Source organism: Nelumbo nucifera, chromosome 1 (assembly GCF_055504915.1).
Source record: "Nelumbo nucifera cultivar China Antique chromosome 1, China Antique-T2T, whole genome shotgun sequence".
Taxonomy (NCBI): domain Eukaryota; kingdom Viridiplantae; phylum Streptophyta; class Magnoliopsida; order Proteales; family Nelumbonaceae; genus Nelumbo; species Nelumbo nucifera.
In genome coordinates this window covers 100,006,226-100,128,368 of record NC_142649.1, presented here as the reverse complement: position 1 = coordinate 100,128,368, position 122,143 = coordinate 100,006,226, and the positions used below count along the sequence as shown (strand labels likewise).

The window sequence follows — 122,143 nt, the reverse complement described above, 5'->3', positions numbered from 1 at the left end:
AGGGTAACTTTTTTGGAAAAATATCAAGAAAGGGCATTGTTGTTCGTCTTCCTTTGTTCTGTATTCATGCGAATGGATCATAAGATTCCAACCAAGTTATAACCAGAAATGCTCTTCACGTCCCAGAAAGTTATAACTATAAATCCCTTCTCGGACATGGGGATGCTTCTGTAGTATCATCCGCAGGCAATCTCCGGCACTTCTGCCCACATCCACTAGGCGTTCCACCCCTTTGAACTCATCGTAGCTCTCCAATATTGCCTTCATGATCGGCACGGATGCCCTTGACATGGCCTTCTGCATTAGCTCGTTCATCTTCAGCTTGTCTTCGTAGTACAAGTATGCCAGCTCAACATCCGCCTTCACGAACAATTCTTCTTTCGGGTCCACCACCGCCTCGTGCAGGATGGGCCACGCCTTCACCAATGCATCCTGGTTGTGCTGCGGAATGTACGCGGCATACCTAACCACTCTATCTTTTTACCATCCCAATTTAAAATTCGAGAAAACTTGCCCTGTTTGGAGTGGGACAGGGTAGGGCCTCAGTTTTATAGGGAAAATTGTCATCCCTACAATTCTAATAATTTTCTATAACTAATTAACTAATAGTAAAAAAATTACAATGTTTTATGATAATTTCCAAAAATTATTGAAATTATTGTTGAGTGACCAACTCCCTAACCCGACCAGATCTGTTTGGCTAGCCAAATAATCCAACCGAACTGAATTTCCTAGTGAATACTCATAATTTCAACTAAATTAATAGTCTAATACCTAACAAATAACAATAGTTTAAACTCCAATAATTATTAAAATTACAGCGAAAATACATAATTGCTGAAAATATATTTATAACAAAAATACAATAAATAACTAATAAAAAGCTTTAACACCTATAAGTTTAATCTACTTCCACTATTTCAATAATATTCATTTTTTCATTTATTTATATTTTTTATTCTTATTAAACTTAATACAGAATTTTGTTATTTAATCTATTTTTTGATTTTTAAATAATGTTTAAAATATGATTTAGTATTCATTTTTTATATTGAAAACATTTAAAAATAGTATATAAAACATAAATAATTATTAAAAATTAGTATATAAAACATAAATAATACCCTACCCCACCCCGAACAGGGCAAGTTTTCTCGAATCTTAAATAGGATGGGGAAGAGACAAGGTGGGGATGGGGAAAATATTTTTACTCCAAATTAGGGATGGGGAAGGGACGGGATTTGCATATAATTCCCCAAACCCGATGGTAATTTAGTAAAATATCAATAAAATTAATATTGACTTTTAAAATATCTCTAAGTTTTTCGTTTTTCCTCATATTCTTATAATCCTAGGATCTCACAATTCTGTTTATAAAATACCCCCAAATTGTAAAAATCAAATTCCTAAAATACACCAAATTCCTATAATCCTATTTATAAAATATCCACAAATTAGATTATTTTTAGGTGGTTGCCTCGGGGTAGACCTGTTCATGGGCCTGGTCGGGCCGAACCGGGCTCGGGTCAAGCTTTCACTCTGTATTAACAGATTTTTCAAAGGCCCGAGCCCGAGCCCAGCCCGACCATCGGGCCTATAACTTGGGCCCGAGCCCGACCCTTATAAAAAGTCCAAAGCCTGGGCCTGGGCCCGAGCTAGAAATTTAGCCCATACTGTTACTACTACTGAAGCGGCTAAATAGAGAGAGAGAGAGAGAAAGAGAGAGAGAGAAATTATAAAGAAAAGAATAAAAATGTATATATTAAATTATAAATATTATATTATTTATATATTTTATATAATATATAAAATACAAATTATAGATTTTATAAAATATATAATATTGAGTTGGGTCGGGCCAGGATTTTTTAACGAATTCCGAGCTCGGCCCGAAACACAGTCGGCCCGAAACACAATCGGGCACCCCCGACCGGGGTGCGAGCCAAGCCAGGCCAGGCCATCAGGCTACCCGGCCCATGAACAAGTCTACCTCGGGGTGGGGAAAATTTGGAGATTCCCTATCCTCAACGACTCGCCACCAGGGACGAAGCGGGGACGAGGTAGAGTGTCTTAACTATGGGGGTGAGGGACAGGGAGGAGTGCCACATCTCGTGCATCACATGGGCCCTACTAGTTATAATTACTTTTGTGCTTTTGATATTTTTTAAAGTATAACATAAGTTTGTTATAGAATATATTTTTTGTTTTTGAAATAATATATGAGATATGATTTAGTTATTAATATTATTTAATTATTAAATAATACCATTATTTAACATTTTAAAATATTAAATTTTTATTAAATTTAATAATCCATGAAATTATAATTTATACTATTATTACTTAATTTTGTAAAAAATAAAATTAATATTAATTCAAAAGTTATGAAATCTATTATAATTATTATTCTACTCTTAAGAAAATTTTTTACAATTTATTACATAATTTCGTAATTTTAACTATTTAGAATTTAGTTATGTTAAATATTTCATTATTTAAATATTTCAATAATATCTAAAATATTTAATATTTTGTTATTTAAATTTTATATCTTTAAAGTTATTATGTAATTGTAAATATTTTGTTACATAATTATTTAGATGTTTTTAATATTTTGTTATTTAAATAATTTTTTATTTATATTTTTTAAACATTATTTAGTTATTAAATTGAATAATCCATAAAATTATAATTTGTATTGTTATTACAAATTTTCTTATGAATTTCATAAAAATATAAAACTATTAATAATATGAATACTATTAAACCTATTATAATTGTTTTTTGTGCTTTTAACAAATATTTTAAAGTTATTAACATAATTTCATTATAATATTTAAATAATTGTTAAATGTTTTAATTGAAACTTTCTTTAGATGGATATAAATGAAAAGTGGGAGAGAGGATAAATAGGAATTAGAGATAATTTAGAAGATAAATAGAAATTAGGGAGAGATGGAGATAATTTAAGAGAAAGTAGGGAATAGTTAGTTTCCTAATAAAAATAAGTGGAAAAAAAGGAGATATGCCATGTTAAGTGGCAACTCCTAGTGCTTCTAGAGGAAATCTTGCACCCCCTCTAGAATTGCGCGGTTTGGAGAAAACCCTCCAAAAGTAGGCATATGACGCTGTCAGCAAAAAACACACGGATTCTTTAGCAAAAGGCGAAAAGAATAGTTCACTTTGTGCTTACAGCAAGGTTGCGTGTTGTGAATCAATTTTGATTGGAATTTTATATGTGCTTATTTATTGGAAAGTTTGCTACTGTTTCGATGTGGGACTCTATCCAATAGTTCAATACCCAATAATGAATACCAAAACCATGTCAACAATGTTCACTTCCTATTGTAACTCCGAGAGAAGTCCAACACAACACTTGGTGAAGTTTGGCTTCCTCTCATGATTCCCAAGTGAAAGGGCGGGAATCAATACCAAAACAGATCCACTAACCACCACATATAAGATAATCAGTCTTTTACACAAATACATGACACCAAATCATTTTTTTTTTCTTTTTTAATAAAAGACTAGTAAAAAGCCCATGCAATGCACAGGGTAAAAAGAATAATTAATTCATTTTTAATTATTTTTAAAACCAAGTATTTGACAATTACTCCATTATTTTTCAATTAGTGCAGTATGTAGACTTTAAATGCAAAATAATTTGGTTTGGTTGTTATCGGACTCCACATCATGTGTGTGTGTGTGTGTGTAAGAGAGGGAGAGAGAGAGAGAGAGAGCAAATAAGCACACATACCTGTAATCTATACAAATAATCTCCAAAATACTATTGTTCTACCAAAAAATAAGAAAAAAGAATAAAGAACCATCCCTTATAATGTTCAATGTCATAACTCAAGAAGAAGTGATTTAAACAAAAAAAAAATTGTAATTTTAAAGTTTGAGACAAGCAATGAAATTAAAAAAAGCGGGACTTAAGAATTCCAAATGACCTAGCCTTTTGACAACCAAGACCCTTTGAACATATTTTGCTTCAAGCGACTTCCAAACCCAATATATTTTACCTCAATTAATAATTATTGAAAATTATTTAAAAAATTATTTGAGTTATTAACTTTTAATTTCTTGGAATAAATTATTAATTTAGAATAAATTAATTTTCAGGAAACTAATTTCCCAAGTTCTAAAATTGTAATTTCTTGGGGTAAATTATATAATTACGTAATAATTATTTCAGAAACTATACATAATAGTTCATCTTTATTGTTTAAAAATAATTATTAAATAAAAAATTATTTACATAATATTTTACCTCACTTATTCTGTAATTATTTATTCAACAATTACAGGAAATTATTTAATAATTATTAAATCCATTATTTAAATAATGGATTCAGGAACATATTGAAAATTATTTCAGAATATATTTAAATAACTAAATTTTAATTTATTGGAAATTATTAAATTGGAATAAAATTGCTTTCATAAAATTAATTTCCCCTAATTATAAAATTTTTATAATTATTTGCATAATAGTTCATCTTTATTCTTTATAAATGATTATTAAATAATCATTTCATAAATAATTATAAAATAATTATTTGCATAATATTTTGCCTCACTTATTTAATAATTAGTAATTAAATAAGTATTGAAAGTTATTTTATAAGTATTAAATACATTATTTAAATCATGTATTAGTCAATATATTGAAAACATTTCAAAATATATTTATATTATTAAATTGTAATTTCTTCAAAGAAACTATCACTTTCCCTTGACAAATCCCATCCATTGCATTGGTCCCGCTAGTGTGATATATGCCTTAGAAAACATATAAACCACCTCAAAAATAAGTGGGGATGGTTGTCCATTGGGTTTCTTGCGGATAAGGGCAACTTTTTGCCCTTAAGATTCCAACCAAGTTATAACCAGAAATGCTCTTCACGTCCCAGAAAGTTATAACTATAAATCCCTTTTACACCTTCTCGAACATGGGGATGCTTCTGTAGTATCATCCGCAGGCAATCTCCGGCGCTTCTGCCCACATCTACTAGGCGCTCCACCCCTTTGAACTCATCGTAGCTCTCCAATATTGCCTTCATGAACGGCATGGATGCCCTCGACATGGCCTTCTGCATTAGCTTGTTCATCTCCGGCTTGTCTCCGTAGTACAAGTATGCCAACTCAACATCCGCCTTCATGAACAATTCTTCTTTCAGGTCCACCACCGCCTCGTGCAGGATGAGCCACGCCTTCACCAATGCTTCCAGGTTGTGCTGCGGAATGTACGCGGCATACCTAACCACTCTATCTTTTTACCATCCCAATTTAAAATTCGAGAAAACTTGCCTTGTTTGGAGTAGGGCAAGGTAGGGCCTTAGTTTTATAGGGAAAATTGTCATCCCTACAATACTAATAATTTTCTATAACTAATTAACTAATAGTAAAATAAATTACAATGTTTTATGATAATTTCTAAAAATTATTGAAATTATTGTTGAGTGACCAACTCCCTAACCCGACCAGATCAGTTTGGCTAGCCAAACAATCCAACCGAACTGAATTTCCTAGTCAACACTCATAATTTCAACTAAATTAATAGTCCATTCTCAAACAAATAACAATAGTTTAAACTCAAATAATTATTGAAAAAATATAGCGAAAATACATAATTGCTGAAAATATATTTATAACGAAAATACAATAAATAACTAATAAAAAGCTTTAACACCTATAAGTTTAATCTACTTCCACTATTTCAATAATATTCATTTTTTTCATTTATTTATATTTTATATTCTTATTAAACTTACTACAGAATTTTGTTATTTAATCTATTTTGTTGTTTTTTAAATAATGTTTAAAATATGATTTAGTATTCAATTTTTTGTATTGAAAACATTTAAAAATAGTATATAAAACATAAATAATTATTAAAAATTAGTATATAAAACATAAATAATACCCTGCCCCACCCCGAACAGGGAAAATTTTCTCGAATCTTAAATAGGATGGGGAAGAGACAAGGTGGGGATGGGGAAAAATATTTTTACTCCAAATTAGGGATGGGGAAGGGACGGGATTTGCATATAATTCACCAAACCCAATGGTAAATTAGTAAAATATCAATAGAATTAATATTGACTTTTAGAATATCTCTATGTTTTTCCTCATATTCTTATAATCCTAGGATCTCACAATTCCGTTTATAAAATACCCCCAAATTGTCAAAATCAAATTCCTAAAATACACCAAATTCCTATAATCCTATTTATAAAATATCCACAAATTAGATTATTTTTAGGTGATTGCCTCGGGGTAGACCTGTTCATGAGTCGGGCCAAGTCGGGCTCGGGCCGGGCATTCACTCTGTACTAACAGATTTTTCTAAGGCCCGAGCCCAAGCCTGGCCCGACCATCGGGCCTACAACTTGGGCCCGAGCTCGGCCCTCATAAAAAGTCCGAAGCCCGGGCCTGGGCCCGAGCTAGAAATTTAGCCCATACTGTTACTACTACTGAAGCGATTGAATAGAGAGAGAGAGAGAGAGAGAGAGAGAAAGAGATAGAGAGAAATTATAAAGAAAAGAATAAAAAATGTATATATTAAATTATAAATATATATTTCAATAAATATTATATTATTTATATATTTTATATAATATATAAAACACATATTATATATTTTATAAAATATATAATGATGAGTCAGGTCAGGCCAAGATTTTTTGACAAATCCTGAGCCCGGCCCGAAACACAGTTGGGCTTACTATGTTAGGCCCGAGGTCAGGCCCGCGGGCCTAATTACATGACCCAGCCCAACCGGGGTGCAAGCCAGGCCGGGTCGGGCCATCAGGCTACCCGGCCCATCAACAGGTCTTCCTCGGGGTGGGGAAAATTTGGAGATTCCCTATTTTCAACGACTTGCCACCAGGGACGAAGCGGGGACGGGGTAGAGTGTCTTAACTATGGGGGTGAGGGACAGGGAGGAGTGCCACATCTCGTGCATCACATGGGCCCTACTAGTTATAATTACTTTTGTGCTTTTGATATTTTTTAAAGTATAACATAAGTTTGTTATATAATATATTTTTTGTTTTTGAAATAATATATGAGAAATGATTTAGTTATTAATATTATTTAATTATCGAATAATACCATTATTTAACATTTTAAAATATTAATTATTTATTAAATTTAATAATCCATGAAATTATAATTTATACTATTATTACTTAATTTTGTAAAATATAAAATTATTATTAATTCAAAAGTTATGAAATCTATTATAATTATTATTCTACTCTTAAGAAATTTTTTTACAATTTATTACATAATTTCGTAATTTTAACTATTTAGAATTTAGTTATGTTAAATATTTCATTATTTAAATATTTAAATAATATCTAAAATATTTAATATTTTTGTTATTTAAATTTTATATCTTTAAAGTTATTATGTAATTGTAAATATTTTGTTACATAATTATTTAGATGTTTTTAATATTTTGTTATTTAAATACTTTTTTATTTTTATTTTTTAAACATTATTTAGTTATTAAATTGAATAATCCATAAAATTATAATTTGTATTGTTATTACAAATTTTCTTATGAATTTCATAAAAATATAAAACTATTAATAATATGAATATTATTAAACCTATTATAATGGTTTTTTGTGCTTTTAACAAATATTCTAAAGTTATTAACATAATTTCATTATAATATTTAAATAATTGTTAAATGTTTTAATTGAAACTTTCTTTACATGGATATAAATGAAAAGTGGGAGAGAGGATAAATAGGAATTAGAGATAATTTAGAAGATAAATAGAAATTAGGGAGAGGTGGAGATAAATTAAGAGAAAGTAGGGAATAGTTAGTTTCCTAATAAGAATAAGTGAAAAAAAAGGAGATAAGCCATGTTAAGTGTCAACTCCTAGTGCTTCTAGAGGAAATCTTGCACCCCCTCTAGAATTGCGCGGTTTGGAGAAAACCCTCCAAAAGTAGGCATATGACGCTATCAGCCAAAAACACAGGGATTCTTTAGTAAAAGGCGAAAAGAATAGTTCACTCTGTGCTTACCGCATGGTTGCGTGTTGTGAATCAATTTTGATTGGAATTTTATATGTGCTTATTTATTGGAAAGTTTGCTACTGTTTCGATGTGGGACTCTATCCAATAGTTCAATACCCAATAATGAATACCAAAATCATATCAACAATGTTCACTTCCTATTATAACTCCGAGAGAAATCCAACACAACACTTGGTGAAGTTTGGCTTCCTCTCATGATTCCCAAGTGAAAGGGCGGGAATCAATACCAAAACGGATCCACTAACCACCACATATAAGATAATCAGTCTTTTACAGAAATACATGACACCAAATCAATTTTATTTTTTCTTTTTTAATAAAAGACTAGTAAAAAGCCCATGCAATGCACAGGGTAAAAAGAATAATTATAATTCATTTTTAATTATTTTTAAAACCAAGTATTTGACAATTACTCCATTATTTTTCAATTAGTGCAGTATGTAGACTTTAAATGCATAATAATTTGGTTTGGTTGTTATTGGACTCCACATCGTGTGTGTGTGTGAGAGAGAGAGAGAGAGGGAGAGAGAGAAAGAGAGAGAGAGAGAGAGAGCAAATAAACACACGTACCTGTAATCTATACAAATAATCTCCAAAATACTATCGTTCTACCAAAAAATAAGAAAAAAGAATAAAGAACCATCCCTTATAATGTTCAATGTCAAAACTCAAGAAGAAGTGATTTAAACAAAAAAAAATTGTAATTTTAAAGTTTGAGACAAGCAATGAAATTAAAAAAAGCGGGACTTAAGAATTCCAAATGACCTAGCCTTTTGACACCCAAGACCCTCTGAACATATTTTGCTTCAAGCGACTTCCAAACCCAGTATATATATCACAATAATGGCAAGAAACCTTTGCCCATAAGAAGACCCACTTAGCTACAATTGGTTCATGAGAAACCTTGATCTTTCACCATCGTCGAGTCAATCTTAGCTCCCATGATCCTCATTGCCAAATCTATGAAAATCACTCAAAGAAAATTATAAAATATAAATTGGATAGACAACTTTACAATTAGAAGTCACACATGCTAAGTTTATTTCCCATTAGTGCATCATGGAGTCTCTATAGCACTGACCTCTGGTGGCTTGACCCACATTTGTCCATCATACCATCCACTCTCTTCATAAGGTATTGATGATGCACAATCCAGCCGGTCTTAGCTGTCAACGACCTTGCCTCTGAACTGAGTAGCAGGGAACCTGAAACGGAGGAGAGGAGGAAGCTCCGGGGGGAACCCGGTGTAAAGGCTCCGAAGCTCAAGTTAGAATCCTTCAAAGGCAAGATAAAACCAGATAGCGCAAAGTTTGCATACCTCCTCTTTTGGGGGGGGGGGGAGAGCCTTTTATAACCACCTCGCGCATTCACTCCTAGACTTCTGTCAGGTCGGGAATGATTACTTCCGTGCTTCTGCCAGTTCAGGCGTCATTGCCTCTGCTGGGGCAGAACCGTCATTGCTCTTTTTGTCGGAGCCATTTCTGTAACTGGAGATGGCGGTGGCAGGTGACGGTGGCAGGTGGCCGTTGAAGTGCGGCCGTCAAGCGTCAGATCCCAAGTCAGTCAGGTGTACCGCCCCTGGATACGCTCCTTCGGTGTCAGGTACGGTGTGGTTCGTCCAGTTCAATGCTCTGGAGGCGAAGTGCCTGGAGCGGTGCATGAGGCGAAGTCTTGAGTTCAGATAGGGGGGGTGTCCCGAACTGTCATGAGACGGGCCAGTTCGGGTCTCTGCTTTGTGTGACTTGGGGCCAAAGGGAGAGTTCGGGCTCCTCGTAGGGAGTTCGAGCTCTAAGTAGGGAGTTCGGGCCCCTTGTAGGGAGTTCGGGCTCCTCGTAGGGAGTTCGGGCTCCTCGTAGGGAGTTCGAGCTCTAAGTAGGGAGTTCAGGCTCCTCGTAGGGAGTTCGAGCTCTAAGTAGGGAGTTCGGGCCCCTTGTAGGGAGTTCGGGCTTCTCTTAGGGAGTTCGGTCTCCTCGAGGGGAGTTCGGACTGCTGGTCTCTCCCCTTTGGTGTTTTGTACCCTCGGTATGCTGTTTTAAGTGCCGAGCTGCTTGTTTTTTGCCATGTGGCGTGATTTGTGAAGTCGGGCCAAATCTTCCTTCATCAGGTATCACTGCTGATAAGAGTCTATCTCCAACATAACTCTTCATATGGTATCACTGTCAGTTGTCGCTGATAGTACCTTTGCAACCCATCTCTTTTTGAGCATGTTTATGTAAACAAATGAAAAGTATAAAGTCATAAATCCAACTTTCTAGGACAAAACAATCTATGGATCTTCACTTTATATTAGAAATTAGCTCTTAGAATTCTTCTTTTTGGAGATCCTTTTCTTTGTCGTAATTAGAGATTTAGTAGGTGAGATACTACATTGTTTATTCTTCGATATCATCTCTACAAATTCATGCATGTAATCTCAGAAGGAATTGAACCTAACATGGAGAAGGAGGTACCAGATATATCCGCAAGACAACTAATGACACCAAGAACAGAGTTCCAGTTCCAGCAGCTAGCACAAATCTTAGAGGTTCCTGCAATATCAGAAAGGAGTGATCTTTTAAATATGTACATAGCAGACAACTTTCCTACAAGAAAGGTTTGTAATGTATATATCTACAATGTTCATATAACGAGGGATCATACAAGTATGCAATTGACTTGTATATTTTGTTTGCCTCTATGAGAGCCAGAGCTGCATCAGAATACCCAAAAAGGAAATTAGATATTTTATTTGAGGAACATGATCAACATACTATGTGATCATCTTCACGTGGATGGAGGCTCCCATTCTTTATACCCAAGATACCCAAATACCTATCCATGCCCTAGCATAGAGGTACCAGATGCAATACTGTAGTTTTAATTGAAATTTTTGGGGTTTAATCACAGCTTACCCACCAAAAGAAGAAGGATTGTTTAGTATACAAATATAAAATGTAGTTACATGAATAATAATTAAAATACCAAGCAATGTTTCCTTAAAAAATCAATATTATTAGAAGCTGGACCAGACCTAGAGACTCCTAGGACCTGAACTAGAACATGATTGGGTCAAGTAGGTTGCTGGGTCAACCTAGATTTTAGGTAGATGCCATGAGCCCACAACAGGATGTTGGTAGTCCTTTTCGTTCTACTTTCTTCTCCCTTCCCAAGGAAAGAGATGATTGGGAGGCTTGGATGATGATGTTGATGCTTAATTGCTTATAGAAACATGACAGTTTTGAAATAGATGATTGGTTGATTCCAGAAAACCTAGATTTTTTTTTTTAATTCCAGAAATGTAGAGCTTAGCAGACCATCGTTCTTAATGATTCCTAACACCAACTCTTTCCTGTTCTTGTAATCTTTTTAAACCTGTTGTTGACTCCCATCCTTTATACTAATTCTTTCCTGTTTCTCTTCTCCAACTCACTCATCCTCTTAATTTCTCGTCATCATTGTTCGCAATTTTAATATACAGAAATACAAAAAAATCGGGAATATTCTACTAATTTTACTGGGATGTTTGGAAATGCCAGATTTACAGAGCCAGTTATGCATTGAAAAGATGAAGAAATACATCTGGTGGGAAATGGGGACTGATGAACATATTAAAAAGAAATTGAATGAAACTCAGCAGCCATATGTAAGATGTCCTTCAATATATGCTGAATAGTCCATGAGCATGATACAGATCTTCCTCTCAAACCAATAAAACCTGATATCAGTGTGAACATAAATGGTTTATTCCTTTTTTTTTTAATTAACAAACGCGATCCCAACAAAAAAACATTCCAATGTGTTTCCAGCATGATCTGTGTCTACACATCAGATTTATAAGTCCCACTCTTATGGTTAGATGTGCAGATACAGATGATATTTACAATGGTTTAACAGGTCAGTCTCAATAATGTATCATGCAGATGAACTCCCAAACAGTCGAAGATGTTTTTCCCCCTAAATGGTCCAACAACAATCAAACAAGTAAACATGCATGTTATTCAATAAATCAAACAGTGAAAATTAGAATGGATTGGATTTCTACATTTGTCTTTTTCAAACATACATTTGCCTCATGATAGTGCACCCCTTTCATAAAAAATGGGATGTGCCAAAACATTCCCCTTAGAACCAAGGACCGATCATGGCTGCTACAAAAGGATGGTCTGAGAATAGAGTTCAGAGTGATTGTCAAACTATAATCTCATAAAGGAAGGTAGGTGCTGAATGGGTCCTAGGTTGCAGCTGCATTCAGAAAAACTAGGTGCTGTTAGGAAAAGGATGGAATGAGGTGAACCCAGGCCTGGATTTATTTTGTAATAAAAGTGTTACAGTTCCGAGCCAAATGGGCTTGTACTTCATTGGCCTGCAACACTTTTTGAGTAGTAACTATGGAGACTGTTCAATGAAACTCTCATGGCTATTTAGGCAAAAAAGGAAAACATTTGACCATCTTCTAGTTGCATTGCTTTAAATAGCTGGTTTGATGTTAGACTTCCTGCATGATTCCTTAGGATGTTGGGGCCTAAGCATCCCAAACTTGAACTTTTAGCCTGTATACATAGGGGGGTTGGTTTTGTAACTATGGTCGCAATTTATTCCATTTAAGTGTTAAGGATCAAAGATCATTTGTATTCTTGTTGCTTCTTAAAGTGGAAATACCCTATCTAAATTCATATCCACAATAACTAGGGTCTCAGTATTCAAAAGGTTTTTGTTTTCTATTTCTTTTAAAGGATTATAGACCACTGCTAGTGCACAACCACCAATGAAAGAAAAGTGCTGGTGCTGCTATCAATGGATCGGATAAACCCGGTAGAACTGAACCTAACCAACTCAATTGTAATTTATAATCAAGTCCGCTTCAGAGAAAGTGCTGGGGGCAGGGAAGAAACAATTGGATGGAGAAGCCATGTTCAGAACCTTTAACTTGTTCCTAGAAAAAGGAAGGGATTAAAAAAGTAAAAAGAACAATCCTTTGTGTTTCCCCAAACACAGTTCTGGTTCTGAACTGTAACTGAAACCCAGCAAGCATGAAGCTTTACCATCAAGCCAGCTGCCATTTCCTTCACAGATTAAAGCTTTCTATACAAATATCACATTGCTCCTTGCAAAAGAAAAAAACTCATAAATCAAATCAGATATAAAAATAAAGAGGAATGAAATATGTAGAGCAGCATACAAAACTTCAGAAGTAGGGCTTAGTTTGTTTGCAGTATGGTATAGATGCAACGGAGCATAATTAGTCTAAGTGTAAAATCTGGTTTACTTTTGCTTTGGATTTAATTGTCTTATTTATTTGTTAAAAATAAAATAAGAATAAATGGTTGGGACCAGAAATGATTTAATTGTCATATAGTTGGGAGGCTTAGATGATGATGATGCTTATAGAAACATGACAGTTCTGAAATGGATGATTGGTTGATTCTAGAAAATGTAGATTTTTTTTTTAATTCCTGAAATGTAGAGCTTAGCAGACCATCAATTAACGGTGTTGGACCTTGTTCCGGCTGCAGTTGTTAAGTCCTTAAAGTTTGCTGGACTGGGAGTTATTAAGATACTCCCAGACATAGCTTAAAAAAATAATAATAATGAAGAAAAAGGGCTTTCTTATAAGCCTAGTCAGTCTTATTGATGGGCTGAAACATTATAGTAAAGAAAGGGGCCTACGGTCTAATTTAGTGAGCAACAGGCCCCAAGTTAATTGGTATTGTTTGTAATGCAACAAGCATTTAATGGGGCTGCAGTAGAGCCTATTTGTATTAACTAATTTCTGGTGACGTGTCCCAATTATTTATAAGAATTTAATGAGTGCAATTCTTGTGCCGGGGAATTGCACTCAAATTCCCCGGTAACCCTAGGTGCGCTCTTATCTCCTGGCAACCCCAGGATTGCACTCAAATTCCCCGGAAACCCCAGGAAGGCCCTGGCAACCCCAAGTGCGCTCTTATCTCCTAGCAACCACAGGATTGCACTCAAATTCCCCGGAAACCCCAGGAAGGCCCTGGCAACCCCAAGTGTGCTCTTATCTCCTGGCAACCCCAGGATTGCACTCAAATTCCCCGGTAACCCCGGGAAGGCCATGGCAACCCCAAGCATGCTCATATTCCCTAGCAACCCCAGGCGGGCTCAAATTCCTCGGCAACCCTGGGAAGGCCCTGGCAACCCCAGGTGTGCTCTTATCTCCTGGAAATCCCAGGATTGTACTCAAATTCCCTGGCAACCCCGGGAGGGCCCTGGCAACCCCAGGTGTGCTCTTATCTCCTGGCAACCCCAGGATAGCACACATTCCTCGATAACCCTGGGAAGGCCCTGGCAACTCCAGGTGTGCTCAAATTCCTTGGCAACCCCAGGTGCACTCAGATTCCTCGGCAACCCTAGGAAGGCCCTGGCAACCCCAAGCACGCTTATATCCCCTAACAACCCTAGGAAGGCCCTGGAAACCCCAAGGCACTCCGATTCCCTGGAAACCCTAGGAAGGCCCTGGTAACCCCAGGCGCATTCAAATTCCCCGACAACCCCGAGAAGGCCTTGGCAACCCCAAGCGTGCTCTTATTCCCTAGCTACCCCAGGCACATTCAGATTCCCCGGGAAGGTCATGGCAACCCTAGGCGTGCTCATATTCCCTAGCAACCCCAGGCGCACTCAAATCCCTCGGCAACCCTAGGCACGTTCACATCACCTAGCAACTCCAGGCTTACATCTAGATTCCACAGCAAAACTAAGCGCATTCACACCCCCAGGCAACCCTTGGGGGCTTTGTCAATATCGAGTATGATTCCTATCTAATTCATAAACGATACCTTGTCCAACTCACAAATGCAGTATTCTAGGGGGGGACAAACTCCACCCTTCCCGTACACTAACAATAATATTTTACTAAAAAACGACACTAATCTCGACCATTGATATCTCATTCCCATAGGAAGGCTCAGAAAGCCCTCTTACGCGCTGACCAAAATCTTCCACAAAAGCACAATGGTCTGGAACTCATAATTAACCCTTCGGGCTAGTTGCCTTGCCAAACATGGTTGAGATAAACTCTAACTTATGCCAATTATTTAGTTATACTATGACTGAACCCTTATACATCGCCCATGAAGGGCCTCGCCTTCATAAGGCACGACAACCCCCGATCCTTGTATAGGTAGCAAAACTGCATCTCCCTACAAAAAATAGCTCACCTCACTGCTCATTCATGCTCTATGTCATTTTTTTCGCACTTGATAATGTTTAGCTATCGAGACAATTCCTTTCTACAAATACGCTATCTACATAACGTTATTCGGGATAACTCTTTCACACCTGCTAGTTTCTCAAATATTGGAAAAACATTGTTAGCTTTTTTCTCGTTTCTAAAACAAATTGCAATAAAGTTTACTATGCTTGTGCGAATGCTAGATCGTGATAAATCCCAATAGGTACCCAACATAAATACTTGAAATACCCAATGGCTGACATTCTATCTACGATAAAATTGCACTACTAGTTCACTTACACGATGATCAAACACATTAACTGACATGGTCACGATAGAACCCCAACTTTCATTCATCAATCATACTGGTCGAACTACTAGCGATGATATCAACACTAAGTCTCTTCATTCAACAATTAACCTTGCCTGGGTGTATGATTGCATAGACGAGAAGTGTCTTTTATCGCCAACAAACAAACACAATTTCACTCCTTGACATCATTTAGCAATTGCGATTAGCCTCCAACCTAAGATGGCACACATTTTTTTATAATAACCCGAAAACACTTACTCGCAATAACACCTGCCTGGAATATGTGCGCAAAACACTTCAATATGGACAATAATTCATAGACCTACCTCGTGCTTTCTACGTTATTCCATACATAATTTTGACTGAATAAGATGCGATGGATTTTGTTACAAAACCAAGCACCACTTTTCCAGTCCAACAAGGATTTTCGGAAGTTATGGCGGAAACCCTGTAATTCATAACTCAACGAAAGAACTCCCCTCTATGTTTCACATCCACTGGACGTCATGCGGTAAGGTCAGTAACTTACTAACAATGCGATAAAGACACCAATAAAATTGGGGGCAACAACATGTCTCAAACATTTCTCCCATACGAATAACTATGGGTTCCAATCTAATACAAAGAAAATGAAAATACAAAACAATCATATCTATTCATTATAAACACGTTTACAAAAATTATTGATTATAGATAGGGTAGCCCATTCTTTCCTCACTGACATTATACTCTCTAACGCCAGCCTCCGAGCTTCAAAATTCTTCAACTCCTTTACCTCAACTTCACATTCAGCCACTACTTTTCGCTGGCGACTGCATTCTTCCGTGAGGGCTTCTAACCTCTCAATAGCTTTTGCAAGATTAGTTTTGGCCACCTTAAGACAGAAGCAAACGTCCTTCGATGACCGACCAAAAACCAGCTCTGATCCCCCAAGGCTACAGCCTTCCAAAATATATGGGTCAACACGACAATGCGTTCCTCAACTTGCCCCATGTAGAAACCAATAGCTAAAAAACATTCACAAGTCTTCAGCCATTGAGCAAAGTCAAGCCATGAAAGCTGATCGTAGGGCCGATTCATAATATCAAACATTGTCACAACAGTATTCAGCACTGGCCCTGCGACCACAGGGAGGAGCTCTATAGAGGGTAGCCATTCACCCCGAATCACAACCGCAACAAACTTTGACACTAAAAATTTATCCGCAGCTCGAGACCCCTGAACGTGAGTGGAATCTACAACTTCATACCCCAAAGGGGCTACACCATTCTTGTTACAATAATGGACAAGTTCTTGACGAACCACAACGAGCTCTTCATCATGCAATAACCTGATCTTGTTATGTCATGGTGAAATTTTCTATCAATTCACCCATTATCATTACTACGAAAGCCTTCATGGGAACAACAAAATGTTTTAGTCTTCCAAATACTAGATTTTAGCTTGTAGCCTTGTGATATCCGCACACTAAAACCTTCATTTCTAGCAAACCCGTTATTAAAATGGTAAACATCTTCCAAATTTTCAAATATCAAGCCAACATTTGGGACCATAAATTTTTTCCCTACATTTGTCTCATTGCTTGGTTGTGAGAAATTTGCATTTAACGGGCTAGTACAGATTCCTTTCATATCAAAATCAAGCCTACGTGCAGCACTACATACAGCTTCCAAACCCTTATCAAGTTGATTATTCTCTACAATGTTTTTAAAATCATACTAGACAGGGAACTGTTCTTGGGTTCGATTCTCAAGTCAAATGGTTTGACCATTTGGTCTGAACGGACGACCCGCTTTGACAAAACATATAAAACCAAAAAAAATGGCCAAAACAATTCTCGGGTCAAATGGCTCGACGGTTCGACCACCTGGGACAACGGTTCGCTGAGTAAATCAATAGTTTTTGGCCAAATAGCGGTTTTAGGGTAAACAGAACCGGTCAGGCGACTGGTTCCCAATTTTTTCAGTCCGACTGTATGCTCCAATTCGGTTTTGAAAACATTGATTCTTTATACCTTCATAAAGTTGAGTGTTCTTCTCATTACACTCTTCGTTATTTATCCACTAGGAAATTGTTCCATTTTCTAGAAAAAAACAACACAAATCATCTAATATACCAATATATTCCAATCCTTTTTTTTAATTGCAACATGTGGTTATATTACTCCGTTTCTATTTTTATTTTCTATTAAAACCAAGCATAACCTAATGCAAAGAAAGTACTAAAAAGCAAGGAAGAACCTTTTTCATAAGAAAAAGATTTTCTTAGGAGGTTAGGCTTCATTTATATGGTATGAATTCTCATAATTTAAACATGTGGAGGTTCGGCAAATAAAGGCCATTAATTAATTTTTAGGTACAAGTTAAAGACTAAAAAATAATTATTTACAAAGATGAAAGAAAAATATATATTAGAGAATGGTTATGGAAATGAGTGAAGCAATTCTATATAATCCTTTAGCTTCATGGTAGTGGTTGATAATAAATTGGACATCCAATTTAAAACGGCAAATTATGAAATGGTGGGGCAAAATATGAGCCTTTTATTTTACAGTAAATCAGCTTCCTTATTTACAATAGAACATACGGTAAAACTAAATAGACTTAAAAAAACTTAAAAGAAGTTATCTTCACTTTTAGAAATTCCTTCAAACAGGGTTGTAGAGAGTTGTGTAGCAAATTATCAAAATGGAGATGGATATTATCGATCAGTCTATTAGAATAGTACCACGGATGGTATAATTGCATTAAAATTTTCAAGTTTCTGCATATAATACAATTTAATGGATATTATTGGTTTGTCTATTAAAACAATACCATGGACTTATCACTACATTCAAATATTTAAATTTCCTGCACATAGTACATCTTAAGTAAAAGTAGATAGCAAAATGTTTAAGTAGTGCTATGGATATTCCATTTATACCACATATATTTATTTAATGCTTGCACTCCAAGGAATTTATGGAAGTACTTTCATGAAAGTGCTTTTATAAAAGTGCTTTCATAAAAGTACTTTCGTAAAAGTACTTTTATAAAAATATTTTTGTAAAAGTGCTTTCGTAAAAGTGCTTTCATAAAAGTGCTTTTGTAAAAGTGCTTTCATAAAAGTGCTTTCGTAAAAGTACTTTTGTAAAAGTGTTTTCGCAAAAGTAAACATATATGGCAATAGTTTTATAGGTAGAGTTTCCTTAAAGAATGAAATGAGCAAGATAGGGCATGATTATTTTTCAGGCTGGAGGCTAGTCAATTTTTGCACAATGGGGCTGATTTTTCATTCTAAAAAGAATGTGACCCTTGGCAAGAATTTTGTAACCAAACACTCTAATGTTATTCATTCTTGCCAAGAATGAGTAAGAATTAAGAGAATGAGGCCAAGAGCAGTGAACCAAACATGGCCTTGGTTGACACCTCCCATGCTTACGACTCCTTCAGGCCCACAATATCAATCTTTATTATCAACATCAGATCAATGCCTGAGTTCCCATTGAAGTCATGCTTAGTCATTTTTATAATATATACTACAACAAATGGGTAGAGTTTTGACGATAAAAGAGACGCTTAGTTTGAAATTCAAATTTAAGAATTCAGATTTTAGATGAGAAAGAGGTGAGTTTTGTAATAGATGGGTGAATAAAAGATCAATATGGGTTTTATTTGACCCAAATAAGCCACGCATTAAGGGACACTTGAATACCCAACCCGGAATTTTCATCTTCTTGCCCGATTGTGATCCACAATAGAGCATCATGTCATGGTCAATGAAAGACCCCTGTTACTCTCTTAAATCTTTCCTTAAATGCTAGAAACTTAACAAAAGTTGTTTTCCAACTAAAAAAAAAACAAAAAACTATGCAAAAACAAAGGGGAAATTTTTGTGAATACAAAATAGAAATTCAACATCCAAAATGGCAAAAACTTTTAGTTAACATAAGTTTAGATTGATGAGACAAAAGGAATTGATTTGTTAAACTTGACTGAAAATGAAAACTTCCTTGATTACAAGTTTTGATCCTTTCTAAGATCCTTGAAGGTTTGAGAAATCAACCAAGTCACTGTTGGCTTGGGAAATTTAGAAAATGTTGTCCCAGCTGAAGCTATTCGCTATCATAGAATGGGAAGGAAACCTTATCGGATTGAATTGGAACGAACATATCAGAAATGAGATACTGGATAGAATGAAAAGAGAGAGAGTTTTGCATAATGAGGAAAAAGAGATCGAGATTCGATGGGAGAGGAAAGGATTAAAGGCCATGAGCATCAAAGTTGTCTACACTGTGCACCACTGAACACTAACATCGGAATGCTATTTGAAACCCTAAAAAATGCAGAAACGATAAGGAAAGTGAATGCTCAGATTTACTACAATGAAGAAGCAAAACAAAAAGCAACAGTTGGATTTGAGACGTTGAATATACCTGGTTCGAGAGAAAGAACACGAATGCTCGGATTCGGTAGTGCGGCGATTGTTCTTCCTCGTTCGAGAGAAAGAAGATGAATGAGTGGATTTAAAAGAGGGGTATATTGTGTCTTTTAAAAAGTATTTAGGGGTATTTTTGTCTTTGTATAAACGCATTAAGTGTCGGGCTGCGATCTTCATATTTCATATCTAAAAAACCATTTCAGATCATTATTTCAAACACAATCCAAACGCGTCCGATGTCTGAAAAGCAAGTTCTTTAGACATTAGATGTCTGAAAAGTGTTATCAATCGCCACCTTAGCCCAATGAGACTCATCTCAGTTCCTAAGTCAAATCTAATGATCCCTTAGACTTATTTGTATCATAATTAAGCATTGATGAGAAGGAATACTAATCTACAAATACTTATTTGTATCTATTGATGTTTGCATAGGTGAAATGGAATTTTTAGCTTCATTTGAAGCCATAGATAACTATGTAAATCAATTTATGGTGTAATTTCGTAGAAAGTTCAATTTTTTTAAATTAAAATGAGAAAACTCCCAACTAGCTTTGGTATCTTAGCATCATTAATTTACATAATAATTGTAAAGTTAAATATATGATGTAAATTTTTCTAATTCCAAAGGTTCTAAAATAATCCATTACCCCATCTCCTCCAAAAATATTTAATAAGAGAGAGATAGAGAGAAGGTTGTTAAGATAGATAAAATGATAATTCAAAGAAACTCCAAATACACAATTGAATCATGGAGTTTGTGATGGAGGTTCATACACATCTCCTACAACTTGCTCATATGTTTTCAATTTTTCTTGTTTTTCTTGGCATGATTCTCCCTTTTAGGCTTGGCTATCACCAAAACATAGCATATAGTCCCCATGGTTGCTCTTGTAGTCGCAAGGTCCTAAAAAGCATAATAATAAATATATTAATAATCTATTGAAGCCTGGATTTTGAAAATTTGATGTTTCTTAAATGGTCTTGACAAATTCTTTCTAAATCTATTTCAAAAAAGTAGCAAGGTTTAGGTAGCACATTTATTAGTAATTGGCATTCACATAAAAATAGTAAACTTATTAACATGTTTCATGAATTTTGCGGGGAAAGTGGTTTCTCATGTTGGTCAACGTTAGTTGTAATTAAATTCTTTGTGTAGATGTTAGCATTTAACGATTCCTGTACAATCAATAAATTTAAAATGTATTTGTTAGTTCCATTTAGAAGTGCACATTTACTATGAATTTTAATATATTAACATGACCCAATTGTGCATTTGCACTTACAAACTTTTTATGTAAATCCCCTGGAGCTAAAGAAGCCTAAAAGAATGCAAGTGATGTTAGAAATTTATTATTTAATCAATTTAAATATTAAATAAGTATTAAAATACAAGAAAAAATAATTAATTAATTACTTGTAACCAACTTGTATGCAGGCTCATTTGATGAAAATTGGCATTTAATAATTTTATTTGGTACATATAAAGCCAAGTGATTCAGATTGAGCATGTGTGATACATTAGGATTAATAGCCATTCTAGTAGTGACATCATATGAACCATATTTATAACATCACAAAAATACAAAAAAGTTACTATCAAATTATTTAAAATAAAGAAAAATTATCCTTAAAGATGTTTTTTTATTCTATTATCTTTTCTAACAACCTCTTTTTCCTTGGCACCTTCATGTGATTCCTAATTGGCAATACAATAAACCAAGTAAACAATATGAATGAGATTAAAATTCAATTAAAAGTATATAAATAATAAAAGAAGTATCACACAACATCATGTTTAATGTTTCTCATGTTTCTCTTCTCTTTTCCGTTAACCTCTTTTTCCTTAGCATTTTGATGTGATTCCTAACAAGGAATAAAACAAACCAAGTAAATAATATGAAATAGCACAAAATTCCAAAAAAACATATATAAAAAATACCATACAACGTCATGTTGATGAGATTGTCCTTTTTTTCTTTCGTTTTTCCAAACAATTTTTTTTCTTATCTATTTCCATTTCATTTACACTAGAAGATTCAAAATCCAAGACCCTACTCTTCATTTTCTTATCTATTTCCATTTCAGCTAAATTAAGAGATGGTTTTAAATACCCTATCAGCATACTACTCATGCTTTCATTCCTTACTACACCTTGGGATTTCGGGATATCTCGCTGAGCTACCCTTACTACACCTTGGAACGCTATACATGATATTCTCCCTCTCTTCCTCAGATTCATTAGCTATGATGCTTGTTCTGGAAATGCTATTCTGTTATGGGAGGATATTTGGGTGGGTACTCAACCCCTCAAAGATTGTTTTCCCCTCGCTCTATTCCATTTTTCTTCAAAAATTTGAGCCAATTGCAACTTTTCTCCCGAGCCCGTTAAACCCCTTTTCTTTAAACTGGGACTTTGGATTTCGTAGAGGGTTAAGGGATGGTGAATCAAATTGTGTTATTGAGCTAATTCATATACTAAGAATCCGTTTGCTTGGCCCCCATTTCTTTTGGTCAAAGGGTTTGGACTCCTCTTCCAAAAGGTACTTTTACTTGCTCTTCTTTTCTAAAATCCCTCAGTTCTAACCCCTTTTCCCAAGGATTCCCTGTCAAAGAATTCTGGGCGCGACCTATTCCCCCAAAAATTATTGTATTATGCTGGGAAGTCTTCTATGGGAAGATCAATACTTTGGAAAACTTACAGAAAAAGAGACCCTCGCTTTGTCTTTCCCCAAATTGGTGTTCCTTGTGTAAGGCCGAGAATGAGGACTTTGTCCATTTGCTGATCTCCTGTTCCTTTTCTACAGCTATATGGAGGTGGAGCCTTTGTTTATTTGGAGGTAGGTGGTCTTTGCCTTCTGATTTAAGCTTGTTATTCAACCCATCTATCTTTGTTTGGCACAGTAGAAGAGGTAAGGTCATGTGGAAATGTGTCAGGCCAGCCACTCTATGGACTATTTGGGAGGACAGGAATGCAAGAATTTTCATAGAGAAGGAAAGAGGGTTAGATGAAAAGAAGGATTGTATCCTAACAAGAGCAATCCATTGGCTGAAAACTGTGGATATCTTTGATGACTTCTCCTTTGATGATTTGTGGAGAAATTGGCTAGTAATAGCTAACACTTCAATAAAGAATGATAGAATTCCGTCAGAATGGATTCCACCTTTGGAAGGTGTCATCAAACTGAACTTTGATGGAAGTAGCCAAGGCAACCCCGGGTCTTCAGGTATAAGGGGTATCCTGAGAAATAAGGACAACAACATAATTTCCCTATTCTCAAGACCGGTGGGAGTGGGGGATTCCATAAGGGCGGAAATCCTTGTTGCAATACGAGGATTTCAGATCGCCAACCAGCTTGGGGTGGAACATCTCCTAGTTGAAGGGACTCTCAGGTGGTAACCAGGTGGCTCCTAAACTTGGATACCACCATTTGGTGCTACAAAGATCTCATCAAAAAAGTAAAGTGGTTAACCAGTAATATGAGAGTTGAGGTAAAATGGGTTAGTAGGTCTGCTAATTCTTTGGCTGATGCTTTAGCCAAATAGGGGGTTTCTAGGGAAGATCTTTTTGTGCTTATATGTAAGTTGTCATTAATTTGGAAATCTGTACTTGACTAGCTCGGAGAGGTTGCAATTCGTACCATTCCTTTGGATTTGATTGGAAGTGGGAATTTAGAACAAATACGAGAGCATTTGAATTTGTTCCCATTCAAGAGGATCTAGAGTAACGCCATCTAACACATGCAAAAGGCTAGAAACAAGAGCAATTTCAGAGTTGTAAAGGTTTTCTTCACCAGCCCAAAGTTCCATATAAAGCCAAAGGAGATTAGGGGATAAAAAGCTCAGAAATAGTTTTATTTTTAAGACAAGGAACGATGAAGATAGGTTGGAAGTGATTTTTCAATGGAGAGTCCTCAACCAAGGGCCTTCCCATGATTTGATTTTATTACCAAAGACAAGGTCATACTTGTAGTGATTGAGGAATAGTGGGATGATACAATGGATGTCTATCGAAGGAAAGTCAAGAATAGTTCTGTGACATAGTACATCATTCCAACCTTTATTTGTTAGCTCAAGCATACTTACCACAACCTGGTGGCATAATGTTTTGGCGGCTTTGTGGGATATCGAAAATTATAGGCATAAATTTGTGGTGAGCAGTCATGGGCTCCCAGAGAATGGTTGGGATGCTGGAGTTATGTGCATAGATACATTTACATGGAGGGCAATTCAAACTACTCTTCCCTTATTTCCTTAACGCAATATGTATGGTCTCTCGTATGGAAACAAGGTCAAATTCTTGGAAGATCTCTAGTTTGGGGAATCTTTGTTGAACGGTGTATTTCCTCGTTCTTACTCCATATCGAATCATAGTTAGAAAACAATGTCTAAGTTTCTTTAACTCTTCATCGCTTGGATTTGATTGAAAGTTGGATTTTAAAAGAAATCCAATAGCGTTTGAATTTGTTCCCATTTAAGAGGATCTAAAATAACGCCATCCAGGTAGCAACCGCATGTAAACCTCGTCCTGCAGGTCTCCATTCAGAAAAGCATTTTTAACGTCCATTTGGTACAAAGGCCAAGTGTGGTTTACTGCAAAAGATAATAGAACTCGAATGGTGGTCATCTTGGCTACCGGGGCAAAGGTCTCCAAGTAATCTATACCATAAGTCTAGGTGAACCCTTTTGCAACTAGTCGAGCTTTATACCTCAATGGAGCCATTTGCATTGTGCTTCATAGTAAAAGCCATCTGCATCCAACTGGCTTCTTTCCTTTGGGCAGATCAAATAGCTCCCAGGTGTTATTTTTCAATAAGGCATCCATTTCATCTTGCATTACATCTTTCCACTCTGGGACGGATAGGGCTTCTTGCACTGTTCTTGGAATAGGGACATTGGCAACGAAAGTAAGATAGGACCTGTAGGTGGGAGATAGGCGATCATAGGATAAAAATTGGGAAATACAGTGGGTTGTAGATGTGGTACAATGCCGTTTCCCCTTACAGACGACAATGGGAAGGTCAAGGCCATCTATAGGAGGTGAAGTGGCAACAGTGGAAGAAGTCTCTGTGGGCCCTGGGACTGTAATACCTGAACTTGGAGCCGCATAAGAGATTGGAGCTGGCCTGGACTGCTGATGACCGGGATCAACCTGCCCGCATCGCCTGTGATAGATTCTCAACTCCTTATCCCTCTGACCACCATCACTATTGTAGCCCTCATCACCCAATGGAATAGGTAAGGGAACAATCCCAAAAGTATTAACCCTACCCTCACTGCGCTCCCCCTGAAGAAAAGGACCCAAATCCCCACTCACACTGCTCTCCCCCTGTGGAGAAACCCGAGAATAATAGGGTGTCTCCTCAAAGAAAGTGACATAGAAGAAAGAAATAACAAAACATAGAAGAAAGAAATAACAAAAAAAAAAGAATAGGGAAAGTGGTTGAGTGTTCCCAATTCATGGGGGATAGTGGGCATGGGCAGAGTTCTCGTGGGCAGGAGATCCAAAGTCGTTACCTTGTAGTCCCCAAGTATGGCCTCCAGGACTCTCATCTAACATCATATTGGAATCAGGTTTATACCATATGGTTTATTATATTGGAGCAACATAAAAATGTGGGAGTTAGGCTTATATAAGGGAAAGAAAATTAAAACCATAGAAAGTGGCATAACCTTGAGCCATGTTTGGTTCAATTCCTATTCTTTTTCATTCTTACCCAAGATGAAATTTTAAAATGAAAAAGAATGGGTAAAATAGGTAGAATGAGAAAAATTGCTATGAACCAAACACTTTTTTTCCTAAAAATGAATTCTTTTCAAACTAACAAGTGTTCTATGTTGCCCATTTTCATTCTTCAAAAAAAAAAAGTGTCGGTATTCACAAACTGGCCAGCCTAGGTCTCCAATAGTCAATGTATACCAATTGGCATAGATGTTTTGTAAAAGTGTTTTTATATAAGTACTTTCATAAAAATGCTTTTACAAAAGTACTTTCATGAAAGTGCTATTATAAAAGTGCTTTCATAAAAGTACTTTCGTAAAAGTACTTTTATAAAAGTGCTTTTATAAAAATACTTTTGTAAAAGTGCTTTCGTAAAAGTGCTTTCATAAAAGTGCTTTTGTAAAAGTGCTTTCATAAAAGTGTTTTCATAAAAGTGCTTTCGTAAAAGTACTTTTGTAAAACACGACAATCAAAAGTAGTTCCATCCTTCACATCCCTTGTCCATTGTTTTAAAATATACTATAATCAAACCTGTTTTAATACTCTTTTTATAAAACACGAAGTGCATACAAACACAAAAATCACACAAACTCAAACTTCTTGCAACTGCATACAACCACTATGTTTGATGGGTTGGATGTAACATTATGTTCACGAGGTTTATTGGAATATTTCACTTTGTGTAGAAAAATTGTTCCAACATCGACTTTATTTACAATATCACAATCAAGGGCCATTGAATATTCCTTTTCAAATTCCTTAAATATTGTGGGAGTGTATATACATGAAGTTCACTTCAATATCTTTATTAGAATAGACACATTGGGTGTACTTTGGTTCATCATTACCTCAATTTCCATTTCTTTTCAAAGGTGATCTGCTACAGCTCTCTCGAAATGTTTAAAAAAAACCAACTAAATTAAGAGATGGTTTTAAGTACCCTATCAATACAGAATCGGTCAGGCAATCGGTTCCCAGTTTTTTCAGTCCGAGTGTATGCTCCAATTCAGTTTTGAAAACATTGATTCTTCATACCTTCATAAAGTTGAGTGTTCTTCTCATTACACTCTTCATTATTTATCCACTAGGAAATTGTTCCATTTTCTAGAGAAAAAAAAACACAAATCAACTAATATACCAATATATTTCAATCCTTTTTTTTAATCGTAACATGTGGTTATATTACTCCGTTTCTATTATTATTTTATATTAAAACCAAGCATAACCTAATGCAAAGAAAGTACTAAAAATCAAGGAAGAACCTTTTTCATAAGAAAAAGATTTTCTTAGGAGGTTAGACTTCATTTATATGGTATGAATTCTCATAATTTAAGCATGTGGAGGCTCGGCAAATAAAGGCCATTAATTAATTTTTAGGTACAAGTTAAAGACTAAAAAATAATTATTTACAAAGATGAAAGAAAATTATATATTAGATAATGGTTATGGAACTAGTTGTTATAATCAACATTAGTAAAACCAAGATTTTAAATTCCACTAGCTTGTTTACCTTCTAATGTTGCCTTTGGACACATACCAAAACCACTAGCAAGATTGACTTGAGCAACTTGAACTACTGTTATTTTCCTTTGTGACCTGAGCATGTATGATTTTTTTGGAGTAACAAGTTGATGATTATGACCTCCTTCAAATTCAATCAAATAATATTTTCCGTTTTCTTGCATCACAAGATTAAACATTGCATTATAACCTATTCTTGTTATGTCATGGTGAAATTTTCTATCAATTCACTCGTTATCATTACTACGAAAGCCTTCATGGGAACAACAAAATGTTTTAGTCTTCCAAATACTAGATTTTAGCTTGTAGCCTTGTGATATCCGCACACTAAAACCTTCATTTCTAGCAAACCCATTATTAAAATGGTAAACATCTTCCAAATTTTCAAATATCATGCCAACATTTGGGACCATAAATTTTTTGTCTACATTTGTCTCATTGCTTGGTTGTGAGAAATTTGCATTTGATGGGCTAGTATAGATTCTTTTCATATCAAAATCAAGCCTACGTGCAGCACTACATACAACTTCCAAACCCTCAACAAGTTGATTATTCTCTACAATGTTTTTAAAATCATACTAGACAGGGAACCGTTCTAGGGTCCAGTTCTCAAGTCAAATGGTTTGACCATTTGGTCTAAACGGACGGCCCGCTTTGACAAAACATATAAAACCAAAAAAATGGCCAAAACAATTCTTGGGTCAAATGGCTCGACAGTTCGACCGCCTAGGTCAACGGTTCGCTGACTAAATCAACAGTTTTTGGCCAAATAGCGGTTTTAGGGTAAACAGAACCGGTTAGGCGACTGGTTCCCAGTTTTTTCAGTCCGACTGTATGCTCCAATTCGGTTTTGAAAACATTGATTCTTTATACCTTCATAAAGTTGAGTGTTCTTCTCATTACACTCTTCATTATTTAGCCATTAGGAAATTGTTCCATTTTCTAGAAAAAGAAAAACACAAATCAACTAATATACCAATATATTCCAATCTTTTTTTTTAATTGCAACATGTGGTTATATTACTCTGTTTCTATTATTATTTTCTATTAAAACCAAGCATAACCTAATGCAAAGAAAGTACTAAAAAGCAAGGAAGAACCTTTTTCATAAGAAAAATATTTTCTTAGGAGGTTAGGCTTCATTTATATGGTATGAATTCTCATAATTTAAGCATGTGGAGGCTCGACAAATAAAGGCCATTAATTAATTTTTAGTACAAGTTAAAGACTAAAAAATAATTATTTACAAAGATGAAAGAAAAATATATATTAGAGAATGGTTATGGAAATGAGTGAAGCAATTCTACATAATCCTTTAGCTTCATGGTAGTGGTTGATAATAAATTGGACCTCCGATTTAAAACGCGAATTATGAAATGGTGGGGCAAAATATAAGCCTTTTATTTTACAGTAAATCAGCTTCCTTATTTCCAATAAAACATACTGTAAAACTAAATAGACTAAAAAAACTTAAAAGAAGTTATCTTCACTTTTAGAATTTCCTTCAAACAGAGTTGTAGAGAGTTGTGTAGCAAATTATCAAAATGGAGATGGGTATTATCGGTCAGTCTATTAGAATAGTACCACGGATGGTATAATTCAATTAAAATTTTCAAGTTTCTGCACATAATACATTTTAATGGATATTATTGGTTTGTCTATCAAAACAATACCATGGACTTATCACTACATTCAAATATTTAAATTTCCTGCACATAGTACATCTTAAGTAAAAGTAGATAGCAAAATGTTTAAGTAGTGCTATGGTTGCAGATAATTCGGTCCTAATTTTGACCTCGATTCAGTCCGTATCTATCAAAACTCAAAACATGACAGTTATAGAACTTTTCCTTAAATTTACAACGCATCTTGAATCATCTCAATCGGAGTCCGGATGGAAGAGTTATTCCCAAATTACCATGCGGTGCCGAAACTGTCTAGAATTACCCGATTAGCCTTATTTTCCTTATCTTTAATGTCCTATATTCCTCCTAGACAACTGGGTTGGAGGGTTTTCATTTGATAAGGATAGAATGAACGTTTTTTAGAAACCACAAAATAAAGGAGAAAAGGAATGACAATGAAAATGTGTCTAATATTGAACAAAACATTTATAACCCTCATCCCAAAAAATGTAAATAACTATAGGCCCATAAGTTTATGCAATGTCATCTATGAAATTATTTCAAAAATCCTTATTAACAGAATTAAGCCTTTTTTGGATAATATTATATCTCCCTATTAAAGTGCCTTTGTGCCAAATAGGAAGATTAATGACAACATTCTTATCGCTCATGAAATGTTGCATACAATGAAAAAGAAGAAAAGGAAAACTGGTATGCTTGCATGCAAAATTGACATGGAAAAAGCATATGATAGACTAGAATGAGAATTCATTGAGAAAGTCTTGAGAAATTTTGGATTTCATGAGAAATGGATTAGCTGGGTTATGGAATGTATAAAGAAGGTGTATCATATCAAATTTTAATAAATGGAACCCCCTCGAAGGAATTTGCCCCTTCTAGAGGGATCAGACAGGGAGATCCTCTTTCTCCCTATATTTTGTTCTTTGCACTGAAGCGTTAGCAAAGAAGCTTGAAAAAAAATCTCTAGGTAAGAAAATTTCAATTGGTTGTAAGGTTGCCAAAGGAAGTCCAAAAATACCAAATTTATAGTTTACAGATGATTGCTGCTTGATATTAATTGAGACCTCAATTACAAGATGTTTGAAAATAAAAAACATTCTCACTAAATTTGTTGCGGCTTCTAGGTAGTGCCCAAACTTTTCAAAATATACACTTCAATTTTCGAAAAAGACACCAATTAGATTCCAAAAAATCTTAGTAAAAATTTTGAGGATCCAAATCCAAGCAAAGTCTGATATTTATTTGGGAGCCCCCATAAAAAATAGTAGAGTTTCAAAGAACACATTCTTGAATCTCAAGGAAAGGGTAAATAACAAACTGGCAAGTTGGAAAAAAAAAAAACACTTTATCCTTGGCAGGTAGAATGACCCTTCTGAATGCTACAACGAATACAATGCCGCAATTCCTCATGAGTTCTTTCAAGCTTCCCCAAAATATCATAGATGAAAATTCTAGTGAAAAAAACTGATTCATTTGATTGGTTGGAACAAGGTGTGTACCTCAAAATGTTAGGGTGGTTTGGGTCTAAAAAACCTTCAATGGGTCAATGAAGCTAACTTAGAAAAGTTGGGTTGGAAAATATTATTAAACATTGATAACCTTTGGGTTAAAATTATTAAAGCAAATTATCTTCAGAAAGAGGATTTTTGGATTGTTAAGGAAAATAAAGGTATATCATGGGCTTGGAAAGGTATCATAAAGAGGAGAGATCTCCTTAAAAATGGGTTATGTTGGGAAATAAACATTGGCAAATCTATCAAATTTTGGAAAGATATATGGGTAGGTGATGCCTCATTGGACCAAATTATTCCACCTGATAAGATTGAAAATGATAATCTCCTTCTTAGTGAGGTTATTTATCAGAAAAAAAGGGTGTGTGGATAGAAAATAGAAAATAGAATTTGTAGCTTGGTTCCTTTGAATATTTAGGGGAAAATAAAATCAATCTTTATCCCCTAAAATCCAAAAGAAGATAAATTAGTTTGACAACTTAGTTGTAATGGGAAATTCTCAATTAAGTTTACATATAAATTAAAATGTAGCTTGCCTCTTCATGAAAATTTGAACTGAAAGTTGAACTCAACTGTTTGGAAGGTAAATTGTTCCCCAAAATTGAAAACTTTTCTCTATCTACTTTTTAATAAAAGATTCTCAACAAAAATGCTCCTGCAAAATAGAGGTTTAAGTATTGATGAAAAATGTAATTTTTGTGCAGATAACATGATCATATTTTTAAGAATTTTATAGTTGCTAATCAAACATGGGATGCAATAAATCCCATTTTGGAGGGTCCTACATGCTCTAACTTTTCCTTAGAGGAATGGTGGCTAAAAATTGGTAAGAAAAGTTCAAATGGAGGAAATAATGGAAGAAAAAAGTGTGCATTCTTATTATGGTATATCTAGAAGAATATAAATAAAAAAATCTTTTAATAATGTGTCAACCCTTATTCAAGTGGTGATTGAAAAGAGCTTTATCGTCCTTTACGGAATATTATGAAACCAATATGAAGCCGAATGGAGCTGATGCCCATAAGTTGTGCAAGTATGTTATGTGGCAAACTCCAAAAATTGGTACTATCAAAACAAATTTTGATGCATCCTGACTAAACAATGGGATGTGCTCAGTTGCAGCCATAGCTAGGAATTTTTTGGGTGAGGTGGTAGATTACAAGGCTTATTACTTAGGTTCTTCAACTATCAACATGGCGGAAGCTTGGGCCACGTGGAAGGCCCACAACTTGGCAGTGAATTTCCCAAACCATTCCATCATCATTAAAAGTGACTCTTTAATGGTGATTTATTGTCTGAAGTGGCTCATTGACCCCCTGGAATCTATGGAACATCATTGAAAGTGTTTAGATTTGAAGAATTGAGCAAATGAAGATTTGGTCTACAATCACGTGTATCAGGAAGCTAATCAAGCGGCAGACTGGCTCGCCAATCAAGCCTTTTCTACCCAACAGGGTATAGTAAGTCTCAATCTTAGTGATCTTCCATGGAATTTAGCTAGTATTTGTAAGTCTGATTTTGTGGGGACGTGCTACCCCTTGTCTCATGTAGCTCCTCTCGGTTTCTATTAAAAAAAAAAAGAAAAGGAATGACAATGAGAGAGGGTTTTGTATAGTGAATGAAAGAGATAGAGAAAGTAGATTTGTAGATCCAAGTTCTCTCTCTCTTTCTCTCTCTCTCTCTCTCTCCAGGACTTGCAGCAGTTACCGGACAATCCCCTTTATCCCATGTCTTTTACTCTTCAACGGTGAAAGGTAATAACTAAAGAGGGTGAAATGTGCTTGTATCTTTTTGCCTAAACATACAAGTCAAGAAAAGACATTTTTCCCTCATAGCGGCTTCACATATTCACTTAATGAAACGGCAATAAAGTCCTTTTGCCTTTTTCTATTAATTGAATTGCATTTGGTCCAATCCGATCCAATCCAATGTAGGTCCATGGTAAATGGACCAAGTCCAATCCAATTGCATGAATATTTTTTACCATTTTGGTCCGGCCCAAATCAATGTTTGGACTGTCCAATCTGTTCAAATTCGTTTTGATTTAGATTGGTTTCATCCCAAAATTGGTCCATATACTTATCTTATTTCAATGGTGTAGATATTGGCTTAATCCAATACAATCCAATATAAATTTATTATGGAAGGGCAAAGTCCAATCCAATCTAATAAATATTTTGGACCGGATTGGTCCAATCCAATATGTCTTGTAGGTCCATCCAATCTGTCCAAATTGATTTTGGACGAGAAGAGGCCCAATCCAAAACCGGTCCATTGACACCCTTATTTGTGTCCATTTGTTAAACCATAAGGCTCAGTTTGGAAGAATTACAAATACAAATATGTACAATGTAAATACATTCAAAATAATACAAAATATAAGGTTTTGCACTCTACGTATTTGTACTCCTTCCAAACTAAGTGCAAGGGTAGTTTAAGAATTTAACCCTAATAATAAAGAGTTGAGATCTTCTATAACAAAACATGTCCCAACACTCTACCAACTTGATGGAACACCGCACATCTCACTATGAGATTATGACCCACCATAAAAGTGGGACTCGCCACGTATGAGATGTGCGATATGAGGTAATGTTGGTAGGGGGTTGGAACGTGTTTTGTTGGCAAGTGATCCACACTCAACAATAAAGGCAACAAATTAGGAGTCCGGATCACTTGCCAACAACGCGTTCCAACCCTCTACCGACATGATCTCACATTGCTAGAGGTGTCAATTGGACAGATTTGGTCAACCCAATCCAGTCCAATGTGAGTCCACTTACAAATGGACTTGACCCAATCTAGTCCAAATCCAATCCAATCAATTAAAATGTAAATGGATTGGATTGGATCCAATCCAAACATAATGAAATATAATAAATTATATAAAAGCACTTTTGTAAAAGTACTTTGGTAAAAGTATTTTCATAAAAGTGCTTTACAAAAGCACTTTCTTGAAGTACTTCGTAAAAAAAGCACTTTTAGAAAAGTACTTCCATAGACTTTTGTAAAAGTACTTTTGTAGAAGTGCGTTTGTAAAAGTACTTTTGTAAAAGTGCTTTTATATAAGTACTTCCATAAAAGTGCTTTTGAAAAAGTGTTTTCGTAGAAATGTTTTTATAAAAGTGCTTTCAGAAAAGTACTTTTGCAAAAGTGCTTTCACAAAAGTTCTTCCATAAAAGTGCTTCTATAAAAGTGCTTTCGTAAAAGTGCTTTTATAAAAGTATTTCTATACAAAATGCTTCTGTAAAAGTACTTTTCTAAAAGTTCTTTCGTAAAAGTTTTTTTTTTTTTGTAAAAGTGATTTCGTAAAAGTGCTTTCGTGTAAAAGTACTTTTACAAAAGTGCTTTTATAAAACTACTTGTATAAGTAAAAGCATTTTTATAAAAGTACTTTTCATAAAATTACTTTTATAAAAGTGTTTTCGTAAAAGTGCTTTTGTAAAAGTACTTTCATAGAAGTGATTTTATGCTAGCTTCTGTTTTGACTGATTTCAAATTGGACAAATGTTTGGCATCATGATCAGATTATTGGAAATTTGGTTTTGGTCCAATTCAAACCAATAAGAATATGGATCAATTTATTTTGGATTGACTCAATCTAATAATTATAATGGACCGCCCAAATCCAATTTGATAAGGTTTGGATTAGATTGGATCCAAATCAAAACCACAATTGACACCCCTACACGTCGCACATCTCATACATGGCAGGTCCCAGTCTCATGGTGAGATGTGTGGTGTTAAATCAATTTGGTAGAGGGTTAAAAATAAATCTGTTCATGGACTGTGCATCTTGGTCCGACTCAGGCCATTTCATTCAATATCCTTCAAACCTTCCAAATCACAGCCGGCACTAGCAGCAGTGTGCACCTGAGCGGTATCATCTTTCATCTCCTTCCACAAACGGTGAAGCAACAGACGATATCATCTCTCGCAAGGCGGTGCCCAATTTCTCATTCTCTAATTTTTAAATATACATTAGCACATCTCAGATTAGAGGCGGTGTCCCCATTCCCTAACAACGGCCGGTGGCATCTACAACGGAAGTCGGACAAGCGACAACTGGTGACAGAAAACCCTATCAGGTCTCTCTCTCTATCTCCTCCACTCCTCCAGTTCGCCGACCCTTCTGAAATCATTTTAGTTTAGGCATTAGTTCGGGCTCGGGCCTCAGGCTTTTATGAGGGCCAGCTCAGGCTTAAAATGTAGGCCCCGGCCAAATTCCTGTCCGTGCCTAATATTTTATGTTTATACCAGGTGAAAGCCCTGCCCGACCCAAAATCTCGGAGAAAAAGAAAGAAAAAAAAACTCGTTAATAATATCAAAAGAAGATCCGAATTCAACAGAAAGAAAAATAGAAAGATATTATTCCCACAAATGGAAGTGCGACAGTTGGGAAGGTGGAACTTGCAAAGATACGCCGGTCAGTTACATGATCATATTACCGTTAACAGCAGGAAGGAAGATATCAAGAAATTAGATTTTAGAAACTGAAAGAAAAAGAAAAGCATAAAAACCATTGCACTTTACAAAAATTATTGACGCCTTCCACCGTTTCTTCTTCGTATGTTCCTCGTCTCTCCCAAGTTCCAATCTTTTCTGCATCTCTCCATGCGGCTCGTCTGTCATCGCGGAATTCGATAGATATCAGCGTCCGTCATCGTGGAGACGGGTAACGCGCGCCTTGTGGAAATACAAGCGAGAGAAGGAGATGAGAGGAGGAAGCGGGTTACGATATTGCAGATGCATGCAGGCTTTAAAAAATTAGGGTTTTGTGGATTTCGGATTTCGAAGAAAGTCTGAACGATGACTTGAGGAGTCTCTTTTTCCGTTCTCCGCCATCATCGGTATATATCGTAAGCTGCAAGCCTGCAAGCATTCTCTTCGGTTAAAATTTTGTGGATTTCAAATTTCATAGAAAGTCTGAACGATGAGTTGAGGAATCTCCTTTTCCGTTTCCCGCCACTATCCGTAGATAACGTTGGCAGATGGCTGCAAGCATTCGCTTCGGTTAGGGTTTTCTGGATTTCAGATTTCAAAGAAAGTCTGACGATGAGTTGAAGAGTATCTTTTTCCGTTTCCCGCCATGGTCGGTATACACAAAAGGTTTTAGATCTGTACATATAGGCAAGAACGTAGATTCCGATGTAATGGTCATGTATCCTATATCATGGCCGTGGATATTCTTCCTATTAGATCAAGTTCCTACATCCCACGATAAATACCCGATGCAACGACTAACAAGACATGTATATCCTTTCTGCAGTGGTAGAAGTCACCGTTATAATCGGCTAGAAAAGGAGAATGGAAGACAAAGGTGGAGAGAAGTCGAGCATTGTGATCGGTCTGATCGAGAACAGTGGAGGTATCGTATTTGATCCAAGATGTTGTCTCTCTCTTTCTCACTCAAATATTCTATTGCGATCTTATCGAGGTTGAAGATTTTTGAAACTACAAGTATTTTCTTCTTTTCCTCCTTAACGTTGTTCGGTATTCAGATCATCTGCAGCTTCTCGAGTATCAACCTATGATCCTATCCACAAGCATTGGCTGAAAGGTAACTTAATTTGGAATTTGGAAATGAAAATCCTTATTTGCCTTATTCTCGCTCTTAGTGCTACTAGCTCATCTCAGACTTAAGAGGACTAAGATTAACGGTTCCAGATTTGATTGAGAAGATTAAAGTAATGATCCAGATATATATGAACTAAGAAAATTTACCTCTAATTTAAATTGAGACAACGAATTTGCTATAGTTCTCTTGTGGAAATGAAACTAGAAAGTGTTTATGCATTTAAGAGCAAAATCTTGAATCTAAAGGCATCTGTTATATTTCTTAGCAGTAGAAGCCAGAAGGCTGAACCTGTATAGAAAACGAGAAGTAGCCTATTCAAATGCTTTAAACATGAGTCTTATGTAATCTTTGAATTTCTGATGTTAAACAAATGCTGAATAATTAAAAATGTAGTGGTCAAGCTTGTTTTGAACCTGTGCTTATAATAATTATTTAGTGAAATAAAACAGATCTTTGCCAAATCAAGCTGAAACTTATTGGGATCTAGTCCCCATGAAATGGCTTGCTACATTCTTTTCTCAATTCATACGAGGTAGGGTGCGCTATCTCACATTTGATGTCAACTGCATCTGTATCAAATAATTTATTCGCAAGAAGTTTCAAGGAAAATTTCTTTCAATCGGTTGGCAGTGGGGTCCACTGCCCAATCCACCTTACCCACAAGTAAAAGTTTAAGATGTATAAAACATTACCGAGTTTTTAAATTTTACACTGCAATTTGTCTTATGGTGGGATTTTTATTTTTTATTTTTTTATTTTCAAGGTTACATGTTATCTGGCTTGTCTGATTAAAAATTTCATTCTTAATATCCCAAAACTGGGTTTGATATTTGTTTGTATCTACTGACCTACTAACCCCTAATCTGCTTGCCCACCCAGAAAATTAAAAAGATAAATGTGACCATTGTTTTCATGATATGCTAAGATTTTTTTTTTAAATTTTAAAATCACTGTAAGTTCCTTTTTCATTATAACTTATTTGCAATATATCTTCTGAAATCAAATGCTTTAAAAGTTGGTGAACTTCACTGTGATTTCCTAGATTTCTCTTTTCTAGGATTGATACAAAAGAACAATTGGTGTGTGGGAGTACTTATTAAAACTACTATTTTCCACTTAGTATGCGCTGTCATTTAGTTTATAAGATGATGAAGCATATTGATTTATTACGTTATAATATTGTGAGAACTAGCTTTACCATGACAGGTTGCATTTATTGGTAAACTAGAATTTGACATTATCTATTGTTTATTCTAAGAGTGTACATGGTGAATATAGTACTGCCACCCATAATTTTTATCAAGGTTGAACTCCATGTTATACTGATAACCTGTTGTGGAAGTCCCTGCATACTAGTTTCTTTGATTCTCAGAGGCTCTGCAGGAGTATCTACTAAGTGTAGATAGAAAACAAAGTTCAAATCTAAGTGGTGGTTCAGAAATCAGTGACAAGCAGAGTTACAGAGATAACTTGAAAGATAATTCGAAGGAAGGACAAAGTTTCAAAGGACCTCAAGCCATAGATTGCAGTGACTCTAGGAGCTGAGGACTGCTCTGAGAAGTAGCGGATGGAGAGTGGGAGAAGAACTTGATTTTGACTGTAGACAAGAGAGTCCAAGATTAGGAGAATGTTGCAGGGGCGTTTGCGAAGAGATTTAATTTAAATGGTACTGCTATAGCTAGACCTTTTGATGACTCAAAGGCTGTGTATTATGGAGCTGGTGAAGAAGTAGTGATCCCAGATGCTGAGTCGGTGGAAACTCCAGTCAGAAGAGTAAGGATAGAGAACTGGTTTCTGTCTTGTAACCATAATAGCATCTCAGAAAGTCCTCTCAAGCTCCAGCTGGTAGGGATTTTCCCTTCAATTACTGGAATGAGGAAACTCTGGTAAAATTGATTCAAGTCCTAGGTGGTTAGGGTCGATGGTCTGAAGCTCGAAGAAGTTCCTAGATGCGTAGAGATGCTCATTAATGGTTGCTGGCTTAAGGTTTGGGTTCTGCTGGAAGGTGAAACAACTCCTTGGATGAAAGGTTCTAAGGAAGAAGATGTCGACATCCTTGAAGGTTGGGTTACACGTGGAAAAAAGAGTTCGAGCCAGAAGGTCTTGAATAATGTATAGATGACGAATGTAGATGAAGAGACACCACCCGGGTCTGTCAGTAAGTATCTGGATAAGAATGATGGTAGCCCAATTTTTTTGGAAAGTGGAGACCAAAGTGTAGGCAAAAAGTCTTATGTGGAGATCATTAAGGGCAGAGCCATGCCAGCTAACCCTCTGGCTCCACAAGGCATTTTAAAACCAGAGTGGATTCGAACCAGGTCCTTCTTTTGAGGGTGAACCAGAGCTGCCTTGTGGACAAGATTATAGGCACTTCTCTCGAAAAGAAAGGTCTTCGATAGGATCACAATGGCAGAGGGGATTTAACTCCCCATTTTCACCTCAAGGCAAGGTCCCAGGTGATTCAGAGACGGAGGTTGGAGAAGTGTCTCCACAAGGGTGGACAGAGGGTGACGACATGTTTGGTGAGGTAAATCAGTCTTGGAGTATTTCAATTAAGAAAACTGGCCTGGAATGTTCAACTGGTGTAAAGGAAGTGAAGAATGATTTGCAAATTTGTAGGGAGGAAGTTCAGTCCAGAAACAGAAAAGAAAACAGGAGGAAACATCTAAGGCCCAAAAAATATAATCTGAAACGAAAGAGAAGGATGAGAAGAATTAGCTCGTCTGGGATTAGAAAAAGAGAGGAGAGGTGGGTTTGGGTGATTGCCAGGTTTGACAAATGCGGTAAGAAAAGTTGTCTCTGGTCCAGGAAAGACTCTCATCGACTGTTCTCTCTCGTCAACGTCTGGTAATGCTAGATGCTATTCTGAGGTTAGGAGGGGCTCCGATGAGAATCATTTTCCCTATGAGCTTGAGATCTGGAGTTTGACGTCTCCAGAGGATAGGTATGACTTGGAATGTCCAGTTTCTTCATGTGCAGAAGAGACACCTCCCGTTGAATTGGAGAACTTGGAAAGAGGGGAGGCAATAACTAGGAAAGAGATTACTAATATATAGATGCTGAGTCAGATGCTGAAGGCAATGATGGAGGTAAGGTTGGAGGAAAGGAAGATTTAGCCGTTGAAGATTCTTTCGGTGGACAGGCTGAAAATCAGGACAAAGATGGCTTATTTTATCAGGAAGTTGAGATTGGAAGGCTAGGTGTAAATTTGGGTCAAAGGAGCAGAATGAAAGAGAAGGAAGATCACAATGGTGGGAGAATTAACAAGAAATCGCGTAATTTGAGAACTCACAATATAGTCCATCTGACAGAAGGAAAAGTGTGAAGGTTAATGGGATATCTGGTACTGATAATAGGGGGGAATAGTGCAAGATCAATCACTGTCCCCCCTTTTGTTGAAGGAACAACATGTCAATAAGGTTTCTGATGCCGATTCAGAACCTGGTGCAATGCAGCTGTTACAGGAGAATGAAAGTGCTGATAAAGCTACAGATAAGATGGTTATCAAAGAATTAGTTGATAAGGGAGGTCATAGTTGGGAAAAGCTTGGGTTTATTTTTTTGGGGCAGTGAGGAATTTGCCAGGAGGGCCTTTGAAGAATTTGAAAGAAAAAATGAGGAAGAGAAATTAAAGATCAAAGAGCATTAGAAAGGGAGCAAGGTCTGGGATGAGGAATTCACAGATTGTTTTCTTTTCAGGAGTCTGTTTGGGTTTTATTCTGCTTGAGAGGTTAGTTTTCTTAGGCCTGTTTGGGTTTCCTGTGGTTGCTTCTTGCTATAGGTGATGTCTTATCACCTTCTGTAATCTTTTTCCTTTAACAATTTTTCTTTTAAAAAAAGAAAGCATTGTCGCACAGACATCACTTTTGTGTTTTTCAATGATTATATGGTTGTTACAACACCAACTTCATTACAGGTTGGAGTGGCTGCTTTTCACTTGAGGTCAGCTTCATTACATCTTTCTCAATTCATTGAAACTAGCAGTACATATCAGAACACAAAGACCTTGCTGCATTTTTATGATCCTAAGGTGATTATTGCCCCCCTCTCCAAACAAGCCACCTCTGGATGGCATGGTTGGAGTTCCAGAGCTGGTGGATAGGTTTTATACATCAGTCAAGAAGGTGGTAATCTATTATTTTGGATTATGCAAATCTTTGTGTGTGCATAATGCATGAATTGCAGTGATTTTTTTTGATAATTATGCATTCCAGTTAAATTACATGTTCTGTTTTCAACTGTGCAGGTTGTAATGTCTCATGGTTGCAAACCACTCACTATGGATATGACCATATTTTCGATGCATGGCATTTTTCTTGATTAGTAGATGTTTGAATGACTGCTATTGTGATCATAATTGCCCAGGTATGTATCGGCATTAGGTATTAATTCAAATGTCCTACTTGCTTGGGCCCAACCTTTGGGTGCATGGCTGTAGAGTACATTCGACAATGTTTCTACCCTAAAAAGAATTGGGCTATGTTTTGTTCATTTTGAATAGTAAAATAATGTTATGCTTTTTAAATACACCTGTTTACATAAATTGTTATCAGTAGTACCATATTAGTATGAATTTTGTGAATTCCTGGCATTGCATAAGTAGCTCTGTAGGGATGTATGTAACGTAGATGATATCTGCTCAATGCTTTTACAGTTCTAATCTTCCTTTGTTGCTTAAAATTAAAAAATATTTTTATTTTTTTCTCTTTTGATCAGTAACAACTAACAAATACAAACTTTTTTTTTTCGATAAATAAACATAATTTATTAGTGAACTACTGAAACATGAGAAGAGGTTGTCATTACAGCTTAAAAGAAAATGAGAGTATGACACTGGTTTCTGTCCCCTATGCAAATTGCATTTGGCCTAAGGCCAAACTTTTATCAAACCCTTGTACCCATTGAACTACATGTCCTTTGAAAACCATTTAAAGGCTTAAAGTGTTTGATATCATTTCTATAACTCCACAAAGCTGCTTTACTTCCTTTTGTTAACCATCTGATTGTAACATGGGAGCCCCTTTAATAACCAATTATTCAACTCCCATCTCCTTTATGTTTCATACTCCGGTAACTACTTGAACTCCACCGATTGGACCTGAAAACATTCCACGTATGAGTCCATTCTCATATCTTACCACTCCCCCTACCGTAAAAATCTAGTTCCATCCATCCATCCCTTTGCCAGTGATTTCCACTCCCTCCTTGCATTTTGCTTTTTTTTTGTTGATGAGCCTGCAATTGCTACCTAATTTCTAAGAATATCATTCATTATGAAATCCAAGAACAAATATATTGTTTTCAATCAATGTGTCTCCCTCACTATAATGTTTTCCATTAAATCCTCTTCATTTCTTTCTTTTTCCTTAAAAAATCATGCACTCCTTTCTTCCCATATAGTCCAAATCATAGTAACCAGTGCAATTGTCCATGTTAATCTTCCTCCTTCTTTGACAACTTGATCATGGACCATCAAACAAATTGTCCAAACTAGTAGGGAGAGACCACTTGCATCTAAATAGAGCAAGGAAATATTCCGAAATACAATAGACAAATGGATAGGAGATTAGGAAGTGGTAAGCCGTCTCCTCATTCTTTTTTTTTGCACATTAAACATGAATCAAGAGATTAATACCAGTTAGGTCTCTTCTTTTGTATTAAATCACTAGTATTAATGCTCTGACAGAAGATTTCCCAGCAGAAGACACTATTTTTCATGGGGATGCGAACACATCAAACTTCCTTTACAACAAAGGACATCTGGGAGGGACTAGGAGAAAAGCAACCTTCCAATCTTGGATCAAGAGAATTCCCATCCAACACATGCAAAATTATAGAAACAAGAGAAATTTCAAAGTTCCTATGATTTTCTTACTTGAATAAAAGAATCAGAAAAAGAATGTGTTTTCTGATGTAATTTAGAGAGAAGAAGAAAAGAAGTCAACCTAGGTTCGAAGAGAAGAGAGAAGAGAAGAAAGTTGAGAAAGGGTGCGGTTGGATTGTTCTGGCCGCCCCACTAAATCTTATTTATATCCGTGACTTTAAAGAAGTAGAGTTACTCTAATACCCCTACTTAAAACAAAAGAAAATAAAAAAGGCCAAATCGGCCGAACTACCATAACTATGACATAAAGAAATAAACCGTAAAATATAGTTTGGGGCTGGGACCACAGACACACTAATAGTCTATCAACAAACTCTACATTCTTCTTTGCCCAAAGGTTCAACTAAAACCCGAAGGAGGAGACAAGGGGATAGCAAGCTCAAAAATAGTTTTCCCTTTAAGAGAGGAACGATGAACATATAGTGGAAACTACCTTTCAATGGAGACTCCTCAACCCTATGGTCTTCCCAAAATTCGATTGTATTACCGAAGACAAGGCCACACTTGTTGTAATTAAGGAAGAATGGGAGGATACCATGAATGTCTCAAAGTAGAGTCAACAGTAGTTCTATGTGATAGACCATCGTCCCAACTTTTATTTGTGAGCCTATGCATACTTACCACAACCCGATGGCATAGAGAATGGGCAGATTTGTGGGATAGCGAAAATCTTTAACATAAAGTTGTGAGTATTCATGAGCTCTCAGAGTGGTTGGGATGCTGGAATTTTGTGTAGAGCTACCCTTACTTCTTCGTCGAAGGCAATTCATAGCACTCTTTCCCCATTTCTTAATCGCATCATCAATGATATCTTGCCTGGCAACAAGGTTAAATTCTTGGAAGATCGCTAGCTTGGAGAATCCTTGTTGAAATGTGTGTTTCCTTTTCTCTATGCCATCACTAATCTTAAAAAGAGATCAACTTTGGGTTGAAAGTTGGATTTTAGGTGAAATGCGAGAAAGCTTGAATTTATTCACACTTCTAGGTTTTTGAATTTGTTGGATGGGGTGGTTCTTGATAGCTCAGTTGGGGATAAACGAATATGGGTTCCTAACTATTAAGATAGGTTTTCTTGTAGTTCCTCTTTTAATATGTTGGTTAGGGTCACTCCCCACACTGAGTCTATCCTTGTGAGTTGTGACATATTGAGAGTTTTGGTGTCCACCTATTCCTCCACAAATTAGTACTTTTTGTTGGGATGTTTTCAATGGAAGTATCAACACCCGTGACATTTTGCAACAAACAAAAGACCTAGTTGGCCCTTATACCACCCTGTAGGACTGGTGTCCCACAAAAGACCATCCAATCAAAGAGGAACAAGAGTAACCCCATCTAACACATGCAAATGGCTAGAAACAAGAGCAATTTCATAGTTCATAAGGTTTTCTTCTTTAGCCCAATGTTTCAGCTAAACCCAAAGGAGACAAGGGGATAACAAGCTCAGAAATAGATTTGCATCTAAGAGAAGAAACAACGAAGATGGAGTGGAAGTGATCTTTCAATGGGGACTCCTCAACCTTGGGCTTCCCAGGATTTGATTTTATTACCAAAGACAAGGTCATACTTGTAGTCATTGATAGATTTGTTGGGGATAAACAAATTTGGGTTCCTAACTCCTCAAGTAGGTTTTCTGGTGGTTCCTATTTTAAAATGTTTGTTAGGGTCATTCCCCTCCCCAGGTCCATTCTTGTGACATGTTGAGAGTTCTAGCCTGCACCTATCCCACAAATGTAGTGGCTTTTGTTGGGTAGTTTTAAATGGAAGTATCAACCCTCATGATGTTTTGCAAAAAATAATAAAAAAAAAGAGACCTAGTGGCCCTTTATCTCCTCAAATAGGACTGGTGTCTCACAAATGACCATCAAATCTAAGAGGATCTAGAGTAACGCCATCTAACAGATGCAAAAGGCAAGAAACCAAAGCAATTTCAGAGTTGAAAAGGTTTTCTTCACTAGTCCAAAGTTCAATCTAAAGCCAAAGGAGACAAGGGGATAAAAAGTTCAGAAATAATTTTAATTTTAAGAGAAGGAACGATTAAGATAGGGTGGAAGTGATCTTTCAATGGAGAGTCCTCAACCAAGGGCCTTCCCATGATTTGATTTTACTACCAAAGACAAGGTCATATTTGTAGTGATTAAGGAATAGTGGGAGGATACAATGGATGTCTATCGAAGGAAAGTCAAGAGTAGTTCTATGTCATAGTACATCATTCCTACCTTTATTTGTTAGCTCATGCATATTTACCACAACCCGGTGGCATAATGTTTTGGCGATTTTGTGGAATTTTGAAAATCATAGGCATAAATTTGTGGTGAGCACTCATGGGTTCTAAGAAAATGGTTGGGATGCTGGAGTTATGTGCATAGATACTTTAACTTCTCTATGGAGGGCTATTCATAGTACTCTACCCCTATTTCCATATCGCATCATGTATGGTCTCTCGTATGGAAACAAGGTCAAATTCATGGAAGATCTCTAGTTTGGGGAATCCTTGTTGAAAGGTGTATTTCCTCGTCTTTACTCCATATTGAATCTTAATTAGAAAACAATCTCTAAGTTTGTTTTAACTCTTCATCCTTTGGATTTGATTGGAAGTTGGATTTTAGAAGAAATCCGAGAATGTTTGAATTTGTTCCCATTTAAGAGGATCTAGAGTAACGCCATTTAACACATGCAAAAGGCTAGATACAAGAGCAATTTCAGAGATGAAATGGTTTTAATCACTAGCCCAAAGTTCCATTTAATGCCAAAGGAGACTAGGGGATAAAAAGCTTAGAAGTAGTTTTATTTTTAAGAGAAGGACCGATGAAGATAGGGTGGAAGTGATCTTTAAATGGAGAGTCCTCAACCAAGGGCCTTCCCATGATTTGATTTTATTACTAAAGGCAAGGTCCAACTTGTAGTGATTGAGGAATAGTGGGAGGATACACTGCATGTCTGTCGGAGGAAAGTCAAGAGTAGTTCTATGTCATAATCCATCATTCCAACCTGTATTTGTTAGCTCATGCATACTTACCACAACGCGGTGGCATAATGTTTCGGCTTTGTGGGATTTCGAAAATCATAGGCATAAATTTGTGGTGAGCACTCATGGGCTTTCAGAGAATGGTTGGGATGTTGGAGTTATGTGTATAGATACATTAACTTCTCTTTGGAGGGCTATTCATAGTACTCTACCCCTGTTTCCTTATCGCATCATGTATGGTCTCTCGTATGGAAACAAGGTCAAATTCATGGAAGATCTCTAGTTTGGGGAGTCATTGTTGAAAGGTGTATTTCCCCATCTTTACTACAGTAGACGTTAAAGACTGCTATCAGCCTTGAACCCTAATAGATTTCAGGTTCGAAAATAGAAGAAAAAATATAGAGAAGAGAGGAGAAAGAGAAGAGAGAGCAGTAGAACACAAGGGTTGAAAGGAGGGACAGAATCTTAATGTTCTGCCGCCGCCTCTTCTTTTTAGTATTTATAGGTAATGCTAATTACATGGAAAGGACAGATCTGCCCTTAGTATTTACATAACAAATAGAACACAATCAAAGATCTAAGAACTTTGATCTTGGTATCAAACTGGGTTAGGACCATTTGGTGAAAGTTTTGGGTTAGGGCGGGAACCTCATCTCGTGAACGCATAAGATAAACCCAAGAAAACCGGGTATGGTCATCAACAAATAACAAAAAATATCTGTACCCACCCATAGAAGGGATGTGATATGGCCCCCAAACATTAGTATGCACAATATCAAAAGAACTATTACTCCTTTTATTACTCAATGAATAAGATTTTCTACAATGTTTAGCAAACTCACAACTTTCACATTTCAACTGGGACAACTCAACAGACTTAAACAAAGTAGGAAACATACTCTTTAAGGACCGAAAAGACAAATGACCCAATCGGTTATGCCAAAGCATAACCGGACTCACTCTCTGAGATACAAGTGACTTCTTATCCACTGACTCTTCCCGACAAGAACTCTCCCCGAGCAGATAGATCCCATTCGTCTCACAGCCAGTCCCAATCACCGTCTTCGTCTCCAGGTCCTGAAAAACACATCGGTCAGGGAAGAAAGTTACTGAGCAGTTCATATGTTTGGTAATACTACTGATTGAAAGAAGGTTAGTATCAAACTTAGGAACATGTAAGACAGAAGACAAGCAGATAGTATCCGATAGCTTGATGTCACCCTTGCCAGAAATGGGGACAAGAGAGCCATCAACAATAGATACTTTATCCCTACCATAAGATAAATGATAAGTGGTAAACAATGAAGACAAGCTAGTCATATGGTCGGATGCACCTGAATCTATTACCCAACAGGGTTCAGTAGTACCTGGAGCTGAGGCATGGTAGGCTGAGGCTCGAGTACCTGAATATGTGAAAGCAGATGTGGCAGGGGTTGATGGTGACTGCGGTGGCAGAGCTGAGTTCCCGACTAACTTTTCCACTGTATTAGAGCAGCCCGAACTACAACTAAGGTCTCTAAGGGGGTGCCTCTTGTGCTAGACGAGGATGATGAATCAGTATTCCTGGCCACATGAGCATTACCCTTCTTGCTTCTCAACTTTGCCAGGACCAAATGAGGATGCAGCTTCCAACATGTTTCTTTTGTGTGTTTGGGTTTTCTTACAATGCTCATATACCACATCCCTTTTATCTTCCTTCTTCCTGTCCCTTTCTGAATCACCCCCTGATTTGGGTTTAACAGCTACAAGGGCCGGTGTAAGAGGCTGAGGTTGCCTCATGACTTTTCTCCTGGTCTCTTCACTATGCACTAAGGAGTATGCCTGGGAGAGGGTCACACTATCTTTGATCAAAATCTGTTGCCGCACAATATCATACTCTAAATTCAGGCCTGCCAGAAACTCAAACACCCTGTTTGTCTCGACTTGCTTTTTATGGGTTTGTGCATCTTTGGGACTCTCCCACTCAAGAGTCTCTAAGTGATCAATCTCATGCCACAGGGATTTCAAGGTAGAGAAGTAGATCGAAACCGGTTTCTCTCCTTGTTTAAGAGTATTCACTTCACATTTCAATTCATATGCTCTGGCAACATTAAGGGGTTGGGAATAAGTTTCTTTCATAACATCACATATCTTCTTGGCTGTCTTTGCCCACAAGTAATTTCGGCTGATATGAGGCTGCATTACACAGCCATGTCATAACCAAGTAGTTTTGTCGGACCCACTTGGTATACATGGGGTCTCCCTTGGAGGGTTCTTTCACATCTCCCAAGAGATACCCTAATTTACCCCTTCCCCCAATAGCCATCATGGCTGATTGGGCCCATTCCAAATAGTTTGATCCATCAAATCTTACGGTTGTAATCTGAAAACCTGTCTCAGAAACACCACCATAACTGCTGTTCCCAAAACTGCCTTTTGCCTGATTTTTAAACTCCATTTCGGTCAAGAACTAGTAGTCTCAAAAATTATGGTTACTACAGTCAAAGAACAGCACTTGGACTATCAATCCCAATCAAAAATCAGTATAGACCCAATCTGTATTCACGGTATATGTGCATGAAATAGGTATAAGTCTGATATGAAACCAATTAGCAAACACAACAGCAACAGTCCGTACAGTTTTCACCCCTTAAAAGAGTTCGAAACCCCCAAAAAAAACTGAAAACAACTTGGAGAATAATCTGATATGCTGAAGCAGAATTAGGGTTTTAATCAATCCTTAAAAAAAAATTCTAAGCCGCACATTCCAGACAGTACCGTACAAATAAGACTTGTAGTAGGGTTAATATGAAACCCTAAAACTGATCAATGCTGAGGAGAAAACTTAAGAAGAGCTTCACAGGTAGATCACAAGGCTCGGCCCAACATTAGGGTTTGCCGTAGGGTTAAGACAAAACCCTAGAGAATAGAAAGAAGAAAACCCTAGAGTGGTTCGACCGCCCTTTCTAGATAGGTCCAACCTATCTTCTCTGATAGTACTTCTCTTAGAAAATAAAATAACTTACAAGAGAATGCTGTTCGCTGCCTTCCAAGGTTACCCGAACCCTAGCCTTCTCTGATTCTTCCTGATCACCAACACTCTGCAACCGTGGCAAGTCTTCAACAACTGCTAAACCCTCTGGCGACCTCCAAGAATTAGTCAACGAACTCTACTTTCTCAACTGCCAGCCCTAGATGGTTCTCATGTGGTCGGCTGGACTAGACTCACATGAGAAACCCTAGCTCTAATACCAAGTAGACGTTCAAGACTGCTATCAGCCTTGAACCCTAATAGATTTCAGGTTTGAAAATAGAAGAAAAAGTATAGAGAAGAGAGGAGAAAGAGAAGAGAGAGCAGTAGAACACAAGGGTTGAAATGAGGGATAGAATCTTAATGTTTTGCCGCCGCCACTTCTATTTAGTATTTATAGGTTATGCTAATTACATGGAAAGGACAGATCTGCCCTTAGTATTTACGTAACAAATAGAACACAATAAAGCTGAAATAAATTGTTATAATTCGGTTCTGCCTTAGAGTTCTGTCTATCTGAGATCAGTTATGTAGAAGGAGAAAGGTGGAAGAAAGAGAGAAAGAGAGACGGGAGAAATTCTGGTTCAAACTGGAAGACTCAACATAACATCTCCCAGTCGGCCAGGCATTATTTATATTATTAAAATTAATTGAAAAGACATATGTGCCCTTACTTAAGTTAGGAGCACTGGTTCCAACACAACATTACAGATCAGCAACATTAATCTAGGTATAAAGACAGAAATACCCCTACGCTAACACTCCCCCTCAAGCTGTACATATGTAGTCCAATCTTCCCCAACTCAAGCCTTTTGTAAATAAGTCAGCCCACTGATTTCCTGTATTAACATGTGTAGTGTCTAGTTCTCCATTCAACACCTTCTCCCTCACAAAGTGACAGTCAACCTCAATGTGCTTGGTTCTTTCATGAAACACTGGATTAGAGGAGATATGAACTGCAGCCTGATTATCACAATAGAGCTTCATTGGAGTGTTAATGTTGTACCCTACTTTCTGTAGAAGGTTCCTTAGCCACACTAATTCACAAGCGGTGTGTGCCATAGCCCTATATTCTGCTTCTGCACTGCTTCTTGCCACAACCGTCTGCTTCTTACTTTTCCATGTCATCAGGTTACCTCCCAGAAACGTGCAATAACCTGTAGTAGACCGCCTACCAGACATAGAACCGGCCCAGTCAGCATTAGAATACCCTTCTATTTCAAGTTTTCCGCCACTCTTGTATATCAGACTGCGACTCAGAGCCCCTTTTAGATACTTCACAATTCTCAGAACTGCATTCCAATGAGGAATCAGAGGTTTTTGCATGAACTGGCTTACCACACTAACCACAAATGAGATGTCTGGTCTAGTAATGGTTAGGTAGTTCAGTTTGCCCACAAGTCGTCGGTATCTTCCAGGATCTTCAAACACTTCACCCATATCACTGCTTAGCTTGGTATTTGTGTCCATGGGTGTTTCAGCTGGTTTGGCACCCAACAAGCCTGTTTCTTCCATCAAATCAAGCACATATTTTCTCTAGCACAGGTTAATACCATACTTGGATCTTGCTACCTCTATCCCCAAGAAGTATTTCAGTTTACCCAGATCCTTTGTCTGAAATTGATCCTGCAGATAAGTCTTCAGCCTGTCAATACCCATGTTATCATTTCCAGTAATAACAATATCATCTACATACACCACCAACAGTATTTTTCCTCTCGGAGAGTCATGACTAAATACAGAATGGTCAACTTTGCACTGTTTCATACCAAACTTCTTTACCACCTCACTGAACCTACCAAACAACGCTCGAGGAGACTGTTTAAGCCCATATATAGCCTTCCTTAGTTTGCACACCTTACCATCCTCCCCCTGAGCAACAAACCCTGGAGGTTGCTCCATGTAGACCTCCTCAAGTAAGTCACCATGTAGAAAAGCATTCTTGATATCAAGCTGATATAGTGGCCACTCATACATGGCTGCCACGAACTGACCCTATCTTAGCAACCGGTGAGAAGGTCTCTGTGTAGTCAATACCATAGGTTTGGGAGTACCCTTTAGCAACCAACCACGCTTTTAGGCGTTCAACACTACTATCAGGCAGATACTTAACCGTATAAACCCATTTACAACCAACAACTTGCTTCCCAGGAGGAAGAGCAGTGAGGTCCCAAGTATGATTGTGATGAAGGGCTGAGAGTTCTTCTTCCATGGCTTGGCACCACCCTAGAGAGGCAAGGGCTTCCTAGACATCTTTAGGGACAACTGATGATAACAGGGTGACAAACTGACGATGGGAAGCGGAAATGTGAGTAAGAGAAACATAATTAGAAATGGGATGAAGGGTGCAAGTACGTTTACCTTTCCGCAAAGCAATGGGTAGATCAAGCTCAGATGCTAAGTGTGGGTCTGGTGCCGGATCCGTCGACAGAGATGTAGCCGGAGGAGTGGTAGCTGGTGCGCGTGGGCGATACACATGACAAATAGGTGGGCGTTCAACAGGTGGTGGCACCAGAGGCAAGGGTTTGGTCACGACTGGAACAAAGGAAGGAGGGTCGACAACGGGAAGTGGAAGAGGAGGAGGTGATGAGGAGGAAGGAAAATCACCGGACCCCAAAAAGAATGGGGTAGACTCAAAGAAGGTGACATCAACACACAAAGGACCGTCGAGAACCAGGATGGTAACACCTATACCCTTTCTGGGTCCGAGAGTAGCCAAGGAAGATGCACTTGAGAGAACGGGCAACGAACTTGTCATTCCCGGGACCCAGATTATGGACGAAGCAGACACACCCAAAAACTCTCGGCGTAAGAGGAAATGGAGACAAAGTGGGAAACAAGACCTGAAACGGATGATGACCATCAAGGATGAACGTGGGCATCCGATTAATCAGAAAGCAAGAGGTAAGCACTACATCACTCCAAAAAAGTTTGGGAACATGCATGTGATGCATGAGGGATCTTGCTGTTTCAAGGAGATGGCGATTCTTTCTCTCAGCCACCCCGTTTTGTTGTGGGGTGTAGGTACACGAGGTCTGATGTATAATGCCGTGTTGGTCCAGGTATTCCTGAAATGATGAGGATAAATATTCGCGATCATTATCAGAACGGAAAACTTTGATGTGGGTACCAAATTGGTTACGAATCTCAGCATAAAATTTCTGAAAAATGGTAAACAATTCACTTCTTTCTTTCATTAAATAGAGCCACGTCATCCTTGAAAAATTATCCACAAAAATGACAAAATATTTGTATCCATTATATGACATCACTTTATAGGGACCCCAAACATCTGAATGAACTAAAGAAAAATGACTCGACACACGGTTATCAACCCTAAAACTAAAGGGAACACGATGGTGTTTCCCAAACTGACACGACTCACAATCCAAAACAGAAAGCTGACTCAAGGACGGAACCAAGGACTTCAAGACTTTTAAGCGACAGATGACAAAATCGGCAGTGCCACTGGAGAGGAGAAAGGGATGACTGGAGAGCTGTTGAAGTTCTACCGCCACCACCGTCAAGATAATACAGTCCACCTGCTTCATGCCCTCCACCAATCTTCATCCCCGTCTTGAGATCCTGAAAAACACGCATAGAAGGATAAAAGGTAATGGAGCAGTTAAGTGATTTGGTCAGCTTACTAACAGACATAAGATTAAAAGGCAATTTAGGAACATACAGAACTGAGGAGAGGGATACAGGATCTAGGTCAACATTACCAACACCACAAATTGAGGATGTGGAACCATTAGCAAGGGTGACAGATTGTGATGTTGAGCAATGAGATATGGAGGAAAACACACCTGGAGTTCCAGTCATGTGATCGGAGGCTCTAGAGTCAATGATCCAGGGATTGGGTGTGGATGCCAGACAAGCCATACCTGAGTGAGCAAAAGTCATCGTGTTCTGCTGTGATTGGATAAACCTCTCATATTCATCACGGGGAACACTCACCATCTCCTTCACGGGACCATTTGTGGATGTAGGAGGCATCTGATCAGATGAATGATTCTCCTGTCTAAAGCTGGAACTTGAGTCACCGGTCGCGGCATGATTGGCCCAGGTTGATCATAACAATAGTTGATGGTATGTCCATCCATACCACAATGAGTGCACTTCCTCGGGCCTGAGCCACGTCCTCTACCACGGGCTCCCCCTGAATCTCTGCCCCCAGTACGACCACCACGACGATTGTGAGTAGGCCCACCATTGCCCCTTCGGCTATACGCAGAACCACTACCACCACGGCCAGACTGAGCTCCCCTAGCTCCACCTCTAACACCACAGCCTCTCGATACAGCAAAGGCAGATCTATCTGAGATATTAGAGTTCTCAGTAGATCCGATAGAAATCCTCTGGAGTCGAGCAAATACCTCTTCTAAGGAGGGAAGAGCTGATCCTCCTAATATTTGAGCCCGTACTGGTTCATATTCAGACTTTAGTCCCAACAAAAATCTAGTCACATCAAGCTGTTCTCTCTGTTGTTGCTGAATCTTGACATCAGAAGTGAGAGGATGATAGACATTCAACTCATTACGTATGTTTCTCATGTTGGCATAATACTCCTCAAGACTCTGATTGCCCTGTTGCAGGTTAAAGTACTCTTGATACAGCTGATAAACTCTGGTTGTATTGTCCTGCCCCAAATACAATTTCTTCGCATGGTCCTATACATCTTTGGCAGTATCAAGAAACATGAAGTTCACACTAATCCTGGGTTCCATACTATTCCACAACCATGTGATGATCTGAGCATCCTCTTGCTCCTAGTCTTCATACTTGTGAGAGTCAGAGGAGGGTTTCTCCTCTCTTATGTGTTTTACCTTCTTCTTTGCCTTCAGAAAGACTTCGACGGATTTAGCCCAAGGCACATAATTCTCTCCATTTAATTTAATGGAGGTCATCTGAACATTCAGGTAGTCTGTAGGCACCATCACACTAGGTTTATAATCACTATTATCTCCCATTATGTTTTCACCGATTCTGCACACTTGCTGAATTCTATTATCACTGAGATCTGCACACTACACACCAGTAGGTCACACCTGTCACACTGATTGCAGCACTTATTGTTGCTGGAAAATGTGCTCTTTACACCTCAAACCCTACTCCTACAACTACCTGAACTCTCACCACTATATGATCATATCTCTTCCTTCGAAATGCACAAAGAAACCAGCATAAACCCTAGCACATGGTCTGAAACACACTTCCTATTTAATCCATAACAGATATCATGCACCGAGATTTCTTACCTTATCACTGAAGTAACAACCATACGAGCAGGAAATCAGTCCACACACGACAGCCACTGCACACACGACAGCCACACACAACAGCCACTGCACACACGGTTCGACCCTCTATTCTTCCTCTACTAGGAGAGGGCGATCTCAGAAATCATAGCAACCGACCACATACAACCTGACTGGAGGCATAGAAACCTCCAAGGGAAGAGGGTGATCACTCATTTTCAGCCCTTTCCTTTATCTCCAATCGAATGCAGAAAAAAAGAGGAAAAACCCTAGATAGGGTGCGCAGAGAATAGAAACCTAGGCAAGCAGAAATCTAGGCAGATTCAAGTTGCTCTGATACCATGTTATAATTCGGTTTTGCCTTAGAGTTCTGTCTGTCTGAGAACAGTTATGTAGAAGGAGAAAGGTGGAAGAAAGAGAGAAAGAGAGTAGGGAGAAATTCTGGTTCGAACTGGAAGACTCAAAATAACATCTCCCAGTCGGCCAGGCAATATTTATATTATTAAAATTAATTGAAAAGACATATGTGCCCTTGCTTAAGTTAGGAGCACTGGTTCCAACACAACATTATAGATCAACAACATTAATCTAGGTATAAAGACAGAAATACCTCTACGCTAACATAAATAACAACTGAAATAACAGATTGACCACCAGCTAACCCTAGGATGACTAGAACACATTCTACCCTACGAACACAGTGGGACCATAGCTGTGGGCCCACATCAGTGTTCTGGAAACCTCCTAATTAGATTAGGAGATGGCTGATCTGATCTGCAGATAAGATAAGGATTATCCCTTATCACTTAAAGGGACTTCTAACCCAAATATGATTTGGATTAGCAACTCCTAATCTGATTAGGAGCTGATCCCTTTAAGATTATAAAACAAGAAGGGGGCGGCAGCCTTTGATACAACAACAAATATATGATTCACAACATATTTTCTCTTTAGAGTAAAGAAAGAGAGAAAGAGAGAAAGAGAGATTTCCTGCATACTGCGAATTCTCTTCTGCCGCCTCCTTCCTGTCATTGCCATCCCTTTCAGTTCGACCTCCAGTTACAGGGAGAAATCAAGATTTGATCTTGATCTCAATCTTTTGGGGAAAATATTGTTTGGAGCTGTACCCACAAGCCATCCAGTTGATTCTTGCGAAGGGTCAAGTTCTTTTGGAAGAACGTTGTTGATTCTGCTCCATCCTACACTGTGCCATCTTCAATGGGAGCAGATTTTGGATCATTCCTTGGGCGTGAACACCTCCATTGGGAGATATTGATTCTCTGTATCAGGTATATCCTCCCTTCTACTACTTTTTGGTTCAGATCTGATTTGGTTCTTGATTCAAGATTGATCATTGAAAATATGTTTTCTGAAATAGGGAATTCGATTCCCTGCAAAGATGGGAGAAATTTTTTTTGAAATTCGCTCTATCCATTCCGCAAGATTTGGGCGTCCATGAGATGGATATCCCATCCCTTCAGAAGTGATCTTTCAATGGACATTCCTCAACCAACAGGCTGTCCCATGATTTGATTTTATTACCAAAGACAAGGTTGCACTTGTAGTGATTGAGGAATAGTGGGAGGATATATTGGATGTCTATCGAAGGAAACTCAAGAATAGTTTTGTGTCATAGTACATCACTCCAACCTTTCTTTGTTAGCTCGTGCATACTTACCACAACCTTTATTTGTGGGATATCAAAAATCATAGGCAAAAATTTGTGGTGAGCACTCGTGGGCTCTCAGAGAATAGTTGGGATGTTGGAGTTATGTGCATAGATACATTTGCTTTTCCTTGGAGTCATAGTACTCTTCCCCTATATCCTTAACGCGACATGTATGGTCCCTCGTAGGAAAACATGGTCAAATTCTTGGAAGATCTCAATTTTGGGGAATAATTGTTGAACGATGTATTTCCTCGCCCTTACTCCATATCGAATCTTAGTGATTGAGGAATAGTAGAAGGATACACTAGATTTCTATCGAAGGAAAGTCAAGAGTAGTTATGTGTCATAACCCATTATTCCAACCATTATTTGTTAGCTCATGCATACTTACCACAACGCGGTGGCATATTGTTTTGGCGGTTTTGTGGGATATCGAAAATCATAGGCTTAAATTTTTGGCGAGCACTCATGGGCTTTTAGAGAATGGTTGGGATGCTGGAGTTATGTGCATAGATACATTAACTTCTCCTTGGAGGGCTATTCATAGTACTGTTCCACTATTTCCTTATCGCATCTTGTATGGTCTCTCGTAAGGAAACAAGGTCAAATTCTTGGAAGATCTCTAGTTTGGAGAATCCTTGTTGAAAGGTGTATTTCCTCGTCTTTTCCCCATATCGAATCTTAACTAGAAAACAATCTCTAACATTGTTCTAACTATTCATCCTTTAGATTTTATTGGAAGTTGGAATTTAGAACAAATCCATGAGCATTTGAATTTGTTCCCATTGAAGAATATCTAGAGTAACGCCATCTAACACTAAGGGCCTTCCCATGATTTGATTTTATTACCAAAGACAAGGTCATACTTGTAGTGATCGAGGAAGAGTGGGAGGATACAATGGATGTCTATCGAAGGAAAGTCAAGAGTTGTTCTATGTCATAGTACATCATTCCAACCTTTATTTGTTAGCTCATGTATACTTACCACAACCCGGTGGCATAATGATTTGGCGGCTTTGTGGGATATCGAAAATCATAAGCATAAATTTGTGGTGAGCACTCATGGGCTCCCAGAGAATGGTTGAGATGTTGGAGTTATATGCATAGATACATTTACTTGGAGGGCAATTCATAGTACTCTTCTTCTTATTTCCTTAACGCAATTTGTATGGTCCCTCGTATGGAAACAAGGTCAAATTCTTGGAAGATCTCTAGTTTGGGGAAACCTTGTTGAACGATGTATTTCCTCGTCTTTAATCCGTATCGAATCTTAGTTAGAAAACAATCTCTATGTTTCTTCTAACTCTTCATCGCATGGTTTTGATTGAAATTTGGATCTTAAAAGAAATCCAAGAGCGTTTGAATTTGTTCCCATTTAACAGGATCTAGAATAATGCCTCTAACACATGCAAATGGCTAGAAACAAGAGTAATTTCAGAGTTGAAAAGTTTTTTTTTTCACTAGCCCAAAGTTCCATCTAAAGTCAAAGGAGACAAGGTGATAAAATGTCCAGAAATAGTTTTATATTTAAGAGAAGAAACGATCTCTAACTTTCTTCATATCAAATCTTAATTAGAAAACAATCTCTAACTTTCTTCTATCTCTTCATCCTTTGGATTTAATTGGATGTTGGATTTCAGAAAAAATGCGAGAGCGTTTGAATTTGTTCCCATTTAAGAGGATATTAAGTAACGCCATCTAACACATACAGTAGGCTAGATGCAAGGGCAATTTCAGAGATGAAAAGGTTTTCTTCACTAGCCCAATGTTCCATATAATGCTAAAGGAGACTAGGGGTTAACAAGCTCAAAAGTAGTTTTATTTTTAAGAGAAGGAACGATGAATATAGGGTGGTAGTTATCTTTCAATGGAGAGTCCTCAACCAAGGGCCTTCCCATGATTTGATTTTATTACCAATGACAAGGTCAAACATGTAGTGATTGAGGAATAGTGGGAGGATACACTGGATGTCTATCGGGGGAAAGTCAAGAGTAGTTCTATCTCATAATCCATCATTCCAACCTGTAATTTTTAGCTCAAGCATAGTTACCACAACGCGGTGGCATAATGTTTTAGCGGCTTTGTGGGATTTCGAAAATCGTAGGCATAAATTTGTGGTGAGCAATCATGGGCTCTCAGAGAATGGTTGGCATGCTGGAGTAATGTGCATAGATACATTAACTTCTCCTTGGAGAGCTATTCATAGTACTCTACTCCTATTTCCTTATCATATCATGTATGGTCTCTCGTATGGAAACAAGGTCAAAATCTTAGAAGATCTCTAGTTTGGGGAATCCTTGTTGAAAGGTGTATTTCCTCATCCTTACTACATATCAAATCATAATTAGAAAACAATCTATGAGTTTGTTCCAACTCTTCGTCCCTTGGATTTGATTGGAAGTTGGATTTTAGAAGTAATCCTATAGCATTTGAATATGTTCCCATTTTGGGGGATCTAGAGTAATACCGTCTAACACATGCAAAAGGTTAGAAACAAGAGGAATTTCAGCGTTGAAAAGGTTTTCTTCACTAGCCCAAAATTCCATCTAGGACCAAAGGGGACTAAGTGTTAAAAAGCTCAAAAGAAGTTTTATTTTTAAGAGAAGGAATGATGAGGATAGGGTGGAAGTGATCTTTCAATGGAGAGTCCTCAACCAATGGCCTTCCCATGATTTGATTTTATTACCAAAGACAAGGTCGTACTTGTAGTTATTGAGGAATAGTGGAAGAATACATTGGATGTCTATCGAAGGAAAGCCAAGAGTAGTTCTGTGTCATAGTACGTCATTCCAACCTTTATTTGTTAGCTCATGCATACTTACCACAACCCGGTGGCATAATGTTATGGCGGCTTTGTGCGATATCAAAAATCATAGGCATAAATTTGTGGTGAGCAATCTTGGGCTCCCAGAGAATGGTTGGGATGGTGGAGTTATGTGCATAAATACAATTATTTGGAGGGCAATTCGTAGTAATCTTCCCTTATTTCCTTAACGCAATATGTATGGTCCCTTGTATTGAAATAAGGTCAAATTCATGGAAGATCTCTAGTTTGGGGAATCCTTGTTCAACGGTGTATTTCCTCATCCTTACTCCATATCGAATCTTAGTTAGAAAACAATCTCTAAGTTTCTTCTAACTCTTCATCGCTTGGATTTTAAAAGAAATCCAAGAGCGTTTGAATTTGTTCCCATTTTAGAGGATTTAGAGTAAAGCCATCTAACACATGTAAATTGCTAGAAACAAGAGTAATTTCAGAGTTGAAAAGTTTTTCTTCACTAGCCCCAAGTTCCATTTAAAGCCAAATGAGACAAGTTGATAAAATTTTCAGAAATAGTTGTATATTTTAGAGAAGAAACGATGAAGATAGGGTGGAAGTGATCTTTCAATGGAGAGTCATCAACCAAGGGCCTTCTCATGATTTGATTTTATTACCTAAGACAAGGTCAAACTTGTAGTGATTGGGGATTAGTGGGATGATACAATGCATGTCTATCTAAGGAAAGTTAGTAGTAGTTCTATGTCATAATCCATCATTCCAAGCTTATTTGTTAGCTCATGCATACTTACCACAACGCGGTGGCATAATATTTTGGCGGTTTTGCGGGATATCAAAAATCATAGGCTTAAATTTCTGGCGAGCACTCATGGGCTTTCAGAGAATGGTTGTGATGCTGGAGTTATGTGCATAGATACGTTAAATTCTCCTTGGAGGGCTATTCATAGTACTTTTCCCCTATTTCCTTATCTCATCATGTATGGTCTCTCGTTTGGAAACAAGGTCAAATTCTTGGAAGATCTCTAGTTTGGAGAATCCTTGTTGAATGGTGTATGTCCTCGCCATTACTCCATATCGAATCTTAAATAGAAAATAATCTCTTTCTTCTATCTCTTCATCGCATGGTTTTGATTGAAATTTCGATTTTAAAAGAAATCCAAGAGCGTTTGAATTTGTTCCCATTTAACAGGATCTAGAATAACACCATCTAACACATGCAAATGGCTACAAACAAGAGTTACATCAGAGTTGAAAAGGTTTTTTTTCACTATCCCAAAGTTCCATCTAAAGTCAAAGGAGACAAGGTGATAAAATGTTCAGAAATAGTTTTATATTTAAGAGAAGAAATGATGAAGATAGGGTGGAAGTGATCTTTCAATGGAGAGTCCTCAACCAAGGGCCTTCCCATGATTTGATTTTATTACCAAAGACAAGGTCAAACTTGTAATGATTGAGGAATATTGGGAGGATACCCTGGATGTCTATCGGAGGAAAGTCAAGAGTTGTTCTATGTCATAGTCCATCATTCCAACCGTTTTTTGTTAGCTCAAGTATACTTACCACAAACCGGTGGCATAATGTTTCGGCGGCTTTGAGGGATATTGAAATTCGTAGGCATAAATTTGTGGTGAGCACTCATGGGCTCCCAGAGAATGTTTGGGATACTGGAGTTATGCGCATAGATACATTAACTTCTCCTTGGAGGGCTATTCATTGTACTTTTTCCATATTTCCTTATCGCATCATGTTTGGTCTCTCGTATGGAAACAAGGTCAAATTCTTGGAAGATCTCTAGTTTGGGGAATCCTTGTTGAATGGTGTATTTCCCGTCCTTACACCATATCGAATCTTAGTTAGAAAACAATCTCTAAGTTCTTCTAACTCTTCATCGCTAGGATTGGATTGAAAGTTGGATCTTAAAAGAAATCGAAGAGCGTTTGAATTTGTTCCCATTTAACAGGATTTAGAATAACGCCATCTAACACATGCAAATGGCTAGGAACAAGAGTAATTTCATAGTTGAAAAGTTTTTCTTCACTAGCCCAAAGTTCCATCTAAAGTCAAAGGAGACATCGTGATAAAATTTTCAGAAATAGTTATATATTCAAGAGAAGAAACGATGATGATTGGGTGGAAGTGATCTTTCAATGGACAATCCTCAACCAATGGCCTTCCCATGATTCGATTTTATTACCAAAGACAATGTCAAACTTGTACTGATTGAGGAATATTGGGAGGATACACTAGATGTCTACCGGAGGAAAGTCAAGAGTTGTTTTGTGTCGTAGTCCATCATTACAACCTTTATTTGTTAGCTCATGTGCACTTACCACAACCCGGTGGCATAATGTTTCAGCGGCTTTGTGGGATATCGAAAATCATAGGCATAAATTTGTGGTGAGCACTCATGGGCTGTCTGGGAATGGTTGGGATGCTGGAGTTATGTGCGTGGATACATTTACTTTTACTTGAGGGCAATTCATAGTACTCTTCCCCTATGTCCTTAACGCAACATGTATGGTCCCTCGTATGGAAAGAAGGTCAAATTCTTTGAAGATCTCTAGTTTGGGGAATCCTTGTTGAACGGTGTATTTCCCGTCCTTACACCATATCGAATCTTAGTTAGAAAACAATCTCTAAGTTCTTCTAACTCTTCATCGCTTGGATTGGATTGAATGTTGGATCTTAAAAGAAATTGAAGATCGTTTGAATTTGTTCCCATTTAACAGGATCTTGAATAATGCCATCTAACACATGCAAATGGCTAGAAACAAGAGTAATTTCAGAGTTGAAAAGTTTTTCTTCACTAGCCCAAAGTTCCATCTAAAGTCAAAGGAGACATCGTGATAAAATCTTCAGAAATAGTTATATATTCAAGAGAAGAAACGATGATGATAGGGTGGAAGTGATCTTTCAATGGACAATCCTCAACCAATGGCCTTCCCATGATTCGATTTTATTACCAAAGACAAGGTCAAACTTGTAATGATTGAGGAATATTGGGAGGATACACTGGATGTCTATCGGAGGAAAGTCAAGAGTTGTTCTGTGTCGTAGTCCATCATTCAAACCATTTTTTGTTAGCTCATGTATACTTACCACAAACCGGTGGCATAATGTTTCAATGATTTTGAGGGATATTAAAATTCGTAGGCATAAATTTGTGGTGAGCACTCATGGGCTCCGAGAGAATGGTTCGGATACTGGAGTTAATTTCTCCTTGGAGGGCTATTCATAGTACTTTTCCCCTATATCCTTATCACATCATATATGGTCTCTCGTATGGAAACAAGGTCAAATTCTTGGAAGATCTCTAGTTTAGGGAATCCTTGTTGAATGGTGTATTTCCTCGTCATTACTCCATATCGAATCTTAATTAGAAAACAATCTCTAACTTTCTTCTATCTCCTCATCCTTTGGATTTGATTGCAAGTTGGATTTCAGAAGAAATGCGAGAGCGTTTGAATTTGTTCCCATTTAAGAGGATGTCGAGTAATGCCATCTAACACATTCAAAAGGCTAGATGCAAGTGCAATTTTAGAGATGAAAAGGTTTTCTTTTCTAGCCCAATGTTCCATTTAATGCCCAAGGAGACTAGGGGTTAACAAGCTCAAAGTAGTTTTATTTTTAAGAGAAGGAACGATGAAGATAGGGTGGTAGTTATCTTTCAATGGAGAGTCCTCAACCAAGGGCCTTCCCATGATTTGATTTTATTACTAATGACAAGGTCAAACATGTTGTGATTGAGGAATAGTGGGAGGATACACAACGCGGTTCTATGTCATAATCCATCATTCCAACCGGTATTTGTTAGCTCATGCATACTTACCACAACGCCGTGGCATAATGTTTTGGCAGCTTTGTGGGATTTCGAAAATCATAGGCATAAATATGTGGTGAGCACTCATGCGCTCTCAGAGAATGGTTGGGATGCTGGAGTTATGTGCATAGATACATTAACTTCTCCTTGGAGCGATATACATAGTACTCTACCCCTATTTCCTTATCGCATCATGTATGGTCTCTTGTATGGAAACAAGGTCAAAATCTTGGAAGATCTCTAGTTTGGGGAATCCTTGTTGAAAGGTGTATTTCCTCGTTCATACTACATATCGAACCATATTTAGAAAACAATCTCTGAGTTTGTTCTAACTTTTTGTCCCTTGGATTTGATTGGAAGTTGGATTTTAGAAGTAATCTTAGAGCGTTTGAATTTGTTCCCATTTTGGAGGATCTAGAGTAACACTGTCTAACACTTGCAAAAGGTTAGAAACAAGAGCAATTTCAGAGATGAAAAGTTTTTCTTCAGTAGCCCAAAATTCCATCCAGGACCAAAGGAGAGTTGGGGTTAAAAAGCTCAAAAGTAGTTTTATTTTTAAGAGAATGAACGATGAAGATAGGGTGGAAGTGATCTTTCAATGGAGAGTCCTCAACCAAGGATCTTCCCATGATTTGATTTTTTTACCAAAGACAAGGTCGTACTTGTAGTTATTGAGGAATAGTGGAAGAATTCATTGGATGTCTACTGAAGGAAAGTCAAGAGTAGTTCTGTGTCATAGTACATCATTCCGACCTTTATTTGGTAGCTCATGCATACTTACCACAACTCGATGGCATAATGTTTTGGCAGCTTTGTGGAATCTCAAAAATCATAGGCATATTTTTGTGGTGAGCAATCTTGGGCTCCCAGAGAATGGTTGGGATAATGGAGTTATGTGCATAGATACATTTATTTGGAGGGCAATTCGTAGTACTCTTCCCCTATTTCCTTAACGCAATATGTATGGTCCCTCGCATGGAAACAAGGTCAAATTCTTGGAAGATCTCTATTTTGGGGAATCCTTGTTGAACGGTGTATTTCCTCGTCCTTACTCCATATCGAATCTTAGTTAGAAAACAATTTCTAAGTTTCTTCTAACTCTTCATCGCTTGAATTTGACTGAAAGTTAGATTTTAAAAGAAATCCAAGAGCGTTTGAATTTGTTCCCATTTTAAGAGGATCTAGAGTAACGCCATCTAACACATGCAAATGGCTAGAAACAAGAGTAATTTTTGAGTTGAAAAGTTTTTCTTCACTAGCCCAAAGTTCCTTCTAAAGCCAAATGAGACAAGGTGATAAAATGTTCAGAAATAGTTTTATATTTAAGAGAAGAAACAATGAAGATAGGGTTGAAGTGATCTTTCAATGGAGAGTGCTCAACCAAGGGCCTTCCCATGATTTGATTTTATTACCAAAGACATGGTCAAACTTGTAATGATTGATGAATATTGGGAGGATACACTGGATGTCTATCGAAGGAAAGTAAAGAGTAGTTTTGTGTCATAATCCATCATTCCAACCATTATTTGTTAGCTCATGCATACTTACCACAACGCGGTGGCATAATGTTTTGGCGGTTTTGTGGGATATCGAAAATCATAGGCATAAATTTGTGCTGGGCACTCATGGGCTTTTAGAGAATGGTTGAGGTGCTGGAGTTATGTGCATAGATACATTAACTTCTCTTTGGAGGGCTATTCATAGTACTCTTCCCCTATTTCCTTATCGCATCTTGTATGGTCTCTCGTCAGGAAACAAGGTCAAATTCTTGGAAGATCTCTAGTTTGGGGAATCCTTCTTGAACGGTGTATTTCCTCATCCCTACTCCATATCGAATCTTAGTTAGAAAACAATCTCTAAGTTTCTTCTAACTCTTCATCGCTTGGATTTGATTGAAAGTTGGATTTTAAAAGAAATCCAAGTGCATTTGAATTTGTTCCCATTTAAGAGGATCTAGAGTAATGCCATCTAACACATGCAAATGGCTAGAAACAAGAGTAATTTCAGAGTTGAAAAGTTTTTCTTCACTAGCCCAAAGTTCCTTCTAAAGCCAAATGAGACAAGGTGATAAAATGTTCAGAAATAGTTTTATATTTAAGAGAAGAAATGATGAAGATAGGGTTGAAGTGATCTTTCAATGGAGAGTGATCAACCAAGGGCCTTCCCATGATTTGATTTTATTACCAAAGACAAGGTCAAACTTGTAATGATTGAGGAATATTGGGAGGATACACTGGATGTCTATCGGAGGAAAGTCAAGAGTTGTTTTGTGTCGTAGTCCATTATTCCAACCTTTATTTGTTAGCTCATACATACTTACCACAACTCGGTGGCATAATGTTTTGGCGGCTTTGTGGGATATTGAAAATCATAGGCATAAATTTGTGGTGAGCACTCATGGGCTCCTAGAGAATGGTTGGGATATTGGAGTTTTGTGCATTGATACATTAATCTTCCTTTTTTCTTTGACGACTTGAGCATGGAGCCATCAAACAACTTGTCCATTCTAGTAGGGAGAGACCACTTGCATCTATTCGTTTTGCATATTAGATGTGAACCAGGAGATTTATACCAGTTGAGTCTCTTCCTTTGTATCGAATCACAAGTATTAATACCCCCATGGAAGGCTTCTAGCAGAAGAGAAGACACTAATTTTCGAAGGGATTGGAACACATCAAACTTCCTTTACAAGATTGGACATCGGGGAGGGACTAGAGGAAATTAATGATTTTAAAGGAGGCAAAAAAAAAAACAAAAAAACCACCCTTAGGACTAGTGGCCCACAAACAATTGTCTAATCTATTGGGATGTAGAGAAACCCCATCCAACAAATGAAAAAGGCAAGAAACAAGAGGAATTTCAGTGTTCCTAAGGTTTTTCTTTTTAGCCCAAAGTTTCAGCCAATGCCCAAAGGAGACAAAGGGATAGCAGGCTTAGAAATAGTTTTGCCTTTAAGAGAGGAAACGATGAAGATTGATTGGAAGATATCTTTCAAAGAAGACTTCTCAACCCAAAGGTCTTACCAATACATAGAGTGGAAGATATCTTTCATGTAACTCTAGTTGTCGACCTATAAAAATTTAATCAAATCATTTAAGTTATATTTATATAAGTTCACATTTTATAGATAATGTGGGCGCATGGCCTAGCATGTGAAATCATTGGTTGTGACGCTTGAGCTATCTTCTGAAGGCCATGTCTTTCTCTTGTAGCACTGTCAGCATGCACACATGTATGTGCCTGCATTTTAGAGTGGTTTATCATTCATTCTTTTATGAGATGGAACATTTGTTTTAACAATACCAATAATAAGAAAAATTTTGTAATGATGCTTGAACTACAAGAATATCTGCATAAGACCCATATAATGTGGCTGTTATAAGGAATTTCCTATCCAGGACTAGACTACTCCAAGCCCAATCCTCTTCATCCTTTAAAAGACATCAAGACTATCAATCCTCTTCAGCCCAATCCTCTTCCTATCCATAGGAGGAACAAGAGTTTTTAGGTTAACTACTTTTTCTATCAGTAGGTTAACTACATTTTCTTGTACTATGGTTGTATTATTGTTTATGTCAATTGGATTCTTGGAAAATTATAATTTTAATTATCGGAAGACCAAGAATGCTCAATATGTCAAAGGTGATGAGCAAATGGTGTTCGTAACAGATGACTAGGTGCAAGATAGTATTATTGTTAAAATTTATTAAATGAAAATCTAGTTCCTAGGACTAGACTAGAATCTTTGGGTACTTGTACAACCAGGGTGTTTGGAGTCAAACAAGCTGAAGCAAAGATGAACACAAGAAAGCTTTGGAACCAGGATAATGCCTTGAAATAGGTTAAGGAATTATTTATTGCAGTCGAGTTCACCTCTGTTCTTACGACAGTGGTTAGAGATTATAATATACATGATGAAGTAACATGACTAGATCTCTTTATTTGGGTTTAGACTGAGCTTTCAGGGAATTGGTTCGTACTACCTTAGAATGGAACTTAGCGGACTAGTTCTGTTTAGGACTGATCAGGTGGTTCGTTTTGTCGCAATTCCTATTTTTCATAAAATCTTATTGGAAAATAAATATAATTAACTATTTGAATTTCTCATTGAAGTTTCTGTACAAATTCCTTCACATTTTCTCATAAAATACATGTATATTTGTTTTCATCAAATGTTTTCTGAAGGTATAACATGAAACAACATGACTCCACAAATAGAACTCTGCTATAATAATATTTAAGTTGCTTACACTATAAAGAAACTGGTAAGCAGAATTTCTTGAAAATAGTGCATAGATAGTGTTATGGAGAAAGAAGTTTTTAAGTGGCTGTATTCTGGAAGCTGCATACTTCTAATATTTATAGAGGTGATGAACTGGTCCATGATGCCATTCAAGATAGGGTCTTCTGTGACTACTGTTTCAAGACTAACAAAATTTTCAATGTGACCTATGGTGTTGATAATGTTAGAAGGAGACAGGTGCTGATGTCAAGCATTATCCTTCTTAAGACTGCTTTGGAGCTTCTCCAAAACATTTCCAAGCCCATCTGTGAAAATGAAAAATATGCTTCTATATTGAAAAGGTTAAGTTACACTTGCTTTTGCTTACATTATTATATGTGTTTATATGCTATTATGTGTTTTTTTAGCAAATAAAAACTCATTAAATAAGTGTTGTGATAATAATGTATTTGTGCCATGCTGATATCCATGTTCTTTTATTTCATTCTTATTTACTAGCGGTGACTCATGTGATGCATTGGATGCTTTCTAAAAATGTATTTTTAAGGGAAAAAAATGAAGTTACAGTGATTCACCGAAGGTTTTATATATTTCTGGTTCTTTACATATAAAATAGGAGGAAAAACAATTTTTTCCTTTTAAGTTATTGAGCTTCTAGCTTAATTCTATATATATTTATACTTTATACCATCTATAGATTGTTGTTGGACTATCAGGTCCCATACCCAGATATCCTGTTTTCTTTCCAAAAGATACTTAAATTATTAGACGAGGTTTGCTAAGACCATTACAGTCATATACCAAGCAAGTTCCTTGGATTTTTAGCACAAGATGACTGTTGAGAATCTCTTAGCAAATAACAGAGATTAGAGCAAGCAAGTTCCTTGCTAAGACCATTAAAGAATTGATTTGACTTAGAATTAACTAATCCTTATTATAATCTCAGTTAGGGGGTAGGGTGACCTTGATTAGGGCTACATTTGCCACCCTTCCAACCTATTAACCTATCAGTGTTCAGGATTCCCCCAACGGAGGCTAAGAAACTGGAGAAGGTAATGAGGGACTTTCTGTGGGAACCAGGGGAGGTGAAAAAGGATCATCTGGTTAGATGGGAGATAGTTAATAAACCTAAGGAAGTAGGGGGTATAGGGATAGGGAATATAGTGCTGAACAATGTAGCCCTCCTTGGAAAGTGGTTATGGAGATGGCCCCGAGAGAGAGAGAGAGAGAGTATGGCATGAGGTGGTGTTTAACATTCATGGCTGCTCAGGAAATGGTTGGGATGCTGGGATATCTCGTCGAGCTACGCTTACAACACCTTGGAAAGCTATACATGGTATTCTCCCTCGCTTCCTCAGTTTTATCAGGTATGATGCCTGTTCCGGTGATGTTATCAGGTTCTGGGAGGATGTTTGGGTGGGTACTCAACCCCTCAAAGATTGATTCCCCTCGCTTTATTCCCTATCCCTTCACAAAAATGAGCTGATTGCAAATTTTCTTCCGAACCCGTTAAGTCCCTCGTCTTTAAACTGGGATTTCGGTTTTTGTAGGGGATTAGGGATGGTGAGTCGATTTGTATCACTGAGCTTCTTCATTTACTAGAGTTTGTTTGTTTGGACCCCACTTTGTCTAATAAAAGAGTTTGGACTCCTCTTCCTTAAGGTACTTTCACTTGCTCTTCTTTCAAAAATCCCTTAGTTCCAATCCCAATTCCCAAGGGTTCCCTTTCAAAGAAGCTTGGGCCTGACCTATCCCTCCAAAAATTGCTGTATTCTGTTGGAAAGTCTACCATGGGAAAATCAATACCTTGGAAAACTTGCAGAAAAAGAGACCCTCTCTTTGTTTCTCCCCCAATTGGTGTTTCTTGTGCAAGGCCCAGAATGAGGACCGTTTCCATTTGCTGATTTCCTGCTCTTTTGCTACAAACTTATGGAGTTGGAGTTAGTTTATTTGGAGGTAGGTGGCCTCCACCAACTGATTTGAGTATGTTATTTAACCCATCTTTTTTTGTTTGGCACACTAGAAGAGGCAAGTTCATGTGGAAATGCGTCAGGGCAGCAACCTTATGGACCCTATGGGAGGAAAGGAATGCAAGAGTTTTCTTAGAGAAGGAAAGAAGATTAGATGAAGTGAAGGACTGCATCTTAAGAAGAGCAATACATTGGCTGAAAACCGTGGAGATATTTGATGATTTTTCTTTTGATGACTTGTGGAGGAATTGGTTAGTAATGTTTTGGGCTAAGTTGTAATTTTTTGTCCCTACCTATTCTTTTGTTTTCTTGATTGTACTTAGAAGATAAGTGTGTTTGTCTTCCTTATGTAACCTCTTTGGTGAATTAATGAAATTGTTATTGATCAAAAAAAAAAAGGAATTGGTTAGTAATAGCTAATACTTCTACAAAGAAGAATAAACGCTTATCAGAATGGGATCCGCCGTCAGAAGGTGTCATCAAGTTAAATTTTGATGGAAGTAGCCAAGGTAACCCTGGGCCGTCAGGTATAGGGGTGTCCTGAGGAATAAGAACAGCAACATCATCTCCTTATTCTCAGGACCGGTGGGAGTGGGGGACTCTACGAGGGCAAAAATACTAGCTGCAGTACAAGGAATTCAGATCGCTAACCAGCTTGGGGTGGAGCATCTCCTAGTTGAAGGGGACTCTCAGGTAGTAACAAGGTGGCTTCTAAACCCGGATGCTACCATTTGGGGCTACAAAGACCTCATCAAAAAAGTAAAGTGGTTAACTAGGAATATGAGATTTGGGGCTACAAAGACCTCATCAAGTAAAATGGTTTGACCATTTGGTCTGAACGGATGGCTCACTTTGACAAAACATATAAAACAAAAAAAAAATGGCCAAAACAATTCTCGGGTCAAATGGCTCGATGGTTTGACCGCCTGGGTCAATGGTTCGCTGACTAAATCAACAATTTTTGGCCAAATAGCGGTTTTAGGGTAAACAGAACCGGTCAGGCGACTAGTTCCCAGTTTTTTCAGTCCGACTGTATGCCCCAATTCGGTTTTGAAAACATTGATTCTTTATACCTTCATAAAGTTGAGTGCTTCTCATTACACTCTTCATTATTTATCCACTAGGAAATTGTTCCATTTTCTAGAAAAAAAAACACAAATCAACTAATATACCAATATATTCCAATCCTTTTTTTTAATTGCAACATGTGGTTATATTACTCCGTTTCTATTTTTATTTTCTATTAAAACCAAGCATAACCTAATGCAAAGAAAGTACTAAAAAGCAAGGAAGAACCTTTTTAATAAGAAAAATATTTTCTTAGGAGGTTAGGCTTCATTTATATGGTATGAATTCTCATAATTTAAACATGTGGAGGTTCGGCAAATAAAGGCCATTAATTAATTTTTAGGTACAAGTTAAAGACTAAAAAATTATTATTTACAAAGATGAAAGAAAATTATATATTAGAGAATGGTTATGGAAATGAGTGAAGCAATTCTACATAATCCTTTAGCTTCATGGTAGTGGTTGATAATAAATTGGACCTCCGATTTAAAATGGCGAATTATGAAATGGTGGGGCAAAATATGAGCCTTTTATTTTACAGTAAATCAGCTACCTTATTTCCAATAAAACATACAGTAAAACTAAATAGACTAAAAAAACTTAAAAGAAGTTATCTTCACTTTTAGAATTTCCTTCAAACAGAGTTGTAGAGAGTTGTGTAGCAAATTATCAAAATGGAGATGGATATTATTGGTCAATCTATTAGAATAGTACCACGGATGGTATAATTGCATTAACATTTTCAAGTTTCTGCACATAATACATTTTAATGGATATTATTGGTTTGTCTAATAAAACAATACCATGGACTTATCACTACATTCAAATATTTAAATTTCCTGCACATAGTACATCTTAAGTAAAAGTAGATAGCAAAATGTTTAAGTAGTGCTATGGATATTCCATTTATACCACATATATTTATTTAATGCTTGCATTCCAAGGAATTTATGGAAAACATCATAACAATCATGCTTTATGTATGGGATATTGTAATTTGTAAGAGCAGATTCATCCTTCTAACTATTGCATCTGGTGCCGCCATTTAATTTGGTAATCTATTACTATATAAAAGAAAACAGATGCCCACTTTCATGAGAGGCTTCGATACATACAAAAAAGAAAAGAAATGCATAAAGTGGGTTTCTTCTTTTTCTATCTGATATGAATATCATGTGCAATAAGCATGCCTTTCCCACTTATGGTAATGAAGATAAACATAAGTAGAAAGGAACTAATGGCTTGGGGGGCAATTGCCAGTCTCTAGGTAGTAGAATTGTCACATTACCTGGTGTAATGTTAAAATCTCAGGCTAATTAGTGTGATGTGATTTTGAATCTTAGAATGGTCACTTTGTGGAGAAAATGCCAAAGGTAGGTTTGAATCTTAGAATGTGCTAACCGTGGATTGTTAGTACCAACATTGAGTAATGGCCCTTTCTATAAGAAAAGAAAAAGGTCTTCAGGACTACTACTCAAACTTCATAAGTAGAACTTTGGACTACTCAGGTGTAACGGTAAAATCTTAGGCTGATTAGTGTGAGATGTGATTTTGAATCTTAGAATGGTCACTTTGTGGAAAAAATGCCAAATGTAAGTTTGAATCTTAGAATGTGCTAACCGTGGACTGTTAGTACCAACATTGAGTAATGGCCCTTTTTATAAGGAATGAGAGATCTTCTGGACTACTCAAACTTCAACTTGACTCAAAAAAAAAAGACTTGAATTAACATTAGAATTATGTTTTTCTTTTTAATAAGTTTTACTTTATTTTACTAAGTGAAAGATTGGTTTTTTAGTTTCATCTGGTTTGATCGGTTATTGGTGCATCCGGTTTAAGGGAATGCTGAATGTGCTATGCTTTTGTGCTTTGTCAAGACTCTTACAACATATCCTGCTTTTTGTTTTAATTGATTTGCATTTTTGTTACAAAAAAAAATATTGGGGTTTTTAGACTGCACTCCACCTCAGAAATCCTAGCTCCACCGTACAGTTGGAGGTAGGTGTCAGGTCGGAATTGATGCCAATTCACGGACTGGTATGAGTGTAATAGGTGGAGCTGTTTATAATTTTGAATTGTTGTAGGTAGGTCTGCAGTTCAAATCAGATTTCTGAGGTAGAGTGCAGTCTAAAAATCAATATTGTTAGACAGTTTTTGTATGCCCTTAGCTTCAATCAGTTTGATGTACATTCTGAGTTTTTTGTAAATGAATAAAGTACATATTTGATTCATGTTCCTTTGGTGTGTTTCTGTGTAATTCCCTTAAACTGGACACATAATGAGACTCGTGTTAGTTTAGAATGTTCACAGCTAGTGGGTCGGTCTAGGGAGACCTATCCTGATAAGGCTGACACTGATGTGCTACCAAGTTGGTTGGGGTGGCCTGTCTCAGCCGCCAGGGTGAGACCCTAGGCACATGCAGTGTAGGATTAATTGAATCTTTGAACTGAACCAGATTTCCAGTATTGCCCTGGACCTTGAAGATTAATGGGCAAAACTGGAAAGTTACACCTGACCCCTAGACTCGATTATGATACTGCACTAGGTGTCGGATTGGGCTGTCTTTGATGTACCAATCAGTGAGATCCTTAGCGGGGGTCAAAACCTGGGTATGTTGGGACAGTCTGAGAATTCATATGAGTGGGTGATCATAGTGATAGGATCAGCCCCTTTGTCGGACAAAGGTAATGATCGGGGATGCACTCTCACTGATGGAAACCAAGATTGCCAACAACCGATTTCAACCGTTGACACTTGTTTTTGGAAAATATATAAAAGTATATATATATATATATGCTATGCTTTCCAAAATGTTTGCAAAATGTTTTAATTCCCGAGATCCATATAAGTAGAGAGTGCAACACTGTTCCTTGCAACTGAGGGAGATGTCCTCTTTTGTCGGGCAGTGTTTGATCATTATGGGCTGAGAGGTTGAGTGTAAGACCATAGAGGGTAATACCTGATGGGCTAATCTTGCATCTGCCCACAGTCCCTGGGTGTTACAAGGTGGCTTGGTCCAGGGACCATTTAGGGTAAGTGTTGGGCCCATAGAGCCCATATGATGGGTTTCAGGGGGTGCACTGTCCATAACAGTGTATTCGGCCAGGCCTTGTAACAAAGGCTGGGCCAAACCCATGTGGCTGATGTGTAGATCAATGTTTGGGTCCCACGCCATACAAGGAAGTCCAACTGGGCAGCAGTTAGGAAGACTAAGTGAGCACATGACCTTAATGGGCCTAAAGCCCATTTCGATTAGGATAATTTAACTAGTTAAATAAGGGGCGAATTCTGGGATTGGATTAGCAGATAGGATAGGGTCTTAACCTTATCCACTTAGAGAGTCCAGATCTGAATGTGATTCAGATCTAGAAACCTCCTAATGAGATTAGGAGAAGGCTGATCTAATCTGCAGATAAGATAAGGGTTTATCCTTATCACCTAAAGGGATGTTTGATCCAAATATGATTTGGATCAGCAACTCCTAATAAGATTAGGAGCTGATCCCTTTAAGGTTACAAAAGAAGGAGGGGGCGGCAGCCTTTAGATGACACACATATTCACATCCTCTTTAGAGCTGAAATCACAGAAGGAAGAATTAAGCAACCCTGCGAAATTCTTTCTTGCCGCCTCCTTCCAGCTGCCGCCTACCCTGCCAGTTTGATCTCCAGTTCAGTGGGAGAAATCAAGATTCAATCTTGACATTAATTCCTTGTGAAGGGACTGATAGGAAGCTGTGCTCACGTGCCATCCTACTACTTCTTGCGAAGGATTAGGTTCTTGGAGAGAACACTGCTGATTCTGCTCCATCCTACACTGCGCCATCTTCAGTGGGAGCAGTCTTTGGATTCTTCCTTGGGCGTGAACACCTCCATTGAGAGATAATATTTCTCTATATCTGGTATAATCCTCTCCTACTTCTTTTGTTCAGATCTGGTTCAGTTTACGGTTCAAGATTGATCCTTGAAAATGTGATTTTCTAAATAAGGATTGCGATTCCCAGTTGAAGGGAGAAATTTTTTATTTTAAATTTGCCCACCTTATTCCACAAGATTTGGGCGTCCATACGATGGATCTCTCATCCCTTCAATTGTGGGAAAATGAACCTCAAATAATTATATACATTTCTGATGTGTCATGGTGTAACCCGTTTGACCCAGACTATTTAACTATTGGCCATCAACCTAGGGCAAAAATGGCTCAGCCTTTGGTTGGTTTCTAAAACACATTGTTTATCAGTAAATGCATAAATAACAATAAATGCACAAATTGGTAAAATTAATGTTAATTTCTGATATTCCTTTTAAATAAGAACAATTAAATTTATCATTAAATTTAAAGGTAACTAAATTGATCTAACCCACAATTATTGTTCATAAATAATTTATCAATTAATTAATTATCAACAAATCCCATATTAATTAGTTTCTAGATTTCTGTAAATTACATATTTATTGATACTCAATTAATTATAGAATTTACAATTAATTTATTGACATTAACTTACTGGTAATTGATCAGTAACCTCCGTTAATTACTGATGTTCTTGTTAAATAACATTAATTATTATTTATTCCTAAATTTAAAGTTAATTAAATTGACTTAACATGCAATTACTATTAATGAATAGAAAAGAATATAATTAATCAATAATTAACAATTAATTCTATTTATTTTTTCTTAACAAAAACTATATAACATTTCATTAAAATTAACTTTTCAATTTTAATGATAATCTATTGACAAAATAATTACTGAAAATTTATTGACAAAATAACAAATAATTTACTAATAATGTAAATCATTGATAATTTATTGACAAAATAATTTAATGATAATTTAAATGGGGGAGGGATTGAGTTAAATTGCACAAACTTTCCCAATGGTTATATATATCCAAAACATAGAAGAAATAAATAACAAAAAAAGAAAGAATAGGGAAAGTGGATGAGTGTTCCCAATTCACGGGGGATAGTGGGCATGGGCAGAGTTCTCGTGGGCAGGAGATCCAAAGTCGTTACCTTGTAGTCCCCTAGTATGGCTTCCAGGACTCTCTTCTAACATCATATTGGAATCAGGTTTATACCATATGGTTTATTATATTGGAGCAACATAAGAATGTGGGAGTTAGGCTTATATAAGGGAAAGAAAATTAAAACCATAGAAAGTGGCATAACCTTGAGCCATGTTTGGTTCAGTTCCTATTCTTTCTCATTCTTACCCAAGATGAAATTTTAAAATGAAAAAGAATGGGTAAAATTGGCATAATGAGAAAAAATTGCTATGAACCAAACACTTTTTTTCTTAAAAATGAATTCTTTTCAAACTAACAAGTGTTCTATGTTGCTCGCTTTCATTCTTCAAAAAAAAAAATATGTCGGTATTCACAAACTGGCCAACCTAGGTCTCCAATAGTCAATGTATATCAATTGGCATAGATGTTTTGTAAAAGTGTTTTTATATAAGTACTTTCTTAAAAATGCTTTTATAAAAGCACTTTCATGAAAGTACTTTTATAAAAGTGCTTTCATAAAAGTAGTTTCGTAAAAGTACTTTTATAAAAGTGCTTTTATAAAAATACTTTTGTAAAAGTGCTTTCGTAAAAGTGCTTTCATAAAAGTGTTTTTGTAAAAGTGCTTTCATAAAAGTGCTTTCGTAAAAGTAATTTTATAAAACACGACAATCAAAAGTAGTTTCATCCTTCGCATCCCTTGTCCATTGTTTTAAAATATACTATAACCGAACCTGTTTTAATAATCTTTTTATAAAACACGAAGTGCATACAAACACAAAAATCACACAAACTCAAACTTCTTGCAACTGCATACAACCACTATGTTTGATGGGTTGGATGTAACATTATGTTCATGAGGTCTATTGGAATATTTCACTTTGTGTAGAAAAGTTGTTCCAACATCGACTTTATTTACAATATCACAATCAAGGGCCATTGAATATTCCTTTTCAAATTCCTTAAATATTGTGGGAGTGTATATACATGAAGTTCACTTCAATATCTTTATTGGAATAGACACATTGGGTGTACTTTGGTTCATCTTTACCTCAATTTCCATTTCTTTTCAATGGTGATCTGCTACAGCTCTCTCGAAATGTTTAAAAGAATTCAGCTAAATTAAGAGATGGTTTTAAATACCCTATCAATATAGAACCGGTCAGGCGACCGGTTCCCAGTTTTTTCAGTCCAACTGTATGCTCCAATTCAGTTTTGAAAACATTGATTCTTCATACCTTCATAAAGTTGAGTGTTCTTCTCATTACACTCTTCATTATTTATCCACTAGGAAATTGTTCCATTTTCTAGAAAAAAAAACACAAATCAACTAATATACCAATATATTTCAATCCCTTTTTTTAATTGTAACATGTGGTTATATTACTCCGTTTCTATTATTATTTTCTATTAAAACCAAGCATAACCTAATGCAAAGAAAGTGTACTTATTAAAATTACTATTTTCCACTTAGTATGCGCTGTCATTTAGTTTATAAGATGATGAAGCATATTGATTTATTACTTTATAATATTGTGAGAACTAGCTTTACCATGACAGGTTGCATTTATTGCTAAACTAGAATTTGACATTATCTATTGTTTATTCTAAGAGTGTACATGGTGAATATAGTACTGCCACCCATAATTTTTATCAAGGTTGAACTCCATGTTATACTGATAACCTGTTGTGGAAGTCCCTGCATACTAGATTCTTTGGATTCTCAGAGGCTCTGCAGGAGTATCTACTAAGTTTAGATAGAAAACAAAGTTCAAATCTAAGTGGTGGTTCAGAAATCAGTGACAAGCAGAGTTACAGAGATAACGTGAAAAATAATTCGAAGGATGAAGGACAAAGTATCAAAGGACCTCAAGCCATAGATTGCAGTGACTCTAGGAGCTGAGGACTGCTCTTAGAAGTAGCGGATGGAGAGTGGGAGAAGAACTTGATTTTGACTGTAGACAAGAGAGTCCAAGATTAGGAGAATGTTGCAGGGGCGTTTGCGAAGAGATTTAATTTAAATGGTACTGCTATAGCTAGACCTTTTGATGACTCAAAGGCTGTGTATTATGGAGCTGGTGAAGAAGTAGTGATCCCAGATGCTGAGTCGATGGAAACTCCAGTCAGAAGAGTTAGGATAGAGAACTGGTTTCCGTCTTGTAACCATAATAGCATCTCAGAAAGTCCTCTCAAGCTCCAGCTGGTAGGGCTTTTCCCTTCAATTACTGGAATGAGGAAACTCTGGTAAAATTGATTCAAGTCCTAGGTGGTTAGGGTCGATGGTCTGAAGCTCGAAGAAGTTCCTAGATGCGTAGAGATGCTCATTAGTGGTTGCTGGCTTAAGGTTTGGGTTCTGCAGGAAGGTGAAACAACTCCTTGGATGAAAGGTTCTAAGGAAGAAGATGTCGACATCCTTGAAGGTTGGGTTACACGTGGAAAAAAGAGTTCGAGCCAGAAGGTCTTGAATAATGTATAGATGACGAACGAAGATGAAGAGACACCACCCGGGTCAGTCAGTAAGTATCTGGATAAGAATGATGGTAGCCCAATTTTTTTGGAAAGTGGAGACCAAAGTGTAGGCAAAAAGTCTTATGTGGAGATCATTAAGGGCAGAGCCATGCCAGCTAACCCTCTGGCTCCACAAGGCATTTTAAAACCAGAGTGGATTCGAACCAGGTCCTTCTTTTGAGGGTGAACCAGAGCTGCCTTGTGGACAAGATTATAGGCACTTCTCTCGAAAAGAAAGGTCTTCGATGAAGATAGGGTGGAAGTGATCTTTCAATGGAGAGTCCTCAACCAAGGGCCTTCCCATGATTTGATTTTATTACCAAAGACAAGGTCAAACTTGTAATGGTTGAGGAATTTTGGGAGGATACACTAGATGTCTACCGGAGGAAAGTCAAGAGTTGTTATGTGTCATAGTCCATCATTCCAACCTCAATTTGTTAGCTCATTTGTACTTACCATAACCCAGAGGCATAATGTTTCGGCGGATATGTGGGATATCAAAAATCATAGGCATAAATTTGTGGTGAGCACTTGTGTGCTGTTTGGGAATGGTTGGGATGCTGGAGTTATGTGCATGGATACATTTACTTTTCCTTGAGGGTAATTCATAGTACTCTTCCCCTATTTCCTTAACGCAACATGTATGGTTCCTCGTATGGAAAGAATGTCAAATTCTTTGAAGATCTGTAGTTTGGGGAATCCTTGTTGAACGGTTTATTTCCTCTTCCTTACACCGTATCGAATCTTAGTTAGAAACAATCTCTAAGTTTCTTTAACTCTTCATCACTTGGATTTGATTGAAATTTGGATCTTAAAAGAAATCAAAGAGCGTTTGAATTTGTTCCCATTTAATAGGATCTAGAATAACGACCTCTAACACATGCAAATGGCTAGAAACAAGAGTAATTTCAGAGTTGAAAAGTTTTTTTTTTCACTAGCCCAAAGTTCCATCTGAAGTCAAAGGAGACCTGGTGATAAAATCTTCAGAAATAGTTTTATATTCAAGAGAAGTAACGATGATGATAGGGTGGAAGTGATCTTTCAATGGATAGTCCTCAACCAATGGCCTTCCCATGATTCAATTTTATTACCAAAGACAAGGTCAAACTTGTGTAATGATTGAGGAATATTGGGAGGATACACTGGAAGTCTATCGGAGTAAAGTCAAGAGTTGTTACGTGTCGTAGTCCATCATTCCAACTGTTTTTTGTTAGCTAATGTGTACTTACCACAAACCGGTGGCATAATGTTTTGGTGGCTTTGTGGGATATCGAAATTCGTAGGCCTAAATTTGTGGTGAACACTAATGGGCTCCCAGAGAATGGTTGGGATACTGGAGTTATGTGCATAGATACATTAACTTCTCCTTGGAGGGATATTCATAGTACTTTTCCCCTATTTCCTTATCGCATCATGTATGGTCTCTTGTATGGAAACAAGGTCAAATTCTTGGATGATCTCTAGTTTGGGGAATCCTTGTTGAATGGTGTATTTCCTCGCCTTTACTCCATATCGAATCTTAATTAGAAAACAATCTCTAACTTTCTTCTATCTCTTCATCCTTTGGATTTGATTGGAAGTTGGATTTCAGAAGAAATGCCAGAGCATTTAAATTTGTTCCCATTTAAGAGGATGTTGAGTAACACCATTTAACACATCTAAAAGGCTTGATGCAAGGGCAATTTCAGAGATGAAAAGGGTTTCTTCACTAGCCCAATGTTCCATCTAATGCCAAAGGAGAGTAGGGGTTAACAAGCTCAAAAGTAGTTTTATTGTTAAGAGAAGGAACGATGAAGATCGGGTGGTAGTTATCTTTCAATGGAGAGTCCTCAACCAAGGGCCTTCCCATGATTTGATTTTATTACCAATGACAAGGTCAAACTTGAAGTGATTGAGGAATAGTGGGAGGATACATTGGTTGTCTATCGGAGGAAAGTCAAGAGTAGTTCTATGTCATAATCCATCATTCCAACATACTTACCACAACGCGGTGATACATTAACTTCTCATGGTCTCTCAGAGAATGGTTGGGATGCTGGAGTTATGTGCGTAGATACATTAACTTCTCCTTGGAGGGCTATTCATAGTACTCTACCCCTATTTTCATATCGCATCATGTATGGTCTCCCTTATGGAAACTTGGTCAAAATCTTGGAAGATCTCTAGTTTGGGGAATTCTTATTGAAAGTTGTATTTCCTCATCCTTACTACATATCGAATCATAATTAGAAAACAATCTCTGAGTTTGTTCTAACTCTTCGTCCCTTGGATTTGATTGGAAGTTGGATTTTAAAGTAATCCTAGAGCGTTTGAATTTATTCCCATTTTGGAGGATCTAGAGTAACACCGTTTAACACATGCAAAATGTTAGAAACAAGAGCAATTTCAGAGTTGAAAAGGTTTTTCTTCACTAGACCAAAATTCCATCTAGGACCGAAGGAGACTAGGGGTTAAAAAGCTCAAAAGTAGTTTTATTTTTAAGAGAAGGAACGATGAAGATGGGGTGGAAATGATCTTTCAATGGAGAGTCATCAACCAAGGGCCTTCCCTTGATTTGATTTTTTTACCTTAGCCAAGGTCAAACTTGTAGTGATTGAGGAATAATGGGATGATACAATGCATGTCTATCTAAGGAATGTTAACAGTAGTTCTATGTCATAATCCATCATTCCAAGCTTATTTGTTAGCTCATGCATACTTACCACAACGCGGTGGCATAATGTTTTGGCGGCTTTGTGTGATTTCAAAAATCATAGGCATAAATTTGTGGTGAGCACTCATGGGCTTTCAGAGAGTGGTTGTGAAGCTGGAATCCTTGTTGAAAAGTGTATTTTCTCGTCTTTTCTCCATATCGAATCTTAACTAGAAAACAATCTTTAACATTGTTCTAACTCTCCATCCTTCGGATTTGATTGGAAATTGGAATTTAGATCAAATCCGAGAGCGTTTGAATTTGTTCCCGTTCAGGAGGATCTAGAGTAACGCCATTTAACACATGCAAAAGGCTAGAAACAAGAGGAATCTCCGAGTTGTAAAGGTTTTCTTCACAAGGCCATAGAATGGTGTTCTCAGGGAATGGTTGCGATGTTGGAGCTATGTGCATAGATAGATTTACTTTTCCTTGGATGGCAATTCATAGTAGTCTTCCCTTATTTACTTAATCCAAGATGTATGGTCCCTCGTATGGAAACAAGGTCAAATTCCTGGAAGATCTCTTGGGGAATCCATGTTGAACAGTGTATTTCCTCGTCCTTACTCCATATCGAATCTTAATTAGAAAACAATCTCTTAGTTTCTCCTATCTCTTCATCCTTTGGATTTGATTGGAAGTTGGATTTCAGAAGAAATCCGAGAGCATTTGAATTTGTTCCCATTTAAGAGGATCTAGAATAACGCCATCTAACTCATGCTAATGGCTAGAAACAAGAGTAATTTCAGAGTTGAAAAGTTTTTCTTCACTAGCCCAAAGTTCCATCTAAAGCCAAAGGAGACAAGGTGATAAAATGTTCAGAAATAGTTTTATATTTAAGAGAAGAAACGATGAAGATAGGGTGGAAGTGATCTTTCATTGGAGAGTCCTCAACCAAGGGCCTTCCCATGATTTGATTTTATTACCAAAGACAAGGTCAAACTTGTAATGGTTGAGGAGTATTAGGAGGATAGACTGGATGTCTATTGGAGGAAAGTCAAGAGTTGTTCTGTGTCGTAGTCCATCATTCCAACCGTTTTTTGTTAGGTCATGTATGCTTACCACAAACCGGTGGCATAATGTTTTGGCGGCTTTGTGGGATATCGAAATTCGTAGGCATAAACTTGTGGTGAGCATTCATGGGCTCCCAGAGAATGGTTGGGATACTGGAGTTATGTGCATAGATACATTAACTTCTCCTTGGAGGACTATTCATAGTACTTTTCCCCTGTTTCCTTATCTCATCATGTACGGTCTCTCATATGCAAACAAGGTCAAATTCTTGGAAGATCTCTAGTTTGGGGAATCCTTGTTGAATGGTGTATTTCCTCGCCATTACTCCATATCCAATCTTAATTAGAAAACAATCTCTAACTTTATTCTATCTCTTCATCGCTTGGTTTTGATTGAAATTTGGATCTTAAAAGAAATCCAAGAGCATTTGAATTTGTTCTCATTTAACAGGATCTAGAATAACGCCATTTAACACATGCAAATGGCTAGAAACAACAGTAACTTTAGAGTTGAAAAGTTTTGTTTTCACTAGCCCAAAGTTCCATCTAAAGTCAAAGGAGACAAGGTGATAAAATGTTCAGAAATAGTTTTATATTTAAGAGAAGAAACGATGAAGATAGGGTGGAAGTGATCTTTCAATGGAGAGTCCTCAACCAAGGGCCTTCCCATGATTCGATTTTATTACCAAAGACAAGGTCAAACTTGTAATGATTGAGGAATATTGGGAGGATACCCTGGATGTCTATCGGAGGAAAGTCAAGATTTGTTCTGTGTCGTAGTTCATCATTCCAACTGTTTTTTCTTAGCTCATGTATACTTACCACAAACCGGTGGCATAATGTTTCAGCGGCTTTGAGGGATATTGAAATTTGTAGGCATAAAATTGTGGTGAGCACTCATGGGCTCCCAGAGAATGTTTGGGATACTGGAGTTATGCGCATAGATACATTAACTTCTTCTTGGAAGATCTCTAGTTTGGGGAATCCTTGTTGAATGGTGTTTTTCCTCGTCATTACGCCATATCGAATCTTAAATAGAAAACAATCTCTAACTTTCTTCTATCTCTTCATCCTTTGGATTTGATTGGAAGTTGGATTTCAGAAGAAATGTGAGAGCGTTTGAATTTGTTCCCATTTAAGAGGATGTTGAGTAACGCCATCTAACACATACAAAAGCCTAGATGCAAGGGCAATTTTAGAGATGGAAAGGTTTTCTTTGCTAGCCCAATGTTCCACCTAATGCCAAAGGAGACTAGGGGTTAACAAGCTCAAAAGTAGTTTTTTTTTTAAGAGATGGAACGATGAATATAGTGTGGTAGTTATCTTTCAATGGAGAGTCCTCAACCAAGGGCCTTCCCATGATTTGATTTTAATACCAATGACAAGGTCAAACTTGTAGTGATTGAGGAATATTGGGAGGATACACTGGATGTCTTTCGGAGGAAAGTCAATAGTAGTTCTATGTCATAATCCATCATTCCAACCTGTATTTGTTAGCTCATGCATACTTACTCCAACGCGGTGGCATAATGTTTGGGCGGCTTTGTGGGATTTCAAAAATCATAGGCATAAATATGTGGTGAGCACTCATGGGCTCTCAGAGAATGGTTGGGGTGCTAGAGTTTTGTGCATAAATACATTAACTTCTCCTTGGAGGGCTATTCATAGTAATCTACCCCTATTTCCTTATCGCATCATGTATGGTCTCTCGTATGGAAACAAGGTCAAAATCAAGGAAGATCTCTAGTTTGGGGAATCCTTGTTGAAAGGTGTATTTCCTCGTCCTTACTACATATCGAATCATAATTAGAAAACAATCTCTAAGTTTTTTCTAACTCTTCATCCCTTGGATCCCTTGGATTTGATTGGAAGTTGGATTTTAGAAGAAGTCCGAGAGCAATGAATTTGTTCCCATTTAAGAGGATCTAGAGTAATGCCATTTAACACATGCAAAAAGCTAGAAACAAGAGCAATTTCAGAGTTGAAAAGGTTTTTCTTCTCTAGCCCAAAATTCCATCTAGGACCAAAGGGGAGTAGGGGTTAGAAAGCTCAAAAGTAGTTTCATTGTTGAATGGTGTATTTCCTCGTCCTTACTCCGTATCGAATCTTAGTGATTGAGGAATAGTGGGAGGATACACTGAATGTCTATCGAAGGAAAGTCAAGAGTAGTTTTGTGTCATAATCCATTATTCCAACCTTTATTTGTTTGCTCATGCATACTTAACACAACCCGGTGGCATAATGTTTTGGCGGCTTTGTGGGATATCGAAAATCGTAGGCATAAATTTTTGGTGAGCACTCATGGGCTCCCAGAGAATGGTTGGGATATTGGAGTTTTGTGCATTGATACATTAATCTTCCTTTTTTCTTTGACGACTTGAGCATGGAGCCATCAAACAACTTGTCCATTCTAGTAGGGGGAGACCACTTGCATCCATTCGTTTTGCATATTAGATGTGAACCAGGAGATTTATACCAGTTGAGTCTCTTCCTTTGTATTGAATCTCAAGTATTAATACCCCCATGGAAGGCTTCTAGCAGAAGAGAAGACACTAATTTTCAAAGGGATGGGAACACATCAAACTTCCTTTACAAGATTGGACATCGGGGAGGGACTAGAGGAAATTAATGATTTTAAAGGAGGCACAAAAAAAAAATAAAAAGAAACCACCCATAGGACTAGTTGCCCACAAACAACTGTCCAATCTAATGGGATCTAGACAAACCCCATCCAACAAATGCAAAAGGCAAGAAACAAGAGGAATTTCAGTGTTCCTAAGGTTTTTCTTTTTAGCCCAAAGTTTCAGCCAATGCCCAAAGGAGACAAGGGGATAGCAGGCTTAGAAATAGTTTTGCCTTTAAGAGAGGAAACGATGAAGATAGATTGGAAGATATCTTTCAAAGAAGACTTCTCAACCCAAAGGTCTTCCCAATACATAGAGTGGAAGATATCTTTCATGTAACTCTAGTTGTCGACCTATAAAAATTTTATCAAATCATTTAAGTTATATTTATATAAGTTCACATTTTATAGATAATGTGGGCGCATGGCCTAGCATGTGAAATCATTGGTTGTGACGCTTGAGCTATCTTCTGAAGGCCATGTCTTTCTCTTGTAGCACTGTCAGCATGCACACATATATGTGCCTGCATTTCAGGGAATTGGTTCATACTACCTTAGAATGGAACTTAGCGGACTAGTTCTGTTTAGGACTGATCAGGTGGTTCTTTTTGTCGCAATTCCTATTTTTCATAAAATCTTTTTGGAAAATAAATATAATTATCTATTTGAATTTCTCATTGAAGTTTCTGTACAAATTCTTTCACATTTTCTCATAAAATACATGTATATTTGTTTTCATCAAATGTTTTCTGAAGATATAACATGAAACAACATGACTCCACAAATAGAACTCTGCTATAATAATATTTAAGTTGCTTACACTATAAAGAAACTGGTAAGCAGAATTTCTTGAAAATAGTGCATAGATAGTGTTATAGAGAAAGAAGTTTTTAAGTGGCTGTATTCTGGAAGCTGCATACTTCTAATATTTATAGAGGTGATGAACTGGTCCATGATGCCATTCAAGATAGGGTCTTCTGTGACTACTGTTTCAAGGCTAACAAAATTTTCAATGTGGCCTATGGTGTTGATAATGTTAGAAGGAGACAGGTGCTGATATCAAGCATTATCCTTCTTAAGACTGCTTTGGAGCTTCTCCAAAACATTTCCAAGCCCATCTGTGAAAATGAAAAATATGCTTCTATATTGAAAAGGTTAAGTTACACTTGCTTTTGCTTACATTATTATATGTGTTTATATGCTATTATGTGTTTTTTTAGCAAATAAAAACTCATTAAATAAGTGTTGTGATAATAATGTATTTGTACCATGCTGATATCCATGTTCTTTTATTTCATTCTTATTTACTAGCAGTGACTCATGTGATGCATTGGATGCTTTCTAAAAATGTATTTTTAAGGGGAAAAAAATGAAGTTACGGTGATTCACCGAAGGTTTTATATATTTCTGGTTCTTTACATATAAAATAGGAGGAAAAACAATTTTTTCCTTTTAAGTTATTGAGCTTCTAGCTTATTCCTATATATATTTATACTTTATACCATCTATAGATTGTTGTTGGACTATCAGGTCCCATGCCCAGATATCCTGTTTTCTTTCCAAAAGATACTTAAATTATTAGATGAGGTTTGCTAAGACCATTACAGTCAAATACCAAGCAAGTTCCTTGCATTTTTAGCACAAAAGTAAAGGTTTCTTGATATAGGAGTTCTAACATGTCATTGCTGTAGTTTTAATTGAAATTTTTGGGGTTTAATCACAGCTTACCCACCAAAAGAAGAAGGATTGTTTAGTATTCAAATATAAAATGTAGTTACATGAATAATAATTAAAATACCAAGCAATGTTTCCTTAAAAAATCAATATTATTAGAAGCTGGACCAGACCTAGAGACTCCTAGGACGTGAACTAGAACATGATTGGGTCAAGTAGGTTGCTGGGTCAACCTAGATTTTAGGTACATGCCATGAGCCCACAACAGGATGTTGGTAGTCCTTTTCGTTCTACTTTCTTCTCCCTTCCCAAGGAAAGAGATGATTGGGAGGCTTGGATGATGATGGTGATGCTTAATTGCTTATAGAAACATGACAGTTTTGAAATAGATGATTGGTTGATTCCAGAAAACCTAGATATTTTTTTTTTAATTCCAGAAATGTAGAGCTTAGCAGACCATCGTTCTTAATGATTCCTAACACCAGCTCTTTCCTGTTCTTGTAATCTTTTTAAACCTTTTGCTGACTCCCATCCTTTATCCTAATTCTTTCCTGTTTCTCTTCCCCAACCCACTCACCCTCTTAATTTCTCTTGTCATCATTGTTTGCAATTTTAATATACAGAAATACAAAAAAATCGGGAATATTCTACTAATTTTACTGGGATGTTTGGAAATGCCAGATTTACAGAGCCAGTTATGCATTGAAAGATGAAGAAATACATCTGGTGGGAAATGGGGACTGATGAACATATTAAAAATAAATCGAATGAAACTCAGCAGCCATATGTAAGATGTCCTTCAATATATGCTGAATAGCCCATGAGCATTATACAGATCTTCCTCTCAAACCAATAAAACCTGATATCAGTGTGAACATAAATGGTTTGTTCCCTTTTTTTTTAATTAACAAATGCGATCCCAACAAAAAAACATTCCAATGTGTTTCCAGCATGATCTGTGTCCACACATCTCAGATTTATAAGTCCCACTCTTATGGTTAGATGTGCAGATACAGATGATATTTACAATGGTTTAACAGGTCAGTCTCAATAATGTATCATGCAGATGAACTCCCAAACAGTCGAAGCTGTTTTTCCCCCTAAATGGTCCAACAACAATCAAACAAGTAAACATGCATGTTATTCAATAAATCAAACAGTGAAAATTAGAATGGATTGGACTTCTACATTTGTCTTTTTCAAACATACATTTGCCTCGTGATAGTGCACCCCTTTCATAAAAAATAGGATGTGCCAAAACATTCCCCTTAGAACCAAGGACCGATCATGGCTGCTACAAAAGGATGATCTGAGAATAGAGTTCAGAGTGATTGTCAAACTATAATCTCATAAAGGAAGGTTGGTGCTGAATGGGTCCTAGGTTGCAGCTGCATTCAGAAAAACTAGGTGCTGTTAGGAAAAGGATGGAATGAGGTGAACCCAGGCCAGGATTTATTTTGTAATCAAAGTGTTACAGTTCCGAGCCAAATGGGCTTGTACTTCATTGGCCTGCTACACTTTTTGAGTAGTAACTATGGAGACTGTTCAATGAAACTCTCATGGCTATTTATGCAAAAAAGGAAAACATTTGACCATCTTCTAGTTGCATTGCTTTAAATAGCTGGTGTGATGTTAGACTTCCTGCATGCATTCCTTGGGATGTTGGGGCCTAAGCATCCCAAACTTGAACTTTTAGCCTGTATACATAGGGGGGTTGGTTTTGTAACTAGGGTCACAATTTATTCCATTTAAGTGTTAAGGATCAAAGATCATTTGTATTCTTGTTGCTTCTTAAAGTGGAAATACCCTATCTTAATTCATATCCACAATAACTAGGGTCTCAGTATTCAAAAAGTTTTTGTTTTCTATTTCTTTTAAAGGATGATAGACCACTGCTAGTGCACAACCACCAATGAAAGAAAAGTGCTGGTGCTGCTATCAATGGATCGGATAAACCCGGTAGAACTGAACCAAACCAACTCAATTGTAATTTATAATCAAGTCCGCTCCAGAGAAAGTGCTGGTGGCAGGGAAGAAACAATTGGATGGAGAAGCCATGTTCAGAACCTTTAACTTGTTCCTAGAAAAAGGAAGGGATTAAAAAAGTAAAAAGAACAATTCTTTGTGTTTCCCCAATCACAGTTCTGGTTCTGAACTGTAACTGAAACCCAGCAAGCATGAAGCTTTACCATCAAGCCAGCTGCCATTTCCTTCACAGATTAAAGCTTTCTATACAAATATCACATTGCTCCTTGCAAAAGAAAAAAACTCATAAATCAAATCAGATATAAAAATAAAAAGGAATGAAATATGTAGAGCTGCATACAAAACTTCAGAAGTAAGGCTTAGTTTGTTTGCAGTATGGTATAGATGCAACGGAGCATAATTAGTCTAAGTGTAAAATCTGGTTTACTTTTGCTTTGGATTTAATTGTCTTAGTTATTTGTTAAAAATAAAATAAGAATAAATGGTTGGGACCGGAAATGATTTAATTGTCATATAGTTGGGAGGCTTAGATGATGATGATGCTTATAGAAACATGACAGTTCTGAAATAGATGATTGGTTGATTCTAGAAAATGTAGATGATCTTTTTTTTAATTCCTGAAATGTAGAGCTTAGCAGACCATCAATTAACAGTGTTGGACCTTGTTCCAGCTGCAGTTGTTAAGTCCTTAAAGTTTGCTGGACTGGGAGTTATTAAGATACTCCCAGACATAGCTTAAAAGAATAATAATAATGAAGAAAAAGGGCTTTCTTATAAGCCTAGTCAGTCTTATTGATGGGCTGAAACATTTTAGTAAAGAAAGGGGCCTACAGTCTAATTTAGTGAGCAACAGGCCCCAAGTTAATTGGTATTGTTTGTAATGTAATAAGCATTTAATGGGCCTGCATAGAGCCTATTTAATGGAACAACAGGCCCTAAAAGAATAAATTTGTATTAACTAATTTCTTGTGACGTGTCCCAATTATTTATAAGCATTTAATGAGTGCAATTCTTGTGCCGGGGAATTGCACTCAAATTCCCCGGTAACCCTAGGTGCACTCTTATCTCCTGGTAACCCCAGGATTGCACTCAAATTCCCCGGCAACCCCAGGAAGGCCCTGGCAACCCCAAGTGTGCTCTTATCTCCTGGCAACCCCAGGATTGCACTCAAATTCCCCAGTAACCCCGGGAAGGCCCTGGCAACCCCAAGCGCACTCATATTCCCTGGCAACCCTAGGCGTGCTCAAATTCCCCGGCAACCCTGGGAAGGCCCTGGCAACCCCAGGTGTGCTCTTATCTCCTGGAAATCCCAGGATTGCACTCAAATTCCCCGGCAACCCCGGGAGGGCCCAGGCAACCCCAGGTGCGCTCTTATCTCCTGGCAACCCCAGGATAGCACTCAAATTCCTCGATAACCTTGGGAAGGCCCTGGCAACCCTAGGTGCGCTCAAATTCCTTGGAAACCCTAGGTGCACTCAGATTCCTCGGCAACCCCAAGAAGGCCCTGGCAACCCCAAGCACGCTCATATCCCCTGACAACCCTAGGAAGGCCCTGGCAACCCCAAGCGCACTCTGATTCCCTAGCAACCCTGGGAAGGCTCTGGTAACCCCAAGCGCACTCATATTCCCTGGCAACCCCAGGCGCACTCATATTCCCTAGCAACCCTAGGCGCACTCAAATTCCCCGACAACCCCAAGAAGGCCTTGGCAACCTCAGGCACACTCAGATTCCCCGAGAAGGTCATGGCAACCCTAGGCGTGCTCATATTCCCTAGCAACCCCAAGCACACTCAGATCCCCCAGCAACCCCAAGCACGCTCACATCACCTAGCAACTCTAGGCTTACATCCAAATTCCACAGCAAAACTAAGCGCATTCACACCCCCAGGCAACCCTTGGGGGCTTTGTCAATATCAAGTATGATTCCTATCTAATTGATAAATGATACCTTGTCCAACTCACAAATGCAGTAGTCTAGGGGGGGGGGACAAACTCCACCCATCCCGTACACTAACAATAACATTTTACTAAAAAACGACACTAATCTTGACCATTGATATCTCATTCCCATAGGAAGACTCAGATAGCCCTCTTATGCGCTGACCAAAATCTTCCACAAAGGTCTGGAACTCATAATTAACCCTTCGGGCTAGTTGCCTTGTCAAACATGGTTGAGATAAACTCTAACTTATGCTAATTATTTAGTTATACTATGACTGAACCCTTACTACATCGCCCATGAAGGGCCTCGCCTTCGTAAGGCACGACAACCCTCGATCCTTGTATAGGTAGCAAAATTGCATTTCCCTACAAAAAATAACTCAACTTCCATTTTCTACAAATAAGGACCCTAATACTCACCTCATAGCTCATTCATGCTCTGTCAATTTTTTCGCACTTGATAATGTTTAGCTATCGAGACAATTCCTTTCTACAAATATGCTATCTACGTAACGTTATTCGGGATAACTCTTTCATACCTGCTAGTCTCTCAGATATTGGAATAACATTGTTAGCTTTTTTTCTCTTTTCTAAAACAATCTGCAATAAAGTTTACTATGCTTGTGCTAATGCTAGATCATGATAAATCCTAATAGGTGCCCAACATAAATACTTGAAATACCCAATGGCTGACATTCTATCTGTGATAAAATTGCACTACTAGTTCACTTACACGATGATCAAACACATTAACTGACACGGTCATGATAGAACCCCAACTTTCATTCATCAATCATACTGGTCGAACTACTAGTGATGATATCAACACTAAGTGTCTTCATTCAACAATTAACCTTGCCTGGGTGTATGATTGCATAGACAAGAAGTGTCTTTTATCGCCAACAAACAGACACAATTTCACTCCTTGACATCATTTTGCAATTGCGATGAGCCTCCAACCTAAGAAGGCACACATTTTTTTATAATAACCCGAAAACACTTACTCGCAATAACACCTACATGGAATATGTGCGCAAAACACTTCAATATGGACAATAATTCATAGACATACCTCGTGCTTTGCACGTGATTCCATACATAATTTTGTCTGAATAAGATGCGATGGATTTTGTTACAAAACCAAGCACCTCTTTTCCAGTCCAACAAGGATTTTCGAAATTTTGGCAGAAACCCTGTAATTCATAACTCAACGAAAGAACTCCCCTCCATGTTTCACATCCACTGGACACCATGCGATAAGGTCAGTAACTTACTAACAATGCGATAAAGACACCAATAAAATTTGGGGGCAACAACATGTCTCAAACATTTCTCCCATACGAATAACTACAGGTTCCATTCTAATACAAAACAATCATATCTATTCATTATAAACATGTTTACAAAAATTATTGATTATAGGGTAGCCCATTCTTTCCTCACTGACATTATACTCTCTAACGCCGGTCTCCGAGCTTTAAAATTCTTCAACTCTACCTCAACTTCACATTCAGCCACTACTTTTCGCTGGCGACTGCATTCTTCCGTGAGGGCTTCTAACCTCTCAATTGCTTTTACAAGATTAGTTTTGGCCACCTTAAGACGGAAGCAAACGTCCTACAACGGTCGACCAAAAACCAGCTCTGATCCCCTAAAGCCACAACCTTCCAAAATATATGGGCCAACGCGACAACGCGTTCCTCAACTTGCCCCATGTAGAAATCAATAGCTAAAAAACATTCACAAGTCTTCAGCCATTGAGCAAAGTCAAGCCATGAAAGTTGATCGTAGGGCCGATTCATAATATCAAACATTATTGTCACAACAGTATTCAACGCTGGCCCTACGACCACAGGGGGGAGCTCTGTAGGGGGGAGCTCTGTAGAGGGTAGCCATTCACCCCGAATCACAACCGTAGCAAAATTCGACACAAACTTTGACACTAAAAACTTATCCGCAGCTCGAGACCCCTTCAAATCGGTGTAGCAATCCACAAAGCGTAGAAGGCCCGAGTCTTGCAACATCCGATAGTAAATAGGGTTCTCAAGCACGAACTTGGTCCAGGCAGTATAGCTAGTCAAAGACTTCGAGTTGTCAGTCCTGCGCTCTTAACACTTATAGGATACCAACCGATCCAGCCGGCCACAAAGACACATAAATTCAGTGCCACTGATGACATCGAATAGACCACCTTTGCCCCTAGACACTGGCAATGGGGGCCAAAAACCCTTACCCCATCAGCCACTATGGCTGCCTCCCTCTCCAACAGCAACTCTGCTTATCGACTTCCAAAACGAAGTCCAAAAAGGGGCACTCCAATTTCTTCTATTGAGGAGCCATGTGAAAGGAATAGCGAACAAGATGGAAAACAAAAAGGAACAAGAAAGAGCACTGAAATGCATCTGAAAACACACCCAGAGCAACACAAGAACAAATGCAAGAGAAATCAAAGTAGGGAGCCGATGCGTTGCCTCCCGTGCAGTTTTATAAGGAGTTGCATGCATCCAGAATACCAAATGACACTGGAGAAGATGAACAGACGCCAATACGCGACCCCAAATAATGCTTAATGAAAAAGCAACTTGAGGAAAATTACCGATATACCCCTCCAATAGGTAGGATGGAACGACACATTAATTTGAACAACCCACCACGTCATTAGCGGCCACTCTAAAAATAGGACACCAAGGCCACACCTCCCGCATAAACCAGCATATTTATTACAAATGACGGCTAAAACAACCCCAATGATAACATCCACATCATCCAACACCCTCCCCCTCGACTCCCAACGGTCACTGAACACAACACGCTATTGGGAACGGTACTGTCACCACACTTAAAGGACCGCCTAACAAGCAGGGGTGCTTGTCACCTAGGCTAGAACAAAATGCACAAGTACCTTTGAGCAATCCCTTTTCGCCAACAACCAAAGGGCTGAAGTTCACAAACTCAACATATGCTCACCCATTTGCAGAAAGGGGATCACCTAAAGTACAATTTCTATTCAATATCACAAACCCACATAAAGGACCACCAAGCACATAAAAGGGGGGGCTCGTTGCCCACACAAGTAAATGATAAGTTAGTGTCTTTTGCTAATTCTCTTCCTCCCAATGGATAGGGGGGATGAAACGCACAAATGAAGCATAGCATTGCCCATTGACAGAAAGGAAATCACCAAAAGACAAGGGGGATAAACCATGGAATGGAGGAAACCCCATCGAAGATCAGATACCCAATGTATGTCTAAGATCACAAACGCACAAAATGCACGACCATCCAAGTAACTAACTCCCAGCTCGTTAATAAGTAGGGAGGGCTGACAAAGCACAAAATTAAGTTTATACCACCCACACAAAATCACAAAATAGGGTAAATCCCCAAACCCAACGCACGCAAACGAATCCACCGCAAGACCTAAAAACAAGTGTGAAAGCAAAGTGCTTATCGATAAGCTCCCACTTATTGATAAGCAGGGGGGCTAATGTAGGTATATAGTGCTCACTCAGTCCCTCAGAGCACAGTAAACACCACATCGATACCATACGGACGCTTGCGATCAGCCTACAGCCAGCCTTCTCTCCGTGATGAACCAACAGCGCGCATTGCTGGACCGCGATAAACCCACGATTCATGACATGCTCGTAATTAGCCCATCCTTAGCTCGAGCCAAAGCAAACTTAGGTTGAACCTACGATGAGGTTCATAGGCACTCGAGAAAAAGCAACCTGAGAAAATTACCGATATACCCCTCCAGTAGGCAGGATGGAACAACACATTAATTTGAATAACCCACCATGTCATTAGCCGCCACTCTAAAAACAGGACACTAGGGCCACACCTCCCGCATAAACCAGCATATTTATTACAAATGACGGCTAAAACAACCCCAATGATAACAACCACATCATCCAACACCCTCCCCCTTGACTCCCAACGGTCACTAAACACAACACGCTATCGGGAACGGTACTGTCACCACACTTAAAGGACCGCCTAACAAGCAGGGGGGCTTGTCACCTAGGCTAGAACAAAATGCACAAGTACCTTTGAGCAATCCCTTTTCGCCAACAACCAAGGGGCTGAAGTTCACAAACTCAACATATGCTCGCCCATTGGCAGAAAGGGGATCACCTATGGTACAATTTCTATTCAATATCACAAACCCACATGAAGGACCACCTAGCACATAAAGTGGGGGTGGGGGGGGGGGGGGCGTTGCCCACACAAGTAAATGATAAGTTAGTGTCTTTTGCTAATTCCCTTCCTACCAATGGATAGGGGGGCTGAAACGCACAAATGAAGCATAGCATTGCCCATTGACAGAAAAGAAATCATAAAAAGACAAGGGGGATAAACCATGGAATGCAGGAAACCCCATCGAAGATCAGATACCCAATGTATGTCTAAGATCACAAACGCACGAAATGCACGACCATCCAAGTAACTAACTCCCAGCTCGTTAATAAGTAGGGAGGGCTGACAAAGCACGAAATTAAGTTTATACCACCCACACAAAATCACAAAATAGGGTAAATCCCCAAACCTAACGCACGCAAACGAATCCACCGCAAGACCTAAAAACAAGTGTGAAAGCAAAGTGCTTATCGATAAGCTCCCACTTATTGACTCGATCACACATGAAAATAGGGGTAAAACTGTAACTAACTATTTATCATAACCTCCTTCGGTGAAAAGTCGGTAACCCCCTCTCTCTTCTTCTTTTCTTCTTACAGCATCAATACAGTTCAAAGCGAATGCTTTGAACAAGTGTAGATTGTCGTATTTCCGATGTTAGGAAGTTGTTACTCCGACGTGATCTCGTGTTTCCTTTGTTCTTCTCACTAATGATTATTGCTTGTGAAACTCTAATGACTATTGCTAGTGGCTTGTGGTATTTAGAAAATATTGACAACTATGCTGGAGAAAACCAATCTAGTTATCATTGTTGGAGAAAACAACTCTAAGAAAAGAAGAAACAAAACAACTCTGAGAAAGAAAAAACAAAAAGAAGAAATAGGTAATTCAAAATGCTTTACTGTTTTTTAGAATCTGGAAAATTCTTAGAATTCATTCTTTTCAAGATGAATTCTAATATTGAAAAATGGGAGAATTGAAGCACAAATGGGCCTTATTTCCTGAAAAAGAAAAAAAAAACCTTACTATTGACATTCCACAACATTGAACAATTTACTCAGTTAAAAACACTCTCCAAAACAATATATTTGTTAGTGAGAAGAGTTTGTTAGTGGGAAGAGTCTTTCAAGATTAAAAACTATCCAAAACAATATATATTGCGTTAAAATAAAACATATAATGACCCCCCGTCACTACTAGACCTGTTCATGGGCCGAGCTGGGATTTTGCTCTTCATCAACAGAATTTTTTCAGGCCCGAGCCCGAGCCCGAGCCCGGCCTGACCAATGGGCCTCTAACTTGGGCCCGAGCCCAGCCCTCATAAAAAGCCTGAAGCCTGACCTAACAACTTGTACAAACTACAGAGTAACAAAGGCTGAAATGCATGACTTGTACAAAGTTGAGAAGTGCAAGACTCACCGCCGGAGAGAGGGACAATTGAGTTCATTAGTAGCGTAGCGTCGGTGTCTGAGTTCGCCGGTTCCTGAGAATGTGTGATAGTGCAAGTGAGAATGAGAACTGTGAAAGAGACAAGAGAGAGAAAAAGAGGACTGGTGGCGTGCGCGCATGCTGACCGCTGTCCGCAAGAGTACGGAGTTGTGCAAGTAATATAGTAAGGAGTACATAATCGTTCCCACGAGGAATGAATTATTTAGCCACCTATTAATTTCTTCTCAACTTGTTTAAAGCAATAATCAATTGGGTTGCGAATTAAGGAATTTAGACTAGCACTACTGATTAAGGAAAATAAATGACAAAAACAAGAACTTGAATGAAATCAATAACAAAGTTGCTAGGGATTAATCCTATCACGATCATCAAGATTCAATACTAATAAAATCTCACGAGAGCTATTATATTCCAAGGTGTTTCCTAAAAGCACTAGTCGATCTTTCTCAAGAGTCGATTAGCTAAACCTATGTTTAATTAAATGGAATTACAATCAAGGAATTCTCATTCTCTCAATTGAAATCCTCTTTGCATAAACATAAGTTGGTAATACACCTATAAGGAAATCATACCAACAAATGATATCACTACCTAATTATTGGTCGAACAAGTGTTATTAGTTCCACCTTGATTATCATCTCTCTCTCTCTCCAGAACTTGAAACAGTTATCGGACAATCCCCTTTATCCCATGTCTTTTACTCTTCAACGGTGAAAGGTAATAACTAAAGAGGGTGAAATGTGCTTGTATCTTTTTTCCTAAACATACAAGTCAAGAAAAGACATTTTTCCCTCATGGCGGTTTCACATATTCACTTAATGAAAGGGCAATAAAGTCCTTTTGCCTTTTTCTATTAATTGAATTGCATTTGGTTCAATCCGATCCAGTCCAATGTAGGTCCATGGTAAATGGACCAGGTCCAATCCAATTGCATGAATATTTTTTACCATTTTGGTCCGGCCCAAATCAATGTTTGGACTGTCCAATCTGTTCAAATTCGTTTTGATTTAGATTGGTTTCATCCCAAAATTGGTCCATATACTTATCTTATTTCAATGGTGTAGATATTGGCTTAATCCAATCCAATCCAATATAAATTTATTATGGAAGGGCAAAGTCCAATCCAATCTAATAAATATTTTGGACTGGATTGGTCCAATCCAATGTCTTGTAGGTCCATCCAATCTATCCAAATTGATTTTGGACGAGAAGAGGCCCAATCCAAAACCGGTCCATTGACACCCTTATTTGTGTCCATTTGTTAGACCATAAGGCTCAGTTTGGAAGAATTACAAATACAAATATGTACAATGTAAATACATTCAAAATAATACAAAATATAAGGTTTTGCACTCTATGTATTTGTATTTGTATTTGTACTCCTTCCAAACTAAGTGTAAGGGTAGTTTAAGAATTTAACCCTAATAATAAAGAGTTGAGATCTTCTACCAACAAAACATGTCCCAACACTCTACCAACTTGATGGAACACTGCACATCTCACTATGAGATTATGACCCACCATAAAAGTGGGACTCGCCATGTATGAGATGTGCGATATGAGGTAATGTTGGTAGGGGGTTGGAACGTGTTTTGTTGGCAAGTGATCCACACTCAACAATAAAGGCAACAAATTAGGAGTTCGGATCACTTGCCAACAACACATTCCAACCCTCTACCGACATGATCTCACATTGCTAGTGGTGTCAATTGGACATATTAGGTTAACCCAATCCAGTCCAATGTGAGTCTACTTACAAATGGATTTGACCCAATCTAGTCCAAATCCAATACAAACCAAATCCAATCCAATCAATTAAAATGTAAATGAATTGGATTGGATCCAATCCAAACATAATGAAATATAATAAATTATATAAAAGCACTTTTGTAAAAGTACTTTGGTAAAAGTATTTTCATAAAAGTGCTTTACAAAAGCACTTTCTTCATCCCTTGGATTTGATTGGAAGTTGGATTTTAGAAGAAATCCGAGAGCATTTGAATTTGTTCCCATTTAAGAGGATCTAGAGTAGCGCCATTTAACACAATCAAAAGGCTAGAAACAGGAGCAATTTCAGAGTTGAAAAGGTTTTCTTCACTAGCCCAAAGTTCCATCTAAAGCCAAAGGAGACAAGGTGTTAAAATGCTCTGGAATAGTTTTATGTTTAAGAGAAGAAATGATAAAGATAGTGTGGAAGTGATCTTTCAATGGAGAGTGCTCAACTAAGGGCCTTCCCATGATTTGATTTTATTACCAAAGACAAGGTCAAACTTGTAATGTTTGAGGAATATTGGGAGGATACACTGGATGTCTATCGGAAGAAAGTCAAGAGTTGTTCTGTGTCATAATCCATCATTCCAACCTTTATTTGTTAGCTCATGCATACTTACCACAACCCGGTGGCATAATGTTTTGGTGGCTTTGTGGGATATCGAAAATCGTTGGCATAAATTTGTGGTGAGCACTCATGCGCTCCTGGAGAATGGTTGGGATACTGGTGTTATGTTCATAGATACATTAACTTCTCCTTGGAGGGCTATTCATAGTACTCTTCCCCTATTTCCTTATCGCATCATGTATGGTCTCTCGTATGGAAACATGGTCAAATTCTTGGAAAATCTCTATTTTGGGGAATCCTTGTCGAATGGTGTATTTCCTCGTCTTTACTCCATATCGAATCTTAATTAGAAAACAATCTCTAAGTTTGTTCTAACTCTTCATCCTTTGGATTTGATTGGAAGTTGGATTTTAGAAGAAATCTGAGAATGTTTGAATTTGTTCCCATTTAAGAGGATCTAGAGTAATGCCATTTAACACATGCAAAAGGCTAGAAACAGGAGCAATTTCAGAGTTGAAAAGGTTTTCTTCTCTAGCCCAAAGTTCCATCTAAAGCCAAAGGAGACAAGGTGATAAAATGCTCCGAAATAGTTTTATGTTTAAGAGAAGAAACGATAAAGATAGTGTGAAAGTGATCTTTCAATGGAGAGTGCTCAACCAAGGGCCTTCCCATGATTTGATTTTATTACCAAAGACAAGGTCAAACTTGTAATGTTTGAGGAATAATGGGAGGATACACTGAATGTCTATCGGAGGAAAGTCAAGAGTTGTTTTGTGTCGTAGTCCATCATTCCAACCTTTATTTGTTAGCTCATGCATACTTACCACAACCCGGTGGCATAATGTTTTGGCGGCTTTGTGGGATATCGAAAATCGTTGGCATAAATTTGTGGTGAGCACTCATGGGCTCCTGGAGAATGGTTGGGATACTGGTGTTATGTTCATAGATCCATTAACTTTTCCTTGGAGGGCTATTCATAGTACTCTTCCCCTATTTCCTTATCGCATCATGTATGGTCTATCGTATGGAAACAAGGTCAAATTCTTGGAAAATCTCTATTTTGGGGAATCCTTGTCGAATGGTGTATTTCCTCGTCTTTACTCCATATCGAATCTTAATTAAAAACAATCTCTAAGTTTGTTCTAACTCTTCATCCTTTGGATTTGATTGGAAGTTGGATTTTAGAAGAAATCCAAGAACGTTTGAATTTGTTCCCATTTAAGAGGATCTAGAGTAACGCCATTTAACACATGCAAAAGGATAGATACAAGAGCAATTTCAGAGATGAAATGGTTTTATTCACTAGCCCAAAGTTCCATTTAATGCCATTGTAGACTAGGGGATAAAAAGCTCAGAAGTAGTTTTATTTTTAAGAGAAGGACCGATGAAGAGAGGGTGGAAGTTATCTTTAAATGGAGAGTTCTCAACCAAGGGCCTTCCCATGATTTGATTTTATTACTAAAGGCAAGGTCCATCTTGTAGTGATTGAGGAATAGTGGGAGGATACACTGCATGTTTGTTGGAGGAAAGTCAAGAGTAGTTCTATGTCATAATCCATCATTCCAACCTGTATTTGTTAGTTCATGCATACTTACCTCAACGCGGTGGCATAATGTTTTGGCGGCTTTGTGGGATTTCGAAAATCATAGGCATAAATTTGTGGTGAGCACTCGTGGGCTCTCAGAGAATGGTTGGGATGTTGGAGTTATGTCCATAGATACATTAACTTCTCTTTGGAGGGCTATTCATAGTACTCTACCCCTGTTTCCTTATCGCATCATGTATGGTCTCTCGTATGGAAACAAGGTCAAATTCATGGAAGATCTCTAGTTTGGGGTGTCCTTGTTGAAAGGTGTATTTCCTCGTATTTACTACAGTAGACGTTCAAGACTGCTATCAGCCTTGAACCCTAATAGATTTCAGGTTCGAAAATAGAAGAAAAAGTATAGAGAAGAGAGGAGAAAGAGAAGAGAGAGCAGTAGAACACAAGGGTTGAAAGGAGGGACAGAATCTTAATGTTCTGCCGCCACTTCTATTTAGTATTTATAGGTTATGCTAATTACATGGAAAGGACAGATCTGCCCTTAGTATTTACATAACAAATAGAACACAATAAAACTAAAATAACAGATTGACCACCAGCTAACCCTAGGATGACTTGAACACATTCTACCCTACGAACACAGTGGGACCGTAGTTGTGGGGCCCACATCAGTGTTCTCTACACTCCCCCTCAAGTTGGGAGTAAATGTTTATCATTCCCAACTTGGATAGATCCGCCTATAGCTTCTTCCTTGGTACGGCTTTGGTGAGGATATCTTTTAGCTGCATGTTGGATGTGATGTACGGGAGACACACTTTCTTTGATGAGACCCTCTCTCGTACAAAATGTCGATCAACTTCAATATGTTTAGTTCTGTCATGCTGCACTGGATTGTGTGCTATATTAATAGACGCTTAATTATCACAATACAGCATCAGGGGCTTCTCATACTCAATACCCAACTCCTCAAGTAGTGATCTCAGCCATAGAATTTCAGCCACTTCGTTAGCCATTGACCTGTATTCAGCTTCAACACTTGATCGGGAGACAACACTCTGTTTTTTACTCCTCCAAGAGACAAGGTTACCTCCCACAAGGGCACAATATCCAGAGGTAGACCTTTTGTCATCAACCCTCCCAGCCCAATCGGCATCCATATAGACCTCCACCTTCATGTGGTTATTGTTCTTGAATAGTATACCTCTACCCGGGCATCTCTTCAAGTATGCTAATATTCTTTTTGCTGTAAGAAGATGTGTGGTTCTAGGAGAATGCATGTACTGGCTGACAACACTAACTGCATAACTGATATTTGGCCGAGTGAGGTAGAGATATAGGAGTTTTCCCACTAATCGCTGGAACATAACCTTGTCTTCAAGAGGCTCCCCACTCTCTGCAGTAATCCTGTGGCTCTGTTAAATGGGTGTATCTACAGGCTTGACACCTAACTTTCCAGTTTCTGCCAACAGATCTAGAACATATTTCCTCTGAGAGACAAAGATCCCCTGTTTAGATCTAGCAACCTCAATACCCAAAAAATACCGAAGTTCACCAAGATTTTTCACCTCAAACTCTTGATGGAGTTGTTTGAGGGACTCAATCTCATGGCTGTCATTTCCTGTCACCACAATATCATCAACATATACTGCAAGTAGTGTTAGAGAGGACTCCACCCTCTTGATGAATATGGTATGATCTGACTGGGCCTGTACATAACCAAACTTCCCAAGGGCTAGTCTGAATCTATCGAACCAAGCTCTAGGTGACTGCTTCAAACCAAACAATGCCTTATTGAGCCGACATACCTTCTTACCTGTCTCAGTATCATAGAATCCAGGAGGCAACCGCATGTAAACCTCTTCCTGCAGGTCTCCATTCAGAAAAGCATTTTTAACGTCCATTTGGTAGAAAGGCCAAGTGTGGTTTGCTGCAAGAGATAATAGAACTCGAATGTTGGTCATCTTGGCTACCGGGGCAAAGGTCTCCAAGTAATCTATATCATAAGTCTGGGTGAACCCTTTTGCAACTAGCCGAGCTTTATACCTCTCAATGTAGCCATCCGCATTGTGCTTCACAGTAAATACCCATCTGCATCCAACTGGTTTCTTTCCTTTGGGCAGATCAACTAGCTCCCAGCTTTGATACCAAGTAGACGTTCAAGACTGCTATCAGCCTTGAACCCTAATAGATTTCAGGTTCAAAAATAGAGGAAAAAGTATAGAGAGGAGAGGAGAAAGAGAAGAGAGAGCAGTAGAACACAAGGGTTGAAATGAGAGACAAAATCTTAATGTTCTGCCGCCGCCACTTCTATTTAGTATTTATAGGTTATGCTAATTACATGGAAATGACAGATCTGCCCTTAGTATTTACATAACAAATAGAACACAATAAAACTGAAATAAATTGTTATAATTTGGTTCTGCCTTAGAGTTCTGTCTGTCTGAGATCAGTTATGTAGAAGGAGAAAGGTGGAAGAAAGAGAGAAAGAGAGAAGGGGAAATTCTGGTTCGAACTAGAAGACTCAATATAACATCTCCCAGTCGGTCAGGCATTATTTATATTATTAAAATTAATTGAAAAGACATATGTGCCCTTACTTAAGTTAGGAGCACTGGTTCCAACACAACATTACAGATCAGCAACTTTAATCTAGGTATAAAGACAGAAATACCCCTACGCTAACACTCCCCCTCAAGTTGTACATATGTAGTCCACTCTTCCCCGACTCAAGCCTTTTGTAAATAAGTCAGCCCACTGATTTCCTGTATTAACATGTGTAGTGTCTAGCTCTCCATTCAGCACCTTCTCCCTCACAAAGTGACAGTCAACCTCAATGTGCTTGGTTCTTTCATGAAACACTGGATTAGAGGAGATATGAACTCCAACCTGATTATCACAATAGAGCTTCATTGGAGTGTTAATGTTGTACCCTACTTCCTGTAGAAGGTTCCTTGGCCACACTAATTCACAAGTGGTGTGTGTCATAGCCCTATATTCTGCTTCTGCACTGTTTCTTGCCATAACCGTCTGCTTCTTACTTTTCCATGTCACCAGGTTAACTCCCAGAAACGTGCAATAGACTGTAGTAGACTGCCTATCAGACATAGAACCGGCCCAGTCATCATCAGAATACCCTTCTATTTCAAGTTTTCTGCCACTCTTGTATATCAGACCGCGACTCGGAGCCCCTTTTAGATACTTCACAATTCTCAGAACTGCATTCCAATGAGGAATCAGAGGTTTTTGCATGAACTGGCTTACCACACTAACCGCAAATGAGATGTTTGGTCTAGTAATGGTTAGGTAGTTCAGTTTGCCCACAAGTCATCAGTATCTACCAGGGTCTTCAAACACTTCACCCATATCACTGCTTAGCTTGGTATTTGTGTCCATGGGTGTTTCAGCTGGTTTGGCACCCAACAAGCCTGTTTCTTCCATCAAATCAAGCACATATTTTCTTTAGCACAGGTTAATACCATACTTGGATCTTGCTACCTATCCCCAAGAAGTATTTCAGTTTACCCAGATTCTTTGTCTGAAAGTGATCCTACAGATAAGTTTTCAGCCTGTCAATACCCATGTTATCATTTCCAGTAATAACAATATCATCTACATTGCACGGAGAGTCATGACTAAATACAGAATGGTCAACTTTGCACTGTTTCATACCAAACTTCTTTACCACCTCACTGAACCTACCAAACCACGCTCGAGGAGACTGTTTAAGCCCATATATAGCCTTCCTTAGTCTGTACACCTTACCATCCTCCACCTGAGCAACAAACCCTGGAGGTTGCACCATGAAGACCTCCTCGAGTAAATCACCATGTAGAAAAGCATTCTTGATATCAAGCTGATATAGTGGCCACTCATACATGGCTGCCACGAACTGACCCTATCTTAGCAACCGGTGAGAAGGTCTCTGTGTAGTCAATACCATAGGTTTGGGAGTACCCTTTAGCAACCAACTGCGCTTTCAGGTGTTCAACACTACCATCAGGCAGATACTTAACCATATAAACCCATTTACAGCCAACAACTTGCTTCCCAGGAGGAAGAGCAGTGAGGTCCCAAGTATGATTATGATGAAGGGCTGAGAGTTCTTCTTCCATGGCTCGGCACCACCCTGGAGAGGCAAGGGCTTCTTGGACATCTTTAGGGACAACTGATGATAACAGGGTGACAAACTGGCGATGGGAAGCGGAAAGGTGAGTAAGAGAAACATAATTAGAAATGGGATGAAGGGTGCAAGTACGTTTACCTTTCCGCAAAGCAATGGGTAGATCAAGCTCAGATGCTAAGTGCGGGTCTGGTGCCGGATCCGTCGACGGAGATGTAGCCGGAGGAGTAGTAGCTGGTGCGCGTGGGCGATGTGTATACACATAACAGATAGGTGGGCGTTCAATAGGTGGTGGCACCGGAGGCAAGGGTTTGGTCACGACTGGAACAAAGGAAGGAGGGTCGACAACGGGAAGTGGAAGAGGAGGAGGTGATGAGGAGGAAGGAGAATCACCGGACCCCAAAAAGAACGGGGTAGACTCAAAGAAGGTGACATCAACACACACAAAGGACCGTCGAGAACCAGGATGGTAACACCTATACCCTTTCTGGGTCCGAGAGTAGCCAAGGAAGATGCACTTGAGAGAACGGGCATCAAACTTGTCATTCCCGGGACCCAGATTATGGACGAAGCAGACACACCCAAAAGCTCTCGGCGTAAGAGGAAATGGAGACAAAGTGGGAAACAAGACCTGAAACGGATAATGACCATCAAGGATGAACGTGGGCATCCGATTAATCAGAAAGCAAGAGGTAAGCACTGCATCACTCCAAAAATGTTTGGGAACATGCATGTGATGCATGAGGGATCTTGCTGTTTCAAGGAGATGGCGATTCTTTCTCTTGGCCACCCCGTTTTGTTGTGGGGTGTAGGTACATGAGGTCTGATGTATAATGCCGTGTTGGTCCAGGTATTCCTGAAATGATGAGGATAAATATTCGCGACCATTATCAGAACGGAAAACTTTGATGTGGGTACCAAATTGGTTATGAATCTCAGCATAAAATTTCTGAAAAATGGTAAACAATTCACTTCTTTCTTTCATTAAATAGAGCCATGTCATCCTTGAAAAATTATCCACAAAAATGACAAAATATCTGTATCCATTATATGACATCACTTTATAGGGACCCCAAACATCTGAATGAACTAAAGAAAAAGGACTCGACACACGGTTATCAACCCTAAAACTAAAGGGAACATGATGGTGTTTCCCAAACTGACATGACTCACAATCCAAAACAGAAAACTGACTCAAGGACGGAACCAAGGACTTCAAGACTTTTAAGCGACGGATGACCAAATCGGCAGTGCCACTGGAGAGCAGAAAGGGATGACTGGAGAGCTGTTGAAGTTCTACTGCCACCACCGTCAAGATAATACAGTTCACCTGTTTCTTGCCCTCCACCAATCTTCATCCCCGTCTTGAGATCTTGAAAAACACACATAGAAGGATAAAAGGTAATGGAGCAGTTAAGTGATTTGGTCAGCTTACTAACAGACATAAGATTAAAAGGCAATTTAGGAACATACAGAACTGAGGAGAGGGATACAAGATCTAGGTCAACATTACCAACACCACAAATTGAGGATGTGGAACCATTAGCAAGGGTGATAGATTGTGATGTTGAGCAATGAGATAAGGAGGAAAACACACCTGGAGTTCCAGTCATGTGATCGGAGGCTCCAGAGTCAATGATCCAGGGATTGGGTGTGGATGCCAGACAAGCCATACCTGAGTGAGCGAAAGTCATCGTGTTCTGCTATGATTGGATAAACCTCTCATATTCATCATGGGGAACACTCACCATCTCCTTCACGGGACCATTTGTGGATGTAGGAGGCATCTGATCAGATGAATGATTCTCCTGTCTAAAGCTGGAACTTGAGTCACCGGTCGCGGCATGATTGGCCTAGGTTGAGGGAGGACCATGTAGATCATAACAATAGTTGATGGTATGTCCATCCATACCACAATGAGTGCACTTCCTCGGGCTTGAGCCACGTCCTCTACCACGGGCTCCCCCTGAATCTCTGCTCCCTGTACGACCACCACCACGATTATGAGTAGGCCCACTACTGCCACTCCGGCCATATGCAGAACCACTACCACCACGGCCAGACTGAGCTCCCCTAGCTCCACCTCTAACACCACGGCCTCTCGATACAGCAAAGGCAGATCTATCTGAGATATTAGAGTTCTTAGTAGATCCGATAGAAATCCTCCGGAGTCGAGCAAATACCTCTTCTAAGGAGGGAAGAGCTGATCCTCCTAATATTTGAGCCCGTACCAGTTCATATTCAGACTTTAGTCCCACCAAAAATCTAGTCACATCAAGTTGTTCTCTCTGTTGTTGCTGAATCTTGACATCAGAAGTGAGAGGATGATAAACACTCAACTCATTACGTATGTTTCTCTTGTTGGCATAATACTCCTCAAGACTCTGATTGCCCTGTTGCAGGTTAAAGTACTCTTGATACAGCTGATAAACTCTGGTTGTATTGTCCTGCCCCGAATACAATTTCTTCGCATGGTCTCATACATCTTTGGCAGTATCAAGAAACATGAAGTTCACACTAATCCTAGGTTCCATACTATTCCACAACCATGTGATGATCTGAGCATCCTCTTGCTCCCAGTCTTCATACTCATGAGAGTCAGAGGAGGGTTTCTCCTCTCTTATGTGTTTTACCTTCTTCTTTGCCTTCAGAAAGACTTCGACAGATTTAGCCCAAGGCACATAATTCTCTCCATTTAATTTAATTGAGGTCATTTGAACATTCAGATAGTCTGTAGGCACCATCACATTAGGTTTATAATCACTATTATCTCCCATTATGTTATCACCGATTCTGCACACTTGTTGAATTCTATTATCACTGAGATCTGCACACTACACACCACTAGGTCACACCTGTCACACTGATTGCAGCACTTATTGTTGCTGGAAAATGTGCTCTTTACACCTCAAACCCTACTCCTACAACTACCTGAAATCTCACCACTATATGATCATATCTCTTCCTTCGAAATGCACAAAGAAACCAGTATAAACCCTAGCACATGGTCTGAAACACACTTCCTATTTAATCCATAACAGAAATCATGCACCGAGATTTCTTACCTTATCACTGAAGTAACAACCATACGAGCAGGAAATCAGTCCACACACGACAGCCACTGCACACACGACAACCACACACATCAGCCACTGCACACACAGTTCGACCCTCTATTCTTCCTCTACTAGGAGAGGGCGATCTCAGAAATCACAACAACCGACCACATACAACTTGACTGGAGCATAGAAACCTCCAAGGGAAGAGGGCGATCACTCCTTTTCAGCCCTTTCCCTTATCTCCAATCGAATGCAGAAAAAGAGGAAAAACCCTAGATAGGGTGCGCAGAGAATAGAAACCTTGGCAAGCATAAATCTAGGCAGATTCAAGTTGCTCTGATACCATGTTATAATTCGGTTCTGCCTTAGAGTTCTGTTTGTCTGAGAACAGTTTTGTAGAAGGAGAAAGGTGGAAGAAAGAGAAAAAGAGAGAAGGGAGAAATTCTGGTTCGAACTGGAAAACTCAACATAACATCTCCCAATCGGCCAGGCAGTATTTATATTATTAAAATTAATTGAAAAGACATATGTGCCCTTACTTAAGTTAGGAGCACTGGTTCCAACACAACATTACAAATCAGCAACATTAATCTAGGTATAAAGACAGAAATACCCCTACGCTAACATAAATAACTGAAATAACAGATTGACCACCAGCTAACCCTAGGATGACTAGAACACATTCTACCCTACGAACACAGTGGGACCATAGCTGTGGGGCCCACATCAGTGTTTTCTACAACTACATATCGAATCAAAATTAGAAAACAATCTCTAAGTTTGTTCTAACTTTTCATCCCTTGGATTTGATTGGAAGTTGGATTTTAGAAGAAATCCGAGAGCGTTTGAATTTGTGCCCATTTAAGAGGATCTAGAGTAACGCCATTTAACACATGCAAAAGGCTAGAAACAAGAGAAATTTCAGAGTTGAAAAGGTTTTCTTCACTATCCCAAAGTCCATCTAAAGGCAAAGGAGACTAGGGGATAAAAAGCTCAGAAATAGTTTAATTTTTAAGAGAAGGAACGATGAAGATGGGGTGGAAATGATCTTTTAATGGATAGTCATCAACCAAGGGCCTTCCCATGATTTGATTTTATTACCAATAACAAGGTCAAACTTGTAGTGATTTAGGAATAGTGGAGGATACATTGGATGTCTATCGGAGGAACGTCAAGAGTAGTTCTATGTCATAATCCATCATTTCAACCTGTATTTGTTAGCTCATGCATATTTACCACAACGCGGTGGCATAATGTTTTGGCGGCTTTGTGGGATTTCGAAAATCATAGGCATAAATTTGTGGTGAGCACTCATGGGCTCTCAGAGAATGATTGGGATGCTGGAGTTATGTGCATAGATACATCAACTTCTCCTTGGAGGGTAATTCATAGTACTCTTCCCCTATTTCCTTATCGCATCAGGTATGGTCTCTCGTATGGAAACAAGGTCAAAATCTTGGAAGATCTCTAGTTTGGGGAATCTTTGTTGAAAGGTGTCTTTCCTCGTCCTTACTACATATTGAATCATAATTAGAAAACAATCTCTAAGTTTGTTCTAACTCTTCGTCCATTGGATTTGAATGGAAGTTGGATTTTAGAAGTAATCCTAGAGCATTTGATTTTGTTCCCATTTAGGAGGATCTACAGTAACACCGTCTAACACATGCAAAAGGCTAGAAACAATAGCAATGTCATAGTTGAAAAGGTTTTGTTCACTAGCCCAAAGTTCCATCTAGGGCCAAAGGAGACTAGGGGATAAAAATCCCAGAAATAGTTTTATTATAAAGAGATGGAACAATGAAGATAGGGTGGGATTGATCTTTCAATGGACATTCTTCAACCAACGGGCCGTCCCATGATTTGATTTTATTACCAAAGACACGGTTGCACTTGTAGTGATTGAGGAATAGTGGGAGGATATATTGGATGCCTATCGAAGGAAACTCAAGAATAGTTCTGTGTCATAGTACATTACTCCAACCTTTATTTGTTAGCTCGTGCATACTTACCACAGCCTTTATTTGTGGGATATCAAAAATCATAGGCAAAAATTTGTGGTGAGCACTTGTGGGCTCTCAGAGAATAGTTGGGATGTTGGAGTTATGTGCATAGATACATTTTCTTTTCCTTGGAGTCATAGTACTCTTCCCTTATATCCTTAACGCGACATGTATGGTCCCTCGTAGGAAAACAAGGTCAAATTCATGGAAAATCTCAATTTTGGGGAATCATTGTTGAATGGTGTATTTCCTCGTCCTTACTCCATATCGAATCTTAGTGATTGAGGAATAGTGGAAGGATACACTAGATGTCTATCGAAGGAAAGTCAAGAGTAGTTATGTGTCATAATCCATCATTCCAACCATTATTTGTTAGCTCATGCATACTTACCACAACGCGGTGGCATAATGATTTGGCGGTTTTGTGGGATATCGAAAATCATAGGCCTAAATATGTGGCGAGCACTCATGGGCTTTTAGAGAATTGTTGGGATGCTAGAGTTATGTGCATAGATACATTAACTTCTCCTTGGAGGGCTATTCATAGTACTCTTCCACTATTTCCTTATCGCATCTTGTATGGTCTCTCGTAAGGAAACAAGGTCAAATTCTTGGAAGATCTCTAGATTGGAGAATCCTTGTTGAAAGGTGTATTTCCTCGTCTTTTCCCCATATCGAATCTTAACTAGAAAACAATCTCTAACATTGTTCTAACTCTTCATCCTTTAGATTTGATTGGAAGTTGGAATTTAGAACAAATCCGTGAGCATTTGAATTTGTACCCATTGAAGAGGATCTAGAGTAACGCCATCTAACACATGCAACAGGCTAGAAACAAGAGCAATTTCAGAGTTGTAAAGGTCTTTCTTCACTAGCCCAAAGTTCCATATAAAGCCAAAGGAGAAGAGGGGATAAAAAGCTCAGAAATAGTTTCATTTTTAAGAGAAGGAATGATGAAGATAGGTTGGAAGTGATCTTTTAATGGAGAGTCCTCAACTAAGGGCCTTCCCATGATTTGATTTTATTACTAAAGACAAGTCATACTTGTAGTGATCGAGGAAGAGTGGGAGGATATAATGGATGTCTATCGAAGGAAAGTCAAGAGTAGTTCTATGTCATAGTACATCATTCCAACCTTTATTTGTTAGCTCATGCATACTTACCACAACCCAGTGGCATAATGATTTGGCAGCTTTGTGGGATATCGAAAATCATAGGCATAAATTTGAGGTGAGCACTCATGGGCTCCCAGAGAATGGTTGGGATGTTGGAGTTATATGGATAGATACATTTACTTGGAGGGCAATTCATAGTACTCTTCCCCTTATTTCCTTAACGCAATTTGTATGGTCCCTCGTATGGAAACAAGGTCAAATTCTTGGAAGATCTCTAGTTTGGGGAAACCTTGTTGAACGATGTATTTCCTCGTCTTTAATCCATATCGAATCATAGTTAGAAAACAATCTCTATGTTTCATCTAACTCTTCATCACATTGTTTTGATTGAAATTTGGATCTTAAAAGAAATCCAAGAGTGTTTGAATTTGTTCCCATTTAACAGGATCTAGAATAACGCCTCTAACACATGCAAATGGCTAGAAACAAGAGTAATTTTAGAGTTGAAAAGTTTTTTTTTCACTAGCCCAAAGTTCCATCTAAAGTCAAAGGACACAAGGTGATAAAATGTCCAGAAATAGTTTTATATTTAAGAGAAGAAATGATCTCTAATTTTCTTCATATCAAATCTTAATTAGAAAATAGTCTCTAACTTTCCATATAATGCTAAAGGAGACTAGGGGTTAACAAGCTCAAAAGTAGTTTTATTTTTAAGAGAAGGAATGATGAAGATAGGGTGGTAGTTATCTTTCAATGGAGAGTTATCAACCAAGGGCCTTCCCATGATTTGATTTTATTACCAATGACAAGGTCAGACATGTAGTGATTGAGGAATAGTGGGAGGATACACTGGATGTCTATCGGGGGAAAGTCAAGAGTAGTTCTATCTCATAATCCATCATTCCAACCTGTAATTGTTAGCTCATGCATAGTTACCACAACGTGGTGGCATAATGTTTTAGCGGCTTTGTGGGATTTCGAAAATCATAGGCATAAATTTGTGGTGAGCAATCATGGGCTCTCAGAGGATGGTTGGCATGCTGGAGTAATGTGCATAGATACATTAACTTCTCCTTGGAGGGCTATTCATAGTACTCTACTCCTATTTCCTTATCGCATCACGTATGGTCTCTCGTATGGAAACAAGGTCAAAATCTTGGAAGATCTCTAGTTTGGGGAATCTTTGTTGAAAAATGTATTTCCTCATCCTTACTAAATATCAAATCATAATTAGAAAACAATCTCTGAGTTTGTTCTAACTCTTCGTCCCTTGGATTTGATTGGAAGTTGGATTTTAGAAGTAATCCTAGAGCGTTTGAATTTGTTCCCATTTTGGGGGATATAGAGTAACACCGTCTAACACATGCAAAAGGTTAGAAACAAGAGGAATTTCAGAGTTGAAAAGGTTTTCTTCACTAGCCCAAAATTCCATCTAGGACCAAAGGGGACTAGGGGTTAGGGTGGAAATGATCTTTCAATGGAGAGTCCTCAACCAATGGCCTTCCCATGATTTGATTTTATTACCAAGGACAAGGTCGTGCTTGTAGTTGTTGAGGAATAGTTGAAGAATACATTGGATGTCTATCGAAGGAAAGTCGAGAGTAGTTCTGTGTCATAGTACGTCATTCCAACCTTTATTTGTTAGTTCATGCATACTTACCACAACCCGGTGGCATAATGTTTTGGCGGTTTTGTGCGATATCAAAAATCATAGGCATAAATTTGTGGTGAGCAATCTTGGGCTCCCAGAGAATGGTTGGGATGGTGGAGTTATGTGCATAGATACATTTATTTGGAGGGCAATTCGTAGTACTCTTCCCCTATTTCCTTAACGCAATATGTATGGTCCCTCGTATTGAAACAAGGTCAAATTCTTGGAAGATCTCTAGTTTGGGGAATCCTTGTTCAACGGTGTATTTCCTCATCCTTACTCCATATCGAATCTTAGTTACAAACAATCTCTAAGTTCTTCTAACTCTTCATCGCTAGGATTGGATTGAAAGTTGGATTTTAAAAGAAATCCAAGAGCGTTTGAATTTGTTCCCATTTAAGAGGATTTAGAGTAAAGCCATCTAACACATGTAAATGGATAGAAACAAGAGTAATTTCAGAGTTGAAAAGTTTTTCTTCACTAGCCCCAAGTTCCATTGAAAGCCAAATGAGACAAGTTGATAAAATTTTCAGAAATAGTTTTATATTTTAGGGAAGTAACGATGAAGATAGTGTGGAAGTGATCTTTCAATGGAGACTCATCAACCAAGGGCCTTCCCATGATTTGATTTTATTACCTAAGACAAGGTCAAACTTGTAGTGATTGAGGAATAGTGGGATGATACAGTGCATGTCTATCTAAGGAATGTTAGTAGTAGTTCTATGTCATAATCCATCATGCCAAGCTTATTTGTTAGCTCATGCATACTTACCACAACGCGGTGGCATAATATTTTGGTGGTTTTGTGGGATATCAAAAATCATAGGCTTAAATTTGTGGCGAGCACTCATGGGCTTTCAGAGAATGGTTGTGATGCTGTAGTTATGTGCATAGATACGTTAACTTCTCCTTGGAGGGCTATTCATAGTACTTTTCCCCTATTTCCTTATCTCATCATGTATGGTCTCTCGTTTGGAAACAATGTCAAATTCTTGGAAGATCTCTAGTTTGGGGAATCCTTGTTGAATGGTGTATGTCCTCGCCATTACTCCATATCAAATCTTAAATAGAAAACAATCTCTAACTTTCTTCTATCTCTTCATCGCATGGTTTTGATTGAAATTTGGATCTTAAAAAAATCCAAGAGCGTTTGAATTTGTTCCCATTTAACAGGATCTAGAATAACGCCATCTAACACATGCAAATGGCTAGAAACAAGAGTTACTTCAGAGTTAAAAAGTTTTTTTTTTCACTAGCCCAAAGTTCCATCTAAAGTCAAAGGAGACAAGGTGATAAAATGTTCTGAATTAGTTTTATATTTAAGAGAATAAACGATGAAGATAGGGTGGAAGTGATCTTTCAATGGAGAGTCCTCAACCAAGTGCCTTCCCATGATTCGATTTTATTACCAAAGACAAAGTCAAACTTGTAATGATTGAGGAAAGTCAAGAGTTGTTCTATGTCGTAGTCCATCATTCCAACCGTTTTTTGTTAGCTCTTGTATACTTACCACAAACTGGTGGCATAATGTTTCGGCGGCTTTGAGGGATATTGAAATTCGTAGGCATAAATTTGTGGTGAGCACGCATGGGCTCCGAGAGAATGTTTGGGATACTGGAGTTATGCGCATAGATACATTAACTTCTCCTTGGAGGGCTATTCATAGTACTTTTCCCATATTTCCTTATCACATCATGTATGGTCTCGTATGGAAACAAAGTCAAATTCTTGGAAGATCTCTAGTTTGGGGAATCCTTGTTGAATGGTGTACTTCCTCATCATTACTCCATATCGAATCTTAATTAGAAAACAATCTCTAACTTTCTTCTATCTCTTCATCCTTTGGATTTGTTTGGAAGTTGGATTTCAGAAGAAATGCGAGAGCATTTGAATTTGTTCCCATTTAAGAGGATGTCGAGTAACGCCATCTAACACATACAAAAGGCTAGATGCAAGGGCAATTTTAGAGATGAAAAGGTTTTCTTTTCTAGCCCAATGTTCCATCTAATGCCAATGGAGACTAGGGGTTAACAAGCTCAAAAGTAGTTTTATTTTTAAGAGAAGGAACGATGAAGATAGGGTGGTAGTTATCTTTCAATGGAGAGTCCTCAACCAAGGGCCTTCCCATGATTTGATTTTATTACCAATGACAAGGTCAAACATGTAGTGAGCAATCTTGGGCTCCCAGAGAATGGTTGGGATGATGGAGTTATGTGCATAGATACATTTATTTGGAGGGCAATTCATAGTACTCTTCCCCTATTTCCTTAACGCAATATGTATGGTCCCTCGCATGGAAACAAGGTCAAATTCTTGGAAGATCTCTATTTTGGGGAATCCTTGTTGAATGGTGTATTTCCTCATCCTTACTCCATATCGAATCTTAGTTAGAAAACAATTTCTAAGTTTCTTCTAACTCTTCATCACTTGAATTTGACTGAAAGTTGGATTTTAAAAGAAATCCAAGAGCGTTTGAATTTGTTCCCATTTAAGAGGATCTAGAGTAAAGTCATCTAACACATGTAAATGGATAGAAACAAGAGTAATTTCAGAGTTGAAAAGTTTTTCTTTACTAGCCCAAAGTCTATTTAAAGCAAATGAGACAAGGTCATAAAATGTTCAGAAATTGTTTTATATTTAAGAGAAGATACGATGAAGATAGGGTGGAAGTGATCTTTCTATGGAGAGTCATCTACCAAGGGCCTTCCCATGATTTGATTTTATTACCTAAGACAAGGTCAAACTTGTAGTGATTGAGGAATAGTGGGACGATACAATGCATGTCTATATAAGGAAAGTTAATAGTAGTTTTATATCATAATCCATCATTCCAAGCTTATTTGTTAGCTCATGCATACTTCCCACAACACAGTGGCATAATATTTTGGCGGTTTTGTGGGAAATCAAAAATCATAGTCTTAAATTTGTGGCGAGCACTCATGGGTTTTCAGAGAATGGTTGTGATGCTGGAGTTATGTGCATAGATACATTAAGTTCTCCTTGGAGGGCTATTCATAGTACTCTTCTCCTATTTCCTTATCGCATCATGTATGGTCTCACGTAAGGAAACAATGTCAAATTCTTGTAATATCTCTAGTTTGGGGAATCTTTGTTTAAAAGTTTATTTCCTCGTCTTTTCTATCGAATCTTAACTAGAAAACAATCTTTAACATTTTTCTAACTTTTCATCCTTTGGATTTGATTGGAAATTGGAATTTAGAACAAATCCGAGAGAGTTTGAATTTGTTCTCGTTCAAGCGGATTTAGAGTAACGCCATTTAACACATGCAAAACGCTAGAAACAAGAGGAATCTCCGAGTTGTAAAGGTTTTCTTCACAAGCCCAAAGTTTCATATAAAGCCATAGGAGACTAGGGGATAAAAAGCTCAGAAATAGTTTTATTTTTAAGAGAAGGAATGATGAATATAGGTTGGAAGTGATTTTTCAATGGAGAGTCCTCAACCAAGGGCCTACCCATGATTTGATTTTATTTCCAAAGACAAGGTCGTACTTGTAGTTATTGAGGAATAGTGGAAGAATACAATAGATGTCTATCGAAGGAAAATCAAGAGTTGTTTTTTGTCATAGTACATCATTCCAACCTTTATTTGTTAGCTATGCATACTTACCACAACCCAGTGGCATAAAGTTTTGGCAGCTATGTGTGATATCCAAAATCATAGGCATAAATTTGTGGTGAGCACTCGTGGGCTCTCAAGGAATGGTTGCGAAGCTGGAGTTATGTGCATAGATACATTTACTTTTCCTTGTAGGGAAATTCATAGTACTCTTCCCCTATTTCCTTAACGCAATATGTATGGTCCCTCGTATGGAAACAAGGTCAAATTCTTGGAAGATCTCTTGGGGAATCCATGTTGAACGGTGTATTTCCTTTTCCTTACTCCATATCGAATCATAGTTAGAAAACATTCTCTAAGTTTCTTCTAACTCTTCATCGCTTGGATTTGATTGATATTTTGATTTTAAAAGAAATCTAAGAGTGTTTGAATTTGTTCCCATTTAAGAGGATGTGGAGTAACGCCATCTAACGCATGCAAATGGCTAGAAACAAGAGTAATTTCAGAGTTGAAAAGTTTTTCTTCACTAGCCTAAAGTTCCATCTAAAGCCAAAGGAGACAAGGTGATAAAATGTTCAGAAATAGTTTTATATTTAAGAAAAGAAACGATGAAGATAGGGTGGAAGTGATCTTTCATTGGAGAGTTTCAACCAAGGGCCATCCCATGATTTGATTTTATTACCAAAGACAAGGTCAAACTTGTAATGGTTGAGGAATATTAGGAGGATAGACTGGATGTCTATTGGAGGAAAGTCAAGAGTTGTTCTGTGTCGTAGTCCATCATTCCAACCGTTTTTTGTTAGCTCATGTATATTTACCACAAACCGGTGGCCTAATGTTTTGACGGCTTTGTGGGATATTGAAATTTGTAGGCATAAATTTGTGGTGAGCACTCGTGGGCTCCCAGAGAATGGTTGGGATACTGGATTTATGTGCATAAATACATTAACTACTCCTTGGAGGACTATTCATAGTACTTTTCCCCTATTTCCTTATCTCATCATGTATGGTCTCTCGTATGGATAGTTTGGGGAATCTTTGTTGAATGGTGTATTTCCTCGCCATTACTTCATATCGAATCTTAATTAGAAAACAATCTCTAACTTTCTCCTATCTCTTCATCGCATGGTTTTGATAGAAATTTGGATCTTAAAAGAAAACCAAGAGCGTTTGAATTTGTTCCCATTTAACAGGATCTAGAATAACGCCATTTAACACATGCAAATGGCTACAAACAACAGTAACTTTTGAGTTGAAATATTTTTTTTTTCACTAGCCCAAAGTTCCATCTAAAGTCAAAGGATACAAGGTGATAAAATGTTCAGAAATAGTTTTATATTTACGAGAAGAAACGATGAAGATAGGGTGGAAGTGATCTTTCAATGGAGAGTCCTCAACCAAGGGCCTTCCCATGATTCAATTTTATTACCAAAGACAAGGTCAAACTTGTATGATTGAGGAATATTGGGAGGATACCCTGGATGTCTATCGGAGGAAAGTCAAGAGTTATTCTGTGTCATAGTCCATCATTCCAACCATTTTTTGTTAGCTCATGTATACTAACCATAAACCGGTGGCATAATGTTTCGGCGGCTTTGAGGGATATTGAAATTCGTTGTCATAAATTTGTGGTGAGCACTCATGGGCTCCCAGAGAATGTTTGGGATACTAGAGTTATGCACATAGATACATTAACTTCTCCTTGGAGGGCTATTCATAGTACTTTTCCCCTATTTCCTTATCGCATCATGTATGGTCTCTCGTATGGAAACAAGGTCAAATTCTTGGAAGATCTCTAGTTTGGGGAATCTTTGTTGAATGGTGTTTTTCCTCGTCATTACTCCATATCGAATCTTAATTAGAAAACAATCTCTAACTTTCTTCTTTCTCTTCATCCTTTGGATTTGATTGGAAGTTGGATTTCAGAAGAAATGCGAGAGCGTTTGAATTTGTTCCCATTTAAGAAACTCAAAAGTAGTTTTATTTTTTAGAGAAGGAATGATGAATATAGTGTGGTAGTTATCTTTCAATGGAAAGTCCTCAACCGAGGGCCTTCCCATTTTTTGATTTTAATACCATTGACAAGGTCAAATTTGTAGTGATTGAGGAATATTGGGAGGACACACTAGATGTCTATCGGAGGAAAGTCAAGAGTAGTTCTATGTCATAATCCATCATTCCAACCTGTATTTGTTAGCTCATGGAGACTTACTACAACACGGTGGCATAATGTTTTGGCGGCTTTGAGGGATTTCAAAAATCATAGGCATAAATATGTGGTGAGCACTCATGGGTTCTCAAAGAATGGTTGGAGTGCTAGAGTATTGTGCATAAATACATTAACTTCTCCTTGGAGGGCTATTCATAGTAATCTACCCCTATTTCCTTATCGCATCATGTATGGTCTCTCGTATTGAAACAAGGTCAAAATCATGGAAGATCTCTAGTTTGGGGAATCCTTGTTGAAAGGTGTATTTCCTCGTCCATACTACATATCGAATCATAATTAGAAAACAATCTCTAAGTTTGTTCTAACTCTTCATCCCTTGGATTTGATTGGAAGTTGGATTTTAGAAGAAATCCGAGAGCGTTGAATTTGTTCCCATTTAAGAGGATCTCAAGTAACGCCATTTAACACATGCAAAAGGCTAGAAACAAGAGCAATTTCAGAGTTGAAAAGGTTTTTCTTCACTAACCCAAAATTCCATCTAGGACCAAAGGGGACTAGGGGTTAGAGAGCTCAAAAGTAGTTTCATTGTTGAACGGTGTATTTCTTCATCCTTACTCCGTATTGAATCTTAGTGATTGAGGAATAGTGGAAGGATACGCTGGATGTCTATCGAAGGAAAGTCAAGAGTAGTTTTGTGTCATAATCCATCATTCCAACCATTATTTGTTAGCTCATGCATACTTACCACAACGTGGTGGCATAATGTTTTGGCGGGTTTGTGGGATATCGAAAATCATAGGCATAAATTTGTGGTGAGCACTCATGGGCTTTAAGAGAATGGTTGGGGTGCTGGAGTTATGTGCATAGATACATTAACTTCTCTTTGGAGGGCTATTCATAGTACTCTTCCCCTATTTCCTTATCGCATCTTGTATGGTCTCTCGTGAGGAAACAAGGTCAAATTCTTGAAAGATCTCTAGTTTGGCGAATTCTTGTTGAACGGTGTATTTCCTCATCCTTACTCCATATCGAATCTTAGTTAGAATCTCTGAGTTTCTTCTAACTCTTCATTGCTTGGATTTGATTGAAAGTTGGATTTTAAAAGAAATCCAAGTGCATTTGAATTTGTTCCCATTTAAGAGGATCTAGAGTAACGCCATCTAACACATGCAAATGGCTAGAAACAAGAGTAATTTCAGAGTTGAAAAGTTTTTCTTCACTAGCCCAAAGTTCCTTCTAAAGCCAAATGAGACAAGGTGATAAAATGTTTAGAAATTGTTTTATATTTAAGAGAAGAAACGATGAAGATAGGGTTGAAGTGATCTTTCAATGGAGAGTGCTCAACCAAGGGCCTTCCCATGATTTGATTTTATTACCAAAGACAAGGTCAAACTTGTAATGATTGAGGAATTATGGGAGGATACACTGGATGTCTATCGAAGGAAAGTCAAGAGTTGTTCTGTGTCGTAGTCCATCATTCCAACCTTTATTTGTTAGCTCATGTATACTTACCAGAACTCGGTGGCATAATGTTTTGGCGACTTTGTGGGATATCGAAAATCGTACGCATAAATTTGAGGTAAGCATTCATGGGCTCACAGAGAATGGTTCGGATATTGGAGTTTTGTGCATTGATACATTAATCTTCCTTTTTTCTTTGACGACTTGAGCATGGAGCCATCAAACAACTTGTCCATTCTAGTAGGGAGAGACCACTTGCATCCATTCATTTTGCATATTAGATGTGAACCAGGAGATTTATACCAGTTGAGTCTCTTCCTTTGTATTGAATCACAAGTATTAATACCCCCATGGAAGGCTTCTAGCAGAAGAGAAGAAACTAATTTTCAAAGGGATGGGAACACATCAAACTTCCTTTACAAGATTGAACATCGGGGAGGGACTAGAGGAAATTAATGATTTTAAAGGAGGCACAAAAAAAAAAAAAAAAAAAAAAAACCACCCGTAGGACTAGTGGCCAACAAACAACTCTCCAATCTATTGGGATGTAGAGAAACCCCATCCAACAAATGCAAAAGGCAAGAAACAAGAGGAATTTCAGTGTTCCTAAGGTTTTTCTTTTTAGCCCAAAGTTTCAGCCAATGCCCAAAGGAGACAAGGGGATAGCAGGCTTAGAAATAGTTTTGCCTTTAAGAGAGGAAACGATGAAGATTGATTGGAAGATATCTTTCAAAGAAGACTTCTCAACCCAAAGGTCTTCCCAATACATAGAGTGGAAGATATCTTTCATGTAACTCTAGTTGTCGACCTATAAAAATTTAATCAAATCATTTAAGTTATATTTATATAAGTTCACATTTTATAGATAATGTGGGCGCATGGCCTAGCATGTGAAATCATTGGTTGTGACGCATGAGCTATCTTCTGAAGGCCATGTCTTTCTCTTGTAGCACTGTCAGCATGCCGCCATGCTGTACTTAACTAACCTGGAGAGGTTGCATCTCATGCCTCTCCTTGGGACATTGTACTCTTCTCCTCTCCTTATTAATAAACTTCATTCATTTATCAAAAAAAATCTCAGATAGCTGCCGCCATGCTTCATGCATTGATATATTTTAAGGATTTTCACATGTTCCAGTCTCTGCTCTCTACCTTTTTTTTCCTTTTTTTCACATTATTGAAAATTAGGATCTACTAATAGAACTATATAAAATTATTATAAGCTCTTTAATGAAAAGTAAAGGTTTCTTGATATAGGAGTTCTAACATGTCATTGCTGTAGTTTTAATTGAAATTTTTGGGGTTTAATCACAGCTTACCCACCAAAAGAAGAAGGATTGTTTAGTATACAAATATAAAATGTAGTTACATGAATAATAATAAAAATACCAAGCAATGTTTCCTTAAAAAATCAATATTATTAGAAGTTGGACCAGACCTAGAGACTCCTAGGACCTGAACTAGAACATGATTGGGTCAAGTAGGTTGCTGGGTCAACCTAGATTTTAGGTACATGCCATGAGCCCACAACAGGATGTTGGTAGTCCTTTTCGTTCTACTTTCTTCTCCCTTCCCAAGGAAAGAGATGATTGGGAGGCTTGGATGATGATGGTGATGCTTAATTGCTTACAGAAACATGACAGTTTTGAAATAGATGATTGGTTGATTCCAGCAAACCTAGATATTTTTTTTTAATTCCAGAAATGTAGAGCTTAGCAGACCATCGTTCTTAAAGATTCCTAACACCATCTCTTTCCTGTTCTTGTAATCTTTTTAAACCTTTTGTTGACTCCCATCCTTTATCCTAATTCTTTCCTGTTTCTCTTCCCCAACCCACTCACCCTCTTAATTTCTCTTGTCATCATTGTTGGCAATTTTAATATACGGAAATACAAAAAAATCGGGAATATTCTACTAATTTTACTGGGATGTTTGGAAATGCCAGATTTACAGAGCCAGTTATGCATTGAAAAGATGAAGAAATACATCTGGTGGGAAATGGGGACTGATGAACATATTAAAAAGAAATCGAATGAAACTCAGCAGCCATATGTAAGATGTCCTTCAATATATGCTGAATAGCCCATGAGCATGATACAGATCTTCCTCTCAAACCAATAAAACCTGATATCAGTGTGAATTTAAATGGTTTGTTCCTTTTTATTTTAATTAACAAATGCGATCCCAACAAAAAAACATTCCAATGTGTTTCCAGCATGATCTGTGTCCACATATCTCAGATTTATAAGTCCCACTCTTATGGTTAGATGTGCAGATACAGATGATATTTACAATGGTTTAACAGGTCAGTCTCAATAATGTATCAGATGAACTCCCAAACAGTCGAAGCTGTTTTCCCCCTAAATGGTCCAACAACAATCAAACAAGTAAACATGCATGTTATTCAACAAATCAAACAATGAAAATTAGAATGGATTGGACTTCTACATTTGTCTTTTTGAAACATACATTTGCCTCGTGATAGTGCACCCCTTTCATAAAAAACTGGATGTGCCAAAACATTCCCCTTAGAACCAAGGACCGATCATGGCTGCTACAAAAGGATGATCTGAGAATAGAGTTCAGAGTGATTGTCAAACTATAATCTCATAAAGGAAGGTTGGTGCTGAATGGGTCCTAGGTTGCAGCTGCATTCAGAAAAACTAGGTGCTGTTAGGAAAAGGATGGAATGAGGTGAACCCAGGCCAGGATTTATTTTGTAATCAAAGTGTTACAGTTCCGAGCCAAATGGGCTTGTACTTCATTGGCCTGCTACACTTTTTGAGTAGTAACTATGGAGACTGTTCAAAGAAACTCTCATGGCTATTTATGCAAAAAAGGAAAACATTTGACCATCTTCTAGTTGCATTGCTTTAAATAGCTGGTGTGATGTTAGACTTCCTGCATGCATTCCTGGGGATGTTGGGGCCTAAGCATCCCAAACATGAACTTTTAGCCTGTATACATAGGGGGGTTGGTTTTGTAACTAGGGTCACAATTTATTCCATTTAAGTGTTAAGGATCAAAGATCATTTGTATTCTTGTTGCTTCTTAAAGTGGAAATACCCTATCTAAATTCATATCCACAATAACTAGGTTCTCAGTATTCAAAAAGTTTTTGTTTTCTATTTCTTTTAAAGGATGATAGACCACTACTAGTGCACAACCACCAATGAAAGAAAAGTGCTGGTGCTGCTATCAATGGATCGGATAAACCCGGTAGAACTGAACCAAACCAACTCAATTGTAATTTATAATCAAGTCCGCTCCAGAGAAAGTGCTGGTGGCAAGGAAGAAACAATTGGATGGAGAAGCCATGTTCAGAACCTTTAACTTGTTCCTAGAAAAAGGAAGGGATTAAAAAAGTAAAAAGAACAATTCTTTGTGTTTCCCCAATCACAGTTCTGGTTCTGAACTGTAACTGAAACCCAGCAAGCATGAAGCTTTACCATCAAGCCAGCTGCCATTTCCTTCACAGATTAAAGCTTTCTATACAAATATCACATTGCTCCTTGCATAAGAAAAAAACTCATAAATCAAATCAGATATAAAAATAAAGAGGAATGAAATATGTAGAGCTGCATACAAAACTTCAGAAGTAAGGCTTAGTTTGTTCGCAGTATGGTGTAGATGCAACGGAGCATAATTAGTCCAAGTGTAAAATCTGGTTTACTTTTGCTTTGGATTTAATTGTCTTATTTATTTGTTAAAAATAAAATAAGGATAAATGGTTGGGACCAGAAATGATTTAATTGTCATATAGTTGGGAGGCTTAGATGATGATGATGCTTATAGAAACATGACAGTTCTGAAATAGATGATTGATTGATTCTAGAAAATGTAGATGATCTTTTATTTAATTCCTGAAATGTAGAGCTTAGCAGACCATCAATTAATAGTGTTGGACCTTGTTCCAACTGCTGTTGCTAAGTCCTTAAAGTTTGCTGGACTGGGAGTTATTAAGATACTCCCAGACATAACTTAAAAAAATAATAATAATAATGAAGAAATAGGGCTTTCTTATAAGCCTAGTCAGTCTTATTGATGGGCGGAAACATTTTAGTAAAGAAAGGGGCCTACAGTCAATTTTTGTGAGCAACAGGCCCCAAGTTAATTGGTATTGTTTGTAATGCAATAAGCATTTAATGGGTTTGCAGTAGAGCCTATTTAATGGAACAACAGGCCCTAAAAGAATAAATTTGTATTAACTAATTTCTTGTGATGTGTCCCAATTATTTATAAGCATTTAATGAGTGCAATTCTTGTGCCGGGGAATTGCACTCAAATTCCCCGGTAACCCTAGGTGTGCTCTTATCTCCTGGCAACCCCAGGATTGCACTCAAATTCCCCGGCAACCCCAGGAAGGCCCTGGCAACCCTAAGTGCGCTCTTATCTCCTGGCAACCCTAGGATTGCACTCAAATTCCCTAGTAACCCCGGGAAGGCCCTGGCAACCCCAAGCGCGCTCATATTCCCTGGCAACCCCAAGCGTGCTCATATTCCCTGGCAACCCTAGGCATGCTCAAATTCCTCGGAAACCCTGGGAAGGCCCTGGCAACCCCAGGTGTGCTCTTATCTCCTAGAAATCCTAGGATTGCACTCAAATTCCCCAGCATCCCCGGGAGGGCCCTGGCAACCCCAGGTGCACTCTTATCTCCTAGCAACCCCAGGATAGCACTCAAATTCCTCGATAACCCTGGGAAGGCCCTGGCAACCCCAAGTGCGCTCTTATCTCCTGGCAACCCCAGGATAGCTCTCAAATTCCTCGATAACCCCGGGAAGGCTTTGGCAACCCTAGGTGCGCTCAAATTCCTTGGAAACCCTAGGTGCACTCAGATTCCTCAGCAACCTCAGGAAGGCCCTGGCAACCCCAAGCACGCTCATTTCCCCTGACAACCCTAGGAAGGCCCTGGCAACCCCAAGCGCACAGATTCCCTAGCAACCCTGGGAAGGCCCTGGTAACCCCAGGCGCACTCATATTCCCTGGCAACCCCAGGCGCACTAATATTCCCTACCAACCCCAGGCGCACTAATATTCCCTACCAACCCCAGGCGCACTCACATTCCCTAGCAACCCCAAGCGCACTCAAATTCCCCGACAACCCCGAGAAGGCCTTGGCAACCCCAGGCACACTCAGATTCCCCAAGAAGGTCATGGCAACCTTAGGCGTGCTCATATTCCCTAGCAACCCCAAGCACACTCAGATCCCTCGGCAACCCCAGGCACGCTCACATTTCCTAGCAACTCTAGGCTTATATCCAAATTCCACAGCAAAACTAAGCGCATTCACACCCCCAGGCAACCCTTGGGGGCTTTGTCAATATCAAGTATGATTCCTATCTAATTCATAAACGATACCATGTCCAACTCACAAATGCAGTAGTCTAGGGGGGGGGGGACAAACTCCACCCATTCCGTACACTAACAATAACATTTTACTGAAAAACGACACTAATCTCGACCATT

The 122,143-nt window shown here is 38.0% G+C and overlaps 1 protein-coding gene and 2 pseudogenes across 27 annotated transcripts; 1 reads left to right on the top strand and 2 right to left on the bottom strand.

Annotated features, from left to right (window-relative positions):
• Positions 1 to 3,090: 3,090 nt before the first annotated feature.
• LOC148803617 (U5 spliceosomal RNA) lies at positions 3,091 to 3,203 on the bottom strand (annotated as a pseudogene).
• Positions 3,204 to 7,944: 4,741 nt separating this feature from the next.
• LOC148803616 (U5 spliceosomal RNA) lies at positions 7,945 to 8,057 on the bottom strand (annotated as a pseudogene).
• Positions 8,058 to 34,172: 26,115 nt separating this feature from the next.
• Positions 34,173 to 118,798, top strand: LOC148803615 (uncharacterized). 27 transcript variants are annotated; one of them, XR_016077579.1, is made up of 8 exons: positions 34,173 to 34,453; positions 34,626 to 35,215; positions 35,344 to 35,457; positions 35,635 to 35,733; positions 35,867 to 35,925; positions 39,859 to 40,066; positions 40,189 to 40,307; positions 65,801 to 68,499. XR_016077579.1 is itself a non-coding variant. In XM_088890160.1 (7 exons), the coding sequence occupies exons 2-6, from the start codon at positions 35,455 to 35,457 to the stop codon at positions 40,264 to 40,266; spliced, it is 282 nt and encodes a 93-aa protein (XP_088746286.1). In that variant the 5' UTR covers positions 34,173 to 34,453; positions 34,626 to 35,454; the 3' UTR covers positions 40,267 to 40,307; positions 65,801 to 68,509. The 27 variants fall into 27 exon arrangements, 9 of the variants coding, with proteins under 9 accessions (XP_088746286.1, XP_088746262.1, XP_088746271.1 ...); XR_016077586.1 differs by having other exon boundaries at positions 34,626 to 35,457; positions 39,859 to 39,972; positions 65,801 to 68,505; XR_016077584.1 differs by lacking the exon at positions 40,189 to 40,307 and having other exon boundaries at positions 34,626 to 35,457; positions 65,801 to 65,914; positions 67,597 to 68,505.
• Positions 118,799 to 122,143: the final 3,345 nt, after the last annotated feature.

What these genes read in the sequence shown, in the direction of transcription:
- LOC148803615 (XM_088890136.1), top strand. Translation starts at nt 35,519, where the DNA reads ATGGTCATGTATCCTATATCATGGCCGTGGATATTCTTCCTATTAGAT. An exon ending in TCTGATCGAGAACAGTGGAG is followed by an intron (nt 35,734 to 35,866) that starts GTATCGTATTTG and finishes TTCGGTATTCAG; the next exon opens with ATCATCTGCAGCTTCTCGAG. An exon ending in GTGGCTGCTTTTCACTTGAG is followed by an intron (nt 39,885 to 40,188) that starts GTCAGCTTCATT and finishes TCAACTGTGCAG; the next exon opens with GTTGTAATGTCTCATGGTTG.